General features: G+C 44.4%; 1 protein-coding gene and 1 long non-coding RNA gene across 5 annotated transcripts; one reads left to right on the forward strand and one right to left on the reverse strand.

Moving 5' to 3' along the window:
- The first annotated feature begins 31,907 nt into the window (after positions 1-31,907).
- ZNRF2 (zinc and ring finger 2) lies at positions 31,908-117,520 on the forward strand. 4 transcript variants are annotated; one of them, XM_075921944.2, is made up of 5 exons: positions 31,908-32,910; positions 79,948-80,043; positions 105,482-105,587; positions 107,078-107,159; positions 111,414-117,520. In XM_075921944.2, exons 1-4 carry the CDS (start codon positions 32,496-32,498, stop codon positions 107,133-107,135), a joined length of 675 nt encoding a protein of 224 aa, XP_075778059.1. In that variant the 5' UTR covers positions 31,908-32,495; the 3' UTR covers positions 107,136-107,159; positions 111,414-117,520. The 4 variants fall into 4 exon arrangements, 3 of the variants coding, with proteins under 3 accessions (XP_075778059.1, XP_075778060.1, XP_075778061.1); XM_075921945.2 differs by having other exon boundaries at positions 31,911-32,910; positions 107,078-107,155; XR_012901924.2 differs by lacking the exons at positions 107,078-107,159; positions 111,414-117,520 and adding an exon at positions 35,608-35,707 and having other exon boundaries at positions 32,328-32,910; positions 105,482-105,507.
- LOC112546217 (uncharacterized) lies at positions 99,326-102,016 on the reverse strand. The gene is made up of 3 exons (XR_012901925.2): positions 101,304-102,016; positions 100,798-100,876; positions 99,326-100,101 (listed from the first exon to the last, which is right to left on the reverse strand). It is a non-coding gene; the product is annotated as an uncharacterized LOC112546217 (long non-coding RNA).
- Positions 117,521-118,219: the final 699 nt, after the last annotated feature.

The following is a 118,219-nucleotide window of genomic DNA, read 5'->3' on the forward strand; positions in this document are numbered from 1 at the left end:
AATTTCCGCTGACTCCCATTCTTTTCAGCACTTTGGGGATGAGGCCCAGGTGACTCAGGTGGGCATAAATAAGCAATGAACCAAAATAAACAGGAAACAAACCAGCCCCTTTGATCCAAAGACAAAAGCTCTGTAGCCATGTGCCGCTTGAATCTGTCTGTGTTGTAAAGTGGAATCAGTAAGGCTACTTGGGGGGGTAACGTGCCATGCCATATGAATACGGGCACCAGGCTCTGACTCAGGCAGACAGCATGCTTAATGTGATATATCTGACTGATAATGAACAATCCTGCCCCGGGCCGGATTAAGGGGAGGCTAGTTGGGCAGCTGCCCAGAGCGCCAACCTATGGGGTGCAGCACGTGGGGGCGGGGCCACGCATGCGGCGTGCGCCTGGGGGCGGAGCCGTGCATGCGTCACGCGCCCACTGCCTGGGACTCAGGAATGGCTCGAGCCGTCCCTGATCCTTCCCACTCCTCAGGGCTGGCTTGAAGCATGGATGCTGCCTGTTGTGTTTTCCCAAGGTACTCACAATAAGTGGCACCTCTTGTAGCCTTTAAGGCTGTGCTGGGCCTGCTCTGGTAGCTGCTGCTGGCCTCCTGACAGACTGCAGAACTCAGTGGCCTTAACAACCATGTTCTGGAGGTTCCCAGGGTCCGACACAACAGTCAGAATACCCTGGCCACGTACATGCCTGTTACGGTCTTCACTCAAGGAGCAGGCAAAGGAGTAAGGCCAGAGTGCCCAGTAATGATTCCCTCAGATACCTAACCCCAAACAGGCAGTGTCCTGTGACAAGGATTCTCAAACTCTGGACAGGAAGTTAGGAAAGGACAGACACAGGCTCTGATTCTTAATCCTTCAGTTCATTGGGAGTTCTGCTTTCATCAAAAATGCCAGGAAGAGTGCACTGGCTAGTCTTTTCAGACAGGAAGAAAAGGGGGAGAGAAACTGGGGCAGATCCAAGACAGATCGTCTCTGGCAAAAGACAGTCATTCTTCCTGAGATGGCCATAACTGAGCAGATGCCTGAGGGAGCAGTGCTGTGGGCAGTGGGAGGAGGGGGAATGACATGGAGCAAACCATGCAAACTACCAGGATTCTGTCCCTGAGGGGAACTTCAGATTTCCGAACCCCTCTGTAAGTGGCTGCTACTTTGCTGAATCAGTGCTCCTGGGCCTTCACTGCTGTCTCTGAGTCCCTTAGTGGACCATCTTGTGCTACCACATCTTCCCCTCCGGGCAGATGTGTCACACTAAAGAAAAGTAGATAGATAGATAGATAGATAGATAGATAGATAGATAGATAGATAGATAGATAGATAGATAGATAGATAGATAGATAGATAGATAGATAGATAGATAATACAACACTGGCGACTTCATTAAACTGACTTTTCCAATAGGCCTCACTGAGTGGATTGACAATCCTAATAAGGTACCTACGTGTCAAGCAGCGCTCCCCAGCCCTTCTCCCTCGCTGCTGTGTTTCAGGAAATGTGTTGCAGTTACTGGTATCTGTGAACTGATGGCAGCTAGGAAAGGAGGAAGCTATGAAACAGTTACCTCAGGATGATGTTGAGCAGCACTCCTATGACCTGCAGCAGTGGGAGAGCACAATCCAGCGAGTTGCTGAGTGCCCTCAGTTTCCGTTGATTCCCATTCTCTTCAGTAGGAGCCTAATGTGTTCGGTTACACCTCAGCACCTTTGAGGATGAGACCTACTGTTAAACTGTTAAATACCAGATGACTCAGGTGGGCGTGAATAAGCAATGAACCAAAATAGACAGGAAACAAACTAGCCCCTTTGTTCCAAAGACAAAAGCTGTGTTGCCATGTGCCACTTGAGTCTATCTGTGTTGTAAAGTAATTTGGCAAAAAAATCAAGGGGAACAAACATCAAAGCACAGGAGTGCACCACACATTTAAACAGTGTGGCTGGAAGCAGTAGAGGTGCTGTGGTAGGACTGGGTGGAGAAAGGAGGCTGCTGTGTAGAATGCTGCTCCTCCTCCCTCTTGTAGATACCTCTTTCCCCCCTGCAAAACAGCCTTGTGACTAACAGGCTGTGTGGTGAGAGACCAGGAGTGGGAGGAAGGAGCTGGGAGGAGTCCAATGCTATATTTCCCCATTCAAGAACTGCAGAGGAACTACATTAGGGCTTTATTTCAAAGTAACCCCCCTTAGGTCGAATTTATAAGCAGAGCGTCCACACTAACATGCCCGTTGTTTTGATGTAAAGGGGCCGCTTATTTCAAAATCTGTTCTCCTGCTTTCTTTGGGAAATAATGCTGATTTCAAAATAGTTATTTCGAAATAGGGATAGTGTGGACGCTCCAGTGCTGCTATTTCAAAATAACTACTCCCCAGAGTAATTTGAACTAATTACTCCCCAGTGCTTCCTGGGGTCCTAAGTTGAAGTAGTGCATCCACATTAAGGGAGCCTGCCTCTGACTATTTTGATGCTTCCCTGTAGTGGGGACATGTTAGTTCAATTTTCTAAAATTGGCAGTTAAGTTGAATTTAGTTATTTTGAAATAGTTTCCTAGTGTAGACATGGACTAAGATTGTGAACTGAATATTCTTTAAAGCAATATTAACTTCCCTGGATTCACTCCAGGACTCCCTAGTATCTGACTGTGAGCTGACAGCCAGTCTTTGCTCAGCTATTGATGCATGCATGTCCTAGCAAAGTGTTTCTGAAACTTTTTAAGACTGAGGAACACCAAACAATCTTTTTTTTTTTTTTTTTTAACGAGGAACACCAAGGATTTTTTGTTGAGAAGAAAAAAAAAGATGGGGGGGAGGAAGGGTTGGGAAGCTATTGAGGGGAAAAAAGGGTGGGGAGGAGTTATTGAGGGGAAAAAAGGGTCAGGGGGAAGTTAGAGAAAAAGTCGCCTGCCCCTTTAAGGGAAGCCATTTTGTATTCTGTTGTTCTCTGTGGCACACCAGTGTGCCACAGAACAGAGTTTAAGAAACACTGCCCTAGATAATTGGGATAGTGGGGTCCAGTAAGTTGAGAACTAGCGTCTTGGCTGGGGATCAGTGCAGTTTAGGCCCTGGATACCTGTTGATTCCTAGCAGCCACTGCTTTTGCTGTCTCCATCCCTTGACCTCTTCCTGGATTTCTGCTTACCCACCCTCTCTAGTTTTGAATCACTTCTGAAAATGAGTCCCAAAGCAGAATCTCAGCTTGCTCCCATCAGGCTATTTCACAGGAGAAAGTAAAGCTTAATGTTTTGGTTTGCTCCCTTCTTTCCAAATGATGAACTCTGTAATGGGGGATGAGCGGGGTAAAAGAAATGTGTGGATTTAGGAGGGATAAGTATCGACTGGTTTTGTATGTTACTCTTATTAAATATCTTGCCTCCCTCTGGAACATGGAATTGCTATACCCTGGCAATCTGACCATTCCAGTGCATGCTGCAGGTAGCCAGGTGCTGATAGCTCATACATATAAATGAACTTCTTCGTTACTGCAGGAGAAATTGGCCCCATGGCAAAGGTATTCAGGGCTGACATATTATATTGGAGTCTCCATAAGATGAAAATACTGTAAATAGTAATCTGTTTGGAAAAAGTACAATGGCTCCATCACTGTAACAATCAATACACTTCAGGCAACAAATGGAAACTTGGCTGTACATTTCTGCCTTCATTAGTGCCACAAGGCTATTAGTATTGAAGCAGATTTGAATGAATCATGATATTCATGCTGACTCAAGCCAAGTTATGGGTGGAGTTTTCAAAAAGCACATGTACACCACTTGAGCACCCAACTGCATCCTTAGTGGTGCACCCTGCATTCATATCTAGACATGCATATAGGGTTGCCAGGCATCCAGTATTGACCTGGACAGCCTGGTGTTTTCGCCTCCTGTCCGGTAAAAAAATTCAGAAAATACCGGACACCTAAAATGTCTGGTATTTTCTGTCCCCCTTTCCCCCCGGGTCAGGAGGCAAAAATACTGGACACCTGGCAACCCTACACACTCGGCAACTGGGACCAGCCCCCGGCCTCCTCTCATTGGGCCCCAGCCCCCCTGCTTACCTGGTTTCGCAGGGAAGCTCCCTTCTTGCTGCTTGACCAAAAAACCAAGATGGCTGGTGACAAAATCCTCAAGACCAGAACAAGGGGAAGCAATGCCTCCCCTGGGTCTTAGTGCTCAACCTTTCCTCTTCTTATCCCTGGCCTATTCTGACTCTGCATGCAATTAAAGGGGTCATACTATTTTAATGCTGTTTATTTTATGTATTAATTTTTTTGCTTAATAACTCTTGGGGTCCTTTTTTTTTTTGCTCAACAACTTTTTGGTCTCCCCCCCCCACACTCTATTCTCCCCCTCGACAGAATTTTTTCCCCACTTTTTGGGGGGAAGGGGGATTTCAGTATTTTTGTTGAAACCATCTGGCAACCCTACATGCATAGAACCAACTTGCATGTGTGTTGGGACAGCTAGATAAGTTCACTTGGATGTGTAGCTCTTTTGGGCCTCTGTCTTTGATTAAATGTATAAGAATCCTTTTGAAGAAGTAGCTGCAGAACAGTGGTCCCCAACGCGGTGCCCGCGGGCGCCATGGCGCCTGCCGGGGCATTTGTAGGCGCCCGCCAACAACCCGGGCTGGCCCCGCCCCCTGGCGCACTGGAAGCGCAGGCCCCAGGCGTGCGACACTCACCGGCGCCTGGTGCGCAGCACTCGGGCAGCCCCAGCCCCGGGGCACATGCGGGTGCGCGGCGCCGGTGCCGGCCCCAGGCACGCAGCTTGGGCGGCGGCGCCAGCCCCGGGCACAAGGAGCTCGGGCGGCCCCGGCCCTGGCGTGCCCCAGGACACGTGGCCCTGCCCCCGGGTGCCCAGCGCGTGAGTGGCCCCGCCCCCGGGCGCCCGGGAGCCCGTAGAGGTTGGGGACCACTGCTGCAGAAGGTAAGAATACTAGAGAACAAGCCTGCAGTGTGTATCTCTGACAGGCAGCCATTTTGAGAAATATGGACTTCCCTTTTGTGCTGTTAGGCTTATGGGAATGGAGACTATTGGTCCAGTGCCTAGAGAGGTTGAGGGAGGCTTGTAGGATATTGAGTTGGGGTCACTGACGTGGAAACTAGTAAATTAATATTTGGACTTGTCTTGTTGTGACTCGCTGGTGTGTTTAAATATGAGAACATTATGTTAGAGCAGTGCCCAGTATGCTGACCAATTTTATCTCATTCTTTTTTTTTTTTTTGCAGCTCTATCTGCCTGCCTGTCTGTCTGACTACCTGTTCTCTTGTCATATCTTTACATTGCAAGCTTCTTGAGACAGGAGCCATCTTGTGGTTGTTCTGTGTTTTTACAATGCCTGGCATAATGAAATCCTGATCCATGATTGGGCTTCCAAGGTGCTACCACAATGCTATTATAAGTGGTGGCAAAACACCCAAACGGCCTGCTATATTTGTCCATCTCTGCTTGACTTCTCCTGGAGGCAGGGGGAAAGGATAGTGGACCTAGCAACCGCAGCCCCCTAATACAGTGGGCTGTGATAACATCAGAGGAGAGGAAGGTGCAAGGTGTGTCCATCATCATGGTAGCCAGAAGGAATCCAATCCCACATTTTGCACAGCTGCAGTTGTTGAACTATACAAGGCTTTTGCATTCAACAAGCGTAGGTACGCAGTGGGGCTGTCAAATATGCAGAAATAGCAAAAGCAAAGCAAGCTCATCCAACTGAAACATACACGGAGAAACAATCTTGCAGCTGATTTTGCATCTCCATGCTTGGAACTCCCATTGTCTCCCAGGGTAGTTCCCCTTAAAGGCTCAAACCCATGACCTGTAACTAGAGAACTGGCCTCTTCTCATATGGAATTAGTACCCTTCTTCCTGAAACATAACATCTCTCATCCCCACTTCTAGGGACACTTAGAACAATCATTTAAAATGGCAATGAGAATTGCTAGTAGTTGCCCCTGCTGCATGGCTCTCTGGCCTGGCAGTATGTCCCTAAGGAAAATGTATTCATGCCTCTGTCACTGTTGGTTCACCTCATGACAGGCCATCAACTCAAGGGTCATTTTTTGTGTATCCACATGTATGCAAAAGAAGTAAAACAATTTCATGGCACAGCAGTGCTAGCACAAGAGGTCAGAAAATCTGCTACTTAATCTTTAGATCTGGAATTGCTCTAGCTTCTGAGGAATGATTCGAATAATTATGGGATCCTACTTCAGGGTACTCCAATTGAGTGATTGCCATTGGAAAGCTGCCAGAACTCCAAAGCCACTGGTGTGTTACTGATTTGTTATGCCTATGATGATGATTAGTTATGATGGGTAAAACATATTCAGTACATTTGTTCAACACACCACCTTTTTTCTGCTTGTGCATTGTCTAAACAGTTTAGTTTTTCCACATCTTGTCATTTGAACCCATTTACCAAATGATTTCTGCAAACTCTTGATTTGAAACTTGCAAGTATTAGACATATATGTTGTGGGGTTGGTTTCAATAGGTCACGTGGAATCTCTTCTGTTCTCTGATTCGATTAAGGCAATTCTTCAGAATGGGGTATGCCAATACTCCATATTTTTTTAATTTAAAGTTTGGTTTTCACAAATATGTGCCAACATTTCGCTTAAATTTTTTTCTGCAAACTTTCCTGCCAGGGAACTTGTTCATTAGCATATGATCAGAAAGTGAGCACAAGTGACTTGAACCCAGTCAGTTTGTCTAATCACTGAACTAAGTGTTGGTGGGGTTTATTTATTTTTGGCAATATTTGCTTAACGCTGGTTATTGAGGTCTGACTAGAAGACACCGGGGCTTGTTCCTTTATAGTCTTTATCTCAACATATGCAAAGGTAGAAGATGAAAGAAAGATGACAACTGTCCCAATTATCTTCAAGATTCTCTTTGCTGAATTATGGGAGGCTGCCTGTGTGCTGCTGTGTGCCAATGTCCACTGCTGGTGCACAGATGTCTGGGTGCATCTGGCTATATTTCATTATTACAGCTCATTCCTACACCTGTAATGGTGCAAAACACTATTATAGTATGTTTGGATATGAACATTGCTTTGGGGTGGAAGCATTACTGCATGAGAGATGCTGCATTTCCATATCAGTCACTGCTCTTTCTTCTTTTCAGTTGGCAGACTAATGCTGGAGATAAGCCTGAAGTAGACCACCATTTATAAACTCTCCTGACATTTGTGGAGGTACAGATCCAGATCCCCAACTCTCTTAGTACAGGCCTCTTGCCAGGGTCAGGTAATTTAGGATGCATCTGTAACCCACACACTTAGTGTGGTTCACTGTCCTGGAACAGATGTGAATGAGACCTCTACAGCAGGGAGTCACAATGATACTCACAGCACATGCCGAGGGCTGCAGCTTAAGTGTGGTTGCATACACATGCAAATATATATGCAAAAAGCTTCTTTCACACTGATGGGCAGGAATACAAGGCGCTTCCCACAATGCCCTGGTGCTCCCAGCACCACCTGTCTGGGGGCTAGAAATGCTGAGACCCTATACCTGTCTGTTTCAGCCAGCCCGTCTACTTGCATCTTTCAGTGCTCACCCTACCGGGGAGATGCCTCGCTGTTGTGGAGCGTGTTCCCAGTGGAGGCCATATTCAAAGGATCCCACCTACAGGCTGCCTGTTGAGTCCCGTGTAAACCAAAACTTCACCGCAGGTTTCAAATAAATGGGCCACAGGCCCCATACAGCCAATGGGCCCTGAGTTGAGTAGCCTGGATCTACAGCATGGGCTGAGAGGCAACTGGCTTTTAGCTCAAAGGGTAGAGGCTCCTATACTAAGCTCCAGAGATCCCAGGTTCAAATCCTTCTACACCACTAGCACTCCCAGTTACCTCCGTAACACTACTGATTTCCTGAAAAAACTACAATACATTGGTGATCTTCCAGAAAACACCATCCTAGCCACCGTGGATGTAGAGGCTCTCTACACAAACATCCCACATGTAGATGGAATACAAGCTATCAGGAACAGTATCCCTGATGATGCCACAGCACAACTGGTGGCTGAGCTCTGCGACTTTATCCTCACACACAACTATTTCAGATTTGGTGACAATATATACCTCCAGACCAGTGGCACTGCTATTAGCACCCGTATGGCCCCACAATACACCAACATTTTTATGGCTGACCTGGAACAACACTTCCTCGGCTCTCGTCCACTTACATGATCGATGACATCTTCATCATCTGGACCCATGGGAAGGAGACTCTGGAAGAATTTCATCACAATTTCAACAGCTTCCACCCCACCATCAACCTCACCAGGGACCAGTCTACACGGGAGGTCCATTTCCTGGATACCATGGTACAAATAAGTGACGGTCACATAAACACCACCCTATAACGAAAGCCTACCGACCGCTATGCTTACCTGCATGCCTCCAGCTTCCATCCCGGACACACCACACGATCCATTGTTTACAGCCAAGTACTGAGGTACAACCGCATATGCTCCAACCCCTGAGACAGAGACGCACACCTACAAGATCTTCAACAAGCATTCTGTAAACTACGATACCCACACGAGGAAGTGAGGAGACAGATTAACAGAGCCAGACGTGTACCCAGAAGCCTCCTGCTACAGGACAAGCCCAAGAAAGAAACCAACAGAACACCACTGGCCATCACCTACAGTCCTCAGCTAAAACTTCTCCAATGCATCATTAGTGATCTACAACCCATCCTGGACAATGATCCCTCACTTTCACAGGCCTTGGGAGGCAGGCCAGTCCTCGCCCACAGACAACCCGCCAACCTGAAGCATATTCTCACCAGCAACTATACACCGCACCATAGTAACTCTAACTCAGGAACCAATCCATGCAACAAACCTCGGCGCCAACTCTGCCCACATATATACACCAGCAACACCATCACAGGACCTAACCAGATCAGCCACACCGTCACTGGTTCATTCTTCTGCTTACCTACTAACGTAATATATGCCATCATGTGCCAACAATTCCCCTCTGCTATATACATCGGCCAAACTGGACAGTCCCTAAGTAAAAAAATAAATGGACACAAATCAGATATTAGGAATGGTAACATACAAAAACCTGTAGGGGATCACTTTAATCTCCCTGGACACACAATTACAGATCTAAAGGTAGCCATCCTGCAGCAAAAAACTTCAGGACCAGATTTCAAAGAGAAACTGCTGAGTTACAGTTCATCTTCAAGTTTGACACAATCAACTCAGGATTAAACAAAGACTGTGAATGGCTTGCTAACTACAAAAGCAGCTTCTCCTCTCTTGGAATTCACACCTCCAGATCAGCTACTAGAAGTAGACCTCATCCTCCCTGATTGGATCCACCTCATCATCTCTAGCCTGATTCTGGCCTGCATATTTATACCTGCCTCTGGAAATTTCCACTACATGTATCTGATGAAGTGGGTCTTTGCCCACAAAAGCTTATGCTCCAACACTTTGGTTAGTCTATAAGGTGCCACAGGGCTCCTTGCTGTTTTTGCAGATTCAGACTAACACGGCTACCCCTCTGATACTTGAAATCCTTCTGGTGGTGGTTACATATCTATGCAGCAGGGCTTAACTCGAAACAAGCTACGCAAATTGAGTTACATCAATTGCGTAACTTATTTCGCAGTTAGGAGCGTCTACACAGCACTTATTTTGAAATAGAGCTCTCTTCCTCTGACTTCCCTTACTCCTCATACAATGAAGGTTACAGGAGTCAGAGTAAAAAATCCTCCAGCTTGATGATATTTTAAAATAACTGCCTGCTATGTAGACACGGACTAAGTTATTTCAAAATAATGTTGCTGGGTAGATGTACCCTTAAAGTTATCAAACTTATAGCAAAGCCACCCCAAACCCCACCTCTACCATACTGAAAAGCTAATGTGGGGCTACAGTGTACTTGACCTTGATGGATGCTCAAAATCAGTGGAGAATATGGTCCACCTTCTCCAACTTAGTACCCCTGAGCAAGACACATACAATCCAATTGCGCAGAAGAAGAGCTGCTCTCAGTTAATCCCTCTGGACACCAGCGACCTGAAAAGATCTAGGGAAGGAAGTCATGACCAGTGCTTTCACCACCACCTCTGCAGTGGCCACCAAAGCTGCCTAGGTGTACCACTGGAAAAGTGGCAGAGCTGCTGCTCCAGTCTGTGCACTCTGGGAGCTCATAGGAAGAGTGAGAGTCCTGGGAGACTGAGCAACCTCTGCCGGGGTGTCCAGTTGCTTTGTTATCCCTCCATGCTGCCTCCGGGCTGTGCTGAATATTTTGAGTCATGTTCCTTTAGGGCAAGACAAAGCAGAAGGTTGGGAGCCGCTGGTTCTGTGACAGTTGAATTTGGATGCTTCGTGGACCCAGTTCTGCAAAGTGCCCTCAACTCTGGCTGAAACCTGGAGGTAAGCTGGGACCCCTTCTGCGTCTTCCCTCCCTGGGGAAACAAGGTCCCTTTCTTCTCTCATCTGCGTGGGCTAGAGGCAGCAATGCAGCACCTTCAACTCACAAATCTACATAGGCCTCGACCCCTTTAAGAAGATGCAGGCAGCAGAACAGCCACTTATTAACAATGAGGCTGCATCTAGACTGGCAAGATTTTCTGCAAAATCTTGCCGACTGTCTACACTGTCTACACGCGAGTATTTGTGCAAGAACACTGACTTTGTACTGTACAAAATCAGTGCTTCTTGCGCAAATACTCTGATGCTCCCGCTCAGCGATAAGCCCTCTTGCACAAGTATTTTTGCACAAGAGGGCCAGTGTAGACAGGCAACGTTAGTTTCTTGTGCAAGAAAGCCCGATGGCTAAAATGGGCATCAGAGCTTTCTTGCACAAGAGAGCCTCTACACTGGCATGGATGCTTTTGCGCAAAAGATTTCTTTTGCACAAAAGCATCCGTGCCAGTGTAGACACTCTCTTGTGCAAATACTTTTAACAGAAAAACTTTTCCATTAAAAGTATTTGCGCAAAATCTTGCCAGTCTAGACGCAGCCTAAGTGAAATGCTCAGTTTGGGTTTTAGTGGTGGTCCTTGTTAAAGCCATGCCTGGATAGTATTGCCTCATGTATGTTCTATTTTCTCATCTTCCTCCCTGCTCTTTGGCACATCACCCATTTCCAGCAGCCCCTTTCTGAAGCCAATTTCTCCCCAAATCAGTGTTGCTTGCTGACCCACTCTTTCTTTTCTCCCAAGTTTTGCACACATGTTCATTAGCTGCTCTGTTGTAGGGCCAGGAGATCAGATACCACAATGCTGATGGCTGTATGAAAATTCAGAACAGAATAGAGCTCTTTTAGAGATGCTTCATTACCACAATAGTGAAGGAGAGCCCTTCATATGCAGCTCAAGATGGGGAGCTCGATCTTTAAAAAGCATATCTGCAGAACACAAAACAGAGATTCAAGTCCATATTAGAAAGGCTGGACATCACATGTGCCAACCAGCTAACATGCTTTATTTACTCTCTGCAGGAAGGGGGACGAGGGGTCCTCAGAGGTTCAGGCATCTGGAATATGTAACTAGACAACAAGAAACAATCAGCAGTATATTTAAAACAAAAATGTTGGGGCTCAAGAAGATGCCCCATTTGATACTGTGTGCTTGACTCTAAGGGCTTGTCTTCACTGCAGAGTTAATTCAGCCCAGGTCCCATCCACACATATAACACTTCCACCTAAATGCAGTGGCATTTTACACTCAGGCTAACTTTCTGACCTGGGATGTTAGTATATGTCCAGCTACTACTAACATTCTAGCTTGCAGCCTGCTTAGTTAGCAGTGAGAATGTAGGAAAAACCACTTTTGTGCTGATAGTCCTCTAAAGCCTTCCCAAGATTCCTCTGTGCACCAACTAGGACAGGCCAATTCTCCCACAATTCACTACGGAAGAAGTCTAGAATGGTCTATTTTACTGCTGTAAATGCCTAGTTACACATGCAAGTGAGTACAGCACCAGTGTGTATGCAATTGAGTGGACATGCTTGAATATGGCTTTGCAGTGTGCATGCTTACACTCAACCAGATCACCCCTGGTGCTGATCCCCCAAGTTAACTCCACAGTGACGACATACTCTGGGAGGCTAAACTAAGGGGCTGCGTCTAGATTGGCATGATTTTCCGGAAATGCTTTTAACGGAAAAGTTTTCCGTTAAAAGCATTTTCGGAAAAGAGCATCTAGATTGGCCACGGACGCTTTTCCGCAAACAAGCCCCAATCGCCATTTTCGCGATCGGGGCTTTTTTGCAGAAAACAAATCTGAGCTGTCTACACTGGCCTTTTTGCACAAAAGCTTTGCGCAAAAGGGACTTTTGCCTGAACGGGAGCAGCATAGTATTTCTGCAAGAAGCACTGATTTCTTACAGTAGGAAGTCAGTTCTTTTGCGGAAATTCAAGCGGCCAGTGTAGACAGCTGGCAAGTTTTTCTGGAAAAGCGGCTGATTTTCCAGAAAAACTGGCCAGTCTAGACACAGCCAGGATGTTAAGGACAAGTTGACTGTCTGATAAGCAAATGCTTATCGGATAGTCAAGTCGACTAGTCGCTTCTAAATCTTTTCTTATTTTTGTTTCCCTTCTCTGGAATCTCTCTAATTTGGCCATTATTTTCTTAAATGGTGGTGCCCAGAACTGGACACAGCACTCCAACATAAGAATGGCCATACTGGGTCAGACCAATGGTCCATCCAGCCCAGGATCCTGTCTGCCAACAGTGGCCAATGCCAGGTACCCCAGAAGGAGGGAATACAACAGGTAATCATCACGTGATTCCGTCCCTGTCACCCCCTCCAGAGGCCAGGGACATCATTCCTACCTCTCCTGGCTAATAGCCATTGATGGACCTAACTTCCATGAATCTATCTAGCTCTTTTTGGAACCCTGTTAAAGTCCTACTCTTCACCACATTCTCTGGCAAGGAAAAACTTCTTTCTGTTTGTTTTAAACCTGCTGCCTATTAATTTCATTTGGTGACCCCTAGTTCTTATATTGTGGGACTAAGTAAATATCTTTTCCTTATTCACTTTTTCCACACCAGTCATGATTTTATAGACCTCTATCATATCCCTCCTAAGTCTCCTCTTTTCTAAGCTGAAAAGTCCAAGTCTTTTTAATCTCTCTTCATACGGGACCCGTTTCAAACCCCTAATAATTTTTGTTGCCCTTTTCTGAACCTTTTCCAATGCCAATATACCTTTTTTGAGATGAAGCGACCCTATCTGTATTCCAGTTAAAGCCTCACAAGTAGAATGGGATGTTTACCTGCCATCTTGTACATTCAATAGTCCTGTTAATACATCCCAGAATGATATTAACATTTTTCACTTGCACATAATATTGACTCATTCAATTTGTGATCCTCTTAGCCAGTTAGTCCCCATTTTATAGTTTGTCCATTTGATTGTTTTTCTTTTTAAACATAGTACAGTACTTTGCACTTGTCTCCAGTGAATTTCCTCTTTTTAATTTCAGACCAGTTCTCCAATTTGTTAATATCATTTTGAATTCTTATCCTGTCCTCTAAAGTTCTTGCAGCCCTTCCCAGCCTGGTGTCATTTGCAAGTTTATAAGCATATTCTCCATCCAAGAAATTTAATAACAATATTGAATAGTACTAGACTCCTGTGGGACTTGCACTAAATATATCCTCTTAGCTTGACAGCAAACTGATGATAATTACTCCTTGAGTACAGTCTTTCAATCAGTTATTCACCCACCTTACAGTAATTTCATCTAGATCATATTTCCCTGGTGTGCTTATGAGAATGTCAGAATCAAGATGTATCCCATCTATAAGGAACTGATATCTGCAAGACTTTCTTAGGTTAAAAAAACATATTCTTCTATTTTCATGAAAACTAGAAGTGGTCAATAAAAACGTGGCTTCTGTCTTTTCATATATTCACTTGCTTGAGAAAGATAATGGAACTGCCCAATTCTTATCCAAAAGCTTCAGTCTTCAGAAAGAATTCTTGCCAGATGGCTCAGGTTTAGAGCCATGTAAAGCTAATTGCTTTTTACTTCCAGACACGTCTGTCTTCTGGCAAATACTAGAGATTCAGGCCTCCCAATAATAGCACTGCTTTCAGACACATTTAACCATCTGAGATCCAAGAGCTTGGCATGTATCCCAGATCTTTAGGGAAGAGCTGGCGGCGATGGATGGGGAGGAGGGGAGAGAAATCCAATGGGCTCTGCAAGAGCTCGGTTTTTTAGGCTGTAATCCAGGACTTCTTGCAAATGTTGCCCAGTTGACCAATCCATCGGACAAGAGCCAGAGTGAACCCTCATTCAGAGATTCCTTGTCAATCACGTGTCCCTTTATAGGACCATATGCAAGTGGGATGCGAAGGGTGTAAAAGCACCCCCCTCCTCCTCCAAGGAAGCATGCTCCAGCCAGCCAGGGGACGGTAGGACAGGACACTACCCGAGCCTTCCTCCCCCATGCTCTGACCAAACGGGGAAATGCTGGGGCTGATTTCCCCACTTATTTGGGGGACTATCAGGTGCATTCACACCCTTGCAGTCCACATTTATAAAAAAGCAGCCCCCCCCAAAAAAATCCTGCGTAATGGACCTGCTTTATAAGAGAACCCTCGTTCAGTTTTTTAAGAAAGCCCACTGACTTGTTTTTCAGCTACCTTAGCCTTTGTGGGGAAAAAAATCTTATGAGGATTTAGCTTTAGTCTGTGGGTCACAAAAGAAGTGTAGATCCATTTAAGGCCTTAGTTAAATCTTTGCTCAAACTGTGTGTAGATGAGGCCTAAGAATTGAAAACACTGGGGAAACTCCTGAGCACCTGTGAAGTCAATAGCCCATAATAGCTAAACTTTTACCAGCTGAGCATGAGCTTGCAGAGTCAATCAACCTGATCCAATAGAAAATAAAATTGCCTTTTGTGATTTTTTAGAGTGCATTTCACCTAAGACTTTAGAGTCTGCCTATGGAGTTAATCAGCCTTTAAAATATCCCCCTTTAAAAATGAAAAATGCCTTGCTTATGAAGTTTGTCTTCATATGGGGTACCACTTTAATTCTCAATAGCTCTCCCATCCGATTACTAGGTAGCTGTTTATAAAGTAAGCTCTGGGTTGCCCTTGAATTCCCAATTCAACTCTGTCTCATTACTTCAACTTTGTTGCCTGCAAGAGACTTCAGTGAGAGCAGGGGGTGGGGGCAGCTCTGCACTCCTGGAAGGAGCAGGGCCTCAGGCAGAGTGGGTGGGTCTGGGTCTAGCCTCCCCCACAAGCCCTTCAGTGCCATTTGGACCATGCTGCCCAGGGCTCTGGTGGTGATTTAAAGGGCCTGGGGCTCCAGCCACTGCAGTAGTGACAGCAGCAGCCAGGAGCACTGGGCCCTTTTGAATTATCAGGCCCCAAGACAGTTGTCCTCTTTGCTCCTTTCTCCCCATTGGCCGGTTTCAGTAAGAGTGAGCTCCCTGCACTGATGTCCCAGGGATGTTAAGACCATCAGTGCTATAGCATCGATGCTCTGAGATCTTGTGGTGAATCTCTCTCACTGAGAAGTTGAAATACATGCCACCGGATGGTGTAGCAGCCTTAGTAATGTGTACGTGCTTCAAGCTAGTTGCTGACCTAAAGAATGTATATATGAGCTAGTATTACTTGGATGCAGTTTTCAGCTACATCTGCACTGTGTGAACTGGCAACATCATTTTGTAGAACTGCTTATAGTATGGGACATCCCTGATTATGCTGGCCAGCCAGCTGGCTCACCACCAGAAAGACTTGTTTTAACAAAATCATACTTCATTATAATTCTGGCTAGCTTGGTTTCTGTCTGTCATGGGCATTACTAAAGCACTTGGCACCTTATAGAATCATAGAAATGTAGTGCTGGAAGGTACCTTGAGAGGTCATCTAGTTCAGCCCTGGGCACTGAGATAAGACCAAGTAAAACTAGATCATCTCTAACAGGTGTTTGTCTAACCTGTTCGTAAAAACCTCCAGGAATGTAGATTTCATGATCTCCTTTGGAAACCTTTTTCAGTGCTTAACTAAGCTTATGGTAAGAGAGAGTTTCCTAATATCCATCTTAAATTTCCCTTGCTGCAAATTCAGCTGATCACTAAAGGCAGGATAAGATGTAGCTATGGAGAACAATTGATCACAGTCCTCTTTATAATAGTCTTCAGATATATTTAGGGTTATCAGCCCTCCTCTCCTCCTGCTTTTGCTTTCAGTATTTCTCATAGGGCAACAGACTGGTAATCTTTGAAATGCCCAGGAGAGGACTGGATAGTGCAGAACACATGTTTTAGTGAAAATTCAGGACTGGGCATGTTTTGGAGTCATCATGCAAGTAGTAACCAAAGCTGCTGGAAGCCAGTGTGTTGCTGTCAGGCTGATGGTGTCAGAGTTGCTGGACCAGGGCTGAAGCTATATACAAACCCACAGGGTATGACCCATATGATGGCAGGCTGATTGTGAGTGAGCCAAATCAGGAGCTACAACAGCAAAGCATTGTGATGCCTCCAAGACTGCAAGCAGTGACATAACCCCTCACTGATCTGGATTGTGACAACAACACACCTCTTAGTACACCCTCAAATGATATTAACCTTTTTTGCAACTACATCACATTGGTTGTTCATATTCAACAGCAAACAATTATATTCTTTGAATATAGTATCAAAGAAGAAGAAGTTGGTTTGGATTGATTTGTTCTGAACAAATCCATGCTGACTATTTTACATTGTATCCTATTATCCTCTAGGTGGTTACAAACTGATTGTTTAATAATTTGTTCCTGTATCTAGACAGATATTCAAGTTAGACTGACTGGTCTATAATTTTCTGGTCCTCTTTTTTCCCTTTGTACAGATAAGCTGTTTGCCTTTCACCAGTTATGTGGGACCTCACTGATACTGGATGAATTTGCAAAGATAATCACTAACGATCAGATGTGAAAGTAAGCGGGTGCACAGCTCTGGCAAGCTGCAGCAAAAACCAGCAGGGAGCTATTTAAAGAGCTGGTAGGAACTCTGGTTGCAATAGGACAGCACCTGTAAGAAATTTTAAGTTACTTTCACCACTGCTAATGATTCAGAAATTGATTTCAGCTAGTTCCTTAAGTACCCTAGGATAAATTTCTTTGGGATCTGCTGACTTGAATCTAATATCTAAGTATTCTTTAACCTCTTTGACTTTTGTTCCTTCTTCCACTGTTGTTCATATTAATTGTGTTAAGTGTCTGGTTGCAATTAATGATTTTAGTGAAAACTAAAACAAAGTAGGCATTAACATCTCAGCCTTCTTATTGTCATTTGTTATTAGGTCCTCTTCCCTGCTAAATAGAGGGCCTACACTTTTTTTTCCCCCTTGCTTGTAATGCATTTATAGCAATTCTTCTTATTGTCTTCTAGGTCCTTTTCTAGGTATAACACATTTTTAGTATTTAAGTACTTAAAGCCAAATCTTTGCTGTAGGATCTGAGCATCTTTTAAGCTATTTTATCTTCAACCCTGTGAGGTAGGGAAGTTCCCCCATTTTACAAATTGGGATCCAGGAGAGCTGGCAGCCATACTAGGACACTGGGCAAGACACAGTGGGGGCTGCTTGGTGCTTCTGGAAGTAGTGGAAGAGGTGGGGCCAGGGCAGCAATCACTCAGAGCCACCCACCCCACCCCCTTCAGTCCTTAGCACTGGCTGGAGCACACTTAATGGTGCTCCAATGGCAATTTAAAGGCCTCGTGGCTTTGGGCTCTGCCACTGCTGCATTAGCAGGAGTGATGGCCAGGAGTCCGGAGACCATTTGAATCACCAGGCACTGGAGCAGTTGCCCCATTTGCTCCCCCTGTCAACAAGCCTGATCTGAGGTAGTGAGCGGTTAAGTGACTTGCGCAAGGTCACACTAGAAGTCTGTATTAGAGGGTTTCCTAAGCTTATGCCTCAACTCCTGGACTATGCTTTCTCTTTTTAGACCATGCTTCCTCTTTTCAGTTAAGAATTGCATTAAGAAAGGACTCATCCTTTCTTAGCTGGGATTGGTTCTGCCTTGGGCAGGGGGCTGGACTTGATGACCTCCTGAGGTCGCTTCCAGCTCTGTGATCCTATGATCTATGATTCATCTTTTGATCAGTCTTGGATTTAGCTGCTGCTTCTTTGACTTTAATTTTTAACTTCCTCAACCTTCTTTTTCTTTTTCTTTTTCTTTTTCTTTTTCTTTTTCTTTAAAGAAGTCTCTGTACTTAATCTGTGCTGATTCGGCTACATTTGGGTTAAACTCTATTTAAAAGAGACTTCTACTGCTGTACTCTTCTAGAACTTGATCTGAAACTCACTGAAGCCAATCAAATAAGGAGTTCTCTGAAGCAGGCCCTTAGCTCTTTTCCTTTGTACAGTAAACTTCTGATAATCCGGCACCTTTAGGACCCAGGGGGTGCTGGATTATCTGATATGCCGGACTATCGGAAGTGGGGGCTATGAGGGGTGTGGGGTGGGGGGGATGCCACCCCAGACCCCTTATACCTCCCTTTCCAATAGTCCAGCTCTGCCCCAGGCATCCCTGATTCAGCTGCTGCTGGTCAGTTTCAGCAGCGGCTGAATCGGGGATGCCTGCAGCAGAGCAGCTGGAGTGCTGCCGGGTTGGTCCGGTAGCGTCGACCTTTGGCGCTGTGAGACCAACCTGGCAGCACCCCAGCTGCTCTTGGGGATGCCTGAGGCAGAGCAGCTGGAGTGCTGTCGGTTTGGTCCTGCAGTGCCGCTTCTCGGTGCTACTGGACCAACCCGGCAGCACCCCAGCTGCTCTGCCCCAGGTGTCCCCAAGTCAGCCGCTGCTGATACTGATCAGCGACTGACTCCAGGACGCCCAAGGCAGAACAGCTTTGCCCCGGGCTTCCTGGAGTCAGCCGCTGGTCAGTTTCAACAGCAGCTGAATCAGGACGCCTGGGACAGAGCAGCTGGGGCGCTGAAGGGACCAACCCGGCAGCACTCCAGTTGCTCTGTCCCAGGTGTCCCCAAGTCAGCTGCTGCTGAAACTGATCAGGGGCTGATTCCAGGAAGCTGGGGCAGAGCAGCTCTGCCTCCGGCTTCCTGGAGTCAGCCGCTGGTCAGTTTCAGCAGCGGCTGAATTGGGGACAGCTGGGGTGCTGTCGGGTTGGTCCCACAGCCCCGAGGGGCAGCGCTACAGGACCTACCCGGCAGCACCCCAGCTGCTGTGCCCCCGGCTTCCCCGATTCAGCCGCTGGTCAGTTTTAGCAGCGGCTGAATCAGGGAAGCTGGGGGCAGAGCAGCTCCAATGGTCCGGCTGCCCCGAGCACTTCCGGGTTCCTGATGGTGCTGGACCATCAGGAGTGCTGGACCAATGGAGTTTTACTGTATTATTATGATTTATGGAGTGCTGACATGACATGGAGGGATGTGTGCATGGTAGTCATGCGTAGAAAGACAATCAAAAACTGTTCTTCCTCTGATTTCTTTTTGGGTTTTTTTTGTTTTTGTTTTTTTTTTTCAATTCCCACCTACTGAAATTATAGGACAGATGAAAAAGCAACCATATTTTCTCATCTAATTCCTTTTGTTCTTCAAAGCTCTATAATGAATGTTGGTTCTTTAAGACTAAAAACAAAATACACAAATATGCATTCTTCAGCATTGAGTAAGTGCAATTTTTTATCACTAGATGTCACTATCAACTCGTTTATGATATTGCATTCTTCTGTATGTTTTTCTTTCATAACAAAGGAAAATTGCCATGCTGAATCAGAACAGTAGTCTCCCTCATCTCCTGCAGCACAAACCAGTACCCAAATCCTTTCTTCACTCTCCTTTTCTAAACAGAATATGTATTTTTGATATTTCCTTGATCTGGATGATTGATATAACCATAATGAGAACAGCAATCCAGCCTGGTGATTTTGTTATTTTTAGTGAGAACAGCATCCACCATGACTCTTGAGTAAAAATCATGTGTGCAAGTCTATGCAGAGACACAGGAGGATCAAAAAATCTCCATATTCAAACTATAATGACTACTCTTATCAGGGTAATGTGCTATATGTGCTTTACATGGTCGTTTAATCCAGTAATTAAAGGGCTAATGATCTCAATATGTCCACAGGGCATTCATGTATTGTAAACTATTCTCTGTGTATCTGGAAGTGTTTTGTTACAACAAAAGGTAAACACACTGTTGAAAGTAGTATCTACGGGTAGCCATGTTAGTCTGTATCTACAACAACAATGAGGAGTCCTGTGACACCTTAAAGACTAACAGTTTTATTTGGGCATAAGCTTCTGGCAAAATGGGTTTTTGTCCATGAAAACTTATGCCAAAGTAAATCTGTTAGGGTACGTCTACACTACGGGCTCGTCTACATTGGCCCCTTTTCCGGAAGGGGCATGGTAATTTTTGAAATCGCAATAGGGAAATGCGCGGGGGATTTAAATATCCCCCGCGGCATTTAAATAAAAATGTCCGCCGCTTTTTTCCGGCTTTTAGAAAAGCCGGAAAAGAGCGTCTACACTGGCCCCGATCCTCCGGAAAAAAAGCCCTTTTCCGGAGGATCTTATTCCTACTTCAAAGGATCTTATTCAAAGTAGGAATAAGATCCTCTGGAAAAGGGCTTTTTTTCCGGAGGATCGGGGCCAGTGTAGACGCTCTTTTCCGGCTTTTCTAAAAGCCGGAAAAAAGCGGCGGACATTTTTATTTAAATGCCGCGGGGGATATTTAAATCCCCCGCGCATTTCCCTATTGCGATTTCAAAAATTACCATGCCCCTTCCGGAAAAGGGGCCAATGTAGACGTAGCCTACATGTTTATTTCGAAATAAGCTATTTCGGAATAGTTATTCCAAAATAGTTTATTTCAAAAGAGCATGTCCACACTGCAGGGAAGCCTCAAAATTAGTCCGAGGCAGCTTCCCTAATGTAGACGTGCTATCTCAAAATAAGCTATTTTGGAATTACTAGAACCCCAGGAGACACTGGGGAGGAATAACTTAGAATAGCCCTGGCGAGGGGCTATTTTGAAATAGCACAGTGGAGCATCTACACATGCCTTATTTCGAAATAGCTATTTTGGAATAAGTGTTATTCCTCGTAGAATGAAGTTTACAGATTTCAGAATAAGCCATCTGTTATTTTGAAATTATTTCAAAAAAACAGAATGGCTGTGTAGATGCTAGCATTGTTGTTTCGAAATAACGCTAGCTATCTCAAAATAACGGTGCAGTGGAGACGCACCCTTAGTCTTTAAGGTGCAAGACTTATTCTACTTGAATGTGTTTTGATTAGTTTGCATGACCCTTTCTGGAGATGACGACAAACAGTTTGAACTGCCCAGCAAGACGTGTCCTTGACTTCTAAAATGGTTTCACTGCCGATTTGAACTCCAGCCCTCCTTTAAAACATGTGACGTAAGAAATGTAATCATTGTGGCATGGGACAAATTATGCCTGGCCCCTGCGCTGCTGTGGAAAAGTACAGGAATCAGCATGACCTACCCCTTGTGTGGGTGATACTCTGGAAAGCACAGGAACTGCTTATTCCTGTTACCCAAAGAAGATGAGATGTTGGGAAGGGACAGGTTGGGGTGGGATGGAGACAGAGTCATTGTGCTGGTTTCCCATAGCCTGCCCCCTTCACTACCCTCATACACCAGCCAGTAGATCAGAGTTGGTGTCTCCAAAGGAACATTTTATGCCAGCCTAAAAGCTGAGGCCATCTGAGCATCCTGGCGCTCCTTGTATGGGGCAGCACAGCTCTTATTCAGGGCTTGCAACAGTCCAGGCCTCTGTTAAGAAAATCTTGCTGCGTGTCTTTTGTTGCTCCACTTTTAGCTCACCATAAACAGTTCATCAAGAAGAAGAACCCTTGTGCACACAACTATTACACTTTGCTCTCATTACATTTCAAGGTGGTTACTGCACTGGTGTGTGGACTTCTGCCTCCTGAAGCCGTTATTGCACAAGCTGCTGTAGTTAAAAAGCCACGTGAGCAGCAATCTCCTGTTTTTGTGTCTCTGAGGCCTAGGCTAATCAGTAGCAGACTGTAAGCAGCAGGCTGTACAAGCATTGAACGTCTAATACTCAAAACCATTGATTAAAAATGTTAGCAAATATGTTGAGAAAATACAAGGAAGCAAGGCGCGTCTCTCTCGTGGACTCAGTGAAGTAGGATTAGGGTAATAATTGGCAGATAATGCTATAACTGAGAGAGTACATGTTGTACTTGGCAAGCTGAGTGCTGTAGATCTCCCACCTCCTGGGGATTCTCCATCTCGTTCCCTTTTTTTACTGCTCCATAGTGTTATTTTTTCATTAGCTTTCAAGTAGCAACTTGCCCCTGTCGATAATGTAAGAGGTATGTAGCATTCAAGAAATTAGCAGCTCACATTTTGTAAGAGAGATCTTGTGCCTGATTTGAAACTGTCTGCATCCAGCTTGAACGCTTCCCAAGATTGTGATTGAATTCAGTAATACGCTTTTTGGGCCAGACTACAAACCCTAGCTGTACTCATAATAGCGTACAGTCATTCAGCCAGGAAATCCCACTGACGCCAATGGGAGCATCGACTCACTAAGGTGAGTGAAGGGTTTGTGGCCTGGTGCCCTGTAACTTGTAAGACAAGGCAAGATGTTTTGCAAGATTTTATTTTGGCCCAATACCACTATCTCATTCCTTAGCAACCGGGGAGAGTTAGGTTGTTAAAAACCCAGCACTTAGCAAGGATTGCTAGATGTTGTCAAGTCCGGATCTGAAAACACACGCAGGAAAGAGCAAATATAGTTTACAGCTGTTTAAGTAAATGGGGCATGATCTTCAAAGCAGAGATTTGTATTTTTAGGCCTTTTCTACGATAGAGAAATTTGTACTGTAAAAACGTCAAATGTAGACCAGGCCATAGTTTGATCCATTGCTTGTCTTCTATTCTACCATCAAAGAAGACTTACCTGGTGTTGCCTGGGTCTAGTCCAGGGGCAGAGGGGGCACAGGCCTCTTGCTGATGCTCCCTGGGTTCAGCCCACGGGGTAGTCGGGGTGAAAGGAGGGGTGGGCCATGCAGGCCAGCTGTCTGCGGTCTCACTGTGTGGTCCGGTGTTGCAGGGGGTAGGGGTGGGTTGTGGCTCCTTTAGCAGAGGCTAGAGTTGCACTGGTCAGCCCCAGTGGAGCTGGGTCCAGCGGGGCTTCCCCGCTGCCCTCAGTCTAGCGCTATGGCTAAGGGCAGCAGGTGGAGGTTTGGGTTAGGAGGGCCACTTACCTGAGCCAGTGACAGGTAATATGGTGAGCCCTGTCCCCAGCTGGCCACTCCCTTGGTGGTGTAGCTGCCCCAAGTATTCACTCTGCAGTGAAGCTGTCCCCTGCACTTACTGCCCTCAGTGGTGACTTCACTCAGCCACTTCACTTTCCATCTTATGGAAACCAATCAAATTCCAGGCATATCCATTTTCCTGGCACAAACAAATCTTGACCTTGCTTTAAGACAGGATAAGAGAAAGCTGCCTACCAAATGTGATGATCCTAGCTCTTAAACACACAGACACACAGATGGACTCACAGACAGACAACACACAAATATACAAAATATATAGAGAGAATGTATCTGTATATAGGGTAACAATATATAGGTAGGAAGGAAGGCAGCATAGATGCAGCCAAACTGCAAACAAGTGTAAGAGGGAGGAAGAAGTGATGTACTGTGTAATGTGATCTGTGGGTAAATCCTAGTTATAGAGCAAATGGGGAACAAATTTAACTCAACCATGATTTAAGGGGAAGGATCAGCAACAAAATACTTATGAGATAAAATAACAAATGCATATCTAATAATGCCTAACATTCTGGGGGTCTGGGTTTATGATGCAAATAATTTGTATATTTTGTACAAATAAATGATCACCACATTATTTTATAACACATTTTTACAATATTTCTTAAAATATTACTAAATTACAGCATCTGCACAGAGAAAAGTAGACATTTCTTAAGAGAATCCACTCTAAAATACTTGTTACTGGACATAATAACAACAGGGGGAAAAGGCTGAGTAAGACATATAGCCCCAAATGGTGATTTTATTTTTATATGTTGTTTTTTTCTGTATTCAAAATTCTTAAGTTGGGATAGTCAAAGTATAAAGTACAATATATTCTGTTAACATGATGCAGGGTGTAGACAGCCAATGACTGACAGAATATAACTCATGTTTCCATGAAAAGAGGGTACATTTTATACTATAAATATCAGTATCCATACATTTCCAGAATGAATCTCTTAAGAGCCAGTCCTGCAAGGACTTAAGCACATGCTTAGCTTTATAATTTTTAAAACTGTTCACACTGTGTGAAGTGAAGCACATTCACAAATCTTTGCAGGATTAGGACCAATCATAGATAGATAGTAAAGTTCATCTCTGTTGTTAATCCAAGCTATTGGATTGCCTTAGAGTTGTTAAAACAAATGCATATTATCGAGATTTGGCCAATCACCACTTTGATTGCTTACCTTCATTTGTCTATTTGTCTTGTTAGATTGTAAAGTACTTGAGGCTGGGATTCTGATATACACTTATTCTTGTACAATCTCTAGAGTATTCTGAGCACTACCTGAAGCAATGTGAATTTGGTTCATACCAGATAACAATAGATGCATTTGCAAAAATGTATGAATTAATGATATTCTGTAATCAGAACATTTTGTGTTTTAGCTGGTGTCCATATGGTATGTCAAACTATCTGAAATATAGTAATAGAGATGTAGCTGTGTGAGTCTGATCTTGCTGAAACAAAAGAGAGGACTACGCAGCACTTTAAAGACTAACAAGATGGTTTATTAGGTGATGAGCTTTCGTGGGCCAGACCCACTTCCTCAGATCAAATTCTGGAAGAGAATTGGCATGCCCATGTATACAAAAGGAATACACTTTTTTTCATTGTATTCCTTTGGTATATATGGTCATGCCAATTCTCTTCCAGAATTTGATCTGAGGAAGTGGGTCTGGCCCACGAAACCTCATCACCTAATAAGCCATCTTGTTAGTCTTTAAAATGCTGCATAGTCCTCTCTTTTGTACCTGAAATATAGACATGCCAATAATGTTTGAAATGCTAATTTGCATGATGTAATTAAAATATCAATTGCCAGCTGGAGACAGATATAAGAATCTGAATAGCAGAAAACTCAAAACTAAGATGAGTATGTGTGGCACATGTGGTGGAATTGGCATGGGTATGATATGGGAGCTTTTTCATTGGAGTATAGATATGAACAGATCTTAAAGCCATCTGGCCAACCTGATGGTTCAATATTAGCTGTTAACATGTAACTTGTGAATATCTTACATTTCTTATTTTAGAAGGAAGCATCTGTCCTGTTTTGCTTCTTTCTCCAGGCAACTGAACACTTAAATCTCCCATTTTCAATAGCCAAGGAGTAATGATTGTCTGGTGCTATCTGTATTTCCATAAATGTCTAACATTTACAACAATATAAAGTTGCTATATGAGGAAAAGGTCTTGCAGGCTAAAGCTAATTTGTAAAGGTACCTCTTCCAATGACAACCTGGTTTTCTAATTTGGTATCTGACTGAAAATATGGCTGTTACAATTTTGCCAGGAGCCCCAGTTTAGTTACTTTTAAAATGTAAGTTGTGTTGTTTGTATGTTTTGTGTCATTCATTTAAGGATGAACTGCTGATCATATCTAAGCCAAACATAAAACTCTGGGCAGATTGATTAGCCCAAAGTCAGATATATTAGGACAAAAATGAAAACTTGCTTCTTGCTTTAGTCTCCTTGTAAACATGACAGACTAACAGAAGTGGGTGAGTTTTCTGTCTGGCTCACTGCCTAGCTAAATTTCTCTGCTAGCTCTGCTTCCTCAGATATAGCACTTCTTGGAAAGTATATGTGCCTAATTATGTGTGTTCTCTCCCCAGAAGACACCTATTGTCAGTGCCATTTACAGGAAAATTGGGTATGAGAGATGTTTTAATTTTCATTTTTGTTGGGATTATGAGTCCAGCCGGGACTGACATGCAAGTAAGCAGATCACACACAGAGCAATAAGTACAACCTGTCCAAGTCAGACTTTTGGCTATCCTGACTGGAGGAACAAATTTTTTTTTCAGATTGGGTGCTTATTTAATTATAATTACATTTCCTTGGACATGTTTTTATAAGGATAACAGTGACACTCACCATGTGAGGCTATTTTGTATACATAAACATACATATTACAGTCTTTGAAATCAATAGGAATTTTGACTGTATAATGACTTTAAGATCAGGCTCCAAATGTGCACCTTTTTACTCTGAATACTAATCACTTTCCATAGTTTGTACAGTACATTATAGATTTTAATAAAAGTATCTTTGCAGTGGTTGAGTGAATGAATGGGTAGGGACAGTGAAGACATAGTGTAAATATTTGTCTTTACATGACTTCCAGTTAGTGAGTGGAAATGTTAGTTTAGAAGTCTCACTTTAATGTATTTATTTTAATGTGATGACTTTCCACTCTCAGCAATATCTTTTAAATTTAGCCATTTATTTGACTGGGTTGGTGGGGAAGTCCCTGGGAGGCTATCAGGGGCTTTTCTGCTGCTTTGATTTATTGCAGTGATTCTCAACCTATTTACCACTGTGTCCCTCATATGCAGCTTCACATGTACTATGTGGGCCGTATTTAAACAATATTCATATACTACCTGTATGGCCCTGATGCTGCCACATAGGCCACCGCTGTATGGTGACTGGGCTACAAGTGGCCATGAATTGAGGACAGCTGATTTACTTACTGGCTGAGATGAAATTGTTTCCCGTGCTTGACTAATTTTACACTGCTGGGTGGTTATTCTGTGATTGTCCATCAAATTAATTGTTGGGGCACCTTAAACTTTTGTATGAGTTATATTGTTTAAATCTGAATTGAACAGAATACACTTGAGTCCCATATCTATGTTCCTATCAACAATGAATGCTCAGCTGCTAGATCAACAGTAGGAGAATTTCTGAAAATATGGTGTTCCACTGAGCATTTTAAGAAATTCTCCATTGTTGTTCTAGCAGCTGTACTGATACTAGGTATGTGTGAACTAGAGGTGAGCACTTGTACTACAGCGTTATCCAGACCTACAATGAGCAGGGCTAGTAGGGTGACCAGGTATCCTGTGGCTCTGATCAGCAGTGCTGACTGGGCTGTTGTCTGCTTAGTGCTGCTATATAGTGGTGCTGCCAGTCTCACTGCTAGTCTCTGTGCTGTGTGGCTCCTGAGAAGCAGCCACCATGTCTTTCCTCTAATTCCTAGGCATAGGTAGGGGCAGGCAGGAGGTTCTGCACACTGCTCCCACCCCAAGTTTTGCCTCTGTAGCTCCCATTGGTCAAAGAGAGCTGCAGGGGCAGTGCCTACAGATGGGGCAGCACACAAAGGGTGTGTCTACACTGAACACTTATTTCAAAATAAGCTATTCCAGAATAGTTATTCTGAAATAGCTTATTTCAAAAGAGCATGTCTACACCGTAGGGAAACCTCAAAATTAGTCCGAGGCAGGTTTCCCTAATGTAGACGTGCTATCTTGATTTAGAGCCCCAGGAGGCACTGGGGAGGAATAACTTAGAATGGTCCTGGGATGGGGCTATTTTGAAATAGCAGCAGTGGAGCATCTATACACACCTTATTTTGAAATAGCTATTTTGGAATAGGCGTTATTCATTGTGGAATGGGGTTTATAGATTTCGGAATAAGCTGTCCATTATTTCAAAATAACAGAATGGCTGTATAGACGTTTGCATTGTTATTTCGAAATGACACTAGTTATCTCGAAATAACGGTGCAGTGTAGACACACCCAGAGCTGCCTGGCCACACCTCCACATAGGAGCTACATGGAGACATACCAGTGCTTCCTGAGGTAAGCACTGCCTGCACCCCTAATCCCCGTGTGCCCCAACCCCTGCCCTCTGAAACCCTCGATCTCAGCCCAGAGCACCATCCTGCAGCCCAAATTCCTCATCCCCAGTCCCACCCCAGAGCCCATACACTCAGCCGGAGTTCTCACTCTCCCCCTGCACTCCAACCCCCTTCCCTTCTGTATATGAAATCCCTCATTTCAGATCCCACTCCCTAACCTGCACCCCCAGCCCAGAGCCCCTATCTCTTCCCATGCCTCAATCCCCTGCTTCAGCCTGGAGCACCCTTCCATGCGCCAAACTCCTTGGTTCTCCCCCCAGCCCAGAGCCCCTATCTCTTCCCATGCCTCAACCCCCTGCTTCAGACTGGACCACCCTTCCATGCGCCAAACTCCTTGGTTCTCCCCCCCAGCTCAGAGCCCCATCCTGTACCCCAAACTCCTCATTTATGGCCCTATCCCAGACTTTGCACCCTCAGTCAGAGCTCTCACCCCTCCTGCACCACAGACCGGAGGCAGCCCAGTGAAAAAGAGTGAGTCAGAGTGGGGAGAGCAAGTGACAGAGTGGTGAGGGGCTGTGGGGTGAGTGGGAGCAGGGCATCAGAAAAAGGGCAGAAGCATAGGCAGGGCCTTGGAGGAGGGGTGGGAAAGGGTGTTCAGTTATGTGTGAATAGAAAACTCACAAAACCACTAAGGCTTAACTTACTCTAATGTGACCACCCCCAACCCCATTGACTTTAACAGTTTAACTAAGAAAGATGTGATTTCCCAAGGCATGCTAACATAGGTTTAAAAATCTTATTTGCTTCTATTCACAGCCACAAACAGTATAAAAGTTGTCAGCACAGGTGTAATATTTTGTTTAGAAAATTTAAGTTTTAAGAACATTAGAAAATTCAGTTGAATAATCTTTGGCAGTACTTCAAATTATTCCACTACTACTATTACTGATATGGACGCAGCTGTGTGGAGTTATTTAAATTTGCAATGTTGGAGAATTTACCAAAAGATGAGAGCCCTGGGTTGTTATATAGAAAAACTTCACAGTGATGTACCCTATTATATGCCATGCTCATGTATATAGACAGTTTGTGCTGGGTGATTGATTGTAGGAATTCTACTCCTACATCCCATGTATGACATATTCAATCACATCATCTTTTTATTTTTAAAATATGATCACCCTGATGTGATCTGTCAGATGGAGATTGAATCAGTTACTCAAAAGGTTCAATGTATAGGGCCAAATTTGGCAGTCCTCATTTATATTAAACTTTCATTAGTCACTAGGAAATTTGTCTGAATAAAAGACTAAGGGGTTTAAAATTTCCCCAGCCTGGGAAATCTCTAAACTGGTATAATCTGTTTCTGTGCCAAACATGCCCTGTCACTCTATGCAGGTGGAGTGGCAGGCGCAGAAGAGCACATACTGAAGGCTGGGCAGATATAGCAGCTATTCTGATAATTCTCAGTTGGCATACAGCCCTTTTATGGAGCATGGCCAGCCTGTGTAAATCTCAGTAGTCCCTAGGCCCCTATGAGTTTTTTGTTGTGGTTGTAGCAGCCATATTTGTGAATCAGGTAATGATAATCCACTCTTTCATGAGAATCTGGACCATTATATCCTATTAAAATTAAATTACGGTTGATACATCTATATCTTGAATGGGAAACAGGTCTTCTAAGAATCTTGTTGTGCTCTATAAACCTGTTTCTAAAGATGACTGATGATGTATTTTTATGTTAAAATGTGGCTGTTTAAATTTTCAAGTTTTACAGACATCAAAATAAAATTACCTAAAACTTGTTCCTCTTTTGTGCAAAATCTTGCCATCTGTCTACACTGGCTGCGAGTACTTGTGCAAGAACACTGACGTTCTAATGTATAAAATCAGTGCTTCTTGCGCAAATACTCTGATGCTCCTGATCAGGGATAAGCCCTCTTGCGCAACTGTTCTTGTGCAAGAGGCCAGTGTAGACAGGCAACGTTAATTTCTTGTGCAAGAAAGCCCGATGGCTAAAATGGCCATCAGAGCTTTCTTGCGCAAGAGAGCATCTACACTGGTGCAGATGCTTTTGCGCAAAAGCACATCTCTTGCGCAAAAGTACATGCCAGTGTAGACGCTTTCTTGCGCAAATACTTTAACGCAAAAACTAGGTATTAGTTGGAGGGGAGTCTGCCTTCTGAGACATGAAATGAACCTCTCTCTAAAACCCAAACTCCAAGATAAATCTCAGCTATGCCTATACAGGCAGTCCCCGAGTTACGCGGATCCGACTTATGTCGGATCCGCAGTTACAAATGGGGCCCGTCTCCTTGGTCTCCAGCAGACCAGGGAGAGGAAGCAAAGCAGCGGAGCACGCGGGCAGCGGACAGCCCAGACGTGTCTGGGCTGTCCGCTGCCCGTGTGCTCCGCAGCTTTGCTCCCCGTCCCCCTGGTCTGCAGACCAGGGAGACGGGGAGCAAAGCAGAGCAAAGCCGCGGAGCCCGAGGGCAACAGGACAGCCACGGCGCATCTGGGCTGTCCCGCTACCCCCGTGCTCCGCGGCTTTGCTCCGGATGCCTGTGGTACAGCAGCTGGGGCGCTGCTGGTTGTTCCCGTAGCACCGCTCTGGGCGCTACTGGACCAACCCGGCAGCTCCCCAGCTGCTCTGCCCCAGGCGTCCTGATTCAGCCACTGCTGGTCAGTTTCAGCAGCGGCTGAATCAGGACGCCTGGAGCAGAGCAGCTTGGGTGCTGCTGGGTTGGTCCAGTAGCGCTGAGGAGCGGCGGCTCTACTGGACCAACCCAGCAGCACCCCAGCTGCTCTGCCCCAGGCGTCCCCAAGTCAGCCGCTGCTGAAACTGACCAGTGGCTGACTGCAGGAAGCCCCTGCCCCGGGCTTCCTGGAATCAGCCGCTGATCAGTTTCAGCAGCAGCTGACTTGGGGATGCCTGGGGTTCTTAAGTTGAATCTGTATGTAAGTCAGAACTGGAGTCCAGATTCAGCCACTGTTGAAACTGATCAGTTTCAGCAGCGGCTGAATCTGGACACCAGTTCCGACTTACATACAGATTCAACTTAAGAACAAACCTACAGTCCCTATCTTGTACGTAACCCGGGGACTGCCTGTATTGTGGTAACTACAGTGAGTAATTATGTCTTTTACACATTTCAATAGAAAGCTCACTAATCTTAGGCAAGGTTTTCATTCATGTACAAATTGTCTAGTAAGAATGGAAGCTGCCCACACAATTTCTTTGTAACATAACAGTACTCATTCATAGCTACTCCATTTTAGGTGGTAGAGCCCTGGATGTACACACACACATACATCTGTTTTCTGTGCACAGCTGCCAATGCAGTTATCCGTGCTGCATACAACTGAGAGTGATTTTAATGCACGTAGCTGTGCTTTGTTACTCTCCCCCCACCTTTATGGCATGTGCTAGAACTGGATTATTACATTTTAAAGATGAAGACCTAAATTCATCCTTGTGCAACTCCACTAATGTGTGGATTTCCTAGTTTTTTGTGATGCCCCAAGCTCAAGGGCCATATCTCTTTTTCAGGTTTTTTTTCTCTAGAGAAGTAAGGTTGGAACATTTCTTTAAAACGAAAGATCAGTTTCTCCCTTCATTTCACGTTTCCAGGAGCTGGGCCTTCAAAAAAACAAACCCAAACAAAGCCCCAAGAAAACCAAACCAAACCAAACCAAACCAAACAAAAACCCAACAACTTTCCACTATCAAGAATTTGGGCAACCATGAACTGTGAGTAGACAGCTTTAAAATGTTTAATTGCCTTTCCAAGAGGCTTAGGTGGGGCCCCGAAGCAGCCCTATTTCTGCCGCGGCTGCAACCCCCTTTGAAAGCAGCGTTTGCGTGTATGCCCCACTAGAATCTGAGCTCTGCTCCTCCAGCAGCGGCTAGAGCTGCAGCCACCTGCTTGGGGTCGGGGAGCAGTAACAGGTGCGCCGGGTCCCTAGAGGGCTCTGCAGCAGCCCTTGCGGGTGCATTCACTGGCAGTTCCGGTTCACTCCCGCCCCTGAGCCACACAAGTGGGAGACCAGGGCCTGCTCCTCTCTGCCTCGCGGTGAAGGGGGGAGGGGAACCACGCTTCCCTCCTGACCCCGCAACCCAGCCTACCCCTAGGGGGCGGCTCCGGGCCAGGGGGCGGGGGAAGAGCGGGTGTGCTGGGGGGTTTCCAGGCAGCGGCAGCAGCCAGTGGCTCGTAGCTGGGGGCAGGGCTTGGGGCGCCCCGGGCTGCACCTAGCGAGGGGGCGGCTCCCGTCGCACCCTCTCCCCGCCGGTGCCGCCCCCACGATGGCGACACAGTAGGGGCGGGGCCGCCCCTCGGCACAGCCACGCACGGCGGGGCGAGCGAGCGGCGGAGGATGGCGGCGGCGCCGGGGCTCGGCCCCCGGACAGTGGCGGCGGCGGCCGGAGTCAGCGCCGTCCCGAGCGGCTCATGCCGGCGCCCGAGACCCGAGAGCAGCGGCCGCTCCGGGAGCACCAGCTGAGCCGGATCCCGGCGGCACCGAGCCAGCGCGGGCCGGACCGCGCCTCCCCACCCCTCTCCGCGCGCCCCTCGGGGAGTCGCTGCCTCCGGGGCCGCCCGCTCCCCCCGGAGCCGCCTCAGGGCGGCGGCGCAGGGCGCCGGGACTATGGGCGCCAAGCAGAGCGGCCCGGCCGCCAACGGCCGCACCCGGGCGTACTCGGGCGGGGACTTGCCCTCCGGCAGCGGCGGCGCGAACGGCACCGGCGGGCGCTCGGCGGGGGCCAGCGGGCGATACGCGCCTCAGGCCGCCCCCGGGGGCTCGGCGGCGGGAGCTGCGGCCGCTCCGCCCGTGGCGGCGCCCCGGAGCAGGTCCCTCGGCGCGGCGGCAGCCTCTGGGGCCAGGGCGGCCCAGTCAGCGTTCAGCATCCCCCACAGCAGCGGCCCCTACGGCTCGCAGGACTCGGTCAACAGCGCGGCCGAGGAGGGCGGCCGGGGCCGGCCCGCAGGGGGCGGAGGACACGGCGGGCCTCGGCTGGTGATCGGCTCGCTGCCCGCGCACCTCTCGCCGCACCTGTTCGGAGGTAAAGTGCCCGCGGGGCGGCCCCGGCATTGACATTGGGCCCCGCACCGTGTCACCCCTGCCCCGGGGGGGAGGGAGGGGCGAGACAGCGGCCCCCCTGCTCTCTTCCTACCCTGGGGGCAGTGGGGGTTAGGGGAGACCGCGTCCCCCTGCTCTCTCCCTGCCCCGGCGTGTGTGTGTGTGTGGGGGGGGGGGACACTACTGTCTGGTGTGTGTGTGGGGGGGGACACTACTGTCTGGTGTGTGTGGTGAGGAGGAGTGCGGATCCCATGCTACCTTTTTCTGGGATGTGTGTGTGGGGCGACTGCGGCCCTCCTGGTTACCCCGGCCGGGTGTGGGTGTGTGTATTGGGGGGGAGTCTACAACCTCCCGTGCTACCTCTGCCGGAGTGGGGAGAACTGTAACATTAGGGATTATTCCAGCCTCACCTATGGCATGGGGGGGGGGAGAGGCAGACTAGACTGTGACTCACTCAGACCTTCCCCATGCAGAGAGATCATAAGTATTTACACAGTCTCTCAAACTTGTGGTGGGGTAGGCAGGGGTGCGGAGCATTTTGTACGGTGGGGATGTTGAAAGCCATTGAACCAAACTGTAAGCCCTGTATATGGAAACAGCTTCAACCTATGGGGTGTAGCCGTGTCCCCAGGACCTGTGAGAGTAGGTCTTTAACTCCTCAGTGATGATCTAGGGAAAGACATAAGGGATAGCACTATTTTTGGTGGGGTTGAGAGGGTGAGTATTAGGGATGTAAAAAAAAAATTGTTTATAAAAATCTTAGTAGTTACATATTGTGGGCTCTGCAGTATAAAGCTTATACTGCAGAGCTTGCAGCACAGCCAGTTGCCTGGGAGTGGGGCTGACGTTCGGGAGTCTGTGCATGCCAGGAGTCGACTTATGCCTGCTCCGCTTCTGGTGAGCTGGCTGCTGACCCCTGCTGCAGGCTCTAATATAGTTACATCCCTAGTAAGGGGCTTGGGGCCAATTCAGTAGTGGTGTGGGAGTTTTGTTTTTTGGGAGGCTAGAGAAAGGGGTGTTACGCTTATTTTCTTTCCATGGAAATCCCCTGTCTGAATCTAGGTCACTACACTCATGTTTAAAAAAACAATATATTCTTGTCAACTTTCATTTCAGTGCACCTTTCTCAGCTGAAGTACTGATTGATTTCCTGTTCTATGCTTCTACATTCTGAACTTTTCATACATTTCAGAGTTATACAGTGAAGTGAGTGTTTTCTTATAGCTCTTTTGGCTCTTACTTGGGAGAGTAGTTCCTGACTTTGGAGAGTACCACAATGAATCATCGTTTAGTGAAAGGGACAGTTTTCTTTTAGCTTCAGAGGGGTAACTGAGTTAGTCTGTAAAAGGAAAAACTTAAACAACAAATAGTCTGGTAGTGCTTTAAAGACTAACAAAACATGTGGATGGTATCATGAGCTTTCATGGGCACAACCCACTTCAGATGACAGGAGTCATCTTTTAGTTCTCCAAGTTTGTTTTATCTATGCATGCTTCTGCTGCTATTCTTGACCACATAGGTTTAAAAAAATTATCCCCTGAAAGAGGAAGGAATTTAATAATGAAACAACCCCCCCAGCAATGTAGTTAGCACAATAAAAAGGAAAAAGGGCCTCTGTCCTGCCTCTTTAGACTAATAGCTGTAATCTGTGCCTGTGTAAATACTCCTGCCTACAACTTACATAATTAGGATTTAATTGGATCATGTATTCATGCAGTTTATTTTAAATCAGACTGAAATCTGTTTTTAGATACTGATTAAAATGTGGTAGCAGCTTGTTCCTGTTTCTAAATCACTGAATTGTTTGTATTGAAAGTTGGCTAATAAAATAGAAGTTGTTGTAATGGAAAGTTTCTTGGAATTAGCTTATTTTTCCATAAGAAGAAAATGTGTAGATGGAGAGGAGAAATTTAAAAGCAACCTCTTAAAAAAATGTATTTTCTTAAAGACTGCAGTATGTTTCCTGGAGGCGATAAAATAGAGGAACAGAAGCAGAGTATTAAATCTATTGAGAATGGAGGTAAATGCTCTGTAAATAGTTTGGAAAAGATTAACTAAAATTATGCAGTTTTTCCTGTACAGAAGTCTGTACAGTTGTTTAAATGAAAGATAGTGTTCACCAAAAAGCATTCTACCATCTCCCTTTCAGGTGTATTTTTTTAATTTTTAGGGAAGGTTCTTGAGTTGACTTTTCAATTACAATTCTTATAAAGGTTTACTGCTCAAATGAGTAAACATTAAGGTATAACAGGGCTGTCCTTTAATGTGTTAATTCTTTTTGATAACTGTTATAATTGTCTAGATGAGCTTAATACATGTGTGAGAGCTTGTGTAAATTTTAAATTAAAAATAATGAAACCTCATTTTTGGGGTGAGTTTTGGCGTAAGGTGCCCGTCTGTATGAACGAACTTTCATTTTTGATAGTGATGAATTAGAGCATTTGCAGCAGCATGATAATGTAGTTCTGTAAATATAAACAGTCTGTGATTTTCCTTTTGACACTTTTAACCTGCACTATAAGTGGCATAGACTCAAGAACGGTAGGTCAGATAAAGATTTTTTTCCCCACTCTTGGCACTTTTTGGGTGATCAACATGCCTATTAGATACCCCTTCAAACAGATTCCTGTTCAATTGTGTTTTTGTGTGTGGACCTGAAGACAGTCCTGTCATCTCCTAGGTCCGCTACTGGCTGCTCCTAGTGCTGTGATTGAACATGCTAATGGAGAGCATCAAGCCTACCTTAACAAGGAGCATTTGCCCTTGAGAAGGAAAAAAGTGTAAGTGTTCCTATAGTGCTGAGTTGCATGTTTATTAACTGTTAGTTAAGAGTAGCAGGGCTTTGATGCAAGGATGGTTGCAGTGTTATCTGAGTAATAATCATGAAAGCTGGTGTGTGCAATTCCTTTTGCAATCAAAGGGTACTGTGCTCTGGCATATTGTATAGTCTAGTGCTGTGGTGTCCAACATGCTAGGCACTAGCCACTGTAGTGGCTACTGCTTCAGAACTGGTTGGACATGGGTCTAGTGAGAGAAAAGAATTTAAAACTTAGTTGCCAATGTGTCACTCAAAAATAGGTTTCCTTGCTTAAAACTTGCATCAAAGCCTTAATTAGATCAGTTACCTACCATATTTTCCTCTTGTTACAATTTCAGGGGATAACTTACATAATTGCAGAGTAGTACCATATGTTTTCTTATCTGTGACTCTGTTAAACTAAAATGCAGAATATTAAATATTTGATGAAGATGCTATAGAATATATGCCCTCCACTAATTCAATAATCTTTCACCTTGCAGGGTGACTAATAGTTGATGGGTACTAGGCATGTAAAATCCTATTTAATTGGTTAACCGGTTAAAGGGGGCTTGAGCAGGGGGCCTGGTTTGGAGCTGCCACCTGTCATCCCCCAGCATTAGGTAGAGGATGCTCCAGCTGGGCCCTGTCTGCAGTGGGCCTGGGCACATCACAGGTAGGGGCTGCTCTGGTCGACCAGAGCAGCCCCTGCCTGCAGGATGCCCAAGCCCACTGCAGATAGGGGCTACTCCAGACAATTGTAGAAGCCCAGGCTGAAGCAGCCTCCTGCCTATGGCAGGTGGGGTGCTGCTCCAGCCTCCACTAGTTATTGTTATCAGTTAACTGGCACCCCTACGTATCACCTAATAAGGGTGATGAATAACATTTAACCTTTTACATCCCAGGTACTAGGTTTTTGATCATCAAGAAGCAAGATGTAACCAGCTTTACTGGTCACAATATTTAATCTGTGAATCAGTCTGAAGTAGCTTTGCTTTTTTTATATGAAAATGAATGGCTGTTTAATCCTAACATTCCTTTTTTTTTTTTTTTTAAAAGAGAGACCTTTACATTTCAAACTTTCCTATTTATATATTTTTTGCAACATATCTATTTTTATTAGATTTACCTGGCATTGCTTGGACCTTTAACTCAATTATTTTTTGTTTTTTATTGATTTAAATCATTGCTCTGGGATGGGCCTGGGAGGGGGTTCGTCTGCCCTCTGTGATCCCCCAACCAGATTGAGGAATGTAGAAAATGTTGCGTTTTCCACTCACGCTGACAAAGGGAACAGCTAGCAGAGTTCCTGTACAAAGGGGTGATGAGAGCATCAGCCTCCTCTGCCCAATGGGGTGCTTGCGGGGCTGGAGGCTATGGGCTGGGGCTGTCCTGGACAGGAGGGGGCATGCACCCAGCCAGCCCCTTTCACTTACCTTGTGATTCCATTTCCTTTCTGTATGTTTTTGGTTTTCAGCCCCTTCTCCCTCCCTCTCTCCCCCTGCACAACCAAACCCTTACCTTGCTTTAAGGTATGATAAGAGGAAGCTGCATACCGAATTTGGTGGTCCTAGCTCTTACTGTTTAGGAGTTCTTGAATGAACAAAGTTACTCACTCTCAAGCTCTCTCAAATATATAGAAGATATTGGTGGATGGCATAACAACTTTCACATACAATTAACCTAGTGTCTTTTCTAGCTATACTCTTTTACAAAATTCAATACAGTAGTCAGTTGCTTGGCTCAGACAAGTAGTTCTGCCGTAGATCACCAGTTTATAAGACACTTTCTGGTGGAAGATGATAATTTGCAGGACTGCTTGGCTGTGTCGAGACTGGCCAGTTTTTCCGGAAAATCAGCCGCTTTTCCGGAAAAACTTGCCAGCCGTCTACACTGGCCGCTTGAATTTCCGCAAAAGCACTGACTTCCCACTGTAAGAAATCAGTGCTTTTTGCAGAAATACTATGCTGCTCCTGTTCGGGCAAAAGTCCCTTTTGCGCAAAACTTCTGCGCAAAAGGGCCAGTGTAGACAGCTGAGATTTGTTTGGCACGGACGCTTTTCCGCAAAAGCACTTTTGTGCAAAAGATCGGGGCTTTTTTGCGCAAATCTAGATACCCTTTTCCGAAAATGCTTTTAATGGAAAACTTTTCCGTTAAAAGCATTTCCGGAAAATCATGCCAGTCTAGACGTAGCCCTTTTGTTCTCTTTCTGACTAGATTAAGCTAGTCTTGGTATGGTCCTAGGCAGTTACTTTGTGTATTGTGAGCATGCTTCAGACAGGCTCCCTTATTTTGTAAACTGTAGTTTAAAAACAAACTACAGAAGTTTATTTTGAGAATCACTTCAGCAGTTTCTTTGGGGATTCAGTTTATTGATATATAAAGATTAAACTGTGTTCTCCAGCAGACATTTTTGCTTTGACAATCAATAACATGTGTGTTACATTTATAATACTGCTATAATTGACCCTTAATGAATTGTACTCTATTGTGACTTTTGATTTAATCAAAATAATGTTTAAATATTAGCTATGTTAATTTGTTAATTATTTAACGCTTTAGTATACCTCTAGTACTAATCACATAGTGCCAAAAACTAAATGCTGCTATATGCTCAGGTGTGCAAAAGTATGATAATCTGTTGCTGTATTTCCCTGGTAGTAATTAAAATTTTAGTAATTCTTTTAAAAATAATTATATTTAAATTAAAAAATCATTCATAAGTCTCTCCTTTGAATTAAGAGGATCATGTGTTCATGCTAATTTTAGGTTTACAGTCCTTTATGATCACATATTGTTGTATATCTTGTACTTGTCAAACCAGTTAATTACAAATTAGGCCTTGATCTTGCAAAGACTTGTGTATATACTTAAATTTATGCACTGCAAATAGTTCTATTTAAGTTAGTGAATTTCAGGATTCAGACCTTATGCTGTAGTTAGACTCCTAAACCTTGCATGCTCTTCAGACTGTTCTTTGCACTGTAGTACAAAGTTCCAACTTTGTTTAAGGAGATAAAATTGAATCATTAATTTTATTTGTAAGCATTGTCTCATGTGCTCTTCACAAAGAACAATATTGTTTACATTAGACTTCCTATTAAACAGCCTGTAGAAAAAGATGGCCTTGAAAAGAGTGAAAACAGTTTAAATTTGTGTGCCTAACTTAATTTGTTTTCAACTCTTCATATTTCTTGTCAAGACTGATGTCTAGGTGTAACCTGTTTAACTCTTACTGTACCAGAGTTACTGTGATACAGTCTATGCTAGGATTTTTTGCCAAAAAAATTCCTTTTATAGCAATAGCTGGTTCAGCTCCAACAGTGGGTTATGGGCAGAGGGTCCAGTTTAAAGCTTTGAGAGGGATATGTGGTCACTTCCTATATCACCTCTGGCCTCTTCTGCACCCACCTTGCACCTCCCACATGTGCTCCAAACTAGCACTATTTCCACCCAGAGTTCCCACTAAGATTTTCCATCCATGAGCAGAATGACTTTTCTTGTGTGTACCAATACTGAGGTCATGTGCATGTGTTCGTATGTGTGCCACCATGCAAGGGAGGGGGATGTTCTTGCTGTTCCCTGAGAGACTCTCCCAGTGCAGATGCCCCAGCCCCCCATTGCTGGGACCTCAGCCCTGCTCCCAGGGCAGCCTGTGTGGAGGGCAGGGGCTGCTCCGGGCTGCTCCCCACGGAGCTGGCTGCAAGTCCATGCCTGGGGCGGAGGGAAGCTGCTGCCAGTCCCCAGGGTTTTCAGGGAGCGGAGGACTGGGGGTGGGGTAGGCAGCAGGGAGCTGAAGGGGCAGTGGCCTTTGAGAACCAGAGGGCAGTGAGAGGAAGAAGGGGTGGGAAGGGAGGAAAACAGGTATGCAGGAAGACCCTGCCCTAGGAGCAGTCATACTGCAGGCCCAGCTCTAGGTTCAGCAGCCACCCACCACACAGCCCGCCTCAGCAGCAGCTGCCTGGCCACAGCTCTGGTCCTGGGGAGTCGGGAACAGCAGACAGTCCCCACTCCCCAACCAAGCCCACCACCACCAGCTAGCTCTTCCGCCAGTAGGATGGTTAGTGCAGGCTGCAGGCACACTGCTGCGTGGCTCTGCTAAGGAGGTGAGCAGGACTAAAATTCTTTTTGTGCGCTCATGAAAGTGCCCACCCTAGAGAGAACTTAGCTTGGACCCCACCCTCGCAGATCCTTCCCTACTTATTTCTTCCATTGCCTCGCTACTGTGAGTGTGGCATGGGCATTAGTGCACTCTGCACGCCTACTGTCAAGCAGAACTGCAGTTGTGGGTACAGAAAGAGGGAATGGGTTTTGGTGGAATCTGACCCTCTGTCCTCTGCCAACCTGCTGTGGTAGCCCTGTTTCACTTCCCTGTTCTGGGCAACACATAGTGGTGCTTACTGGGATCTCTAGGTGTTTAACTTCACAGGCTCCCCTTCCCTCCCCCCCCCCCCCCCAAGCTGTGTTCTGCCTGACTCGCAACCTGGCAGAGATCTGAGTCGTGTCCCTCCCTCCACCGTTGGGTAGCTTTTGGATCCAGGCAGCTACCGGTGTGTTTAACCCTGTGCCGTCTAAAACACAAAACACACAAGAGCTCTATGCAGCTTAAAACCTGGTATCTTGAACTAACAGAAGTTGGTCCGGTAGAAGATTTTATTTATCTATCTCTTGTGTGTCTCATGCTCGAGGACCAATATAGCTACAGCAATGCTGCGCATATCTAAAGCTCTAGTAGCTGCTTAGGATTTTGTTTACATTAGTTCTGCTCCAAAGGTGGAAGCACTAATGAAAGCATAGTGTAAATGCTAGGGATGTAAGTGAGTAGTAGAATGACTACTCAACTAATTGCTTCCTTCCCCCTTGTTGCCCATCAGAGGCAGCAAAAGGGGGGGGGGAAGCCAGCAAGCTGGTCCCCCCCCAACACAATCTCCATGGGGAGGGACAAGGGAGGCAAAGGTGCAGCGGGGGACTGGTTGTGAGCTGGGAATCAGCTGATTCTTGGCTCACACCTGCTCCTCTGTTTCGCCTCTGCTTTTTAAATGTAGTAAGAGTCGCCTGACTCTACTACATTTAAAAGGCACAGCCACAGTGGGGTTAGCTCCCAAGGCCAGGTGCTAAGCCTACTACGGCTTTGAAGAAATTCCAGCGATTGTTTGATTAGCTGACTACATGAAATTTAACATCCCTAGTAAACACCTCATTTGTATCTTGACAGTCTCTTAAGAGTGATCAGACAGGGAGAAGAGGCTTTAAATTGAACTATTTTTCTGTTTTGAAAACAAAAAAACTACTGGTGGGAATTGGGTTACACCAACAAGAAAATGTTAAATATCTTTTCATTTTTACTTCAGCTATTTCTCAGCTAATGTAATTTGAATAGCTTTTAAAATATTTGAAGGGGAACCATTGATGGGAAGTATAGTAAGTCATGTTGTCTGGAGTTGTTCATGACCTTGAGTGCCAAACTCTGAGCATGCTATCAAAAAGTAGGGCAGTCACCCTGATCTGCTTGTATGTTCTGCAATTAGATTTCACCAAACCAGTAACAAATGTGAATTCCTGAACTCTTCCCATGGAGTCACAGACTCCTTGGGCATTCCAGGTTATCTTGCCACCCAGGCAAGCTGGATTTAATGATGGTTGATTGTTATATACCAAAGATCATAGAAATGTCAGGTTGCTTTCAATTGGAAGAGACAGGTCTCTGTCGTTTTCCTCAGATCTCACATGAAAAACAATGCTTGTAGCTAATCTTCTAGTAAATTACTTCCGGATTCATTAACTAGGAAAAAGAAATAAGAACTATTTACAGGGTAAAGCAGGCAAACAGATGCACATGGGCGAGTTACAATCTGACCTCATCAGTATTGTAGCAGTCAGCCAGTGCTGAATATATTTTTGGGATAAGCCAGGTTGATACAGGGGTGCCCACTTATATTTTATAGCTCTAGCTTTGTCAGAGTCCAAACAGAAAAAGAGGAAACATTTTCTTGTTCGTTATGTATTTCCTTCTTTCATAATTCAAGCTGATGGATAAGCTCTTTTGTATGTAGTTTCTTCATGAGTGTAAAGGAGAAATTAACAAAGGTTTTTGTATTGTGATGTTCCAATACAGTGGCCCATTAAATTTTGATAGCTTTCTTAATGAGAAGGAGGTGATCCCTTTTGACAATTTCAGGACAAACTTTTTTTTTAGTTATAAACAAATGTAAATATTTACCTTTATAATGTAATAAAGATAAATGAAATTAACAAATGCAGCAATTTACAAGCATTTCATAAATCTAACCAACTAAATTCATCCTTATAAGTTCAGTACCCATCTTAGCCATACTAACACAGAGGTGAAACAGGTTTCCAGCAATAAGTTTCAGTGCTTGGCTGTGGCCTAAAGCCTTGGCAAGAGCTGGCACCTGAATTGCCAGCATCACACAGTAATCTTCAAATGATTTAAAAGGAGGTACTTCATATAACCTTGAGTCCCTCCAGCATTTTTACCAGCCCTGAAGTTGTATTTTCACACTTGTTAATATTAGATTTTACTTCTTTGTTATATAAACTTGCACAAATTACTCAAAACTCTGTACACACAGAGCTGTCAAATACAAACAATTTAATGAATAATATTTCTATTCCAGAATCTTAGGTTAACTGCAATTGGTAGAAATAGTCTCTTCAGTCTCTTTAGGGGGGTACAAAACAGCTCCTGGCTGCAAACCTCTACGGCTGCCAATTCCCCTCTGGCTCTGTGGCCCTCTCCCCATGAGCACATTCAGCCACAACTTCCTCCTCCTGGCTCAGTCCACTGCCATATGCCCCCTGAGATCCTGAGGTTTCCATAGGATCTTTGGAGTGGAGAGGTGTGGTCACCTCGCAAGTATATCATCCAACTCTTTGTAAGCTGTAGGGACAGCACCAGAGAAGCAGTTTGCTTTCAGTGCCTTGTGGTAGGTGTTTCATGGTTCCTTCGTTTTGACCCTACACTGTAGTAGTTCCTCGTGGTCATGGCTCCTTTTGATCATGCAACTAGAGGTCTGCCTATAGATACCATCATTCCTACAGCTGGAGCACAGCTGTGACTGGACTACCTCCTCTCCCCAAACACAAATGAGATCTAGCACCTTGGCATGTTTCCAAGCCAGGGATCTCCTGGTGCATGTAGCAGGAATGGCTTACTGGAGAGAGGTGCTGAGAACACCACGCATCACTGAGTTAACAGGAAGGGGACTTTCAAATTTCCACCTGGTTGGTCACTTGAGCAGGGCAGTAGAGTTCAAACAGATGACTAGAGAGGTGTGAACAGATATTGTGGGAAGGGTGCTGGAGGCCGGTCAGGATGCAGTACTTCTCCATGGTGTCTACACTGGCACCCCAGTGCACTATCCAGAGCACAGCAAACTCTGTGCTTTTTGCAGAGGTGGTTTACCTAGAGCACACTGACTGTAGAATTAGTGCACACTATGTGCCTTGCCAGTTTGGAAACTGTGAAAATTACAGCTCTGGGGTAACTTGGCAGTGTAGGTTTGGCCCAAGTCATGCTGTTATTTCAGTCCATGTAGGTATTGGTAGAGCTTGAAAAAGCTGTTCTCTGGTGAGCAGGAAGCTTTTCCTAGTGACTGAAGAGCTCCAATGCCATTAGATTCTCCATGGAATTAAGCTTTTACATAAATACGTTTCTAACTGTTGTGTAGGCAGAGGTAACGTGTTCAGACAAATCCAGTTCCATTGCTGCTGCTCATAGCTTTCCCAAATTGCAGCACAATGAAGACTGACCAGTCTTGTTACTCTTCATTATTTGTATCCAAACCTAGCAGCTAGAGCAGCAATGGGCAGCCTAGGCTAGTGAGTGGGTTGCATGAGTGGCCCTTCTCCATCTCTGTGGGCCACAAAATTGTCGTAACTAAGAAGGTCTCCTGGGATAGGATAGTTTTGTTAACTGTGCTCGTGTACCTAGAATTTGCGGGAGATGTCAGTGATCTATAGCAGCGCTTTGGTTGGATGCAGAAGGAGCGCATGGCTCTCAGTCAGTATTGTGTGCAATCAGCACTCATCTCACTTCACATGCCCATTCTTTGTCAGGTGTGGGGGGGTCATGGGCTGCTGACCCACAGAAAAATCAGTTTGGGGCCACACACAAGTGAGAAGCCCCTGACTGAGAAGAAGGACACTCCCCACATTCCCCTTACACACCACAGCCTGGAGGAGGAAGAGGGGGGCAGCCTAGTACATTTTGTGTGCTTCAACCCTGTGGATGGGTGGCTTGGGAGCTGGAGTTCCAATGCTGAGCCTCAGGGGCCAGATCCAGGCAAGCTGGGGGCTGCATCTGGCCCAGGGGCTTGAGGTTTCCTACTCCTGCTTTATGTACATGCCACTTTATTAATACTGATAGGAAAAAAAACTACGTGAACAGAAACCAGCAGAATCTGGCAGCCCTGCGCGCGAGCAACAGTAAACAAAAAGTCTCATGGGCTGCATGTAGAAACCCAGTGGGGCACATGCAACTCTCAGGCTGCAGGTTACCCACCATTCAACTAGAGTTTAAATATTAGCTGAGTGGTACCAAAATTTATACCCTGGGACATTACCTCATAGGACTGTATGCCCTCCATCTTCCTGACAGCTGAGACTGGCTTCTTAGCAAGGCATTGTCTTTGTACAGAGGGCGACTGCTGGGTTCCATATTGGGCCTAATAGGTGGTAAACTGCTTTGGCCCTGGTGTTAAGCAAAACACTGCAGTTTAATATAATTAAATACTAGAAGATTTACTCAGTGTTGCTCAGGTCCTTAACTCACTTAATTTTTTTTCTTCATTTAAATATCATCGATCTGGGTGGGCCTGGGCAGGAGAGGTTCAGTATGCAGGCTGTTCTGGGGAAGAGAGGATTACCCCAGTTCTCTCTTGCTGCAGCTGTTTGGAGTCATGTGAAAAGTACTTCTCCATGGCCAAGCTCCAGTGGGCACAGCCTGGAGAGGTGTGCATGCCCCTGGCTGGGGCAGGTCCAGGTTCATCTTCTCCTATGTTCCCCAGTCAGAGGTGAGGACTACAGCACACTGTGCACTTTCCTCTCACTCTTTGTCAAAAGCAAGCAGTCAGCTTTTAGCCAGCTCTCCACACGACAACTCTCCGGATCTGCCTGGACTCCTTCTCTCCCCCCTTCTCTTCCCCCCCCGCTCTGCCTTGCTGCCTTCTACAAAGGCAATGGGGAGAGGGCAGGCACAAGCCGGTGCTGGGGGACGCTGGCTTAAAAGGTGGGCAGGCGGCTCTTGTGCATTTTAAAGGCAGAGGCGCAGCAAGATAGTGAGAGCTCCCCCTCATTGACTAATCGAGTTGATGGAAATTCCATCGACACCTTGATTAGCTGATTAATAGAAATTTAATATCCCTAGTTCAAACAAACTTCTGTATAATTTGCATGTGTATTCATGCATGTGCGCTATTCCTGCTTCCTTTGGCATAATGGAAATCAAATGCCCTGCTCTTCTAGGATTCCTAATATATGGAATAATTGTTCAAATCCTGATGGTATAGTTCCCTAAGTGGCCTCTTGTGCACAATTGCACACTAATTTCTGGCAGCCTGCTAAGTGGTATTTTTTTCTAAACATCGCATAAAGGGGATTTCATTACTGGTAGGAATCTGAATACACTAAGTCTACAGCTGGCTGAGCATCAACAATTTCAAAGTGTTCTGTTAAGTTCTCCTCAGCCCTTGTCAGTCATTTTAGGGAATCCTAACGGATCGATGTTCTTGGTTCAATGTCTTTTATACAGCCTCATTTTGAAGCCTTTAACCTCTGAATAAATCTGTGTATAGCTGAGGTTTTTCTGCTGAAGTTTACCTGTACCTGCATCTGCATGAGCCAAATAATCTGTAGTTTTCTGCAATGCTTTTGCATCGTGGTTTAATAACTTGCTGTAATTACCTTCATTGATTTCCACAGACTGTGTTACTTAGCATGGTGATGAAGCAGATTGCTCTTGTTCACAATGGTGATAGAGTTGAAAGCCTTGGTGACTGCTTTGAGATGTTATTTTTGAGCATCTTAAGCAGGGATAGGCATTGGACAATAAATGGCCTGCGATTTTCCAGGGTTTGCCACTGGCCGGGAGCCAGATGCTTTTCTTAACCTGAGCGTCTGCATGCATGGCTGCTTGCAGCTCCCGTTGTCTGCGGTTCACTGTTCCTGCCCAATGGGAGCTGCAAGAAGCAGTGGCCCAACCCACAGAAAACTAAATAAAGCGTCTGGCAGCTGGCCAGTGGTGAACTTCATCTGGCCCGTGGGTTGCTTATTGCCCACTAATTATCTGCTGTTTGTGGACCAAGGAAGAAAAATCTGCTATAATTCACATTTCCCAAAGTTTAAAATGTTCATAACCAGGTGTACGAACAATGGTTTTTGCTCAACTTCCACAGCTGCAAATGTGTTAAGCTCAAATTTTTCAGTTAGGCTTCAAAGGTCATATAAATCATAAATGTTCTGACTTTGATAAGTGCTAAGCTTCTAGGACTTCCCTTTGGCTATCAGGTGGGTTTCACAAAGATGTGATCAAAAACTAAAAAACCATGAGACTTATTTTCAACCTGAAACGGACATGCAATTCATTACCAGCATGTGTCCCTTTTCCCATGCATATGCAGAGAATTAATATTGCTCTGAAAAGATCAGGAAACCTACAGGAGAAACCCCAGAGGTTGAGAGATCTGATTGCAGCTCACAAACAGAACACAAATGTTGATTTAGAATTAGCTTTGGCACCTCTCTCCTCCTTCTCTGTTAACCATTAACTTGTATGGGAGTTTTTTTGGCTCTCCTTTTTAAGCCTTCCATAGTCCCAGATGAGTTGATGTGCTGCATGTAGTGGAGATTTTTAATAGATTCTGCTGTTTTTCTGACTTAAATGTATCATAAGTTTGCAGTTCACATAGTTTGCGCACATTACGTTTCCTCTAATATGCAACAAAGATGAGTTTTTGTAAACTTATTCCCTCTAGCGTATGAAAAGGAAATTTACATAAAGGATTCATCTGGCAGCAGCCTTTATTTTTAAATGTTTTAAAACTAGTACTGTTCACAAATCTTTGCTAGCCACTCTGACTGAAGTTACCTGCAGCCATACGACTTTCTCCTATGATTTCATTACCTTCTTTGGTTTATAAAATGTGGTACTCCAGGCAGAAATCTTGATTTCAGTAAAGCAATACTCTTCTTTTGGTCGTAATTAAACAATGTCTAAGCACATGGTATTAACAGACACTTGTTGCTGATGTGGGGGGTTTATTGTCATCAGAGATTCTGTGGCACCTTTCATAAGGGTAAATCTGGTGTTGAAAGTTGAAATTTGTTTAGGATAGTTACATTATCATACTTTGTTGTTTAAGGCTACAGGTACACAGAGTAAACAGACTTGTGTAAGTCTCATTAAAACACCCCCTCCCAAAAAATCATTTTCCAAAAAGCAAAGGAAGAGGATATAACAGAAAAATTATGTCTTAAACCATCTTGGTGTATTGCAAGACACTGAACAAACACAAATGAGGAGTGTTTGTCAGTTAAAGGCCTACTTTGACAAACTTTGGTTTCTACACTGTTGTTATAGTGAAAGCTGTTGTGACTCCCATTGTGAATGTTAGTTTCATGAAAGAGATTTGTAACTTGATAAAGACTTGCTGTATACTGAAATGTGCCTGGAAGAATTTTTTAGGGAGATTGTCAAAATGCTGTCTGCTAACTTTAAAGGAAAGCATTTAAATTTAAAATGACCCAATTTCCTCAGAAATAATATTTGCTTTAGCACTGATTAGGCCTCAATTGGAGTATTGTGTCCAGTTCTGGATGCCACATTTCAAGAAAGATGTGGAGAAATTGGAAAGGGTCCAGAGAAGAGCAACAAAAATGATTAAAGGTCTAAAAAACAGGAGCTATAAGGGAAGACTGAAAGAATTGGGCCTGTTTAGTTTGGAAAAGAGAAGATTGAAAGGGGACATGATAGCAACTTTCAGATATCTAAAAGGGTGTCACAGGAAGAAGGAGTAGGAAATTATTCTTCTTGGCCTCTGATGATAGTACAAAAAGGAATGGGCTTAAACTGCAGCAGGGGAGGTTAAGGTTAGACACGAGAAAAAACTTCCTAACTGTCAGGGTGGTTAAACACTGGAATAAATTGCTTAGGGAGATTGTGGAATCTCCATCACTGAAGATATTTAAGAGCAGGTTAAACAGACATCTATCAGGGATGGTTCTAGATGGTGCTCAGTCTTGTGGTGAGGGCGGGGGACTGGACTTGGTGACCTCTCAAGGTCCCTTCCAGTTCTAGTGTTCTATGAATTCCTGTCACTCAGACACTCACATAATGACAAGACACTCACCAGTGGCATTTTAAGTGGTGGAGTTACAGGGTTCCTACCAGGTAATGCATAAATCAGGAGGAACTCTCTTTAGCAGGGATGGGCAATAATTTAAAAGCTCTCTCTCCTCTAAGCACTGACCACTGTCTGGCCATCCCGCTGCGCTGCTTCCACTGATACAGAGACAGCAGCATGAGGGGAGGGACAGGGAGGCCTTCATGTAATCATTTACCTATCACATCCATACTTCAGACACAGACAAAATGGGTTTGAATGGCTCTGTTTCCTGGCCTCTTTGGTCAATTCAATATATAATAGTTTTTATAAATAACAGTTGTGGGGCATTTACATCAGAGTTCTCACAATACTTTTACACAGAATGACAAAAGTTCCAATTCTTTTTAATGTTTCTGTTTATCCTACATAGAAGTTGCTAGGAATGAACATCTGTATTCATTTTTACAAAGATTCTAACTTTCACTTAAGAATTGTAAAATTTCTTCTGATCACAAAGTTTCTTCCCTAACTGCAGATTCTCTTGCATTTGCCATAAGAGAGATGGAAAAATCACTTCACCACTCTTTGCTTCATTTTCCCAATTTGTAAAGTGTGGATAGTGGTCCTTGCCTCCTTTTTAGAGTGCTTTGAGATTGATTGATGATTGTAGCTGAGAGAGAGCTAGGTATTACATTCATGAGGTGCAAACTTTGAACTCTAGTTTTTCTGATTATCATGTGAAATATCTGCACATAAAGCCAAACTCTTTTATGCTGCAGTGGAGAGGTATCTTGTATATTGTATTGTATTGTAGTTTGAATGGACATTTCTTGTTCTCCAGACAAATTGTGCTTTATAACTATAATTTGTTTAGACAATCATTTGAGACTGAGGTATCAAATTGAAAAGGAGAAACTTCAAAAATGTCTTGGTGTAGCTTAGTTGATGCAATTTTAGGTTTTATTTAGAAGAAACCCAAAATCCTGATAGTCATTTCTCACCTTCCAGGTTGACAGAGTCATTAAAGTGTCATGCAGTTTAGCCACTCTGCTTGAAGTTAACTCGTGCAAGTGGTGGAATGTTTTAATTGACTTAACTTTAAATGTTTGTGAAGTGCTTTTTAACATGAAAAGCACAAGATAAATGTCAAATATAAGTAAGCTCTGTAGAGACTTTACTTTTTCTTCCTCTGTTAGAACGTTTACTATACTCCTTAAACCAGTTTATTCAAAAGAGCAGTTACATTCTTGTTGTAACAGTTTTACAGGTAAGGAACAATCTGTTAGCATCAACATGCAAATACTCGTGTATTTGAGTACATTAAAACATGTTTTACTAGTATTATACAGCTTAGATATTTATATTGATTAGATGGTGATTGATAATTTTAGAAGGCTGCCTTGGAATAAACAGAATAGAACAATCTTCTCAGAAATTTTGCAGCCTGCAGTGGATTTCCTTTCAAATTTGTTGTGGCTTTTAAAACCATCAAACCTCATCCCTCTCTTCTGCCCCCTCCCCCCCAAGATATAGTCTTCTGATTATTTTATAATGTTGCTTAAGAGTAACAACATGTGTTGTTTTATTCACATTTACAAATGTTCTCTAATCTTGTAGACTCTGATGCTGCAAAGTGTTGCAGTGCAAATAAGTGTTTTGCCTCTTACATCCTGTTCAGAGATTCCGTTTTCCTTAGTTTCTTTTCTGCCTTCATGTTGCTACAGGTTGGACCTCCCTGGTCTGGCACCCTTGGGACCTAAACAGATAAGGGATTTTGCTGGACCAGGGGAGATCATCTCCCTTCCTTCCCCCACCCTGCTACTGGCCTTCCCAGTGCTGGATCGGCCGCAGGTCCCACTGCCCTGCTGGTCTTTGCCTCCCATGCCAGGCAGCCCAACTCGCAGTGTGCCGTTTGATGTGCTGGCCTCCTGGCCCCACTGGGCAGCTGGCTGTCCAGGTATGGGGATCTAGGCACCTGACCCTGCTGGCAGTTTGCTACCAGCAGCCCACAGCTTTGCCAGTCCACAGGGCTCCTAGGCACCAGCCCTTCACCAGGACTCTGGCCTGGAACATCTGTGGTCCTGTCAGACCATGGATGTTGCTGGACCAGAGAGTCCCCGTTTAGAGGTTCAACCTGTAGCTGTTTAAAAGATTCAGCAAGCAGTTCCGGCTCTATCAGGAATGCAGTCAATAGTAATTCAATTGCTTAGTACGAAAAAGCAGTATCTCTACATCTTCTAAAATATTTTAATATTTAGCAAGTTAATGCTGTAGTTCAGTATTTTACCTAATTAATGGAATTCTAGATAATCTGTCTTTTTTTTTCTCCTAATCCATTGCAAGCAAATCTACAAACTGAACAATGTATTCTTCCAGAGTTTATAATTTGATTACTATTACAGGTTGAACACTTCTTAATCTGGCATAGGGATATAAGTGACTAGTCAATTACCTGATAAGCAAATACTTTAAAGCTGGTTCCCCCCAGCACCATCTCCCTGGGGGGGCAGGGGCAGTAGAGGCACAGTGGGTAATGGTACGGGGAGGGGGAGGAAGAAGGGCGGAAGGAGTCTCTGCTTGTCTTGCAAAACCACAGCAGAAGCTTTTGAAATATACAAGAGTCCCAGTGGGGCTCCTGTACATTTCAAAGGCTGAGATGCTACAGAGAGCCTGCGTCCAGTGGAGGAGTCCTCTGCTGGCCCCACGCTTGCTGCAGGGCTCCTGCTTTTGAAATGTAGCAAGAGCTCAGCAGGTGGTGGTGCCCTTACAGACTAATTGAATAGTTGATGGAACCAGTAGCCTGTCTGCCGACAGTGGCCAGCACTACGTGCCCCAGAGAGGGTGGACCGAAGACAATGATCAAGCGATTTGTCTCCTGCCATCCCTCTCCAGCCTCTGACAGAGGTCAAGGACACCATTTTATCCCCTGGCTAATAGCCTTTTATGGACCTAGCCTCCATGAAATTATCTAGCTTCTCTTTTAACTCTGTTATCGTCCTAGCCTTCACAGCCTCCTCTGGCAAGGAGTTCCACAAGTTGACTACACGGTGTGTGAAGAAGAACTTTCTTTTATTAGTTTTAAACCTGCTACCCATTAATTTGATTTGGTGTCCTCTAGTTCTTCTATTATGGGAACTAATAAATAACTTTTCTTTATCTGCCCTCTCCACACCACTCATGATTTTATATACCTCTATCATATCCCCTCCCCAGTCTCCTCTTTTCTAAACTGAAAAGTCCCAGTCGCTTTAACCTCTCCTCATATGGGACCCGTTCCAAACCCCTAATCATTTTAGTTGCCCTTTTCTGAACCCTTTCCAAGGCCAAAATATCTTTTTTTAGGTGAGGAGACCACATTTGTACACAGTATCAAGATGTGGGCGTACCATAGTTTTATACAGGGGCAGTAAGATATTCTGGGTCTTTACAGAAACCATGTTGACTTTTGTCCAACAAATTATGTTCTTCTACATGCTTCACAATTTTATTCTTTACTATTGTTTCGACTAATTTGCCCGGTACTGAAGTTAGATTTACCGGTCTGTAATTGCCAGGATCGCCTCTAGAGCCCTTTTTAAATATTGGTGTCACGTTGGCTACCTTCCAGTCATTAGGTACAGAAGCCGATTTAAGGGATAGGTTACAAACCACAGATAATAGCTCAGCAATTTCCCATTTGAGTTCTTTTAGAACCCTTGGATGAATGCCATCCAGTCCTGGAGATTTGTTAACATTAAGTTTTTCTATTTGTTCCAAAACCTCCTCTAATGACACTTCAATCCGGGACAGTTCCTCAGATTCATCACCCACAAAGGACAGTGCAGATTCGGGAATCTCCCCAACATCCTCAGCCGTGAAGACTGAAGCAAAGAAATCATTTAGTTTCTCCGCAATGGCTTTATCGTCCTTGATTGTTCCTTTTATAGCTTGATCATCTAGAGGACCCACAAGTTTTTTAGCAGGCTTCCTGCTTCTAATGTACTATAAAAACATTTTATTTCTTTGAGTTTTTGGCTAGATGTTCCTCAATCTTTTTTTGCTTTTCTTATTACATTTTTACACTTGATTTGACAGTGTTTATGTTCCTTTCTATTATCTCACTAGGATTGGACTTCCACTTCTTAAGATACCTTTTTGTCCCTCACTGCTTCTTTTACGTGGTGGTTAAGCCACGGTGACTCTTTCTTAGGTCTCTTGCTATGTTTTTTAATTTGGGGTATACATTTAAGTTAGGCCTCTATTATGGTGTCTTTAAAATTTTCCATGCAGCTTTCAGGGATTTGGCTCTAGTCACTGTGCCTTTTAATTTCTGTTTAACTAACCTCCTCATTTTTGTGTAATTCCCCTTTTTGAAATTAAATGCCAGGGTGCTGGACTGCTGAGGTGTTCTTCCCACCACAGGAATGTTGAATGTTGTTATATTATGGCCACTATTCCCAAGCGGTCCTGTAACGGTTATTTCCTGGACCTGATCCTGCACTCCACTCAGGACTAAATCGAGAATTGCCTCTCCCCTTGTGGGTTCCTGCACCAGCTGCTCCAAGAAGCAGTCATTTAAGCCATTGAGAAATTTTATCTCTGCTTCTCTTCCTGAGGTGACATGTATCCAGTCAATATGGGGGTAATTAAAATCCCCCATTATTATAGAGTTCTAAAGTAATTGTGCCTTTTGGAATGTATGCTTCTCAGTTTAGAGCATTTTTATACAACAATAGAAAGCTTTCTGGATTGCTGTAAGCCCAGTTTGATGGCGTTTTCCATTGAAGAAGGGCTTTGCTCAGAATGAGGCAGACTGCATTGTTATAAGGCAGTTTGTGTCTTGGAATACCTGGTATGTCTCAATTGCTGTTTTATGTTCCAGCACTTCTGTTTTATATGTTGTATTCAAAATGGATGGATCAATGAGAGAGTCTTTTAAAAAAGTCTAGTAAAGCCAAACAACTTTTTGTTGGTTAACTTAAAGCTGCTTTTGCCAGTATCAGCTGTAAAGCCAGATAAGAGATGTCAATTAGTTGATTAAATACAATTGAGCTAGTTGATGGAATTTCCATTGATTAGTCAATTAGTTGATAAGCAGGGGAAACTACAGAGCCAAAATGCTGTAGGCTCCCAGCCCCAGGAGCTAACCCCACTGTGGTTCTGCCTTTTAAATATATTAAGAGTTGTCAGGCTCTTAATACGTTTAAAAAGCACAAGTGCATTGGGGGAGATGGACAGGAGCCAGGAATCAGCTGATTCCTGACTTATGCCTGGTTCCTGCTATGCCTCTTCCTCCCCTGACCCCTGCGGAGATGTTGATTGGGGGGGGGGGGGGCTTTTAAGATGGTTCTCTCCAGCACCAGTCCCCCCTCCCTCTGCCTCTCTGATAGAGGCAGCAAGGGGGAGGGAGCGACTAGTCAAGTCACTAGTCAACTATCTGATAAGCATATGTTCATCGGATAGTTGACTAGTTGCTTACATCCCTAAGCTAGATGCAGTTTCTTTTTAAAACTTTTAAATGAGTGACATGACGGGAACACATTTCTTTTCAAAGCTCAAACATATTATAATGAAGGCTGTCTGGCCAAACTATAATCTAGTAGGAGGAGATGTCAGTGATTTTTCTGCATTTAAGATAATTTGAAGGAGGAAGGGAGGTATTTTGCATCTATAAGAGTTAAAGTTTCAGACTTCTTCTCTTGCAAAGATTAATTTTGTTAGAAATTCTGAAACTCCCAGGAATTGCCATAATCTCACTACTTTAGATAAGAGTTCCCTCCTGACACTGGTAGGTCCTGCAGTCTTCATGGCTAGATATGCTCACTGCTTCCCCAGAGAGTAAATATTAAAAACTCAAGATGCCTGATCATGGCTTGGCTCTACAACTGTGGTCCCCAACACGGTGCCCACAGGGGCCATGGCGCCCGCGGGGGCATTTGCATGCGCCCGCCAGGTGCTCGGGGCTGGCCTGGCCCCGGGCACATGGCGCACGGTGAGCGCTGGGCGCGCGGCGCTTGGCGGGGGGAGCGCCGGCCCCGGGCGCGCGGCGCTTGGTGGGGGGGCACCGGCCCCGGGCGCGCAAGTGTCCCCGCCCTCTGGCACCCGGTGGGCGAACAGCCACACCCCCTGGCGCCCAACAACCTCAAAAGGTTGGGGACCACTGCTCTACAAGATCTTTATATTTAAATTGTCTACTTACATCACCACCTGCAAGCATTGAAATAGAAATAACAATCACTTTTTCTTCCCTTGCATCCTGTAGGTAAAATAGTTTCATGTGCGCGCATGCATCCCTTTATAAAAACAAGAAAAAAGTTTGAACAGCCTAATCCAAAGATCTATTCAGCACCCAGACTGTGGATAGCTCAAACTATAAGATTGGAGCTCATGAACCAAGGCATAGGCTTTGTCAGATAGGATTCTTATTGCTAATGTCTAGAAAGCAAGATACCTCCAGGATTCATGTGCTGTAGGGTTTTTTTGTGGGGGGTGTTTGTTTTTTGTTGGGTTTTTTTTTGCTTTTGTAGAGCAGGTTTAGGGAATTTGTGTTTCAGAGATTGGAGTTGCTTTAATTGACTTGTACAGTTATTCTCCATTTCCCTTTAGATGTAGGAAATAGCTTTAGCAGTGCTGAAGGGCAATAAAGACTGCATTTATCTGGAAGGGGACCTTCCAGTCTTCTTCAGTCAAAGCATCTGTCCATCTACGATTCCTTATGTCTAGTTTTCTTATGAATTTTTAACTGCTTGTTTAGACTCATTTTCTTTTGAATTTGGCTATCACAGTATCTCCTCAGCTTTTGTTCTCAAAAGTAGATTTCCTTGTTGGCATTTTTGCTGCTCCATCCTGCATTTTTTTGTTTGCTTTTTTTAGTTTTCCACCTGGATAAAGTAGTCACTTAAGGTAAAAGACAGTAACATACAAACACAAAGGAAGGAGAAAGCACTAAGTACTTAATTCATTTAATAGCTTTTGAAGCAGAAATGGAAAACACAGTAAGACTTTGACTCAGGTGTTTGGGAAAGCTGTGACCTGAATAGTTTTCCATTGTTAAATGTTTAAGATAACATTAAATAAAAAGGTCTATTCAGTTGCTTTTTTACAAATAACTTGCCATATGTCTAACAGATCGCCTGCCCATGCTTTGTGAAATGGACTTATGGACATGAATATACATAACTCAAAGGTGCTTTGAGCAAATTATTTTGTGTAACCCATCAATCTTCCTGTCATGATCTGCTGGTTCTGTTTATCTTATTTTGATGTATGTATCATTTGTGTGTGTAAAATTAAACATACGAAGTGGGGAATACTTTGTGGGTTTTAGATGTTGAATGAGAGACAGGGAGGGTGTTACTTTCAAAAGTCTTGATGAGCAACTGTTAAACAATCTCTTTTGTCCTTAAGTCTGAGTAGGGGTTGGTAGAGAGTGGTCTCAACTCCTTAACGAAAAGGATAGGAAATATGGGGCCTGGGTCTTATGGCTTGGCTGCACCTGAAGGAAAGGAACGGAAGACCCCAGGGTGGGGAGAGAGCCCTGGTTGGGAGGTGCAGCTGGAAAAGAGGTTTTAAGGTGAGCGTGTAGAGTTTGTACTGAGGTTTCAGTGTAGAATTAGCTAAGTGGTTTTGTTTCTTTTGATTTGTAATATACTATGCTCTGCCTGTTCTCCTTTATTATCCCTTAAATCCTGCTGCTTCTACTTAATAAAATCATTTATATTTTCTGTCAAACCCAGTATAAATAATTGTTACCAGAGGGGGGGCAACCAGTGTGTACATCCCCGCTTTTATTGTTAAAGGTGGCTTACCCTTATCTAATTCTTTGGGGTTTGATCTCATCTGGGGAGTGGTATCTCAGGAAGCTGGGCCCTAAATTGCACTCTCCTTGGACCTGAAGAGGTTCAGTATCTGTACTGCTTCTCGGTCGGGGCAGGGACCTCTGCTTGGGGCCTTGGCTGGGGGACACCAGCGGAGCTGGTCCAGCAGGACTGGGCAGTGAGGAGCCCCAGACAGCAGGAAGGCAAGTGGCAGTTGCCTTGTCAGCACCCTGGGAGCCACCCCGAGAGGTTGTCTGTGACTTCACCCCGTCACAATGTCCTTGGGGTATCTGAATCTTAGGTAAATATGTCCTTCTTTCTACATTAGACTCCTGCATATTTGTGCATCACTTGTGTAAGGATGTAGTTTCTGAGAGAACTTTGTTATCTTTACCCTGCTGGCTGTCAGTTTACCAAATCTTTTATTTTAAAAGCTTTTTCCCTTATTGGAAGGCATTGCCTCTATCACAGGAAAAATTATTTATATAGAATATAGATATTTCTATTTTAATAGAAAATTAGAATTTAAAGTTTGCTCAGACTATAAAAGCAGGGTTTCTAATTATGTTTCCTATGTAAATGAACTGTATCTAAAGCTCCCTAACTGTGCTTTGTTTAGGTTGGATGTCTGCCAGATAACGTTGGGAATAGTGGCAAAACTATTTATTTGGTATTTACTGGTGAAGCATTTCCCCTCACCTTAAACTTCACTGCACATAATTTTTGAAATCCTGAAATACATGCTTTGTAAAATTGGCTAACGTGCTGGTATACAAGAACTAAATTGATTATAAAACTATTCAGCAGTTTATGTAGCTCATCAGAACTTTTACCTGAAATACTTCTTGCACTTACTGTAAACTCAAACTTGTCCTATATACTTTTTTCCAAATAACAGTAGACAGTTGTGTTGCCCTTTTAGCTGCTTCAAAATGACTTGTTCTTTTTGTGCCACTGAACTTTTCCAAGTACAGTAAAACCTGTGTTACCTGGCACGCTTGGGGATTAGGGTGTTCCAATTATCTAAGGGTCCCATCAACCTAGGAAGAATCAATGGACAATAAGAGTACAACTCAAGTTTTTAATATTGGTACTTTTGTAGTGTGAGGCAGTTGGTCTCAGATTTCTATTTGGAGTTAAAGATGATTAGTGCTACTTAAATAAAAAATGAAGCCAATCATGGTAAACCAAGCCAGGCCTGTGTGCCTGAAGATGTGACAGTATTGTGACTGGGGGCAATGCTGGTTAACAAAGTTTTCTGGTTAACAGTGTACGGGATAACAAAGGTTCCACTGTAATTCCAGACAATTTCCTTGCATTTTTTAGACATTTGAATGCTTAATGGTAGCATTACCATGCTTGTCTTATATCCAGCTAGCCTAGCCAGTAGAGCAAGCTGTAAACCCTGGTATTTTAATTCTCTGCATCTTGGGAGTCTGTGTACCTAGGCCTGTCTGAAACATTCTATTTGAAGACTACAGGTAATTTTTTTTTTTAAGTAACTAAATAAGCCTTCTGTGGTTTGTCTTTCTGCAGTAACTACCTTTTGTCTACACTGTGGTAACAAGATTATCCTGACTTATTTAATCTGCTTTTAACAAATCTTGGTAAATATAGTAAAGTGAATTAATTAAACCAGTGAATTAATTAAAACATTGGTTAGTTTCCCTTTCTAAGGTTATGGTATATACATCGTGAATCATATGCAGAAGTGATCATTTCAGCACTGTTGATGTGAAAATAACTCTTAAGGATAGCTATAAAAAGAGCTTTGTTTACATGAAATTTTATGCAAGGGTGAAGTATTAAACACATCCTTTTCAATCCTTTGCAAGAAAGCTTTAATTATTGTGTGGATTGAAATGTTTTTTGCTACTACGCCTCTCCTTGAAATGCTGAAATGTCAAAATACAGTCAGTGTGCATTTGAGTGTAAATATATGTTCATGTTCACTTAAACAGTATACCGTGTGTGTGTGTGTGAATAAACTGTGTGTTTTACTCATCTGATTGTCATGATCCAGTTATTATGAGCAGGTAAACATAATTTCAAACCACAAAATACTCATGTCTAAGAAGAGAAACTTTAAAGTAATATCTCTAGAAAACTTCTCAGCAGTGTAGTTTAGCTGATAGACCTGTATCTAGTAGCCATATGCAGGGATGTATTTAATACTTTTGACTGTCTTGTCATTTGTAGTAATTTTGAATGTATCGATCAGAAAGTAATTTTTGTTTTAGCAAGGGCTTTAAACTCTGCTGGGATCTATGCAAAACACCTAGCACCAAAACTTGCTGAACGGTAATAATAAAAACCAATACATTATGCTGTGTATTCATCTTTTTATATTTGAAACATTGATTTTAAATTAGCTGTCTATCATAGCAAAAAAGCCTCCCATTTCCTTCTATAACATTAAAGAAAATTTGAACTGTTGTACAGTTAGCTGAAGGTTTTATTTATACAATTCAATAGGTACTATCGTTATTGAAGAAGGAAAACCAGAAATCTGTACTAACGGTCATACAATGTCAGTGATGCCATAATTGAGAGAATTTCTGTGAAATATTTTTTACGTTACATTTCTTGTTGAAGAGATTCTCTAATCCAAGCTGCATCTAGGATTTCTTCAGTCCTACTGAAAAGTATTTTATGTTCTTGTTCTTCTGAATGCTAATCTTTTTTCTCTGTTTCAAATAGACAGATACTTCTGGGTTTTTAAACATCTTTTGAATACAATTTTTCATTTTTAATATGAAAGCAATACTGTTCAAACACGTACATTCTGAATCCATTGCAGCAACTTATGCATGTTTCCTTGTGACACATTACAACTTACATTCCTTCAGTGTATTCTCCAGAATAGCATAAAAGTGATGTAAAAAGGATCTTTCTATATAACTGTTCATCTTGGATGTTGAGTTTTTGGAAAGCTAATTCTTTCTCCACAAACTTGTTTTTCATTACTTAAAAGATTGTACCGAGACTCCTTAATGAAATATTACTTGGCGTTCTTTGAACAACTATCTCAAGTTTGATGTAACTTTCATCACGATATGGTCGAATTGAAATCACATTGAAATCTGTAAATGCTCATGAGAGCCAAATGCATAAATCAGTACATTGTGTGCTGAAACTTCCTCTTGTTGCCCTTTGTCTTCCGATATTCTGTTGCTCCTCTTAAATTGTATACAGGCAGTCCCCGGGTTACGTACAAGATAGGGACTGTAGGTTTGTTCTTAAGTTGAATCTGTATGTAAGTCGGAACTGGCCAGTTCTGACTTACATACAGAATCAACTTAAGAACCCCAGGCCTCCCCAAGTCAGCTGCTGCTGAAACTGATCAGCAGCTGATTCCAGGAAGCCCGGGGCAGAGCAACTCTGCCTGGGGCTTCCTGTAGTCAGCGCTGGTCAGTTTCAGCAGAAGCTGACTTGGGGACGCCTGGGGCAGAGCAGCTGGGGTGCTACTGGACCAACCCAGCAGCACCCCATCTGCTCTGCCCCAGACGTCCTGATTCAGCCGCTGCTGAAACTGACCAGCAGCGGCTGAATCAGGACCTGGGGCAGAGCAGCTGGGGTGCTGCCGGGTTGGTCCAGTAGTGCCCACGGGCGCTGCAGGACCAATCGGCAGCGCCCCAGCTGCTCTGCCCCAGAGTCCAAAACAAAAGCCTGGTCTGCTGGGGGGGGGGGGGGAGCACACTAGCTGCGCCCCCTCCCCCCAGCAGACCAGGGACACGGGGAGCAGAGCCGCAGCGGCAGCGGGGTGCCGCGCCTCTGAGGCTTTGCTCTGGCAAAGCCTCTGAGGCGCGGGACCCCCCGCGGCTGCGGCTTCAGTCAGGGTGCCTGTGGTCTGCTGGGGACGGTCCCCAGCAGACCACAGGCACCCGGACTGAAGCCGCAGCCGCGGGGGGGTCCCGCGCCTCTGAGGCTTTGCTCTGGCAAAGCCTCAGAAGCGCGGGAACCTGCCCGCTGCTGCCGCTTGGGTCCCGGTGCCTGTGGTCTGCTGGGGACGGTCCCCAGCAGACCACAGGCACTGGGTCTCATGCGGCAGCAGCGGGGGTTCCCGCGCTTCTGAGGCTTTGCTCTGGCAAAGCCTCAGAAGCGCAGGAACCTGCCCGCTGCTGCCGCTTGGGTCCCGGTGCCTGTGGTCTGCTGGGGACGGTCCCCAGCAGACCACAGGCACCGGCACCCAAGTGGCAGCAGCAGCGGTTCCCGCGCTTCCGAGGCTTTGCTCTGGCAAAGCCTCAGAAGCGCGGGAACCCGCCCGGTGCCCCTGGTCTGCTGGAGACGGTCTCCAGCAGACCAGGGGCATCGGAGCAGCTTACGAACGGGGCTTTCTCGCCCCGACTTCCGGGGCGAGAAAGCTCCGTTCGTAAGTGCGGATCCGACGTAAGTCGGATCCGCGTAAGTCGGGGACTGCCTGTATTGTACAGGGTTTCTAAGACCTATATGGCACAATATACTTGAAATTCAGGAATATTTATACAATTATTAATTCATATGAGGATAATTTTATTCCTAGTCACGATAATAGAGAATTTACTGTCACACTGTGGTGTTTCTATTAGATTTGAATTTTTCCAGTAGTTTCACCCAATGAGTTGAAAGGGAAAGGCTTTATTGTGAGTGACATTGACTGTGCTTCTTAAAAAAGATCCATTGGGCAGCTGGATTCCTGTGAGCCAAAGATGATGGTGATGTAGAGATCTTCCAGCTTCAGGCCTTTCTTTTGACCTTGACATACTATCATTTCTCTGAAGGAGAGAAATACTTAACTCTTCTGGTCAATTTGAGCTGCATTATAGTGATTTAATTTGTAGGCTGATTCATATCCTCCAACTCCTCCCATGGCCGCTTTAAGAAATTAGTATTTTCTGAAGATGTTTAAAGAACAGCTGAATTGGAAAAACTGGAACAGGGAAAACTTCAGTGTGTAATATAGAAGTTGTCTGCTATTTCGCTCAGTTTCCATACTTTTTTGAAGTGTGACACTTTAATTATTAGCAAAATATTGCATAATTTGATCTGTCAAATAGACAAATTTAGAGTAGGCCCAAAATACGAAGATTACTTTTGAGGATTATAAATTAAGACTTGCTTTTAAAATATTAAAGGAATAAGTTGCAATATTTAGATATGTTGTATATAGAACAGTTAAGCTCTGGTGAGCAGACCACATAACTATTTACTTAACTTTGATCTAGATAGATATATTGCTTTGCCTTTCCTCCCAGATGTACTTCTTAATGTTGCGTTCTAATTTTTGTTGTTGATTGGTTTTCCTTTTTCTTTATCACTGCTACCTCTGTTCCTCCAGGAACCAATAGGTTATTGGTAAGTAGTTCAATTAAACCAGATTTTACAAAGTTTTGCCCTAGTGAGGAATTTCTATATTTTCCTTACTTTTTGGTGGAAACTTTGTAGACTACAGACAGTAGTCTGTTAACTGTGCCTTCTCAGGTCTCCATTATCGCCTTGTTTGTTTAGTAGAAAGATAATAGTATTCAAGCCTTCTGAGATACTTTGTCTTCTGCATTTGCATGCTGTCAAGTGGCATCCATTTCTGTGTGGTCCAGTATGATGCAGCTTTCTTCAGGAGCTTGCTCTTTTCTCTGGATTTTCTTAAATATGATGTCTGCCCCATTTGTTTTTGTTCATTATACATGTTTTGATCAGTCTGCTCATAAGATTCCTAAGCTTTTGAGAGGAAGTTTTACATATAAAAGACTTGCTAATTCTTGCTGTCACTCATGTCTTTTTGACTTTTCCATTAAGTAGCGTTAGCTCAGCATGGTGTTCTCGCTCTATCCACCTGTTGTCATGTATCATATAATCTTCATCCTATTCATCATTGTGTACAGTATTAAATCTTCAAGATATTTAAATCCATACTTTTTGATAAAACCAGAACTTTCTTCTTTGTGCTGTTGGAACAGTTCTTTCCACCATTTCTCTGAAACTACATGAAATAACATGACATTACATTTCAACTGATCTTTTTAAAACCCATGTAATTTTTGATGCTGCATTAACTTTACTTTAGGAAAAATTGATGTTAAACCTTTAAAAAAAAAACCATCTTGTTTCATTGACATGAAAATGAGCCATTGTTTTGCTTGGTGGTTGTTTTTATGCACATTTTGGTATGATGCCATTAAAGGGGTCAAACCTAGTCATTACCAGAATTTAAGGAAAGTTACAATTTGGCATAAGATACTTCAAGGCTGTATAATAGTTTTTTTAGATTGTAAATTTAGGATGATGCTGTTTTGTATAGGACTAAGCATGCTGTCTGTGATGATCATTTAACTTTTCTGTGCCTCAATGCATGCTTATTTATAAAGGGGAATAATTCCAACTTCACTAGGAGTGTAATCAGAATTTAAAATAAGAATCTTAAATAACTTTTCAAGGTACTATAATAGTGCAGTGGAGTAAACAAAATATTTTCAGCTACAAAAGGTATTTCAATCTCCTTTGGCTTTGTGCTAGATGGGACATTGCTAGTACATCCAAAACACTATATTGTTTATCTATTTAAATGTACTCTTTGATAATACTTAATGCTAACTCACATGCTGGTTACTGAAATACAGTTCACAATGTTAAGTATATTAAAACTGTTCTAACTCCTCTGCCTGTGGAGCCATGTAGGAGTTCAGTTATAAAACAGCATTGCATTGCTAAGACTGTCTAGTTTGACGTTGCAATAGCATAACAATAGTAACTATGCTCTCAAATCTTCCATTTCTCCAGATATTTTTTTCTTTTCTGTTACCTTGTATGAATTAGATTTGTTTAACAGTATATCTTTCCATAAAAATATTTTATAGGTAAGAATAATAGTTGCTTGGACCTTAATCTTCATTTAGCTTTCTAAGAGGATTGAAAATTATATAAATTATAAAACAGTATGTAAAAGTATATTTAATTGAAAACACTGTAGTTTCAAGTTGGAAGGTGTTTGAAAACCAGCCTTGTGTGCTGCCTTAGTTTCTTTAGGAGTCTCTCCATTTCAGGCCCCTTCTCCTGGGGATCCTAGTAGGGATGTGAAAAGTTAACCACTTAATTGGTAAGCACCCTATACAGGAAATGCTTACTAGTTCCCTTTAACCAGAAACTGGTAGGGGCTGGAGCAGCTGCCCGCTATTGTGGCCAGGGGACTGCTTCTGTATTTGGAGCAGCCTCTGTCCATGGGGAGCCTGGGTCCACTGCAGGCAAGGGCTGTTCCGCCAGTGGCTGGGAGCTGGCAACAGCTCCAGCTCCCATTTGTGGGCTAGGAGCCGAGAGAGCCAGCCCAGCACGGGTGTTGGAACAGGAGCTTCTCGGGTTGGGAGTTGCTCCGGCTGGACTGGAGCGGTCCCCAGCCCAGATCCTGCTTAGTTGCTTAACTGGTTAAACCAGGGGTGAGGAATCTTTTTTTGGGTCGGGGGCTGCTGACCCACAGAAAAATTCGTTGGGAGGCTGCACACAAGTGAGAAGCAGGAAAAAATACCCCTCACTAAGATGGCCCCTAAGAAGGAAAAAGACATTCCCCTCATACACCAGATCCTTAGGGGGCCCAAGCTAGTAGATTCTGTGTGCTCCAGCCCCTTGGGGTGATGTCAGGGGGACTGGAGCACCCCCCCTGTACAGAGGGGGAGCCCTGATCCTTGGGGGCTGGATCCAGGCAAGCTGGGGGCCTAGATCTGGCCCCCAAAGCTCAGGGCTCCCACTCAGCATTGAGAACCCACGCTGGTGCTCCAGTCCTCCCATCCACCTGTGGGGTTGGAGCCCACAAAATCTACTAGCCTGGGCTCCCCTAGGCTCTGGTGTATGAGGGAAATGCGGGGAGTATCTTTCTCCTTCTCACTTGAGGGCCTGTCCGAGAGTCCACAGTTTTTTTTTTTTCCCCCTTTCTTCTCACTTGTGTGTTGCCCCTGACTGATTTTTCTGTGGGTCAGCAGGCCCCAACTCACAAAAAAGGTTCCCCACTCCTGTTCTAGTAGTTATTTTTCAAGTGGATGCTTGGGGCCTGAGTGCCTACAGTTTTTTCCAGAAAGTGTGAACTTTGGCAATTCTCCCCTCCTTCAGCGCACTTGCCTCTCCGATAGTGCTCCTCGATCTGTTCTCTATTGCCTGATGTCCTGATGCTCATAATTGCTAGGCAATCTGCCTCTGTTACCCTGGGACGCAGTAACGATTAATTTTAAAACCTAATTTGGACGCGCTCTAACTTGAGATGATGTTAAATGTCCCAAGTCCCAGAAGAGAGCTCGCCTGAGGCCGATTACTCGAGGCCGTATCTATCACTGGCACGGATTTTCCCAGAAATAAGACACAAGAGACTTAATTTGGGGCCCAACCATATATTGTAAAATTTGAAATACACAACAGCAGGTAATAACTTCCTAAACAGTTCCCTCCCTATCCCTGAAAATTAAGAAGATAGAAAAGATCCCTAGATACACAAGGTATATACTTTACAATCACATGGCATAGACAGATGAGGAGCTCATGACCTCAATACCGCAGCTAATTGCAAGCCTTGGCAGAGGAACTGTGAGGAGTCCCACGATGACACTGGACCAAGCCCTCTGGATTATGGTAGGCAGGCTGTAGATTATCCGTCGAAGGCCTTGCGCTCTCCGAATATAATCCGTGGGGAACCAATTGGTCTTCAGATCCAGGAATACTCCACAGGTCACCAAAGCCCCCAAAATACCCACCACTCTCACACTAACACATGACTGTCTACACTCACACTCTTTCACTCTCTCACACACTGACAAGGAAAACTTCTACGGAACCAAAAGAAAAATGGATCTGGATCAAAAATCAAGGTAGTCGCTCTCAGGTGGAGTGAAGAATCCAGAACCCGAACTCCTGTTTAGCCAAGGTATATAAACTCTCTGAGGCGGGAAAACCTCACGGGTGCCGGGTGCACAATCTTGCGGGTGGTGTGCATAGATTTTGAGCCGTGTGCAAAGCCATTTGGTGCTGAGTGCAAAGCTGTTTGGGGCTGAGTGCAAAGCATTAGTGCCGTGTGCAGTGGGCAAAAAGGCAGGAAGCCTCTATCTAGTCCCGTTCCTTAGTCCGAATTAACTACTAGTTCTAATACCTTTAGTTAGAACCAATATCTCAGTTCAATATAGTCAGCACTCATAACTCACAAGTTTCTTTCACATAACCTTATAACTCTCAACTGCAAACTGAGGTAACACCTTGGACCCCTCCATCCTGACCCCACTAGAAGCTTCCCCCCTTACTTTCACCTATATTATGGAATACACAGCAAGCAGCAGCAATTGTTGGAATATTGCGTTCTCTGAGGACTAACCTAGTCAATAAATGACGAAAGCATCCTTTTAAATGTCCAAAGGCATATTTTGCCACCATTCTGCACTTGCTCAGCCTATAGTTGAACTGTTCCTTACTCCACTCCAGGCTGTTTATGTACAGCATCATGAGTCACAGCAGCAAGGTGTAGGCTGGGTCATCAACGATAACTATTGGCATTTCAGTGTCTTCAGTTGTAATTTTCCTGTCTGGGAAGAAAGTTCTATCTTTCAGAATTCTGAAGAGACTGGGGTTCCTAAAGATTGATACAACATGCAACTTTCCCAACCATCCTACGTTGTTGGTGAAACAGCCTTTGTGATCCACCAGTACCTGCACAGTGATCAAGATGTACCCCTTGGACTTTATGTACTCTTTGGCAAGGTGGTCTAGTACTCTTTGGCAAGGTAGTCTATCGCCCCATCACAGGGAACCTTGCTGTGGCAAAGCCATCCACTATGTCATGCACATTCCCAAGAATCACTATCCTTCTTAGCAGAAGGGTATTTATTGTCCTGGCTATTGGATCACAACAGCCCCCACTGTAGATTTACCCCCTCTCAATTGATTCCCAACTGACTGGTAGCTCTCTGGTGTTGCAAGCTTCCACAGGGCAATTGCCTCTCGCTTCTCAGCTGCCAGAGCAGGTCTCATTCTGGTATTGCTGCACTTCAGGGTGCGGGAAAGCAATTCATAAAGTTCTATGAAAGTGGCCTTATGCATGCAAAAGTTTCACAGCCACCGGTCATTGCCCCATAGCTGCATAACGATGCAGTTCCATCAATCAGTGCTTGTCTCATGGGACCAGAATTGGTGTTCCACTATGTCAACAGGGTCAACTGCAACCAGCATATGCTAATTGCTCTGTTGGGTTCCTGCATCTCTGTTCATGGCCTTTTCACATTCATTCTTGTGCTGGCAGCTCCTGGCTAAACTGCAAATTGCAGCATAATGTGCAAAGTGTTAGCAATGCTTGCCAGAGTAGTTTGAAACTGAGTGGGGTCCATGCTTGCTGTGTTGCGACATCTTCATGGATAACCAGGGAAAAAAGGGTTTGAAAAGATTGTTTGGCCTTGCTTTCAAGTAGGGAGGGAGGGGGGAGTATGGGAGATTGACAACATGTACCCAGAATCGCTCGATGCAATGTTTTTGTCCCATCAGGCACTGGGCACCTAACCCAGACTGCAAATGGATGGCAGGAACTGAGAGTTGTCTACCCACATTGCGTTGCTATTACAATCAAAGTTAGCCACGCTACTGGGGACACACTTTGTCAATCTTGTGCTCAAAGAGGACATGCCAACTTTGACTTTGAAAATTTGGATGCTAAAAAGTCAACCTTAATATATTCAACCTACAGTCATAGTGTAGACATACCCTCAGTTGAAACCAGAGGAGGGGTGGCAAATGAGAACCATAGAGAGTTAGAATTGCTAGACTTAATAATGTGGGGTCCAACTGGTAAGATTTTTTTTTGACGGGGGTATGCAAATGATGATGATCAGATATGCATGACATAGCATTCTTTGCATAAAATCTTGAGATTTCTAAATGTAGACTTAAGTATGCAGCACCACCAACTAGTGCAAGAATTAACTCTGTTTACCACACAAAATACACTAGTGCCCCAAGCCATAGCCTGTCCCTTTGAAACCTATTGGTGGGGCCCAAAAAACATAGGCTGGGTTCATATCTGGCTGTATGTTTGTGGATATGGTGCAGGGATAAAGCAAAATTTAGGCCACCTTTCTGCCACTTAATTCAGTGGCCAAACTGGCCTCTTGGTGCAAGTTAAAGCTGTCACTGTGGTTTGGGCATGTCCTCGCTAATCTCTTTTCCACTCCCTGAGCGGGAAAGGTAGTCCTCATTAGTGCTTTTATACCAATAGTGGATTCCTCTCAAGTGTACTACCCAGATGTACTTTTGAGACAATTTTAAGGCCTCTTTGTTGCTATGAGCCGAGGATCTGTAGTACTTTGCCTACTATACCCATTGTCAATTCATGATCTATTTCATTTTATTGAGAGGCATAAAATAAAGGGGAAAACTAGCACATCAGCACAAAAATCTATCTAATGGAAGACTAAGCATCATCTGGACATATTGCAGTTCCTAGAAAACTTGTAATTATTTTTTGCTATGGAACCTTGGCATGATCTTCCATAATTCGTTTCCTCTCCCTCCCTTCTGAAATCTAAGGAGATTATTCACTTTCAACTGTTAAACCTTTATTGATCTTTCTGTCTGCTGCTATGTCTTCTATATGGGTTAGGGAGTTGGAAGCACAAGGGGACAGAAAACTGGCAACATCTTTTAGGTGGGGATTCCTCTAATTATTGAGGAGTCCCAGGAGGTATAGTGCTAGGTTATCCTCTTCCACACCCTATGCAGTTTTGATGTAGGGGATGTGACAGGACCATGTGGTACTTTGGCAATCCCCAGGCAGTAGATGACCCACTGGCATCATAATATTTCTTTTTTACCCCCTTATGACTTTTTTAAAGAATAACTACAAACTCAACTTTGTGTTTTAACTGTGGTCTGATAGCAATTTAAATACATTTGTAACCACTTTTAGCTTAGATGAGTGAAGGTTACTGGGGTGTAATTAGAAATCTTGCTAAAAGGATATATTTTCAGAGATAATAAAAGTTTGAAGATGTTCAGCTCAGTGTGTGTTTAGTGATGAGTTTGTACCCTCTCTCCCCTTCCATTTTATTTATTTTGGATTTTGAGGGTGGGGTGGTGAATTTATTTATCCAAATGGTTTTGTTGCAGCAGCTTTCACTGAAAATCAGTTTTAGTTTACAAAATAGCTGACTAGGGCAAAGTAGTCAAGTGACTTGCCCATGGTGTCTGTCTCAGGAAAAAAAAATTAGTTCCTTTGATGCTCCTAGTTCCCTATCCTTTTAATAACAGCTGGTCTACTCTATAATTAAATATTAATTCATTACACTCAAGAAGAATTTGGCTTGTACATAAATACAGTAGACCTTACCTGGATGATCTTTATACATGTCACTTTTTATTTGTTGTCATGATTCCAGATTGTATGCATCTTTTAATTCTCTCAATGCTGAAGAACAAGCACGAGTATGATCTGTCTATAGCAGTTTTTAAGAACTTTTTATTATAAGAATATACAAATATGTAATGCTAACTTTACTCAGTTTTTAAAAGGTTGTTGAAAACCAAAGTTAGCATTGTATCTGAGTCATATCAGAGGAGCATGCAATTTGTATAAGTATTTTTGTGTTGATTTTTTTTTCATATTTTCAAACTGGTGTGAGTTCTGTGTTCTGCCAGAAACTTGCTCTGTTATCGGTGTATTCTGTTCAGGCTGAGTCTAAGGATGTAAACGGTTAACCATTTAACCAGCTGCCTGGTAAGTATTAGGCTTATTGGAATGCTTACTGGGTAGCCGGTTGGACATCCAGTTGCACCAAGCTGGAGCAGCCCTGGCTGAGTCCAGTCAGTCATGTGGGGAAGGCAGGCAGGATCATGTATACGTTGGCCCTCCTGGCCCTGGTTACACTGGAGTGGCCTGTGTGGGCCAGCAGGATTGCAGCCTGAGCAGACAGGCACCCGGCTGTGCTAGTGCCAGTCACCATGACCTTGGCCCCGGCCACACTGGGGCAGCCAGTTGGGGCTTCAGCCCTAGTTGCGCTGGAGCAGCCTGCACTGGTGGGCCAGCAGGATCTTGACTGCGCTGACAGGACCTCAGGCCCTGCCACACCAGTAGAACCCTGGCGCCAGCTACACTTGAGCAGCACACGTGGCCAGAAAAAACCCGTGGCCTAACCAGAGCAGGGTGGGTGGGGCCCTGGCACATTGGTGTAGCCCAGGCCAATGGGACGCTAGCACAGGAGCGGCCTGGGCAGGCGGGCTGTCAGGATCCTGGCCCAGGCAGCCAGCAGGACCCTGGCCCCTCTGACACTGCCTGGGAAGGCATGTGGGAACCTAGCCCTGGCTACCATCTGTTGTCCTAATTTTATCTGTTTAACCAGTTAATTACTTTAATGGTTATTTTCATTCCTAGCTGAGCCACAATGTCCTTTGTGGCTCTTCTGGATTTGTTCATGGCCTTTTGGCCAGTGTTAGCATGACTAACTAAACATTTTACCACTATTTTATTCAGATTTCTTTAATATCTCTTGATGTAAATTTGTTGTACCTTTCACTGTGCTGAGTGAAAGTTGTATGTTCTCCTTCCTTCTCTTCCCCCATACTCTCACAAAAATAGGTATATGGCAGGTTGCTACCTGGAGCTGAGGTGCCCCTTAGCTTTACTCTAACACTGTATTGCTGTGGCAAGCTGTATACCGCTCTTGGTCCTACATTACCACCAGCATTTGCTCAGACAGCAGCACACTCAGGCCACTTCCTGAACTAACAATAGAGAGGCAACAGTCAGGACACTCCCAGCTTCTCAGCCTACAACCCAAGTGCTGTACTGTCCTGCCCTAGTCAAAACCCTAACCCAGTGGTCCCCAACCTTTTGGGGCTGCTGGGCACCTGGGGGCAGGGCTGCTCACAGGCTGGGCGCCCGGGGGAGGGGCCACGCACACGCCTGGGAGTGAGGCCACCCATATGCTGCATGCCTGGAGCTGGTGCCACCCGTGCGCCGCACTCCCGGGGCTGGCGCCGCAACTGTGCTGCACGCCCATGGGTGGAGCTGCCCTTACGCTGCATGCCCAGGGCCGGAACAGCCCATGTCCTGCGCGCCCGGGGATGGGGCAGCCACCGCCCATGTGCTGTGTGCCCGGAGCTGGCGCCTGTGCCAAGCGCCCAGGAGCCAGCAGCGCCCATGCGCCGCGTGCCCGGTGGCGGGGCCGCCCATGTGCTGCGCGCCCGGTGGCGGGGCTGTCCATGTTCTGTGTGCCCAGGGCTGCTGCTGCCAATGTGCCCAGGGGCTGGCTCCACCCATGTGCCGTGTGCCTGGGGGGTGGGTCTGGCCCTGATCACTTGGTGGGCGCACAGAAATGGCTCGGCGGGTGCCATGGCGCCCGCGGGCACCGTGTTGGGGACCACTGCAAAACCAGTATGGGAGGGGCGGGGCGTGAATTATGATAAACTCATTGTGGGGAAGAACATGCAGCAAGTTTGTGTTAACCAAGCTGAGATGTTTCCCCAGACACCTAACTCAAAGGCACACTGGTTTAGATAAAAGTTAACTTGATTTTTCATGTTAAGTCATTTAGTGGTCATAGACTGATAAAAGCAGATTTAGCAAATAAAGCTGCAAACTAAGCCTAAAATATTAGATAAATTGGATATGGATTAGCAATTTCTCAGCTTAGGTGATGATACAAGCAGTCCACCAGGCTCCTATACACAGGCCTAAAATCCTTTTAGCATGGGACCAGCACTTCCCTCAGGTTAGTCTTTTGTTTCTCGGGTATCTCACACCACACCTTATGTAACCTTAACACGTGGGAGAACTCTGTCACAAAATACAGGTGTCCAAAAATGGTATTTCTGTATCATGTGGTTTGGTCACATGCTTTTGCTGAGTCATAGCAGTCGTCATTTACAGGCCAGTTGAAATGTTTGTAGCAGGGGTGGGGAACCTTTTTTCGGATGGGACTGCTGACCCACAGAGAAATTAGTTGGGGGGGCCACACACAAGTGAGAAGCACAACCCCCATCCAACCCCCCCCTTACATATGGGCCCCTCTACTGAGAGAGAAATACACTCTACACATTTGCCTCACAGTAGATTTTGTGCTCCAGCCTCAGGGGCAAGATCCCAGCAAGCCCAGAGCTGCATCCTGAGGTTCCCCACCGTGGTTTACAAAGAAGACGAAGTCATTTCATAGCCCATTATCTTTGTTTATGAGCCATTAGCACTGTGTAGCTTCATTGTTATACTTGAAAGGCTAAGTTGTGGATGTTTCCAGAGTAAGCACATTTGAAATATAGATCTATAGTCAATATTCATAACTTCAGATAGAAAAATAATAAATGCATAAAATGGATAATCATATTCACCAAATCAAGCTTTCCACAGATACACAGCTCGTTTTGTACAAGTTGCATCATAATTGTCAGTCATACCCCCATGGTGAATATGGGGTGTACACATGGTATTCCAGAGAAAATATTGTGTTCCCAAAAAGTATGCGGGGTCCAAGATTTTTCATAGTTTCAAATCCCTACTTCAAATGGAAAGGTTAATGGGTGATGCTTACTGTTTCTGGTTTACCTGTAGGGGCTAGAGCAGGCCCCCCTCCTTCCCCGGTGAGGGGGGGCAGACCGCCACAAACATTAGCTGCTCCAGGCATCTGGAGCAGCCCCTATCCATGGCGGAGGACCACAGGCAGGGGCTGCTCCAGGCCGGCCACAGTGGGGTGGCGGGATGCTCCAGCCCAGGTAGGCTGGAGTCCCCTCCCCCCCTTAATTGGTTAACCAATTACATGGGATTTTACATCCCTAGTAATAGCTGTCAAAATGTACCTACAGAGCTGTGTAAGGGTGACATTGTCTGAATGTGTGAATAGTCATCAGAGATTGGGGGGGGGAAGCTGCATATCCAAGAAATCAAAGATGCTTCTTTTAGTCTGTTCTGTCTGCTTAAACTGATCTTCATTGTTTTGTGTCTTGCTCTAGTACTTTTCCAGAATCATGCTTTGTTTTACATAATTATATCAATAGAATATTAACCTTTCAAAATTGCATTGTATGGGGTTGAATATTTGGATGAGGACCCATTGGTGTTTTTCGTTCTGAGACTTGTGTATGTGTTGGTCTAACATTAACTGCTTATGTTAGGCAATTTGGTACCATTTTCTGCTTTGCTGAATTAATTCCTGAAATGGAAGGAGGATCTCCTTGTGTCTGACAATGGTCTCTCCATTGTATTGGGCGGAAGGGACATCCTGGGACTCATACTGCAGTGACTTGGCTTCAATACCTAACTCCTACAGAGTTTCTGTGTATTATCCTAGCAAGTTGCCTAGTGTGGAGGTGATACTTTCTCACCTCATAGGGATGTTGTAAAGATACACTGGTTAAAGATTGAGATCCTCAGTATGTTGAAGGGGATAGCTTACGTGTCTACACAAATATGTATAGTTAGGGGGAAAAAGGCTTTTTTTTCTAACTTGCTTAGAGGTATCTAGTTACTTTAAAAAAAAATCAGTTGTATCCCTTTCTGTAACCCTCTTAATAGATTTTTTTTGTGTGGTTACTGCAGGACAGCTGTATATACTCTCAATGAATTTGATATCACTTCAGCTGATTTCTGACCCTTTTTTGTTGCCCTAATGCATCTGCATGTACATTAACAGTTTATCTATGAAACACAAAGGACTTGACTATATTTGAGAACAGATCAGTTTGAATGATCTGTTGGTTGCTTCACTGACAATGACTTTAGGCACCTGAAACTTTCTTACCGAATTGGTTATTGGAATGTTTACTTGTGCTGGTGACAAAAAGCAAACATTGACATAAATGCTGGGGATGTTAGAAAGCGGTTATTTTAATAACAGTGTAACTGCTAAATTTCTTAGTGGTTACATGGTTACTTAGTGCACCCCTAGGGGGTGGGGCTGATAGCCTGTGCACTCCTGGCTCCTGGCCCCACTTCTGGGGACCCCCTGCGATCCCGCGCTGCTGCCTCTCTGCAGGCTGGGACTGAGGGAGGGATGTTTGTTATGGTTAGCTGGGACGTTAACCAATTAGTAGTTGCTTGTTGGTTAACCGGTTACCCAGGTAACCAGTAACAGCCCTACTTGCAATAGCACAGTAGATCTTTTGTTCTCTCAGAGTTAAAGGTTGTGAATCCTTGAACCTTTCTCAGTACTACTTCTACCACCCCCCCCCCTTCCCCCCCCCCCACTCTTTTTTGTTTAGTACATTCAGTACTATTCGAACTCTGGTTGTTCGTGAAACAAGTACAGTAGAAACTCCGTTACGAACATCTCCAAAATAGAGGCTGTTCATAACTGAACAAAATGTCATGGTCTTTCAAAAGTTTAGATCTGAACATTGATGTAATGCAGCTTTGAAACTTTATTATGCAAAAGAAAATGCTGCTTTTGACTATCTTAACTGAAATGAAACAAGCACAGAAATAGTTTATCTTATCAAATCTTTTTTAAACTTTCCCTTTATTTTTAATAGTACTGTGTTTAAATGTAAAGTATACTGTGTGTTTTCTTGTCTCTGCTACTGCCTGATTATGTATTTCTGGTTCCAAATGAGGTATGTGGTTGACACCACGCAGGCTCCACATAGCTTTCCCTGGCTCTCGAAGGGGGCAGGGCTGGCTCTTCGTTTTTTGTTGCCCCAAGCAAAAATGCCCCCCCCTCCCCCCGGCTTGGCCTGCTGCTGCAGGACAGGCACTGAGGAGGAAAGTGCTCCTTTCACCTTGCGACTCTTTGACTCTCATCACACCTTCCAGCCAAATCCAGCCTACGTCCTGTCTCCCCTCCACACACATCCCCCTCTCCCGCCGCTCACCGAACCCAGTTTCCACCTTCTCTCCCCTCACAGGCAAACCCAACCAGACCCAGTCCGTCCCCCCCTTATCTCCCCCACCTAATCCACCCTGCACCCTCTCTTCCCTCCCAGCTAAACCCGATCTCCCCCCCCCCCCCGGACCCAGTCTGCTCCCTTCTCCCACTTCCCCCCACTGACCGAACTCCATCTCCCTTCCCTCTCCCCGCCAAACCCTTGTGTCCCCTCCCCACAGCACGCACAGAAACATGGGAGTGCCCTGGGGGAGGGGTGAAAGTGGGGGGGTCCCCCTCCTTCCCTTGCTCTGCAGCTGTAAACACTGTTCCCCGGTGTGAAGGGGGCGCCGCGGCCTCCCCTCCTCTGCACAAGGAGAGAGAGGAGCCAGGGCTCGCCTTCAGCCACTGCAAGGGACTCTGTGGCCAGCAGCTCCTGGGAGTGCTGTGGAAGTGCAGAGGGGCCAGTGTGGTAGCACGGCTGGCTGGCTGGCTGCCCTGGGCAAACACCTGGGAGCAGGAGAGAGGCAGGGCGCTGGGTGGGGCACTGGCTGCGTGCCAGGGTCCAAGCTCCTTGCGGAGCAGGGGGAGGATCTCCCCACAGACGATCCCCGGGAGCTGCCTCCCCTTGAGCTCCTTTCCCCCCCACACACACCTTTCCCCTCCCGACAGCTGGCAAAAACCAAACCCACAGTCTTGTGCCGCTGCCACCCAAGTTCCCAGCAGCGGGTGCGACCTGGCTCTGCTTTCCTGGCCCAACCCCCAGCAGAGGGGATGGGTAGGGGGAGCTGCTGCCTCACCCCTCGGCATGGTTCCCAGTGGCCACAGGCTTTGCGTGCCCCACTGAACTCGCTGTCCCAGCCCCCACGCTTCTCCGTGTCCACAGAGCAGCAAGCCTGTATGGGGCGCTTGTCAGGAGCAGCTCTCCCCTCCCCCCTCCCATTCTCCCAGCTATAGGCTGGGCCCCACTAACCTCTGAGCTCTCTGCGGGCTGGGGGGCGGGTCACTCGCCGATTCCCAAAGTGCCACTGCTCTTGGGCTTGACACCTCAGCAGGAGAGGGGCCGAGCGGGTTTTGGCCTGGGTGGGTTGCGGGTGGTGGAGAACCGGCGGGGTGCTGCATTGGAGGGGAGAGAGCTAGAGTGGGGAGGGGGGCGAGGTCTGGCCAGTTCAGGGCTTGGGGCCGGGGCTGCTTCTGCAATCGGAGGGGGAACTAGGGGTTCCCTCCATGCCCCGTACTGAGGCGCGGACCCTTCTTCCCAGGTGTCCGCGTGGGGCAGCAAGAGTGTGCGCTCCCCCTGCAGGCCGCTGGTTCCACTGCCCCGCCCGTTGCCCTGGGTGGCCACAGGGCGTGCCCGTGTGGGGTGGTGAGGCTGGCCAGAATGCCGCCCCTGGCCACATGTCGCCCCAAGCACCTGCTTGGTTTGCTGGTGCCTAGAGCCGGCCCTGATAAGGTGGCGGCTACCTTGTGGAGCCTCAGACCACTCCTTGTGTGGAGACCTGCAAATCTACAGATATCTGCGTCCACGGATAATTTTTTAAGATCTGATGTTGATACTAGGGACCTGATAGTGTAACTGTGTACACTGTTAATGAGTCTTGGCTCATCAGTTAACCTTCACAGTTACACACAGGCTCCTGGTATGCCCAGGAAGCCGGCTCCTCCCTCCTCCGCATTGTTGCCTCTGTATCAGAGGTAGCAGTACAGGGGGATGAGTGTGTGGTGAGTGTCCCACATGTAACCGTATACCAGTTACATGTTTAAGTAAATGCATTTTAACATCCCTAGCTGATACAGATTTTTTTGTTATCTGAACAGAACTCTATAATTCTGTAAGGCAATTTTTCAGTAATTTTCTATGATACTTCAGTATTCTTATGTCTTATTTGTAGGCAAGAAGTTTTTAAGTGAGTTGAAACCTGGGGATATGGGGAAGACAGATTCCTGAAAGGGGCATAGTAGTCTGAAAAAGGTCTAGAAAACAGACCATTTCAGTTTGGGTAGTGGCTGAAGAGATTTGCTCAGTACATATTTATCAGTTACTTGGTAATGAGCACTTAGTCTTGTGTGAAATCACTAGATTGCAAGGACTTCACATGATCACTTTCTTAAAGCTGTTCAGTCTTTGTTCTGAACTCATCATACCCATCAACCATCACTTCTGTGTCTTCTGTTTTAATCTCTGCCTCCTTTTATCTTGCACCAAAATTTATAGTTTCCTGGAGATTAACAGTGGAAAGAAATCCATTGCACAATATTGGAAGTAAATATTCTTTGAAATTTGACTCCACTTCTGTATAGTGTTTTAACAGATCAAAGCTTGTAGGAATAATTAGCTTGAAAATGTGACATCAAGTCATTTGTTATTCTTGACTGACTTTTCTGCATTATCAATGGTTTAGTTCTTCTGATAGAAATAGGAGCATGACTGTGGGAAAACACTATGAAAAGTCTGTGATCAGCCCTTCATAAGAATGGTCACATTGGGTCAGACGAAATGTACATCTAGCCCAGTATCCAGTGCTAGAGGTTTCAGAGGGAATAAACAATAGGGCAGTTTATCAAAGTATCATAGAATCATAGAATCATAGAACTGGAAGAGACCTCAGAAGGTCATCAAGTCCAGCCCCCTGCTCTAGGCAGGACCAATTCCAACTAAATCAACCCGGCCAGGGCTTTGTCAAGCCGAGACTTAAACACTTCTAGGGATGGTGACTCCACTACTTCCCTAGGTAACCCATTCCAGTGCTTCACCACCCTCCTAGTGAAATAGTTTTTCCTAATATCTAACCTGGACCTCTCCCACCACAACTTGAGACCATTGCTCCTTGTTCTGCCATCTGTCACTACTGAGAACAGCCTCTCTCCATCCTCTTTGGAACCATCCCCTCTTGTTCAGTTGCAGCTTCTGGCAGTAAGTGCTTTAGGGACATCCAGAGCACAGGGTTGCTTCTCTGACCCTCTTGCCTAATAGCCATTGATGGACCTATCCTCTAAACTTATCTGAGTCTTTTTTTTTTTAAACTCAGATATACGTCTGGGCTTCACCGCATCCCCTGGCAGTGAGTTCCACAGGTTGTGAACTGTATGAAGAAGTACTTGTTTTTGTTTGTTTTAAACCTGCTGCCTATTGATTCCGTTGGTTTGACTAGTTTCTTGTTTAAATGGGGGGTAAATCACACTTCCGTATTTACATTCTCTGTACCATTTATGATGTTATAGAACTCTATCATACTCTCCCCTCAGTTGTCTTTTTTTATTTCTAAGCTCAACAATCCCATGTTCAGCTGGCCATGGAGATGGGAGACTCTGTATCTAACTGTATGAAGCCACTTACATAATTGTTCTCCGTGTTAATTTTTTTTCATTACCTTCCTATTTCTCTTATGCTATTAGCTGAGGATGACTGGTGAAGGCTCACTTTGAATGTTGTTTTAGGTTCACATATTTTTGCTGTACGTTCAGTGATTCTACTGATTAACAAGCTGTTAGTCCTTAAGATGAGATTTTTCTTTAAGACAGCTTATGCAAACCAAATATATTGATCAAAAGAAAAGTTTGATACTTAAAATTTCCTTGGGATGTGCGTTCCGAGACCTGAGCAGCCAATCTTATTCTTTAATTAGACAACCAAAAAGAGCTAGATTGATTCATGGAGATTAGGTCCATTCATGACTGTTAGCCAGGATGGTTAGGAATGGTGTCTCTAGTCTGGAAATGGATGACAGGAGAGGAATCACATGATGATTACCTGTTGTGTTCCCTCCCTCTGGGGCATCTGGTATTGGGCACTGTTGGCAGACAGGATACTGGGCTAGATGGACCTTTGGTCTGACCCATTATGGCTGTTCTTATGTTATGACCATTGTCGTGAGTGATTCCAGATATTACAGCATTAAGCAAACTGTCATGCATCATTATGACATTGCATCAGAATCCAGACTGACTAATTCTCCCTTACCTCAAATCACTTCGGGTTCTGATCTTCCAAGTTATGCAGGGTCATACCTGGTTAGTATTTCAATTAGAGAAGTCAAATTAAAACTCTGCTGCAGGAAATAATATTAGTGATTCAGTAAGTGAGCTGATATTTAACATTAAACCTGTGTCCAGGATGTGGTATTAGAAGATGCATTAGTGTTGAAACTGCAGTCTAGTATTTGTTTGTGGTAACTGAAGGTTCCACAGCATTTTTGAAAGTGAAGATGTTAATTAGGAGCTCCTGTCCAAATTCAGATTTTTAGTGACTATATTCTTTCTACCTTTTAATTTTCACCACTCAAAGGTGCCTTTTATGAGGCACTAGGAGGGCATTAACCCCCCTCCCAAGTTTGAATCCCTGATGTTCATACTAAAGGTTTGCTTAAAGGCCATATCCTAACTTCAGAGGTAGTTCTTAAATGCAACTGAGTTTGACTGCTTGCAGCTTTGCCTTTGGGGCAGGGATTTTGTTATAAAAAGATGGAGGCAGGGTGATTAAGAATAACAAAAGGCCAAAGGCTGAACATTCAAGCAATTGAAGGATTGTTGGATCACCAGGAAACTTTTTTGCTGGATAATCCACTTAAGATAGTGGGAGTGGGGGTGGGAGGAAGAATAGGACTGAGTATTGTGCTGCAGGGATCTGTATTTGGATCGCTGCTGTTAAATTTTTCATAAATGTTCTTGAAAAAGGGGTAAACAGTGACGAATCCAAAGATGACTGCCAAGAGTTACAAAGGGACCTCACAAAACTAGGTTATTGGGCAACACAAGGGCAGATGGAATTAAGTGTTAAGTGCAAAGTAATGCACACAGGGAAAATATAATCCTAACTATACATACAAAATGATGGGGTCTAAAATAGCTGTTTCTACTGAAGAAAAATCTTGGAATCCTTGTGGGTAGTTCCCTGAAAACATCTGCTTAATGTGTAGTGGCAGTCTAAAAACTAAAAAGCTAACAGAATATTGGGAATGATTAATAAACGAATAGCTAAGACAAAATACCATATTGCCTCTATAGAAAGTCATTGTATGCCCACATCTTGAATACTGTATGCAGATCTAGTCACTCCATCTAAAAAAAGGATATATTGTGTTTGGAAAAGGTACAGAAAGGGCAACAAAAATTATTGGGGGGGAAGGAACATTTTTTTATCGGAGGAGAGATTAATAAGACTTGGACTTTTCTGCTTAGAAAAGAAATTATTAAAGGGTGGGGGGATGTGCTAGATGTCTAGAAAATCATGAATGAAGTGGAAAGACAGAATAAGGAAATGCTATTAATTCCTTCACTAACATAACACAAGAAGCTGACCCCAGTTAAATTTATAGGCAGCATATTTAAAACAAACAAAATAGGTGACAGGGGATAGACCCTGATGATTGCCTCTTCAGTTCATCCCTTCTGAAGTACTTGGCATTAGCCATTGTTGGAAGACAGGACACAGGGCTAGATACTTGGTTTTATTCAGTATGGCCATTCTGATGTTATTGTATAGAGCTGAAATGTATCTGCCCTTCCAGAGCTGAGAGCGAACCCAGGAGTCCTGACGGTGTCTCTATCCACAGAGTTAGTAACAGAGTAAGAATATATATTAAAATTTTAAGGCTAACCAGTGTCCGTTAAGAGACTTGCCACAAGATGTCAGAATATGCTAGTGTTAGAGCTGAGTGGATCTAATAGTTATTTAATTTTCGTTCTTTCATGTAGGAATTAGATACAGTGCTCCTGTCAGCTAACTGCTAAGTTGTCTGCCAAAAAAGTAGAGAGTTTCCAATGCATTCGTGGTTAGCCCCTGAATAGAGATGAGGAGTGGGGTTGGGTGGGTGGATGGGGTTGGTTCCCCCATCCCCATTTGGTGGTTGGCTAGTACTGAGCATGCTCAGTAACACTGCTGAAGCCTCTGTCCTCGAGCCACTCCTCCTCAAGCTCTCACTCTCTTCGACCCCGCACATCACAGAATGCACAGGTTGCTCCCCCCACCAAAATCTGAAATGGCACTCCTGCCATCCCTTGAATGTTTTCTCTGAAGATGGAATTTTGTGCCTGCAGCATTTGCAGTTGCAAAGCATGCATGAAGTAAGAGAAGGATATTATAGGGTCAATTTCAATGAGTGCAAAACTGTCTCTTCCAAAAGGAGTGAACACCCATGTTCTTTCAGATCCAGGGAACTATATAAATGTAAGACATTTATGGATTCAATATAAATAAAAAGCTACTTGTTCACATGTTTCAAAGTGTGTAAAATTTGTATCCAGTGCAAATATACAGCTTTCTATCAGAATGGTTCCTGTGATCAGTATCTCTGTGTTTTTTTTTAATAGGGTTCAAGTGCCCTGTATGTTCAAAGTTTGTATCTTCAGATGAAATGGATTTGCATCTTGTGATGTGTTTGACAAAGCCAAGGATAACCTACAATGGTAAGTAATATTTATTTTTCATTTTAACTGGGATAAACATTCTTTTAGCTGTTGAGAAGCTCCTCTGGTCTCCTATGTGGGTCTATATATGTTAACTAGCAGACTTACCTGGTGTTGCCTGGATCCTTTGGACAGGGCCTTGGGGATGATGAGGGTGTGGGGATGGAGGACGCTGGGGATCAGGGGCCTGTTCTTCCCCTCCCTCATCCACCCAGGCCACCCCCTAGCCTGCCCAAGGCCTGATCTTCCTCTCTTCTCCTTTCTGCAGGCTACCCCCCAACCTGCTTGAAACCTGTTCTTCCCCCTAGCTGCTAGGGCCTGTTCTACTCACACAGATACCCGCCTCCCTCCCTGGTCTGACTGCCACCAGTGGACACTGCAGGATGGCTCTCCTCTGCGGGCTCACTGCCTCCCAGTCGGGACACACTTATATCGCGTCCCTCCTGAAGCAGCCCCTCCTTTAGCATGTTATCTTCTGTCTGGCAAAGTAGCGAAGACACCCACCCAAGTCATCTGAAAAGGGTAGGAAGGAACATTATTTCCACAGTGAACACAGGTCTAGGTCACCTTCCCCAGACCTAGGAAAACTGATCCATAGGCCTTACCTTACTTTTTTTTAATCAATGATTGTTTTAAATTTTCATCTAAATCAGACTGTCTACCTGCCAGTCTTTTCCCAAGCCCCATTCCATCCAGGTGGAATTTGCACACCTTTGATTCAAATAGTGCTTTTTTATATTATCTTGATTGGAAAAATGCCAGTCAACACTCTCATCCAAAACTAAGAAATAGTATGGAGTTTCAGATCTACCACCCAGTTTGGCAGTGGTATCCTATTATCATTGTGATGGCGAGTCAGGGTTCCCCCGATCATGCAGCCCTATAGCAGCAAGAACAGACTCTGCCAGCCAGTAGAATAGAGAGGATTTATTGCTTTTCCAGGATACAGCTCAGCCTAGATGTGACGTGGCTACAAGAGTCTGGGCCAGGATGCCTCAGACCCCTTTAGTTGGGGTGCCTCGGCCCTTAGACTCCCAGCCCCCTTCCTTAGTCTGTCTCCTTCATGATTCCAGCCAGAAACTGACTCTTCCCCCAGCACTGATTTCCTTTGTTCCATCCCTTCCCTTAACCGGTAGGACCAGTTCGGTCAGTCATGGGGGTCCTCAAGGTGCCCCCCGCTGGGCAGTGTTTAGACAGAGGCCAGTATGGGTCACCCACAGCCCAAGCATAGCAACCAGCAAGGTACTGACACTACATCACAATCATTATTTAAATAAGACTTCAAACACCCACTTTCTGATTGAGGTGACTAGTTGATAGTCATCAGAAGTGGAATACATGTCAACAGTCATTGGAAGAAGAAATAAGATTCTTATCTTTATGGTAACTGTAATGCTTCAGGATGTGTTGTCCACATGGATTTTGCAGCCTGTCTTCCTTCTCCATTATGAAGAGCCCTATATTTTATCTGGATTCTGTATTGGCAAAGTCACTTAGGGGTGTCTGTGCCTGCCTCTGCCCAGGCCCTCACCTGGAGATTTGTGAGGACATCTGGCGCACCAACGCAGTGAATGGACACTGCTGACCTAAACAATCTGATCTTGCATGTGTGGGTCACATGTGTGACAAATGGAATCCATGTGGATAACACAATTTGAAACAGTTCCTGTAAGTTAAGAACTGTAATAGTAGTATTAATAAACTGTTTCTTAAGTCTGACCACATCCGTTAGAGGTTTTAATATGATCGAGTAGCTTCACACATATCATTGCAGATCAGTGACTCAATTCACTTTTGTCTTTTCTATGTCTTAAACATCACTTCCCTTGTTTCCTCTAGTCTTCTACAATCCAGGGGAGGGCTTCCTTAGTTGCTTGTTAACTACAGAGCAGGCAGTTTGTTAAAAGATGGTTGGCAGAGGCCCTTTATCCCATTGTCGACCTGGGAATTAACTTGTTTCATGCCTGCCCTGCCTTTCCCTCCCTCACCTCCCATCATGCCAGGGAATCATTTAGAATCTAGAATAGTGGTCTTGAACCTTTTTACAGCCAAGATCACTTTTTAAATGTCAGGGCAAGCCAAGATCTACCCCATCAAGGCCTCAGTCCAGATTAACTTTTCTAGGTTTCCAGGGTTAGTGGATTTTGTGGGCCCCTATACACTCTGAGGTGGGGCCAAAAATGAAGGATCCAATATGTGGGACAGGGCTGCCAGTGAGTGGGATAGGAATATGGGGGGGAGGGGGAGGAGGAGGAATTGCAGAATCTGGTTGGAAAGTGGAATATAGGAGCAAGCTGGGGGTAGGTGTCTGGCCAGGAAGGAGGGGGCAGGAGCAGGGTGCTAGTGGGTGTCTGGCCTAGAGGCAGGAGCAGGATGCTGGTGGGGGTCTGGCCAGGGGGAGTTGGCAAGGTACTGGTGGGGTGTCTGGCCAAGTGAAAGGGGGCAAGGGTAGCTCGGCCAGTACCTTGGGGTCTCCAGGGATGAAGCTCTCTGGGGCAGGATCTATGGGCAGGGCTGGACAAAGCGCACATGTGGCTCTTTAAAAAAAAAAAAAAAAAAAAAAAATCCAGCCACTCTGGATCCTGCACCACCTCTTAACACTCCCCAGCCTCCACCTCCCCAGAGCATGGGGAAGGAAGGGACTACAAGAAAGTGCGCGAGCTATTGTGGGCAGGGGATGAGCACGCGCTTTCTTGTCTTGCCTTTCTGCCCCGTGCTGCCTACTTTCCTTCCTGCAGCATCCGGGGGAAGTCCTGAGGCTCCGTGACACATGCAGCTCCAGATCTGCTGCGAAGCCACAGGACCTCACGCTGCAGGAAGCCAGGGCTAGCTCTTTTTTTTTTTTTTTTTTGCAGGAGGCAGTAAGTTATAGTGCCAGCATGGGCTCCTCATTTTGGGGGTGGTAGGAAGCAAGGGAGGCTGGGAACACTGCCTCTCAATCGAGTTGATTGTGATCTGCTGGTTGGTGACCATGGGTCTAGAACTATAGCAAAGAAATGGGGTGGGAGGGGCTCTGAAGGTAGGGTCCTTCATGATATTTTTGAAAACTGGAAAATTCCAAGTGTAGCCTAGTGTGGCGTGGGCTTTTTCATATGATTAGATATTGAGGCAGCTAAAAAAAAATCTCTCCTGCTTCATATTTACATTTGATCATGAATCCTTTCCTATCTTATCTGGACAGCATTCTCTCCTCCGCCCTCCCATTTTGAGATATGCATTTTCAGTTAAAAATAAAAAGAGGAAAATAAAAAGAACAAAGATCTTTCATCTACGTTCCTCGGCACTACAGAATTATAGTATCCCCTCCCCCTCGGGCATGCCCAGCTTTCTCAGCTCCAAGAGGTGCCACTCCTGCATATCACTCTTTTGGAGCTAAGAGCTGGTAGGACTGCCTGTTCACACTTTCTGCTTTTCATCAAGAGCACCCACATGAAGGTCATAATGAACTTAATATGATCTGTATGTTTTACAAAAATAACCAAGGTGGCATCAATCCCCCACTCCTACCCCAGCAATGAAGCACTCAGACTTTGAATTTGGTACATTTTTCACAATGTGCTCATCTCAACTGTGTCTTTGATCAGTCTTTTGTTTATAGTTCATATTAATAGCTCTGGTTGGATTTCAGATATATTTAGTTCATTGTTGGAAGAGTGGAGAAATCAGCACTTTGTTTTATTGCATTGCACTTGGTTTCATTCATGCTCCCCACTGTTGCAACTTTTCTAGGATATATTCTGCCTGTAGGTGCAGTGGTGCGGTAAAGCTGGTTTGACTTTGAAAGCACAATTGTACCAAAATCAACAATCAGTTATTCAAGGTACCTGGACTAGGGATGTTAAATTGCATTTAACAAGCTAATCGAGTACTTGATAGAATTTCCATTGACTACTTGATTAGTCGATAAGGAGGGAAGCTGCAGTGGGGTTAGTTCCTGGGCCCCAGGAGCTAACCCTGCTGTGGCTCTGCCGTTTAAATGTATTGAGAGCTGCTAGGCTCTTAATGCATTTAAAAAGCAGAGGCACTGCGTCTGGGACCAGGCGTGAGCTGGGAATCAGCTGATATCCCGCTCACACCTGGTCCCCCCAGCTGCATCCCTGATCCCCCACAGAGATGGTGCTGGGGAGAATTGGCTTTTAAGCCAGCTACCCCCAGCACCAGTTTGCCCCCCCCCCCCCCCTCCACACACACACTGCCTCTTTCTGATAGAGGCAGTGATGGTGGAGGGGAAGCAACTAGTTGAGTCACTACTCTACTACCCAATAAGCATAAGTTTATCAGGTAGTTGACTAGTCGCTTACATCCCTAACCTGAACTGGTATAATGTTGGAAGCAAGCTTATGATGATGACTTACTGAAGTCAGCAATCATGCACATGTGGAATTTAGTTGCTCAAAAAGCAACAATCACATTAGGCTGAATTGCATTTATCTAAGTTCTATAATATAGTAAATATTCGTACATAAGACACATTCCTTCTTTGCAGGATGTGTGCCATGATCAGGGGTCGACAAATTATGGAAAACCCTACTAGCCAGACAAAAAAGGGACTTGCCACCCTCCCCCACAAAAAGTGTTTTTTATGGCATAAATTCCTAATAACAGTAATTACTAATAAGTTATTAATAAATATCACCCGGGTTATTAATAAATATCTTATAAACCTCTACCTTTTCTCTCTGCTGCCATGCCTCTTCCCCTTCCTCCATCAGCTCCCCTGGTACCTGCTGCCCCCCAACTCCTCACCCTCTGCTGTCCTGACTCCTGCCCTTCTCACTGTCGTCAGCCTTCCTGAGACCTGCCCCCCTCCACCAGCCCTTCTCTCCGCCCTGTACCCACTCTTCCAGTAGCCCCACTCTGATCGTGTGAGCTACCCCTCCTCATCCCCTCTCCTAAAACATCCCTCTACACACCTGCCCTGCCTCTCTCCTCTGGTGCTGGTCCCTCCCCTGCAGGTGTCTGCCCTTCTGCTTCACCCCCAGAATCCCTTGGCACCTGCACCCTCCTCGTGCCTCCCCCTTCCCTCACTGCCCCCTTTGCTCTCTTTTTCCTTGATACCCACCCCCTCACTACCCTCTGCCCCCGTTCCCTTCATGTCCCTGTGCCCTAACAGATGCCTTGCTCCATCCCTGCCTTCCTCATGCCCACCCCTTCTTTCAAGCCTTCTCCCAGCACCTCCCCCTCTAGCCCCCAGTGCCCTTACCCTCTTCTCTGCCAGCATCACCCTGTCCCCCTCCCCCCCCCCACTGACACCTCCCCTCCTGCCCTTTTCCTCACTGTCTGCACTTGGCCCCCTGGCATTTGTCTCACCTGCACCCCTGTCCCTTGGTGCCTTCCTTCTTCCTTCTTCTTCACTCAGCACAAGCCCCTTCCTCATATTTTTCCCCTCCCCAGGGGCCAGCTCTAGGTCTTTTGCTGCCCCAAGCAAAACATTCCCCTCCCCCTCCCCCCCAACCTCCTTGTTGTTGTCTTTTACACGTTTGCATTTTGTAACGGGTTTTTTTTTTTTTTTTTTGTCCCGGCATTTTAGCCCTATAAACAACAAATAGCATTTTCATTTTTTTCCCATAAAGGCAAAGGCGCTTCAAGTGACCTCCCCCTTTCACTCGCTGCTGGGTCACAGCAGCCTTTTCCCTGCGCTGTCCAGCCCCTCCCTATGGGCAAGCACCCTTTACTCCCGACCCACAAGGAGAGCAGGGTTCAGGGACAGCACAGAGCCAGAGGGGTGCAGGGAACAGTGGGGGAGTACGGGGGTGGCGCAGGGAATGGGAGGCACAGAGCCAGAGGGATGCAGGGATCGGGGGTAGCAGGGTACGGTGGAGGCATGGGGAATGGGACGTGGGGAACGGGAGGGGCAGAGGGATCGGGGTCTAGGGGCAGTGCAGGGAATGGGCAGAACAGAGCTGGGGGGGGCAGGGATCGGGGGAGCAGGGTGCGGGGTGTAAGGGCGGCGCAGAGCCAGAGGGTCGCAGGCAAGAGGGAGAGCAGAGGGTTCGGGGTGCAGGGGAGACGTGGGGAACGGGTGGCGCAGAGACAAAGGGGGGCTGGGGCAGGACTGGAGCCGGCAGGGCGGGCCCTGGCTGTGCCACAGCCAGCTCCCAGGGACATGCAGCCAGAGCCGAGTTGACGCAGCCCTTTAAAATCAGCGGGGCCATGTCACACCAGCGTCCTGGCATCCTGCCCTGCCTCCTTGCGCTAGAGCTGCACATAGGCAGCCCTGTGGGAAGAATCTCCACACTTCCTGCTTCTCAGCGGCACTCTGCTCCTCCGCCAGCCGGCGGATCAGATGGGGCCGCGCTGCCCGTAGTGTGGGCTTCAGCCAGCCCGTCACAACAGCCCACTGGGCCAGTCCTCCCCTGCACTCGCCAGCTGGAAAAATCTACTCACCGCGGGCGAGTGCATTTGTCGAGCCCTAGCCACGATCATCTTGTGAACCTAAGATTCTGTTAAAAAAATTCAAGTCTTAACTTGAAATATCACTTTCCTGTATTCCTCTTTACTGAGATTTCCATCTTCCATTGGTGTCTTCTTTCTTCTCCTTAATCTGTTGTGTTCACTTTCTTGTGAATCTCTGGCTGTTCCTAATTCGTATCCGTATAATTAAACTGTCATGAAGCACACTACAGCCGCTCCCCGAATTACGACCACCTCCACTTACGACCATTTGCACTTACAACCAAAGCGGTCGTAAATGCGGATCTGAGTTACGAACGGCGATCCACGCTTACGAACAGTGCAGTTGCCATGTAACTCTATGGGATCCGAGTTACGAACACTTCGAGTTACAGACCAAGTGTTGGTCCGTAACTTGTTCGTAACTCGCAGAGCGGCTGTAGATGGAGAGAGAAATTTCAAGGTAGTAAGATTTTGTTTAGATTGACTAATAGTGTAATTTTAAAGGGAGAATTTCAAAGCATGTAGCATGTCAACTTAGGCTATGTCTGCATTGCACAGTTATTTCAGAATAAGCTATTGCAGAATACTTATTCCGAAATAGCACATCTACACTGCAGGGAAGACTCAAAATTAGTCCGAGGCAGGCTTCCGTAATGTAAACGTACTATCTTGATTGAGAGCCCCAGAAGGAATAATTTAGAATGGCCCTGTTAAGGGCTATTTTGAAATAGCAGAAGTGGAACATCTACACATGCCTTATTTGAAATAGCTATTTCAGAATAGGAGTTATTCTTTCTAGAATGAGGTATACAGACCTAAAAATTAGCCATCCATTATTTTGAAATTATTTCAAAATAATGGAATTGCTGTGTAGACGCTCGCATTGTTATTTCGGAATAATGGTCATTATTATTATTATGGTCATTATTCTGAAATAACTGCGCTGTGTAGACACACCCTTAGTGTTGAACACTGTTACTCAGGATAACTTTGATATTCACTTGTTTAGCTACAAAAATAAGTGAAATCTGAACCATGTCAACTGTAAAATATGTAAACAATATAGCATTGCCTGTGGCTTTTGAATTTATATTTAAAATCAAGTCAGCTTTTTTCTAAATCATAAGATATTATGTGACCACTGTTTTTTATAGTCAATAATCTCAACAATTAAGGTGGAAGATTAAAGTAACAAAATATTTGGAAATCCAGGAATATGCATCATGTGATCCAACTGGATAGGAACTACCTATAGCACTATGTCCTACGCTTAATCAGCTGGGTGGCATTTCATCTCTCCTGAGCGGCCGCATAAACACACGGCTTACAGGGAACATTAATACAAACTCTTAATACTATGACTAGCAAGAAGAGAGTTGGGGCCGGCATAAATGACTGTAAACAAAATTAAAACACTAAATAAGATACTGCTTTTATTGTTTTATCCAAATACTTGGAATTTTCAGTAATCACTTTAAGGAAAGATGGCTTGGCTGCCTCATGGCTGTTTGCAAGTTCTATTTTTATCAAAGTTGTTTCAGTAAGCTGTTGAGAAAATATGTACTGCTGGAGATGTCAATCCAGTTTCCAAGGCCCTCTTGCCAATGGGATGTATACTGTTATTTAGGGGCAGACTTTATTAAGTGAGCTAAGCAGCTGTTAAGACACAAATGCCATTGCTTACTAATTTACCACCACCACCAAAGAAAACCTGATTCTGCATGTCTAACGGTGAACAAAAGACAGTCACTTTCGGTCAGTCTAAAAAAAGTTACCGGACACTACACATAGCACATTGGAACATGTCCTTTAAAATAGAAATGGTCTTTTATGGAATTCAAATGCAGTCGAGTTTGATTAATCTAATATTTCCAAGTTGTGTGTATCCGTTGTATAAGAAGGATAGATATGAAGTGGAATATAGAAAAGTTTGATCCTGGTGTGTGTCTCCAGGTTGGTTGTCAAGCTGTTCCTTAAAGGGAAGTGTTCTCTGTGAGTAGTCAAAAATATTGTGTAACGGGTTCGGACTCACTTTCTGCAAAGCTCTTCCCTCTGGGTGGCTTTGGGGAAGTAACTGGCGGCTCCGACGCTGATGCGCCCCCTTTGGGTGAGGGGTTATTCTTCAGGGCACTGCCCTCCTGCAGTGACCACTCCGGTCTTGGTCCATGCCCCCTTCTGGGGAGGAGTCATTGTTCTTCCTTCACTCCTCCTCCAGGGTCCTTCCTAGGACCCCAAGTTCTTCTCCCACTCTGCCTGTCCAGTTGCCTCCTGCAACCCTGCCTTGCAGACTTACGACCTGGGGCTTCCCTGGCTCAAAGTCCCCCAGCCTACTGCAGCTGCCTCCTTGCAGCCCGGCCTTTTAGGGCTGCCTCCATGCAAGCCCTGCCCTCCATGACTGCCTCCTTGCAGCCCCTAGGGCCTCATTGCAAGCAGACAGGCAGGTCTTTCTCCTCCCAGGAGCTGCTCTATATCGCCTCCAGCTGGGCCCTGGTTAGCTGCCTCATCTGGGCTTCCTCCTGACTCCAGGTCTCAGCCCCTTAAAGGCCCAGTACAGGGCAACGCCCTGCCACAATTTTTTAAATTGTTTGAGGGAGAGTCTGTGCTTTCTTTCCGAGAGGCACACCCCAGAACTCTGACAGAGGAAAGTAAGGATTAAAGTGGCTTTAAGCCTTCCTTGTGCTCTCCAAATCTTGTGACCTTTGTCATCCAGTCCCAGCTTCTGGAACTTGGAGATTTAAAGTCAACTGGAGGATGGAGTTGCTTTCCCTGACCATCTTGGATAATAGCCATTGATGGACGCAATCCTTAGATGGTATAAGACCATGTCTGGACACAGTATGGGTGCTATAATGGCGTACTTATGATATAGCTCTGCCACTGGAAGTCCATAACGTTGACATAAGGGTTTTTTCCTGTTGAAGTAGGAACTCTCCCTTCCCAAGCAACAGTAACTTGGCTAATGGAAGCATTCTTCTATAAGGCAAGATGGTCAGGAATGCAATCCCATGCTCCTGATGTCTCTAAATCTCCAACTGCCAGAAGTTGAGACAAGATGATGGGACGGATCACTCAAACGGATCGCTCTGTTCCGTTCATTTCCTCTGAAGCATCTGATGTTAGTTGCTGCCAGAAAACAGAATGCTATGCTAGAGATGAACTATTGGGGTGACCTAGTGTGGCTGTCTTTGCATCCTACATCTTTAGAATTTGTAATGTCTGCCTGTTGGTAAGGAAGGCCTTGCAGTTTTATATTGGTACAAAAGAACTTGCAAAAAAACCAATCTGCGTAAGAAATGTTCTATCCTTGACACTTTCTTTTGTGTGTTAGAATATATAGAATACTGAGGCTGACCTCTGGCTTCTTTTCAACAAGTTGTAGTTGCCTTTAAACCCATCCCACAGTAATGCTTTGTACACAGCAAGGGCAAATTAATCCAGGTTTTTGAGAGAGCATATAGAGCTAATAAAACCAGATACATATTGCTTTTCCATGGGTTCTTCCTTCTTCCCATCATACGCTGTTTCTAAGCCTCATAAGTGATATCTTTTAATCTTGTTTTGGTATTGACCATAAAAGGAAGTGCTAAAGGTAAATATTTTCATCATTGTAGTATCTAAATGCCCTTCAAAGTTAAGGATATAACTTTGAGAGAGTCCAGAATTTTTTTTGTTTCAGGAATAAATAATTCAAAGCAGGTTTGAGAAAATGTTTATATTCTGCTGCATTCTTTTTCATAAATGTACATCCATTGCACTGCTTTTATATGATAAAAGTGCTAAACAGTGAAATGCTGTTGCACATGCCCAATAGCAAATGCAAACTTATTACACTCTGCATCATGTGATCCAACTGGATAGGAACTACCTATAGCACTATGTCCTACACTTAATCAGGCTTTGAGAGGTCATTCAGAGGATGTCATAAATCATGCCTGCAGTTGCTGTCTTTTGACTGCTGGGAATTTTGCCACAGGGCAGACATTGTACCTTGTCTTTCAGATTGTTTGCAATGTTTAAATTCACTATCCCTAAAATATGGGATTTTAGCATTTTGTTAGAAGAAAAGTGACATTTTGTGGAGTTACCCAAAAATGAAAATTGTGTCATTATTATGGCTGACCTTAATATCCTTATACAGTACATTGGCACTTAGAAGTGGGTAATTGACTAATCATGTCGATGGCAGCTCAGCTCCTACTACATTTAAAATGCAGAGCTACAGTGGGGGCTAGGTCCAGAATCCAGACCTCTGCCTCCCCTGGTCCCCCCTCCCACTGTGGAGATGTTGCTGGGGGGAACTGGCTTTTAAGTCAGCTCCCTCCAACACCGGCTCCTGCTTCCCCTCCTCACTGTTGCTTCCCTATCAGAGGCAACAAGGGGGGAGGGGAAGTGAATACTGGAGTACAGACTCAACCTCCCGATAAGCTTAAGCTTATCAGGTAGTTGACTACTCAACTAGTCGCTTACATCCCTGCTGCTGTATGCCATCAGTTACAGATGGGGTAAAAGGATACCTCCCCCCCACACACACCTGCAAAGTTTGAACTAGAAGCTGTTTTTCTTAAAGACCTTTGCTGCGCTGCTACACAACACCGGTAATAAATGGTGAAAGGAATCGTTTCCTTGGCAAAGACCCAACTGCTGCTATTCTCAATTTTGACGGAACCTGACCTTCCATAACTAAACTGCTTATAGTGTTTTGCAATGGCTACAAGGGGCCTGGGCAAAATACAGCCCGCCAAGCCACCAGATCTGGTCTGCGGAGGCAGAGTATCCCAGGCAAGCTCCCTTGCTTGCCCCACAGGCCGCTTAGAAATGTGGCTGCTGGGTGCTTTCTCTTTGAGTCCAGAGGAGGGCGCACCTTGGTCCTTGCCCCCAGAGCAGCTGCATTGCAGCCCCATCTAAACTCTGGCACTTGGGGAAGCCGCTATACAGTCCTGCCTCCAGAGCAGCTGGGCAGCTACCATTCAGCCCTGGCGACAGCAAAGAGCTGCCTGGCTGTATTGAGACTTCCTTTTAAGCAGCCCACACCCTGGCCAAGCCCACCACCACCAGCTTACCTTTTTCCACCTTCAAGTAGGACCTAAGTAGTGCAGGGCTGCAGGCACGCTGCTGTGTGGCTCTGCTAATGAGATGGGTGGGACTTAAATTCTTTCTGCACACCTGAGCAAGTGCGAGGCTTAGCGGGAATTATGCCTACTGCCCAGAGAGGCTTCTAAGGAGAGAGACTCTCATGATTCCTTGTGCTCCCATAGCATCAGCAGACCTTTATTCCAGACATGCATGTCCATCATAGGGACATCAGTGTCATGCTAGGGCTTAGTACTGTGCACTCAGTCCCACTCAGGGTCTCTGCACTGGTTTTTCATTGAGATTCTCTCATTGGTGGGAGAGAACTTAGACTTAAGTATCTATCTCTGAGGAGCAGTAAAGAACTTGGTATGAGGGATGAATAGTTATAATATCCCAAGGGATACCCTTTCAGGAATCATGGGGCCCTTGGAATCAGCCTAACCATAGATATGAATACATTCAGCTAGGTTGGGATCTTGTCAATGGAAGAACTTGACCAAGGATGGTAGGCAGGAAGGAGCAAAACCTTCTACATCAGGAGCTGGAGGCCAAGTCCAACCACTCATCTTACCATAAAGTCCAGCTTGTCACCCTGTCTTCATCAGGACCAACAATGTTGTGGTAATGGCATAAAAACTGATAAAAGTGAGACACACAATTCTTCTGTTGGACATATCTGAAAAAGATATTTGGATTTCCTGAAAGGACTTAATATCCCAGGGTACCTAAACCTACAAGCAGACTAGCTCAAGAGAAGTTGGAAACAGGGCCCTCATGTGAGTAGATGTTCTCAAATTCCCACCTGTGTAGAGCAACGTGGATTTTTCCTCAGGAGAGGTAAAGCCTGGCTTTATTTGAGTTGTATGTTACCTATAGAGCAGGTCTCTCAAACTGCTTTTCTTCAAGGCTGTGTTGCTATTTCTCTTTAGACCCTCTGAAGGAAGTGAGGGAGCTGTATTTTATTCCCTTGTGTCCAATACTCCAGTCTTCAAGTTGTTCCCCAATTTTAAGTTTGAGTTTTACTAGACTAAAAATTAGGTATGTAAAATCCCATTTCATTAAACAGTTAACATTGTTTAACTGATTAAATTGGGGTGGATGGGTGGTTTGGTGCGTCCCAACCCATGGAGGGCCTCATGGAGCTGTAGCAGTCCCCATGCCCGTGGATGGGTGGCTGCTCCAGCCCTGCTGGTTAACTGTAGCCAATAAGCATGACCTGATACAGGTGATGCTTACCTGTTAACTGGTTAATCATTCACATCCCTACTAAAAATATAAATTCATGTCCATTCCAAGGTAACAAGTGAATTGAGAAGAAGTTGCAGCTATTTTCTCTGCTTCTTCATATCAGTACTGTGGCGTTCATGATGGTTACACAGAATAAAGTCAGTAACTGCAGTGTTCTCAGGTTTTCTTCAATTTTCATTAGGGGTCTGTGTCCCCCTGCTTGCTACGCTCGCCAACCCCTGTGTCTGGGGATAGGCAGGCCCAGATCTCTCCCCAGCTGCCAGGGAGGAGAGGGCCATGGCTGTACTAGCCCGGCCTCTTGTGGGCCCCCCGCCTCCTTCCCCACCAGCCACTGGGGAGAGGAGCTGGGGCCCCTGCTCCCAAGCCAGCACGAGCTTCTGTGGCCCCCCTCCGGCTGGTGGAGAAGGACAGGGCAGCATAGGCCATGTGTTCTCGGCCCCCTCCGATTGGTGAAGGGCTGGGGCGGTGCAGGCCACATTCTAAGCCTGTGGTCACCAACCCATCGATCATGATCAACTGCTCAATTGGGAGGGCTCAACCAGTCGATCGTGAGGCGTTCGGGGGGCCCCCCTAATTCCCTCAACCCCCAAGAAGCCCCCACTACTCCCCCCCCTCCAGGTCTGTGGTGTGCCAGGAGGCGGTAGGAGTCCTGGAGGAAGGCACGTGCTGGGGCTTCCAGGGGGAGGGCAGGGGAGGGAAGAGAGAGGAGGGAAGGCATGCACCGGAGCTCCCCTCCTCTGCTGGGGAGGAGGGAGGAGTCCGAAGGGAAAGCATGCACTGGGGAGGAGGTAGGTGTCCTGGGGGGAAGCGCGTGCTGGGGCTTACCTCCGGAGGGGAGGGGGAAGGTAGGTGCGCCCCGGGGCTCCCTGCGGGGGAGGAAGTAGGAGTCTTGGGGGGGGGGGGGGGGGGAGTGCGCGCTGGGGAGAGGGGAGGAGTCCTGGGAGGAGGCTTTTGCCAGATCTTCCCTCCTCGGGCGGGGGGGGGGGCCTGCCCTGTTCTGTCCTGTCCCCTGCTCCCACTGGCACCCTATCCCCACCCGAGCACCCTGTCCCTTGCCTCCACTGACATCCTGTCCCTTGCCCCAGCACCCTTTGGCACCCAGTCTCCTGCCCTGGCACCTACAAGCACCCTGTCCCCTGCCCCAGCACCCATTGGCACCCTACCCAGCACCCTGTCCTGGTACCCCTTGGTACCCTTCCCCAATACCATGTCCCCATCTCCCACCAGCACAGTTGGGGCCACATTAGTGAGGCTTGTGGGGGTTTTAGAGGAGTTTTTATTTTGCATCTCACTTGCGTGGCCCTAGCTGACTTTTCTGTGGGTCAGTGACCCTTGACTCAAAACAGGTTCCCTGCCCTTCTCATAAAGACAATGCAGAAACTTTTTGCTTGACATAGTATTTTATTTAAACATGAAGCCTGGCCAACAAACCCCTAATTGAGGCCAAGCCTCCATCTGCCCACAGCATCATAATACTCGTGCACTCCTCCTTCCCCCAGACCCTCAATCTGAACCTATCATATACTGGAACCTCCTGCCCTGAGCCCCTCACATAGTCTACCCCAAATTCCTGTACCCTCATGTCCACAAGCCTGTGATTTGCTTAGTACCCTAACCCTACATCTGATCCCAACACTGCCCAACCTGAAGCCCCCTCTCCGACCCAGTGTCCCCTTTTCCTCCATCTCCTGCATCCAGATTTCCTCCCAGAGCTTGTACCTCTCACCCCTTCCCATACACACATCCCTCATTCCCACCCCAGAGCCTATACATTCTGCCTCAACCCCGTGAGGGTAAGGCTAGACTGCAGGAGTTTTTCAGGATTCTGGAGATATCCCAGGAAAAACTCTCCTGCATCCAGGGATGCGTTTGTTCTTCCGCTTTTTTTTACTGGAAGAGCAAACGTGCTCTTTTGGTAACCCTTATATTCCTCTTTCCACGAGGAATAAGGGGGCTTCCAAAAGAAGGGTTTTTTCTGACATTAGACAGGCCAAATGTTGGAAAAACCTCTTCCTACATAAGAATTGGGGAAAAAAAGCAGTATAAGGATTGGTGATAGCAAGTGATGGAGAGGAGGAGAATACAGAGGAAGGGGCGGGGCTTCAAGGAAGGGGCCGGGTGGTAGATCTTGGCTTATTCTGTCATTTAAAAAGTGATCTTGGGTGTAAACAGGTTGGAGACCACTGTTCTAAGCTAATGGGGTTAGTGGCAGGGAAGGAGGAGCAAGGTGACGGAGGGAGGTGGGACTGCAGGATGCAGAGTGATGTGGTGGTGTCACTGTCATCCCTCGGAAAGTTTTTTTTTTTTTTTAATAGAGAGATTTGTCGCTTTCAGATATAGTTTATCCAACTCTCATTGCTCACTACCATTGGATCATACTATTTCTGTCAATTAGCAACGGAATCATTTATGAACAACAGATATACGCAAACTGTTTGCCTTCAACCTTTTGGATTGTATTTTGCATGTAAGATAACTAGTTATATTTTATTACAGTAAACTCTTCAACATGTTGAGCCACAAGCCATTTTTGCCTTCTCTTAAGAGCACAGCAGATTAAGTTTAATTTAAAGAAGTCAGTATTTCAACTTTTAAAAACAAGGAGAAAGAATGAAACTGCAGACTATTTAAGCATGAAAAGACCATTGCCATTCTCCTTAAACTGTGTTTTGTTCATAATTGCTGCTGAACTATTAATGTAATTATTGATTTTTCTAGAGAAGTTCACATTAGAGCTGCTTTTGTTTTCTATTGCTGAGGGTTCAAGAGCTTTAAAAAAAAAAAGTATTCAGGTAAAATGCTTGCTATTTTTCTATTAGATTATAGTGCCTGTATTTTAAATAGCTGAAAAATATAATTTGGTTAGGATGCTTGGTCTGAATGGCGATACTTCATAATGGGAACTAAAGCATGGAATTTTTTTTTGGATGCCTTTTATAAAACTGATATATTTTCTTTTGAAAATACAGATTTTTTTTTTCTTTTTGCTTTAATCATATTGCTTTGACCTGTTTACACATTACAGGTCTTTGTTTAAGGTACGGTGATTTGTATTTAATTTTGCATCTTTGGCTGCATGAAAGTTAAGTCTTCGACTTAAGTGGTCTTTTCAGAATTGCACTATGTTGAAATCTTATTCAAAGCAGTGGACACTTTGAATTTGTAAATAGATTTGAATCCTGGTCTCTGCTAAAGTGACTTGCGTAATAACCAGAGAATGGCTTCAAAGACATACAAAATCCATGATGTTCCAAATTTAGAATTAGATTGGCCTTTAGTTGATCCCAGTCTGAAGAATAATAAAATATTTTTTTGTGCTTTTGTTTATTCTGTAAAATATGTTCAGTTGTTACAAAAAATGTCAATGTATATTCAATGTGTATCTATCTACTTGTGTTTCAGGATTTATTTCTGGCTACTCTTTTTTTTTTTTTTTTTTTTTTTTTTTTAAAATGTGTGAAGTTGGCATTCTCCCAAATAACATTAATTACAATTTTGACAGACTACAAATGCAGAATTAAGAGGCTACAAACAACCTTCTCACTTGTCCATTTCAGTATGCATTACATATGTGTTGTAGATAAGCTTCTATGCTAATTCAAGTACTTTTGCAAATTTTTCCACCTTTGTTCAATATATAGTATTTGGTTTTGAAAATGAGTTTGCAGAACAGAGTATAGTAGCCAGTGTTTGACAATATATGACTCTGAGTGGATATGTGCTTATACGCTGATGTCCAGGTTGTTGTGCTTAAAAGAAGCACCCGGGATCTTTTTCAGGGGGATAAGGCAACACGCCACATTTATTGAACATACATAGATCAGTCAATACTTACAATATGCATATGATACATTACACTCATGCACACTCACACACACACAAGCACACTCCATCTTCTTGTTACCAAAAGTTGCTCCCCCTAACTGCACTGGCCAGGTGAGTTAGATGGGGGAGGGGTGGAGTCGGGCTTCTGCTGATCCAAATCCATGCTCCCATGTTGACAAGATGAAAACCCAGGGTCCCTCTGCAAGATGCCTCATATTTATCCCCCTCATGCAGCCAATTAGTCATCACCTTGCCTTTCTTAATGCTGCTTCAAAGAGTTCTTCCAAGGGCAGGCACTTGCTGCTTGACTCCCAAGGCCTCTGTGTGTCCAGTCATCTTAATGAGCTCACTTTACAGGTATTGTCTTGGGTCTGGCTCCCAGACCTTCTCTACCCTTGCAACTGCTGCTGGAGGTGCTCACCTTTCATTCTCCATTCACACCTCATTCATTTCAAGAGGACAATCAAGGAAAGGGGAGAGCTCAAAAGACATTTTTTCTTACAAGATCTAATCTATCTATAAATTTAAAAAAAGGAAAGTTTCTCCTAATACAAAGTTATAGGAGAAATGTTAGAGATTCTATAAGAACACTTAACAAAGATATATCTAAAAGGACAAGATCTTAATACAAAGTTATATCAGAGTGATAATATTACAGGGATTTATCCACAGGGTCTCTGACCAAATTGAGGGAGAAAATACAATATTTGTACTCTGTAGAAAACTGTAGCATATTAGTCATGGGTTTTGGAGGCTGTCATTTGGTGAGATATAAAAATATATCTTAACAGAAATTGATGGAGGAAAGGGAGAGGGCAGGTATTTGATTGGCATCTGGTTAAATGACTAGTAACAGGTACCTTACAGAATGATTAACTTTGTTGCATTTTGGTAGGTGGATCCAAGTGCAGCCTATTCATAGAGCCCGGTCTGAAATAGCAAAGCCAGGTGATATGTTATGGTGTATAATGGAAATATGTAAAAAGGCACAATGTGACTGCTTTGATACCATGGGGATGGTAGTACAGGCAGTCCCCGAGTTACGCGGATCCGACTTATGTCGGATCCGCAGTTACGAACGGGGCCCATCCTCTCCCTGGTCTCCAGCAGACCAGGGAGAGGAAGCAAAGCGGCGGAACACGGGGGCAGCGGACAGAGCTGTCCGCTGCCCACGCGCTCCACGGCTTGGCTCTGTTTTTCTTTGCTTTGCCCCCCTTCCCCCCCCGTCCCCCTGGTCTGCAGACCGGGGGGGGGGGGTAAAGCAGAGCAAAGCCATGGAGCCCGAGGGCAGCAGGACAGCCACGGCGCGTCTGGGCTGTCCCGCTGCCCCCGTGCTCCGCGGCTTTGCTCCGGACACCTGTGGTACAGCAGCTGGGGCGCTGCCAGTTGGTCCAGTAGCGCCGCTCCTCGGTGCTACTGGACCAACCGGGCAGCACCCCAGCTGCTCTGCCCCAGGCGTCCTGATTCAGCCACTGCTGGTCAGTTTCAGCAGTGGCTGAATCAGGACGCCTGGGGCAGAGCAGCTTGGGTGCTGCTGGGTTGGTCCAGTAGCACCGAGGAGCGGCGGCGCTACTGGACCAACCCAGCAGCACCCCAGCTGCTCTGCCCCAGGCGTCCCCAAGTCAGCCGCTGCTGAAACTGACCAGTGGCTGACTACAGGAAGCCCCTGCCCCGGGCTTCCTGGAATCAGCCGCTGATCAGTTTCAGCAGCAGCTGACTTGGGGATACCTGGGGTTCTTAAGTTGAATCTGTATGTAAGTCAGAACTGGCGTCCAGATTCAGCCGTTGTTGAAACTGATCAGTTTCAGCAGCGGCTGAATCTGGACGCCAGTTCCGACTTACATACAGATTCAACTTAAGAACAAACCTACAGTCCCTATCTTGTACGTAACCCGGGGACTGCCTGTAGTAGGTTAAGGATATGGAATGGGAATAGAATCAAACTTGCAAGCAACTTTAAGTCTGAATTTACAAATGTACCATTAATATAGAATTCCTTGTGGTTTCAATAAATGTGATGTTTTATACGGATTTTAGCAGAAGCAATTAATTATATTGGAGCTTGAAAACACCACTTGCTTTTGATCAGCAATCAATGTTCTGATTAAAAGCCAGTAACTTTGCAAAATGTAAGTTTTCATTGTAAAAAAAGATTCCCAGCTTCCTACTTTTGAGGAAAACTTTCTGCACCTGAGCCAAATGTAAATATTTTAGTACTGCTTTCCAAAGACAGACAGGTAGCCTGCTGCAGAATAACTAACCTTCTAATTTTTTTTGGTAATGATACTTGGAGAACCCTATGAACAGCAAATAATCAGATATTTGTTGTGTTGTTGCTTGGACACGTTTTGAGCAGTAACAGAGGGCTGGAGCTAGTCACTCGGGAAGCCTCCTCAAAATTGGGGACTATTGAGTATGACACATCTTGCCCAGCAGACAAAGTTTGGGGAAGGGATAGATTAGTGAATACTCTACTCACCCTTGTAGTGGTAAGGAGGCTCTCCAGTGGGAATATTCATTTTTCTTTTTGGAAAGAAGCATCAACTGTTTCAACTATATATTTGCTGCAAGCAGATATAAAATATGGAGCTCTTGACTAGAGTCCTGGTAGGTAATCCACTACCTTCCTTCTTCCAGCCTCCCAATGGTCATTTTCTTACCAGTTCATTGCCTCCTTAAGAACTGTTCCCCAATCTTTGGTATCAGTTGTTGTCTTAGGGGGTTTAATCTTTTAGCTGCTACCTGTCAGTAGTAAATTTTTTGGTCTTATGCATGTGGGAAAGGGGGTGAAAGGAAGAGGGGTTGATAGTAAAAAATTAAAATATTGGAGTAGAGAGATTTTGGAAGTGAATGTGGGAGGGAAAACAAAACAGAAGAAATAGAGAACAGACAGTATAAAATCAGAGAGCTGTTAAAGGAATGGAGGTGGAAGAGTAAACCCAAATTGAAATGATAGCATGATCCACATTTTTTTTGAAGCAATTTTAATTATATTGGTTTCTGAACTTACATAGTTAAATGGCTGTAGCCTCCTACTGGGGATCCAGTTATACTGCTTATACGGCTGTAGCTTATTTCAGTAAAGATGCCTCATGATCTTTTATTGGAAGGCAAACATGCCTGAGAGTTGACCTAGGGAGAGTTCGCACAGGTGTGCTTGGTTTTTTGTGCCTTTTCAAGCTTCCTAATTCAGTAAATACAGTATCTGAAGAGGCTGTTACAAGGAAGACAGTATGGATAGTGAATGATCAGCTGTTGTGACCTGCAAAGGATATGCCATGTATGTCTTTCTCCTGGAGGATAGAAATGACTGTACGAAGTGCAAGCTGATCTCCATATTGGAAGAGAAGATTGAAGAACTTGAGCCCCAAATTTCTACAGAACTGAAAACTATATTCATTATGGGGACTTGGGCAAATCATGCTTAGGGGCTCTTTTACATGAGTCTCTGGCAAATAGGAGTCTCTAACAGCTGAACTCTTCTCCATCTTCCCTGAATGTCAATTTTTTCCATACCTTTAATGCAATAAATAAGTGTTATAATTAAAACCTTTTAAAAGACTTTGAACTATTTCCCCTGTCTTTGTTAGCATGCAATCATTCCATTCCCAGGGCAACATGAGAAATAGTATGGACTATTGCATGCTTCATTAGGTAAGCAAAATATTATTTAGACACATGGGTTTCCCGGACAGATATTTAAAAGTCAGAGTTAAAAGGACCTTACATTGAATTCCATGTGGTGTGCTTTAGGTCTGGTACCATGGGGTGGTTGTGTATAACTGGGATAGATAAGAATTCTGACTAGACCAAGGCTTGCTAGGGTTTTTTTTTCTTCCATTCTTTATGGTTTATCCAGTTCTGCTAATTTGACTGTATTTTGTGTCTGATATGGGGGTGGGGGAGGCAGGCGGCACCATGGAGATGGTGTGTGGGGAACCAGATTTTAACTGACTCCTGTTGCCTCCCTTGCTGCCTCTCATACAGAGAGGCAGCAAGGGATGGGGTGGAGAAGCGAGTAATCAAGTTCTCCATTTGACTACCCAATAAGCTTATGCTTTGTTCTGTGACCAAAAATAGCATTACATTAGAAGGTGTTCTCCTTGTATATATGCATGTGAATTATATTTAACAGCATTTGTTTATATGGCCATAAAGAGGAGGTAGAATAAACATGTTCAGGGGATCAAGAGAAACATGTTGGGACAGTACCTGTCCTGTTAAGATAGGAGTTGGTGGGAGGAGGCAGCAGTGAGATGAAAGAGCCCTTGGAGAAAGCTTAGAATCTCCCCTGTAACAGAGAAATGTAATGTCTTTGTCCTTCATTTTTTTCCTACATTAGTTAATTCATTGGGCAAGTGAAAAATGTGTACTCTTAGTACCCTTTTCTGGGCAAATTTAGTGTCTTTGTTGGAAGTTTAAGCAGTAAATGTGAGATTCTGCAAGAGGATATGGTACTTTCCACCTTTTTATCACTTGAGAATAGTAAATGCCCCCTAATGTTCATGTAAAATTTCATAGTTAAAGTGCAACAGAAATCAATTAGAAAACCTGCATGGGCACTGATTAATGGATTTAAAAGTAGCCATTCTTCTACAAAGGTATTTCACAAACCAACTACAGAGATGGATCAGCCTGGATCAGTCCACACGAGAGAGCCACTTTTTTGACACATTTCCGCCACTTTATACCAGAAACCTACCGACCGCCACACTTACCTACATGTCTCTAGCTTCCATCCAAGACACATTTACCAATCAGTTGTTTACAGCCAGGCCCTAAAATACAGCTAGATTTGCTCCAATCCCACAGAGAGACAGAGACCTACAGGATCTGTATAGAGCATTCTTAAAACTGAAATACCCACCGAGAGACGTGAAAAAACAGATCAGAAGAGCACCCAGACATGAACTACTTCATTACAAGCCAAGAAGAGAAACCAGAGCACCACTTGTCATCACCTACAATCCACAACTTAAACCCCTCAAGCTCATTATCAACAATCTACAACCTATCCTGGAAAATGACCCCTCACTCTCACTGGCCTTGGGGGAAAGGCCAGTCCTTGCCTACACACAACCCCCTAACCTCAAACAAATTCTTTCCAGTAACCATGCAGTACACCTACATCATAATCATCTAGGAACCACATCACACTGGACCCAACCACATCAGCCATCACATCAGATGCTCATTTAACTGCACATCCACTAATGTGATGTATGCCAGCAATGCCCCTCTGTCATGTATCTTGGACAGTCTGTACAGGAAAGTATTAATGGACACAAATCAGATATCCGAAAAGGCTCCACACAGAAACCTGTTGGGAGAACATTTTAACTTGCCTGAGCACTCATTAATGGATCTCCAAGTCATCATGTTGTCCGGCAAATTCCACAAACCAAATACACAGGGAAGCTTTGGAACTTAACTTCATTTACAAATTTTACAGGTTTGGGACACATCATAAAGGTATGAACAAAGACATTACCTGGCTAGCACACTACATTCCACATACTAATGACTTAAAAAACCAAACAATGGGTACTTAAGAATAACTTGCACCTTCTCTATCAGTTTCATGTGGCATAAACAGTCTAATTGACTATTTCTTTCTCCATTTTTCCTCCCCATGTCCCATATTTATTTTGGAACTGGACCTTTATTTACTCCATTCATCTGAAGAAGTGGGTTGTGTCCATGAAAGCTGATACCATCTACAAGTTTTGTTAGTCTTTAAGGTGCTGCTAGACTATTTGTCATTTTAAATTTTTCCAACTACACAGAGAAAGTGTAGAATTGACCTTCATATGCAAATTTGACACTGGCTCCTATGGCCTGAACAAAGACTTGAACTGGTTAACTTTATAACACCAACTTGCCTTACATTCAACAGCCTATTGACATAAACTAAGTATGGGACACTTTCAGCCCACTCAATTAGCCTAATTAGCACCAGAACTACAGTTGACAGATATTCTTTGTTTTCTTCTCTCTTCTTATTCTGAAGCACCCTCCCCCCCCCTTTTTTCTCCACTCAGTCTCATTTCAACTGAAGAAGTGGGTTTTGATCATGATTTTATTTATATATTAAAATCAATGTCTGAAGAGGCTCTTACAAGGAAGATATGAATAGTGAGCAATCAGCTGATATTTGTTGTGATTTAATTTTATACACACATGCATTATAAAATATATATATTAGTCTCTAAGATGCCACAGGACTACTTGCTTTTTAAAAAGCCCTTTCTTTGTAGACTGCCTACAAACAGTGCAAATACATACTGTATTTTTCCTTCTCATCATTATGTGGATATGTTGTTTTTTTTAAGAGTTAGTTTGTTTATTCAGGTCATCTATTCTCCATATGAAGCCATACTACTCTGGTATGATATTCTCACAATAAACAACCCCTAAGTCAGTGAAAAGAATAAGTAGTTCATCTCTTCAGAAACCTAAGAAGCAGCAAATGATTTTCTGTGTCCATGTACAGCAAATCTACATCCTGGTTTCTTTATTTGATCATTTGCTACATTGATTAGGCTACATGCACGTCATTTGCAGTAGCAAGTATGATGAGCACTGTAGAAATATCTATGATGAGGATAATTTAAAGATGAGTGTGTTCTCTCGTTTGAAAATGTTGAAATCCTGCACGTTACTAGTTAAGGAGGGAAACTCTCTCCCAGGTTCTGTAGAAACTTTGATAGCTTTGTTCACAATTTTAAAGCAAACCTGCATATTTAATTAAAAAAACTAGGGATTTTGGAGTGATGTACTGAATGCCCTAAATAAGAGGTTCCCAAACATTTTTACTAAGCTCTCCTTCTCCATCGGTGTCACATAACGGGCTCTCCCGTCCACCTAGGGCAGGCATGTCCAAAGTCCGGCCCGCGGGCCAATTGTGGCCCGTGTTCTGGTTTAATACGGCCCCCCGGGTAATTTGGCAATATCTATCTTTTATGGCCCCCAACGAATCCATATGTATTGAGATGAATACATTGTAAAATCTCAGTTAATGTCAGTTGGTCTAAATCAGTTATAAATATATTTGGACACAACATGTATACTTGGTGTTATGTTCCTGTTCATATTTTTTGAACTTAAAAGTTGACAGACAACCTTTATTACCAATAATATGTAATGTACTTTACAATGTTCCTGACATATATTTCAGCTTCCTGGATTTTTTTTTCATCTGGCCTTCAGATATGAAAGGCAGAGTGATTTAACACCTGTTTAGATTTGTCATTCATGTGACGAAATGAAAAGTATGCCATTTGCAATAAACCTTGCATAAAATAGTTAATTTGCATTTAATTTTAATGGTTCAAAGAATGTCAGGCAAAATGGTCGGCCCTCACGCATGTTCACTTCATCAAATCTGGCCCTCTTTAAAAAAAGTTTGGACACCCCTGACCTTCTCCTCCCCCACGCCAGCTACAGAATATTATGTTCTGCAGGCTCTGGAGGGTATAAAATACACATGGCTGTGGCTGCTGAGTGGCTGGGCTGGAGCAAACAGCAGTTGGGAGAGCATGCAAAGTCAGAGCCTCCAGTGCTCTGAGAGGAGAGAGAGAGAGAGCAGCAGGCTATGGCTGGGGTAGGGCTCCTATGATAACCTTGCAGTGCCCTGCACTTTGAGAACCAGTGCCCTAAAGTTAGTCAAAAGGGGCCTTACCTTTTTAAGAGTGCATAACTCAGGTATGCCGTGGATTGCCAGCTCTTTGCTATGATACCCTGAATGTGCCTTTTGGTCACAGACCTTGTGCTGTGTAAATCCACAGAAGATTGTTTGGTAGTCTACAGCACAGTGGGCCTACACTCAGGTAAATGAGGCCTCTTAATTTGTGTTGTGCTAATGCTGAATTTTGCATCATGCACTGCTGCTAAGAAAGGTGTCCAGAAAACACAGCTTTTACTAGATCATTCTAGTATTTTCCATTTTAAACGTGAATTCTGTGTATTTCTGGCAACTGCCTAATCTCGCCATTCACTATAGGGCATAGTATTGATTCCACAAAATTAGGGGACTTTACAGAATGTAGGGCTGTGAGTCATACCATACATCGGTTGCAGTGATGGGGAAGTCTACTTCCTTTCAAAGTGCTGGATGATGGGAATGGGAGGGAAGCAGGTGTGGAAGGGGAACAGACAGATAGCTGTGGAAAGTGAGAGGCAGCAGCAGAGCCAGGTATTCACAGGAGCGCAGGTGGGGAAGGGGCCAAGGACATAGTGATGGAATAAATGGGAGGAAGTGGGAGGAAGGACTAGATACTAAGAGGGAGAAAGATTGAGACAATACTGGCTATCATGGGGGTAGGTGTCAGTCTGTAACATCCTTTTCAGAGAAGCCATTTGTCCAGGCTCAGCCCTGGTCTGTACTGCAAGTGTGGATAGGAGGAGGTAGCAGTGAGGAAAAATCCCTTTTTTCGTAAAATGAAATGGAGCCATTAGGGTAGAAGCCAACTTCTCCAGTGTTCAGTGTTGGTCCTGCTTCAGAGCTTTTATGCTGTGTAACATGCTGCTGATCAGAATGAGGGTGATTGAGGTGGTGGATGCTTTGTCTCTAACTATAGGAGTAACTGACCCTTAGCTATTGCAGCACAGACATAAACCAGTTTTACCTGCAAGCTTCAGTATGGTGGTGTTATTATTTAGCCTTCTAGTACTTTCCCTTTTTGTACGACTGCATTTAGTCAGATTGCATCAGAGCCATAGTTTAATTTGGTCTTTTAAGACTCCTACATCATTACACATTATAAACATGCTTAATTTTACATCTTTTACTGAAACAGAATCTTTAAAAATGGTGGTTGTATAATTGTGTTTATGCGATGAAAGTTTTGCCTTAAGTGTTGTTTTTTAATCCTTTAAACCTGTTCTGCTTTTACAGAGGATGTGCTGAGTAAAGATACTGGGGAGTGTGCAATATGCCTGGAAGAGCTTCAGCAAGGGGATACCATAGCACGCCTGCCTTGTCTATGCATATATCATAAAGGGCAAGTATTCTTCACGCTATCCTTCCCAGACAAAATTCCATATACCCACATCGGTTGGTGTAATTTTTTATGAAGGATGTTTAAAGGGACACTTAACATCTAGTCACTTTAAAAAAAACAAAAGTACTTCAGGTACTACATCTTGAGGTACCCTCTTTTACCCCTTTGCTTTTTCTAATTGCTGTTTGAAAATCTCCCAGAAATAAAATGAGGAAAAGTTTTGTCCAAGAGAAGAAGTAAAAACCACTATATGTATACAGGTTGTACCTCCCTTAACCGGATCTCCCTGATCCAGCAACATTCAGGGTCCAGCACAGACCATGGATGTTCCTGAACCACAGAGCCCAGGAACAGAAAGGTCTGGAGGCGAGCAGGAGCGCTGTAGGGGGCACCAGCAAGTCAGCTAGGAGCCCTGTGTGTGGAGGGGGGAAGGGGGGGAGAGGAAGGGTTCGGGGAGCGGTGGCTGTGGCGCTTTGCCTCAGCTCCGTTCTGGCCCTAGACTCAAGGGCAGCCATGGAGCTCCGGCTCCTGCCCTCTATCCTGGACCTCGACTGTGCAGCTCTAGCCCCAGCCACAGAGTGAGGCGGCTGTGGAGCTCTGCCGAGGCTGCAGAGCTGTGGCTGTAGTACCCCAGCAGCTGCAGGGCCGATGGCATCTAGCAAGCCCCAGGGGAGGCTGGGGCAGCATTGGGGGTAGGCTGGAGTCCTAACCCAGTGGCAGCATGGGCTAGGAGAGGAGGGTCCTCTCCTGGTCTGGCAAATCTCCTTGTTTGGGACCAGTCAGGTCCCAAGGGTGCTGGACCAGCAAGGTGTCCAACCTGTACATGTATTCTGTTGAATGCACAGGGTAAGATTGAGAAATATGTTTTTCTGGTTTTTGGTATTCATTTTAGATGGTGTTTATAACAATAATGTACAACAATTGCAGGCAGTAGTATGAGTAGGGTACTCATGTCCCTCTTAAATGAAACAAGTACACAAAATAATTTGTAAATTTGTTAAAATGTCAGAAATAAACAGTGACATGTTACACATCAGTTTCTCTAATGTTTAATACATAGTATCATACAATACAATAATCGGTGAATGTTGAAAAATACTATGTCATGCATGCTGGTTGAAATTAGTGATGTTAGCTATCATGTAACTGAATAGTTGTGTAACAACATAATTTATCATTGGTTACACAATTATTTGGTAGTCCCAGGGGTTGGAGCTGGCAGCCAGTGGGATACGGAGCCTCTGCATGGAGCTTGGACCTCCTATGGACAGAGGCTGCTTCGCAGCAGTCTCCCCTGCGCTGCTTATGCCTAGGCTTATCAGTTAATTGTTTACTTGACTGTACACTAACATCCCTAGTTGAAATAACTTTGGTCTTAAAACACATTTTCTCTCCCTTCCATCTCCCCATGTTCTAATATTTCCAGTCATTTGATTTTAATTGTTAAAACATTTAATACACATAACAATTATTCTCTTCCATTCAAACAGCTGCATAGATGAATGGTTTGAAGTAAATAGATCTTGTCCTGAACACCCTTCAGACTGAGACTACAAGGTTCCTGTTATGTAGGTAACTTCTCTTTTTGCATATTTTATTGATCTTTTCAGTAATAAGTACATTAAATATGTAGTCAGAACTAAGGTCCCATGGGAAGCAAGATTAAGGAAAAACAACTGAAGAGAGTTGGCAGTTTTTAAAGGGACATTATTAAGGGCCCAAAAGCAAACTCTACCACTGCATAGGAAAGTTGGAAGGTATGGTAGGAGATCGCCTGAATCAAGCAGGATATCTTACATGATGTAAAAATCAAAAAGGAGTCATATAAAAAGTGGAAACTAGGTCAAATTACAAAGGATGAATATAAGCAAACAACACAAGTATGCAGGGGCAAGATTAGAAAGGCAAAGGAACAAAAGGAGCTAAAACTAGCTGGAGACATAAAGGCTAACAAGAAGACATTCTACAAAAATATTAGAAGCAAGAGGATGACCAAAAACAGGGTAGGCCCATTGCGCTCACTTGCAATGGGTGACCCATCCGCTCACTTGCGGCAGTATGTCTCAGCCACGCTGCCTTGGGCCCTGCGAACTCTTTGGCTGGGTCTGCTTTCAAGTACCTAAAAAGGTGTTGCTGGGGGAGCAGGGAGGGATTGTTCTCCTTGACCTCTGAGGCTAGGACAAGAAACAATGGGCTTAAATTGCAGCAAGGGAAGTTTAGGTTGGGCATTAGGCAATTTATTCCAGTGTTTAACCACCCTTACAGTTAGTAAGTTTTTCCTAAGGGGGGTTATGGAATCTCCATCCCTGGAGATATTCAAGAGCAGGTGGGATAGACGTCTCTCAGGGATGATCTAGATCAGTGGTCCCCAATCTTTGGAGGTTGCTGGGTGCCAGGGGGCGTGGCCGGGCACCGCGGGGCTGGGGCGGGGCCCCCCTCCAAGTGCCACATGCCCGGGGCCGGCGCCTCCTCCAAGCTCCGGCACTGTGCACACGCCACGTGCCCAGGGCCAGGCCAGCCCTGAGCACGTGGCAGGCGCACATGAATGCCCCCGCGGGTGTCATGGTGCCCGCGGGCACCGTGTTGGGGACCACTGATCTAGATGGTGGTTGGTCCTGCCATGCGGGCAGGGGACTGGACTTGATCTTTTGAGATCCCTTCCAGTTCTAGTCTGTGATTCTAAGTTTATCCTAAAATAGTCAGGTTATTGTAGGCTTTAAATAGATAGTAAATATACTGGAATGTATAAATGGTTTTTGCGCACTCACATCCAGTACAGTGTAGTCTAGAATAAATTGCAATTTAACTACTTGCAAAGGGAGAAGCAGTAATGCTAGCCTTTTAAAATTATTTTGTTGTGCAACCTAAACTTGCTTAAAATACCAATTACCCGTTATTTGTGTTAGTTTAGTGAATGACCATTCCTTTTATACTGAAATCTGCATTTTCATTTAGGATGTTATATAATTTTCACTGATACCCTGCTGATTACTTTCAACAAACATTTTATCTTGTATTGCTTTTTCTGAAATGCATATATAATGTTACGGACCTGCCTGTCTCCCTCTCCCCCGTATTCACACAGGTACAAAGCTTTCCTGGTTTTTATTATTATGTGTTAATGGTTTAGATCCCAAACCAGTTAGTCAAAGGATTAAGGGGGGCATTTTTATTCTTGCGGGTAACTTGCTTACACTCAACTCCAATCATTACAAAACAAATTAGGGTTTATGTTAAACACTATGTCAGGGAATTTGAACTCTTTGCCCAAAATAGTATAGTGATTTTTTTTGAAGCAATCTTTGATTCCGTGGTGTTCCTTTTCACTTTACAAGCATGTGTTGTAGCTCACGCTGCAGTCATACTAGAGATGGTTATGCATTGTCACACTTGCCAAAGTACACATCTGCAGGGACAACTGTTTTTCCCATAGCATAAGATTAAGACTAATTTTTCAACTTGGACGTGTACTGTACATAGTGTCATGTGTTTCAACCACAGGAGAAGCATAAGAGGCTGTTTGCAATAATGTTTATCTTTGAAAATACTTAAGGATGTTTCACTTGGTATTTTAAATTGATATAACAAGGAGTCCGGTGGCATCTACTAATGTAACATATGCCATCATGTGCCACAGTGACTCTCTGCGACAGGGCAACTCAACTTTGGAAGCCCCAGGTGCCACAATGATACTCACAGCACATGCTGAGGGCCACAACTCAAGTGTGGTTGCAAATATATGCAAATGTCTTCTTCCACACTGACAGGCCTGAATACAAAGATTAAGGCAAAACTACACAACACGTAGGCCTAATTTAAGTCAGATCTGCTGATATTAATAAAATGCAATATTTACCCAATTTCCACCAATATGACAGCACTTTGCTGAACTGTCATTGCTCATGAAATTTAACTACTAGAACACACATCAGCAGAAGATCATTATATTGACTACTTTTTTGTTTTGGCTTTGCAATTTTAACAACTCAAACAAACTGCCAATACAATATTTACTGAAATATAAGTACAAATAATGTGAAGTTAAAAGCACTGAGCAGAGAAGTGGCATAGCTAGAAAAGGAACTCAGGAATCCTGCTTCCCAGAATCCCTTTTTTTCCCCTCCCTGCCCCACCAAGCACCAGTTCCCACAGTCCTCAGAGTAGAGACTGGAACCCCCAAATCTAACCAACAGACCAGACCCACTGCCCACCTACAGGAAAAGAAAAGTCAGAAGTTTTAACACCCAGTTGCCTGCTCTAACCCAGTGCCCCTCCCCTCCCCCAGAGCCAGGTACCCCCCCCCAGACACCTGCTCCAACCCAGTGTCCCTCCCTTCCCCACAGAGCCAGGCACCCCCCAGCCTCCTTGCTCTAATTCAATGGCCTTTCCCTCCCACAGAGCCAGGGATGTAAATCTAGTGGGGCAGAGGGGAATGCCCTGGGTCTCACCAGAGCCACACGCTTTTACCTCCAGGCGTGTCGCTCTGAACGTTCCATTGAAGGCACGTGCTGCTGCCCCCTCCTTTTCAGGGCAAAAAAATCCCAGACATGTTTTGCCTTTTAAAAAAGCTGTCCAGATGGTGATTTAACATGTAAAAACAAGGACATGTCCAGGAGAAACCAGACATATGGTAACCCTACCCAAGCCCCAGCACAGACCTTCCTCACCCCAGCCTTGCTGCTTGGCTTCACCGTAGTCTGACTGCCCAGCTCTGCCACTGCCTTGCCACGTGCCTCTTGCCACCCCCAGCAGCTCTTGCGCACGCGCCTACGTGGCCTGGTGCAAGCACTTAGGCAGAAGCAGCAGACTTGCTTTGCTGCCACCTTTTGCCATCCCCCGCTGGCCAGGAGCTACTGCGCATGTGCTGATGCAGCTTGTCAGTGCCGCACCGTGCGGCTCTGCTCGCAGGGAGGTGCTGCCGTTGTGGCAGACGCGGTAGGTGTGCTCTGCCGCCGCCTCCCCTCCCTTTACCCCCGGCCAGCAGGCAGCTCCTGCACACCCAGCATGTCTCTGCCGCTGGAGCCCCAGCAATGAGGCAGGCAGGTGGCCGGGGAAGTGGCTCAAGGCACCATGGGCCGCATGCAAAGGGGCTGTGGGCCACTTGTGGCCCACAGGCTGTGTTGAGTAGCCCTGCTCTATGATGTACATTGGACAAATCAGACTGTCTCTATGAAACACAATAAATGGACGCAAATCAGACGTCAAGAATGGTAACATACAAAAACCAGTGGGAGAACATTATAACCTCCCTGGACATACACTTACACACTTGAAAGCTGCCATACTCAGATGCGAAACAAGCAACAAAAAAAAAAAAGAAAAAAAAAACCTTCAAAAACAGGCTGCAATGTGAAACTGCTGAACTTGAATTCATATGCAAATTTGACACCATCAGAATGGATCTGAATAGGGGGTTGGGAATGGCTCTCTCAGTACAATAAGTAGTTTTCCACTTCAGGTATTCCCACCTTATTCAAATCTACGCTGATTTAATTATCTCTGATGTAATATTCCCAGCTCTGTATGGCTACTTTCTGTTTCTGTCACTTCATTCATCTGCCAAAATTCATGGAAGTTGATGCCATAAAAAAATTTAGTCTTTAAGGTGCCACCAAACTCTGTGATTTTGCCAAAAAAGACTAACGTGGCTACCTCTCTAAATAAAATGCTTTTAAATTGTAAAGGATAAGAATGATACACTGGGATAAAATAGGGAAAAATAGGTTTTCTTTGGATTTCTTTGCATTAACAAGTAATTCATTATCGTGTAACTTACTGAACTAGCTAGGAAAGTAATATTTGTCATCTTTATTGATTTTCTCACAGCTTCTTACACGGATCAGAAAATGTAGAGGATTTAAGATTCTGTCTTTGGACATACATTTGAGAACATACTTGGCTTCAGACTTGTGTTCCTGTGCGGCTGGAAAAGGCAAAGATAGACAGTTGTGTGGAACAAAAGCTGTAGAATCCATTTGCTTGCCAGTAGAGTCGGCATACCGGACACGCAGGGATTTTGAAAATGCTGCACATCCTGTAACAGTCTTCTTGCCACAGATGTTATTGATTATTTGTATTCTAAAGGCCAAAGTTGTTGTTTTTCAGTCTAACTTTTCTGCAGAAGCAGGTTATGGTTCTCTCTTCTTACTCTCACCCAAATGGAAATTGATACATTCTAAATCAACACTATCTGAAACATTTTTGTGAGGATCCCCATATTTTTGCGTGGAAGTGTTTTAATCTCCTCTTAGGCTGAAGAATTGTAAATGGCAAGCAGTCTAGCACTATGACCTTATTCACTGAATTCACACCCTGTCCTCAGTATGTTCTTCACCTTTTTCAAGAATGGAAAATGAAAACTACTTCTGCATAGGAAAACTGTACTTCAAAGTTTTTTTTAACTAAATCTTTGTCATAATGCTGTCCAAAGAATAAACCAAGGCAGGTGACTAACTTTTATTGATTGAGCTATAGAATTGTTGAAATCTGGATGCTGTATTGTTATTTAAGCGTACTAAAATGTCTCTCTTAAAGCTTTTGGTTAAAAAAATTCAGCAAAGCATAATCTTGCAGCTATGCAACTTTTTTTACTGGGAGAAATTTAAGTGCTGCCAGTCAAGGTAATTCGTTTAACGGGTATTTTTTTTTTAAAGTTTCAGGTAATTATTTTATTGTACTACTTTCATCTCTAGTCTGTCTCTTCAGGTTTAGGAGAATAACTGTGAAAATGGGCACAGTGATGTTTCCTAGGCATTATAGTAATGATTACATGGGGTGGGATTTGCATTAACTTTTGAAACACTTTTATATGCAAATTTTTAATTGAAATTTTCTTGATAGCAGAGCCATAGTAATTTGCACCTCACATCATTTATCTGTTTGTGGATATTAGCATTTGGCAGTATTTTTAACAAGCACCTGCATTTGTTTAATTTATTACTGTTTTCCTATATCACTATATTTGTCTTATCAGGGCTTAGCACACATCAGAATGGGGGAACAGAAAACAAAATGTGGATGAATGAGAGTTCCCATAAAACATCACAATAAAAAAAACTGGAATAAATATCACAGCTTAGAAGAAAAACATTTTATTTCAAGAATTGATATATTGCAGCTTCTGAATTTTCACATTATAGGGACAGATTGACTATTTATTACTAGCTGCAATTTTTAGTTGTTTCAATAGCAAAAATAAATTACACCACACCTTTTTCTTAAGTGTATAAGTATTTTCTTGTGTACTTAATTTGGCGTGCTATGTATTCTTAAGTCTATAACTTTTCCCTCTGTTGCTGCTGTTTCATAATAAAGGCAAGTAAAGGAGCAACTGCTGCCACCCATAAGAATTAATGCATTGCACAGTATAACAACCCATTTTGCTTGTCAAATGACTTTGTCTAGATTACTTTTTCCCTTAAACGTTATGCTGTGAAATGCCTTTTGTTATGCTGCAAATCTGATGCAATCAAAACTAGTTAATGCTGGCAACTGATAGCATGGTTTCCTAGGGGCTTTTTTTCCCCTTGCATAATCTTTCAATTGAATCTATAGTTATAAGGCCCAGTCATACTCTTTGACTTCAGTGGCAGCAGAATCAGATTGTCGTGTTTTAAATCATGTAGTCACATCAAATACGCTTTCCCAACAAATGGTTAAGATAGTACAGGTTGAAACTCTGGCATGGATGTTTCCGGACTAGAGAGTCCTGGTGGAGGGTCAGTGGCAAGGATCCCTGCAAGGCTGGTAGGACAGTGGGCTGCCCGCTGCGAGCGTAATATGGAGCCATCCAGCAAGTCTGCCTGATGGGGTTGGGAGACACGTGCATGGCTGCCTGGCAGGATCCATGCCACGTGGCTACCCCGTGGGTCCCAGAGCCAGGGCAATGATGGCTGCCCAGCAGGTTGGCAGGGCAGCAGGAAGTGAGGAGCCAGCAGGGGGTCCTGAGGGTGCTGGACCTGGGAGCTCCAACCTGTACTTTTCAGTATAGGTTCTGTTGTAGCAGGGAATTGTTTTGCTGCCTTGCATTATGGCAAGCGTTAAAGCAGTGGTAGGTAATATTTTACTAGGGATGTTATTGCCTAGAGGTTTGCTTTTTTGCTATTTTGAATCATTTATCTTGAAAAAGTAAATTTTTTTGCATTTACATTGATTTGTTGTTGGCTTCATGCCATATAATGTCAATGCACAATACACTCAAGTAGTGCTAATTATCTTCCCTCCACATCAAACTGTGGGCTCAACTGTTGGAGCAGAAACTCCTCTGTAAGTTACAAAGAAAGTTTGGCATATTCTGGTATCCTGTTTTTGTAGGTAGTCTCTGTTTTAGGCATTAAATAAATCTGTATTTAAACATGAATCTGTTTACAGTTTACACACTATTTCAGTAGTTCACTCTTTTAATTCAACTGCAATGTTTTCAAAACCCGAATCTTCTAGATTTAAATGTCTAAGTAAATTGTTGAAAGAACAAACTCCCCAGCATTTATCATCATTACCAGACTTTAAGGCCAGTGTGCATGCTGTAGCTGAAACATGCCAGCAGCTGTCACTTACATATGGTGTCTGCTTGCAGATTTGCCCCAGCCATTGGAGAGAGTGGATTTTTTGGACTGTTCAGAATTGTTAGTATGGCTTCAGTACTGAGGCCTAATCGTAGATTCCTGGTTCATCCAAAATGTTGATGTCAATGGAAGTTTTGGCAGAGCCAAGGAAAGCAGGATTAGAGCCTTTAATGTGGATGAAGATTAAAACAATACTGAAAGATTAAACAAAAACTTGTATTCAGAGCTTCCTGTGGAAGGCTAAATGCAAGCTTTCATTTCAAACTACTGTTTATCAATATTCTGAAAAAAATATTGTACACACAACTGCAAAATAAGCCTATCCTCATTTTAAAAATATCTCCTCACCAAGACCTTGGACCAGTGTTCAATAGGGAGGGGAAATGTTCCATCACTGAGTAGAGGAAGACCACACTTTCACACATTAAAAGCCAATAGGTTATGATAAAATTTAAGTGTGCCACATTTTCTGCCTGTAAATATATACATTGCCAATTTATGTTGCTTGAGTTTATTTTCTTTTTTGTGGTGTATATCTTGCCCAAGTATGGAAGAGGGAACTAATTCCCATACTCAGGTTTGCCATATACATGCTGCTTGCCATAAAGAACAGATGTGGGTTATCTAGAAATGTGACTTAGTTATCTAGCAGATGAGTTGAGTAAAAGATTTGTTAAAGTGGCTATGATTTGGGTTTTATATGATCAGCCCAGAGAGCCATGCTGCTAGCCATTAAAGGACAGTGATTATCCTGTCTTTTGTATTTAAGGTATCTGTTCTCACTTTTTATGTTTTAAATAGTGAGCTAGTTTTCACTGTGCATGTACTCTAGAAATTGATTTGAGTGGAACGTAAAAGGAAAATGTGACTCCTACTTAACATGTGCAGTATTTTATTTTGAGAAAAATGAATTTATTTAAATGGATTAAAATGGATTAAGAATTAGAGCATCTCAATTCTAGGGTGCAAGGAGAAGTGTACTGTAGTATTGTAATTGGGACATTTGAAGGTAACCTACAATGGTGGGAGTAAATTCTTTGTGTTCTCTTCTTTGTGATGTCATGGGGATTTTATTTTTAAGGCCGCCCCCCCCCCCCCCCCCCCCCCTGCCTCACCCCCAGGAAGATTACAAGTATCTCATTTTGACTCCCAATTTTGCTGGAAAGCAAAATTTGACCTCACAAGAGGCTTAAACATGAGCAATTGTTGGACAAGGAATTTTGAGTCAGAACTTTTGAAACTTTGTTTTATAACTTTGTTATATCCTCTAACCTCCTCCTGACAAAGACTTGGGAGAATTTTTCCAGTTGGAAGATTGAGCACTCTAACTCTTATTTTAGGGTTTAAGATGTTCTCTCCTCAATCTTCCAGCAAAACCAAGGAAGTTGAAACTTAATGTTCTTGATATCTCTAAGGAAGCAGGAGCAAACAGTATTTTTTTTTAAATGCACTTGCTTTCAGTTCCCTTTCAGGTTTCTATTAATCTGAGTTGCTTTGTCACGTGGAATAGAATGATTCCACTTAGATTGTGTAGCTGTTGTATTTGCTATTTATGTGGTGGAGAGGGAGTTTCCTGATGGAATACAGAAGTGCTGACCTGAAGATTTCCAATTTGTCCATGCCAATGGGTTATCTCAGCTCTGATTTGACCAGCGCAAAACTTTACTTTTCATGCAAGTTTCAATGCTGCTTTTCCTTTCTTCCTCCTTCTACCCCAACAAGCCATATGATTTTTAGGAATTTATTCTACCCTTCTTCTTTGGACAGAGCTTCCATGATGTCAGTAAAAATACACACACAAACTCATTGGAAGAGGAATGTTTGTCAAAACTCTTGCTTCAACCATTTTCTAAGGTGTGCTTTTATCAGCAGGTGCAGTTTGCCCCACTTAAATTCTTGCCATCTGAAATGGCCATGAGCAGGAGATTCTGCTCAAAACAGTGGCAATGTTTTCTTTATGAAATACAGAATTTATACTTGACTCTATTGCATAGGTTGCGTAGAGAAGTGAATTGCTCACTTCTGAAGTCCGTTTTGTCATGACAGACATTAAAGATATTTCCCTGTTGGAATGGAGGGCCCTTCCCCAGCTGTACTTTAGTTGTAAATTTGTCTGTTTTTTGTGGTTGTGCTCTGAAATTGGAACTGAGCTTTTGAATTTTGTTCCAGTAATTTCTCAGGCCACTGTACAGTGTTGTATAGACTACAAGCTCTCTTACCTTCATAATGGGTATGTCAGAGTCACCGACTGGATACATTGTAAACTGACTTAATGAAAGACATTGCTAGTTAACTGAAGATTTTGCTCTGGTAAGCAACTATAGCATATTTGCGTTTTCAGGAGGCTGGACTTGATTGGCTAGTATGTGTTTCTTGGCTCTGGGATTGATTAGTTTTCTTTCCTTAACACTTGTTGCTTACCTGTTTTTACTACTTGTTCATTTCCTTGTGTTAGCTTCTAATTAACTTGTTGGTATGAGACTTTCCCCTGGGGTTTGCTTTGACAAAGGTTTTTCGAGGATAAGATTGAGTTGACTTTGGCAGAGTGTCAAATGTAAGTAACCCCTCCCCCCACACACCTGCAGGTAAATAGCCTCTGTTGTTGAATCCTGTTTGTTCTTGTTCTCCTCAGAAGCTCTGCCTTTTTTATCCCTTTGTTATATTAGAAAGTGCTTTAATGGCAAATATAATGGTCACAAGTTCCTAACGGTTATAAGTAATCGGGACATCCAGGTATGGCCTCATGCATAATAAGGGGTTCTGTTAAAATAAAGCTGAAATGTTGATCATTGTATAGTAAATAACACTCTTCTAGAGAACTTTGCCAAATTGCTGCACTTGAGGAAGGGGAGGCAGCTCAGTTATTGAGGGGATGTTATAATGGCCATCTTAATTTTAAAAATTCAACTTATTTTAGCAAGTGGTGATTCATCATGGAACCTTTCCAGTTGCCTGAGAAACTCTCATACTCTTTTCTTACCGTTAAGCAGCAAGCTGATGGTAAAAGGTGAAGTGCAACCACCGGTTCACGTACCTGTTCCCATAAAATTAAGTGTACACAAAGTGCTAGATGGAACTGTAATAGTTTATGAATGCTACAATTATTTGTAGTGGTAATGGACAAGAAGTCTTCCTTCATTACCCTGAGTATAAGTAAGAATGTAACTTGCAATGTAAAACATGTTTGTAAATTTTGTAATTGAGCAGTATGATTGGAAGCTGACTTAAGTTGTGTTAAGGTACATTTTTGATGATCTGTCAGTGTGTAATCATGAACTGAATATTTTTTATTGATTTAGGGTGTATGTTTAACATTCCATTTATGTAAAATATGTACAAATATATGTGTAATAAATCTTTTGAAGCACAGTTTGCCATGATTCCAGGTGACTTCAGTATTACTGCAAAGAAAAATGCTGTAGATTGGGCAGAGTTGTTGTCTCTGTTCTCTGAGAGACTATTGAAACACCAGAAATAAAGAACCAACAGCAACGCGGAGGAACAATTCCGAGAAAAGCTTGTTGGCTCTGCTGACCAATGCTGGCTCCCCATATGGTCCCTTTGGATCCTGCACTATGCAGAAGATGTAGAACAGGCTTAATTTGCCAGCTGAAGATTCCTCTGACAGCATAGAGCTGAGGGAGCTGACACTATGCCACCTCCAGTGAAATGTGCAGGGCTAAGGGAAAGACATGAGGGGAGTGGTGTTACCCTCTGGGAGTAGTACAAGTTGGAGCAGCCCTGAGACCTATTGTCCAATCTCTGAAAAATGGAGGTGTGAAGTGGTGGGAGGTGCTAAATTGGCAGAAACTCTCTTTTATGGTGAAGCATGGTGTGTTAGTACTTTGTTCGTTCAATTTGAACTCTTTGTGAAACAACCACTCTGTTTCTCTTCAAAATGTAATGGTTCATTGATTTGTCCATCTCTCAGCTGTGAGTGGATTTCCTTATTGCTCCAGATGGTTGCCAGTGCCCCACATCTGCCTCTAGGTTAAATGCTGGTGGGAAAGCTTCCTTGGAGACCTGTTTGTTTCTAAAGGAGCTGATGGCTAGACAGGGCTGCAGAAG

This window comes from Pelodiscus sinensis, chromosome 2 (assembly GCF_052426305.1).
Source record: "Pelodiscus sinensis isolate ZL-2025 chromosome 2, ASM5242630v1, whole genome shotgun sequence".
Taxonomy (NCBI): Eukaryota; Metazoa; Chordata; order Testudines; family Trionychidae; genus Pelodiscus; species Pelodiscus sinensis.

Bases quoted from the DNA above. Each gene is read 5' to 3' on its own strand.
- ZNRF2 (XM_075921944.2), top strand. From the start codon at position 32,496: ATGGGCGCCAAGCAGAGCGGCCCGGCCGCCAACGGCCGCACCCGGGCG. The intron at 32,911-79,947 runs GTAAAGTGCCCG...TTTTTTTAATAG, and splicing joins CTCGCCGCACCTGTTCGGAG to GGTTCAAGTGCCCTGTATGT. The intron at 105,588-107,077 runs GCAAGTATTCTT...CCATTCAAACAG, and splicing joins CTATGCATATATCATAAAGG to CTGCATAGATGAATGGTTTG.